The sequence below is a fragment of the Adiantum capillus-veneris genome, chromosome 2, assembly GCF_014529385.1.
Source record: "Adiantum capillus-veneris isolate H3 chromosome 2, ASM1452938v2, whole genome shotgun sequence".
NCBI lineage: Eukaryota > Viridiplantae > Streptophyta > Polypodiopsida > Polypodiales > Pteridaceae > Adiantum > Adiantum capillus-veneris.
In genome coordinates, this window is record NC_140932.1 from 174,280,721 (window position 1) to 174,414,154 (window position 133,434).

Here is a 133,434-nt window from a genome sequence, read left to right on the forward strand (position 1 = left end):
ACCTGTGGAACACAGCTTGTTTACCAAATATAGCAATGCTTGATGATCAACATAAAACACAAACTTGGTAGCAAGAAGGTAATAGCGAAATTTCTTTACTGCGTAAATCATAGCTAGACCTTCGCGCTCTGTAGTAGTGTAGTTCATCTCGGCATCATTTAATTGGCGACTTGCAAAGCTAATAGGGTAGTCCAATTTATGTTCTCCTGGTTGAGTTAGAACACACCCAATGCATCAATTTGATACATCAATATGCATCAATATGCATCAATAGTTCGTAGGTGGTGGCAAATCGGCAATGGATTTAATCTTACTCTCATCATGGATATCCCGTTCTTGGACACTATATGCCCTAGAATGACTCCATGCTTAACCCAAAATTGGCATTTGAAAGGGTTCAATGAGATGCGATAAAATCTGCATCTTTCAAATATTTTTCGTAGATATAACAAATGCTTCTCCCAAGAAGAATAAACACAAAGGTCGTCTAGGAAAGCTTCACAAAACTCCCTTAAAAATTCTTTAAACACGGTGTTTATTAATCGTTGGAATGTAGCAGGGGCATTCGTTAAGCCAAAAGCCATAACACGAAATGCAAACACTCCAAACTCTGTGATAAAATGCAAAGCCATAACACGAAATGCAAACACTCCAAACTCTGTGATAAAAGCAGTTTTAGCTTGGTCCTCTAATGCAATTGTGATTTGATTGTAACCAGAGTACCCATCTAAAAAGCTATAAGCTTCCTTGCCCGCAACTCTTTCAAGCACATGTTCTGAATATGGCAAGGGATAATGATCTCTCCTAGTGGCTGCATTAACTTTCTTGAGGTCCACGCACACTCTTAGTTTCCCATTCTTTTTTGGCACAATGACTATTGGAGAAACCCATTCTGAGTGCTCAATAGGGTATATGAATCCACATTGGATAAGTTTTTCAATCTCCTCTTGTACAATTTTGGCGTACTTAGGATTCATTGGATAGGGTCGTTGCTGGACGGGTTTAGCAGTGTTGATCATGGGAATTGTATTTTGCACCACAGACGGTGGAACGCCCTTCATGTCATGATATTTCCAAGCAAAGATATCCTTGTATTCCTTGAGGAGCTCCTTAAGTACAGCCTCTTCACTTTTGGTAAGGTCTTGAGCAATAAAGACTGGTTTAGACTCCTCACCTGGTTCTGCTAATTCTATCTCTTTAACTACCGCTTGACCATCATAAACTCCACTGCTTCCATTGGTAGGTATTCGTTGGGCTTTGGCATACACAACCTTTTGCTCCCCCGTGGTATAAGATTTAAAATGTTCAGGAGCCGTATGTAAGTCAGCAGGCTCTTGTCCTGACGGAGACCTTTCTTTTAGTTCTGCCTCCTTTTGTTGTTGTGTTAACTCTCGGTTTTGACGTCTTCTTATAGTTCGACTCAATTTCGGCTTTGTAACCTCCAATTGAGCGAGGTCAATGGGTCGCGGGCTGCACCACATGACACTCTGGAGATATTCACCCCAATTGTCTACTAGCTTTCGATGAGAATCACATGCCCCTAGATAGCTAAGCCATTCTGCAATAGATCTTTCCTTGTTTATCCTAGCTCTCACATTTGCTCGATATCGTCGTCTCTTATATGACCTTTGTTTCTTGTTAAGGTTTTGATTTTGGTAAATGTTTGAACTCGACTCGCTTGATAGGTTTTCGCTTGTACCTTCTTCACTCTCATATAAATTACCATAGATGGTCGTACTAGACCTTGAGTGTTCAGTTTCTATACTTGGCTCACTCGATGTTTCCTCAGGTTCTGAATCCATTTCTCCTTGAGATTCTGTCTCTGATGTGTATTGGCCTGAAGCCTTTGAGGAATCATCGGTTTCACTCTCAGGTAGGTGTGCCTCTTTCTTATCATCGGATGTTACATGCACTACACCTAACATGTTTACTGGTGCAATGTGTGGTATCTCTTCCCCATCTGGTGTTACCCAGGTTGTTCCTCTAGCTCCCCATGTATCTATAGTTGCCGCTAGGTGTACCCAATCAACATTGTCTGACTCAGCCATTCCGGGTAGGATATCCATATAAGGAGAGTTCTCCCCAATATCCGTGTCTTCGTTACACGTGTAACAATACTGTAATGGAGCTGAGTGAATTGTTGTGTCTGATCGATTATCAATAATGAATTTATTTCCTAGAGGATGCGTTCGACCACTTAAAAGATCAACTCGAATGACAGAGTCTTGGAACTATAAGTAGACGTGGTTTTTGGACCAGTCATGCACCATTTTTTCTTCCCTCATGAATGGACGCCCTAAGATCATCTCAAATGACATAGGATGCTTGGAAAAATCCATAACAATGAAAGTCTGCCTTACCTTGTGTCCCAAGACCTTGATCCTGAGATCCTTAAGCATTCCAATAGGCGTAACAATAGATCCATTAGCCATTTTTACCACTACACTTGTGGCTTCAAGGTGAGGTCGCCCCATAGACTCCCAACAACTCTTTGTCACCATGCTGACTCCCGCACCACCGTCAAGGACTCCCTTTACAGTTAATCCTTTAGTAGTGATTGGCAGAGTAGCATTAGATTCATCACCTTCAAAGTATTGCCCCAACTTGTTAACAGGTACTTCGATTACAGGTTCATGTCCGGCTAGGTCAGATTGTGGTGCTAAATGTTCCTCATCATTCATTACCGAGTCAGGTTTGTTCATATGTGCAAACTGTGGTAATCCGGCCTGTAATTCTCCATTGAGGAAGGCTCGAAGAGCTGAGACTAGCTCGGGGTATTTATATAGTTTGGACATGATGGTGGTTCTAACTTCTAAAGACATGAAATCCATCAATTTGGCAACATTTAATGGCATCTTGTGGGACGTAGGACCCTGACAAGAGAATGGTGAAGATGGAATCTCCACTTCCTCAAGGGGGTCGGGCATTCTCTCACCAAACATTCTCTCTAGTAGGAAAGGTGTGTGTCCACTTTCAGATGTCCTACCCTCACTCTCTTCCCGAATGATACTGGGTATAGCTAACGGCCTGTAGTTCTTGTGAGGTTGAACTTGTGTGGGAAGCACTGTGTCCGACATCTGGATATGTTTGGGTTTAGGTTCTAATGTTTGTTGAGTTTCTTCCACCAAGCCCCTCAGTTGTTGGACTCGTTCAATTTCCACCGTTGGGTTTGGATAGGTTCCAATCTTTCTCTTGCAATCCTCATTTTTTGTCTCTTGTGGCTTATCTTGGGGGTTCGCAACTAGGTGGTTTAACTTTGAATACTCTTTTGGTGTTCGTCGTAATTCCCTCTCGTGATCCTCCTCACTGGTTTTTTCCTTTGTAGTAATAGTTTTGGTCACCGTGGTCTCTATCGAATCTGAGTCATCCTCAGGGTCATTCATATACACGGGATCCTCTCCTGTCCCTATGTTAGTCTTTGAACTAGGTTTTGAGCTAGAAGCATTAAGGGATTTCTTTCTTCATGTTTTCTTCTTTCTCGCTCGGCCAATGGATGCAGCATCTCTCTCTTCGAGGATGTAATTTTGCTTTTGGAGCATTGACCGTGTGAGTGCATTCACTAGTGCTATGTTTATAGTTGGTGGTGTCCCATCAACAATCTCTATTATGTTCAATGGTGTGATTTTCGGTGCGTTTGGATTGTTAGGACACTGTGCGATCAAATGATCTATGCCACAACGATTACAAGTGAGTATTGGCATTGCCAATGCACTCCCTTGACTTGTTTGCATTAGTGCGGCATTCTTTTGCATTCTAATGGGACACTCAGCTACTCGATGTGGTCCACCACATTCGTAGCACTGAAGAGGTGGTCTCTTGGTAAAACTATTAATGTTTTGGCCTCTTGCTGCTAGCGTAGTAGCTTGATATACCGGTTTGATTTGTCCCCAATGGTCTTCCATATAGTACATGGGACACTCCTCAAGCATGTCGACTCCATAGGTGATACTAGAGTCTATGTCTTCTTCGCAATCTACATAAGTACTAGACGACTCGCAACCTATTTGGTTCATAGGTGTAACTCTTGGATGAGGGGGTTGCGGTCCTAGCACTGGAGGTGGCAACGGTGTGGTTTGGACCACATTTTGGGTTCTAGGGACCATGTGCTGTAATGGCAACTGTTGCTCCATGGGTGGGGTAGGCATCAATGCAGGGACTCGAGATGAGTCTGCCCAAGCTATAGGCGGTCTATTTTCCATGATGCGTTTAAGCATTAGGCAATCCTTCGCTTGATGGCCATACCTACCACACGCGTTACAAGTCCCGTTAAACTTTACTCTGAAAGTAGGGCATTCACTCGTAGTATGTGGGCCCAAGCAAATTGAGCACCATTGTTGCTCCCTTCTTGGATACATATGAGTGTTTTGTGGAGCACGATTACCCCTAAGGCTTTCTTGGATGGCCTTGGTGAGATCTGCCAAAGTCATCTCAGATATCGTTTGCTCTTTCACGATTGGCTTTATCTTCATTGGCTCATGCCCTGATGCTTGCGAGCTACTAGACTTCGGCTCGACAGACACTCTTTCTCCTGCAATCATTAAATTATCCTCCAATTGGATTGCATTCATGGTGACTGCTTCCCAAGTAGTGATACCTCTAATGACTAGGCCATTATAAATACTTTCATGTCGTAGTCCCCTAATGAATCTATCGAGCAATTGGTTGTTGTTGAATCTCTCGTTTGGATTGCATCGAGAATTCAAATTCTTTAGGCAACTAATGAAGTCTCTCACGGATTCACCTTCTTCTCGTTGGGCTTTCTGGAGCTGAGAGGCTACGCCCCAAAGTACTCCCTCTCGTATGTGTTCTTTTAAGAACAGTCTCCTAAGAGTAGAGTAGATCGTTTTTTCTTCTACTCTTAAGGTTCTATACCAATCTCCAACCTTTCCGCTTAGGGTCAAACTCAAAGCCTTACACTTATGTAGCTCATTGTGCTCTTCCAAGGAATCGCACACATGTTCAAAGACTTCCATATGCTTTCTAGCATCTCCGTCTCCATTGAATTTCTGTGTGAGCTTAGCTACTTGAACTGCCTTGCTCCTAGGCTCTCTATCAGGTGCACTACGCATGGTTTCCCCAATAGAGTGACCGATAGTTTGAGCAAATGCTGCCAAATCTCTTATTTGAGCAGGTATAATGGGTGTATGTGCTCCTGGAACCACATGTGAGATGGGAGTTGGCCTTGGCCTTGGCATACGCGCGGCTCTTGGGTCCCAAATTTCGTATGATGGTGTACCAGACGGTGGTCCAAAGTTTACAGGCGTGGCCCTAGGCATAGGGGGTGCCTGATATGGCATGCTATTATTAAATGGCATGGATCCACTTGTATAAGAACTTGGATAATGCCATTGTGGATTGTAAGCTCTTGGAATAATCGGAGGTGTAGGAGCTACATGAGGCTGAGGTACGACAGGTGCACATGATTGATACATACATGTAGGTATAGTTGGGGGCATTGTGCTACTAGGCATCGGCGCAGTGTTAACAAATGAACTCCATGGTGTACTTCTTGTCATGCTCACCACTGGGATATGCATGGTAGCCGTAGTGTCATTAAGAGAAAGATGAACTAGATCTGGGAAGGTAAAGCTGCCACTTGTGGGCTCAGATTGTACTGAAGCTCCTGGCGAAACAACATATGGAGGATCAATGGGGCTCACTGAGGGAGTCTCCATTTGTGATAGGGTTGGTTGGTTGGCCTTTCCCGTATCCAAGAATCTCATTAAGCCTGTTGAAGGCATGTTGATCCCTGTGTTCTGTCTTTCTAACTCGACAATTCTATGGAGGACATCACAGACTTTCTGTTGTTGCTCATCTATGCTAGTAGCACCCGATGTGGATTGTAGAACATCTAACCAACCCACATGATAGGTGTGTCCTGTGTACCGATCAGTTAAAGCTTCTGCTTGTAGGTCATACTCCCAATTTTCGTTTAGGAATATCCCATCTAGGCCTGGAGTGCTGGAGGTTTCCCTTGAAGTGGGAGCATTATTGCTCCCCATAGCTTGCCCCTCCGTGACTGCTACCTTGGGAGCACTCGGTTGCTCGGCTGGCATGATTGTTGTCATAGGAGCCTTTGCTTTCAGGGCTCGACTTTGTTCTAGCCCTTGTAGGTTCTCAATTTCCCTCTCCCTTGTTGCTTGCATATAGCGTTCGATCTCTTGCACTTCGGCAAGACTCCTACCATCGGGCAGTAAAACCTCAGAGGGAGATAGTCCTAAAGGATCAGGAGGTGCAGTGGATGGAACATTCACATGCACACTCTCAAGAAGCATAGGGTCCATTTTAGGCAGGAATGACGAATTTACTTCCCCACTCCCTTCATTTATTTCATTGACCGCATGTTCGGAGCGAGTAGCTCTACTAAGGGTCTCTTTTAAGCGGCTAAACACGCTGGACCCGGGCCGTGGGCCCATGGCATGCATGTCTTGAATTGAACTATCAGGGTTTGGTGTAGGATACCCCTCCATGACTTCGTAGTGAGAGGAAGAATCACTAGACGCGATATGAGGATCTTGGGTCGCGCTACCTTGAGTCCCGGCCGAAGGTCCAGAACCTAGGGTGGAGGAATAATGGGTGCCCGCGTAAATGGAGGCACTACCAATATGCTCGTGCTCTAACACTCGTCCAGAGCGTAGGTTCATATGACTTGGATCCCCTAGAAGTGTCAGTGAGGGCCCGTGAAGGCTACTCACCTAGTAATTTTGGGTGTTTTGCAACCCAAGTCTTTTCTTATTTTTTGATTTTTTGGTCCTTTTTTTCTGACCTAGCTATAGAATAGAACGTATGATAGCTCAAAACGAGCGTCTCGGTCAGAGGGACCTGCCGTGCTTTATAGCCCTCCGTTTGGTCACTTTATGCCCTCGGAATCCCTAAAATCGTCAATTTCTAGTAGGGAACTAGGCCCAAATTAGAAAGTCTAAGGGTGCAAGTGGGAAGAGAAGGGAGGATAGTGGAGGACTTGCCCCACATGCTCTCATTCCCTCTTGAGGGGGTAGGGTATATATATAAGAGTGAGTCTAGTATATATCATAGGACTGAGGCCTGGGCCTGGGCCTGGGCTTGGGGGAATGATCTCGATCCCAATCAAGATTTTAGTGTAGCCCCCCAGTGCTTAAATATTTTCGGTTTTTTTTTTTTTAACAATATTTTTTTTTTTTTTTTTTTTGGCCGACGACCCCGCGCGGTTTTGGTGACCGCTCACTACCTTATCTACTTACTAACAGTGCTGCTAACCACTAACTAATCTGTTAACTGCTTGCTGACAGTGAGCTAACTGTCCACCTACTTCCTCTCTCACTACCTGCTGTGCAAACACTGTGTGCAGCCAAACCTCGACAGAAAACTGTGTGCAGAACTGTGTGCAAACAGAAATTGCTAACTGCCTTCCTACTTATTCACAACATTATGCAGAAATCACAGAACTTGCAGACAACACAGAAATTAACAACATACAGAAAAACAACTCATTCCTCTTCCTCTTCCTCTTCTTTCCTACTACAAACAACTCATAGGAGAAGCACAAAGTGCCTCTTGGGCTAAGTGCAGGGCGATTCCCCGACAGCGGCGCCAAAAATGTGCGCTCCTTGCCGCACTGTCGAAGCAAGGGACTTGCTGTTACACCGTGTGCGAGCCATAGACGGCTCCAGGCACACAACTAGCTTAACTAGTAAGCTCAAAAGAGGGCAATGGTGTGTCACTCACCGCTCTATGCTCCTGTCGTGGAGGATTCCTCACCGCGAAGAAGAAGGAGACGCCGCTACGTCGCGCTCAACCGCTTCACCGCCGTCGTGCCGCTGCAATGCTCGATCGCACTCTCTCTCTCTCTCTCTCTCTCTCTCTCTCTCTCTCTCTCTCTCTCTCTCTCACACACACACACACACACACACACACACACACACACACGCACACATACACGCACACAAGGAGGTGAAGAAGAAGAAGATGGAGATGGAGATGGAGATGGAGCAAGAGCACTCTTCTATTGCACAAATGAGAGAATGAGTGAATTTTAGGTTTAGTTGGCTTTTATATGAGCTCACCCCATTCACACTTGGGCGCCCATGCTTAGCCAACTAATCCCTTGAATGTCCCAGTTAGAGTGCGCCTCTCATCGGCGATCACTCTTACCCTTTTCCTATTGGTCCGACAAGCCCGGTACCTGACTCTACCAAATACATAATACACGTCCGTCGTAGGTGATGGGGTGTCCGTGAGCCGTGAGGGTTAACATGCATGGAGAAAGAGATGAGCAAAATATTGGGCATCGTGACATTGTGTTTATGTATCGAGCTTATATATATTTTCTATATGGTCTATTGTTTATAACTAGAGAAGATGGGTGGTTTCCTTCTTTAGAGATTACAAATGGTAAGATAGTCAAAAGCAATACTATAACTCTAACTTACAAATAAGAGATGATATTGTGGAGTGTCTTCTTTGAGGGGGCAAGCTACTTCAAGAGTGATGCTTATAGTACAATGAAGGAGTCATGATTACTATGGATGAGAAACAATTAAAGAATGCTTTTTGTTGAAGTGTATCAAGGTTTGGTAGACATGGTTGAGGCTAGAGATGGCTTAGATAGAATCGAAGGTCAAAATGGAGTTGAAATGTTGGTTGTACAATTATATTTTCCTCTTCTTTTGCTAGAGGTTCGAGATATATCTGCCAATTATACCAAGATTCAATGGCAATAGTACGCAGTAAGGGTAAAACTTGATTTATTCATTACATTTACATGCAATCCACATTGGAAGAAAATAGATGATGCTTTACTACCTAAACAAGTTGATCATCATGATGTGACCACATGTGTATTTTATCAAAAGTTTAAAGATATGATGCATTTACTTACTAAACGCTTTGTATTTAGGGAGGTTATTGAACATGTCTTAGTAATAGAGTTTCAGAGGAGAGGCTTTTCTCATGCTCACATATTATTGATACTTGCATTTGAGTATAAGCTTGTAATTGCATTTCACTATGATATATTGATTTATGCAGAGCTTCTTGATAAAATTGTATTTTTGGAATTATTTGGTGTAGTGAGCCTCTATAATGTGCATGGGCCATGTGGTCCTTTGAATCCAAATGCTCCATGTACGGTCGTGGAAAATGTAAAACATAAACTCCAGACGTGCGAAAGTTTCAAAAGAACTCAAGGAACAGTAAGTGTGGAGGAAAACTAATACGGAAATTTGAATAGAGTAGATTGTATTATGCTAAGTGCCAACGCGTTTCGACCATGTCAAGGTCTCATCAGGGCAAAGAAATACAATCTACATTTTGGGTTTATATAGAGATGTATTGGTGGTTTGGAGTGAAGTAGGTTAGGTAGAGCTCAAACATCTATGTAAGGAGTAAACGGTACTGAGGGTTTCTTTCAAGGGGTAGGTAGATTTTGAATATCTATGTAAGGAGGCCACGTACTGAGTGTTGCTTTCATTGGTAAATGATGAAGAGACTTTTAGAATCGCCTTTCAAAATTCAATGTTTGAACATCAAAGTTTGAAAATGAGATCTTCGAGGCTAGATGTGACCTCTACCCACTTATAGTGGTCATTAAGCATGTTTCCAAACTTTTGTAAGAAGAGGAAAGGGTTAGAAAAAGAAGCTTGCAGGTGGTTATTTTTCATAGGGCTCTGAGAGGCCGGTTTGAGGTGGGGCAAAGAATGAGGGCCAAGTACTAAGTCCAAATATAAGAATGGAGGGTAAGAAAGCATGTTCATTTATGCAATAGTTTGTATAAGAAGGTTAACGTCAAAGTTTGAAAGGCTAGCCAATTCTATAAGGAAGGTAGCTAGAGTTGGGTAATACTTGAGCAAGGATAAAGAGCCTGTCAAAGGAATTTAGGTATTTACAACTTGATTTTCAAGAGGTATGGTTTGGAGATTAAACGAAGGCAAAGAGACATCAGTAAGGAAAGGTGTGAGGATTCACAACTAACGCTTTATGATGATGTGTTTTGATGTACATCCCATTCTATCCAAGATCTTAGGCCATTTAAGGGAGACAATGGAGAGAGGAGGGGCCGCCGCCGAGGAGCAGGGGGGCTGGGGGCAGCAATAGTGGTAAGGGCTCGGGGAAGCATAAAGGCCTTTTGGCAAGGCTCCATGCAAAACAAGATATGGCATCAAGTCTATACAAGGAGTTATCATAATGAGAAGATTAGAAGTAGTAAAGGCTATTAAGCAAGCTAGAGAATTAGACCATTTTTGAGGTGACGAGTTAAAGTAGCTTCACTAGAAAGCATTGATTGGGTGTCTTCTTTGGAGGGTGTGGTTTATGGTTTGTTCAAGTGCTTTCATAGTTTCTTGTACTTTCTCACACTGTGCTCATATAATGAGATTTGGGAGCTCCACCACACATCCTGTGCACTCTCTCTCTCTCTCTCTCTCTCTCTCTCTCTCTCTCTCTCTCTCTCTCTCTCTCTCTCTCTCTCTCTCTCCACACATGCACCGCATTCACGCACTCACAATTGGTACCACAGCTTTGGCAACACGCGACGGCTTCCCGGCAAGACGTAAGCGACGGAGCTCGGCTATGGCGGCTTGAGCTTGATCGAGGTGGATACGGCTCGACAGTGTCAGATCTCAGTTTAGGCATGTATATTCAGCTTGTGTAGAGCTTCTGTAGAAAGCCATTGCTGAATTTTGCAGAAAAAGAGCAGGAACAAGAAGTGTTGAAGCTCGTTTTTGCTGTTTTTGGCTCCCGAAACAGTGTTTTTTGCATATCTCTGTCATATGGAGACGGGTGGATATGATCCAAGAGTCAAGGTTGGGGTTTTGGCACATTCCGGATGTGATGGTGATATCCATTTTTTAAAAACTTTCTTTGAATTATAGCATGTGCAACAAAAACAAGTTTATGATGCGTTTTTAGGCCAAAAATGGAAGTTTTTGACATATCTCTCACACTCGGACTCGGATACATGTGATCCAAGAGTCTACCCTGAGGTTTTGGCATGTTTTGGACGTGCTGGTTATATTATAATTTTGAAATTTTGAGTGCTGAATTTTTTGCAGTAGCCTGTCAACAATCTCGACATATCGAGGTTTTGCAGTTTGATTCCTACAGTGTAGAGAATGATGCGGTTTGCATCTTTGGCTATGTATGGCAGAGTGTGGTGCTATTTGAGAGAGAATTCACCTTGTTTTTGTGTATGCAAGTGATGCTTTGGGATGTGACTTTCGGATCGTTACACATCCGGATGCGGTTTCATGCGCATTGTTTGACTGTGTGGGGCATTTCAGAGAGTTTCTTTTAGCACGGTTTTGTGCAGTTTCATACTATGTATGCATTATGTGGATACAATTTGAGCTAGCCATAGCTCGCAGGTAGCAGGTTTACAGGTTTGCAATGTTTTTGGACAGGTACACTTCCATAGAGCTACTCGGTCAGGAGTGAGCCAGTTTGCAAGGCTTTTGGTATTGCATGTAGCCCATTTGTGGATTTTGCTACTGAGACATTGTCTATTGTCATGCATTTTTTGTGAGGTTTTTTTTGAGTTTTTGTTCAATTTCCAAGGGAAACTACTGGATTTTTTCCAAGATTTCTCACCATGGTTTATGCGTATTAGCAGTTTGCTCTCGGATGGTTTAGTGGTCGAGTTGACTCCCACTCTGGCAGTTATCTACAGTTTTTTGGCTTGCTGTTTGCGTTGAGTTTTGACTCATTTTGCAAAGGAAATTCTTTTTTTTTTTCCACGTCTTCTCGTCATAAAAGTTTGTATTGTTATGCCATCTTGTACAATGGTCGATATATTCCCACTTTGACAGTGATTGAGTGTTTACTCTCACTTTCGACAGGTTTTGTCAATTTGGACACGGTTTGGTGTTCTTGTACCCACTCTTGTAGGAGTGAGGATTTGTGTATGCTTGTGTGGCTACAATACATGCTAGTCACAGGTTTCACAGGTTTTTGCAGATTTTTGCAGGCAGTTTCTCTTGTGGGACGCATTTTCAGCTAGTCTGCTCTCTACTTGCATATATGGTTATGCTCTTTACACTCAGTTGAGCAGTTTGTCCCACTTTATGCTTGCAGAGTTTACAGATTGTGGAGTTGTTTTATGTATATGTGACCATCAATTTTGATGCAATTGATCATGCGTTTGAGCATTGTGTAGTGGTCGAGTTGCCTCCCACTTTGTTTGCCATAGTTTTGGCATGGATGGAGACCCTTCAGGTTAGTAGAGGCGGTTCTCGCTCACAATCGCGACTGACATGTTGGCACTGCGGCCACAATGGGCATATTAGGAATCGCTGCTTGAGGCATATAAGGCAGTGGAAGAGACAGATGCATGGTGCTACTATGAGGAGAGATGCTAGAGAGTATGCATGTGACGGGCATGTCACTTTTGAGTCTAGCTTGCCTACAGACTACTTTGTGTATTGGGATAGCACATTGTCTATGCATTTTCTACTAGACGAGCATGCAGTCTTTCACTTGACGCCACGTCATGATTTGTTTTGCTCTTTCTTTAGTGGGAGACTTGGTTGTGTGCAGTTTGATGATGGTATGACATAGAGGGTGCTGGAGATGTATGCATGTCTTTACCTAGTGGTGCATTGCTTACGCTACGAGATGTATGTTATGTACCAGGACTCAACCAGAGTCTCATTTCAGTGCGTATTTTGCAGAGTAATGGACATTGTGTACTGCTTGGAGAGCGATCATTTAAGATGCATAGGGGATCATTGGTGATAGCCAGAGGTGCTAGGAGTGGTCTGGTATACCCTTTGCATATTTCTGACACACGAGGCGGTGTAGTCTTTGTCTATTTGCAGCCATGTTTGGAGCAAGAGACGAGGCCTGTCTCTTTTGTGGATGGCTGCATAGAGAGCAGGTTGGCATTTGTCTTGTGGTGACGTTCACACAAATAGTGGCATCTCTGGGGATGCACGGCTTGGTCAATCCATCAGTTGAGGTGACATCAGTTGAGTCAGAGACCGATGCATTGTTCTATGATGCATTTGATACGTTTGAGGGTGCCAATGTCCTTCAGACAGCTATGTGTGATTGCAGTGGTGCTGACTTTTTTATTTTGCAGTCATTCTCAGCGATATGTCTTTGCCAGCCGATGTTGACATGGTGCTGCATAATCAGGTGGTTCCTGATGAGGATACATATGGCATTGAGGTTGCTGACAGGGATAGGTTGGCACACATAGTGCATGTTTTGTCGGCTTTCGGGTCTCTTATGTCTGACCTTTTGGTCTCGAGACTTGATCTTGCTTATGCGGTTGGTGCATTTGCAGTGGGAGTTGTCAGTTGTGAGATGACTGATAGTGGCATTGTGCATTGTGGAGCCATGCAGGTTGTCACTCGATACCTGCATCATGAGTGTCATCGTAGCTCTAGCCCTAGTGGTATGCATGTTGCATATACACTAGAGCTGTTACAGAGTGAGCCAGTGGGCATAGGTTGAGAGCCGTCTTCTCTCACCTCTTGTATATACTAATTGTAGGCTAGTCTTCTCACCACTTACTGACACACAACCTTTAGTGGGAGAATGTTAGGTAAAGCCGGTGTGCCTCACTGTGCTTTGCTTGTGTCTGCCGGCCAGTGTCCGTGACCACCCACACATTTATCTCCTTATTCTTTATACATACAAAGAATGAGGAGCTCTCACTCATTCTCACATTGTGTGCTCATACAATGAGATTTGGGAGCTCCACCCCATGTCCTGTGCACTCTCTCTCTCTCTCCCCTTCTCACTCTCCGCACATGCACTGCATTCGTGCACTCACACACATCAAGCTACTTGCAATATAAACTTTGTACAAACTTGCCTTGAACCTGTGAACTAGTTGTTTCAACCATGAATTTCTCATGCATGTTTGTCTTGATAATAGTATGGTGCACAATACACTTTCTAGGACACATCGTGAGGGGTACTTCCATCCAAATGAAGGAAAGGCACACAATGATGCAATGAAAGATAGGGAGGATCAAGCTCATGAAGCAACACATTGTGTACCACAACATACCCCTGCGAGGCCAACAACTACAGAGTCTAGTGTGCAGGTGTCTCAAAGAGAAGAGATTTTCTACTACGTCTCAGGTATGCGATTAGTGATTACAATTAAAAATTGGATATTCAATTTGATTATAGAAGTTAGCATTGCCATCAATTAAATTTTTGTTTCACGGGTGGAGCATTCTAGAGAGGCTATAAGCTTGCAACGACCTATTCGCACCAAGGAAAAAAAGTACGTTGTGTAAACATTCATAAAGAAGTTGTTTTCATTGTGTAATTGCTTTTTTTTTTATGTTGTTCAGGAAAAGGTTTGGAATGTGTGCAATGAAAATACTTGACTTTGCTACAAGTCTTAAAACAAAAATATTGGATGTGTCATACTTGTTAATAGTTACCTACTCATCATCCAACAGGTGTCTCCTAAAAAGTGGCTTTTATGTGTTGTATAGAATAAGGTCGGGCTTAATTTGCTGACAAAATGTGGTGTTGGAGATTATTGCAGATATTAATGGCAGTCCATTTTATTTCTAATAAGATAGAGGAGGAAATGAAGGATGCCTTGCCGAGCATTGTCAAGCCACACATGGTAGAGAAATGCCTTTGTCCGTTTCGTGATGGGTCGATCGTTGAGTCTATGACGATGAATGTATCAATTTTATTTTTACCAGCCAATACTCTTGTGCTTGACTTTCATAATCTGAAGTACCAGAGTGGAACAAAATGGAAGTATGCCAATTTGGTCGACTTGCGTATGCAACGACCATGTTTATGGTTGTCTGTCAAGCTAATAATTATGCCATGGTTCTTGACATCTTGGGTGTTGTTGGATGGCATGAGGACCACACAAACATACTGGTCTGCAAGACACTAATCTGCAAGAAACAAACCAAGATTGTGCGCTCATTGTTAATCTTTGTAATGAGGAAAGAGCTTCCTTCACCGATGGAATGCGTGCATGGCTTTGTTTGGCAATTGCTTGCACAGTACACAAGCGAGCATGGCATTGTGGTCCAGCATGGAGGAGACTTTGGGGCATTGGCATTGTTGGGGATCCAGATAGGTTGAATGGTTACAATATTTGAGGACGACGAGGAATTTGCTACAAAATTGTGTTCCAGTTTGGAACTGCGAGCCCTTTGCCTTAGAGAGATGCAGAAGCATGGAAAGAGGCACTGCCTTAGAGTAGGAATGTCCACCTGAGCCCACCATTTTGCAAAATGTGAACCTTTTGTAACCCGATGTAAACGGCCGCTTTTTAATTGTGATGTAATGGAAATATGTTTTTGTTAGGTTGTCTACTCTTGTAATTATTTGGATTTCTTGTCTTCTTATGAGCTTTTTGCAAATTGTGAGAAAGAGAGGGTGGGGAAGAAAGAGAAGAAATTCAGACAAAGAAAAAGGTGGAGGAAAATTCAAAGAGAGGGAGAGAGAACGATAGAGAGAGAATTACAAAGGGAGAGAGGGAGAAATTTTGACGATAGAGAGATAGAGAGAAATACAAAGAGAGAGAGAGAGAGAGAGAGAGAGAGAGAGAGAGAGAGAGAGAGAGAGAGAGAGAGAGAGAGAGAGAGAGAGAGAGAGAGAGTTTTTTTTTTTTGAGAAGAGAGTGAAAAGGGGGATGGAGGTAGGGATGTGTGGCTCGACTTCCTAGACTCGTGCAAACAGCTACTATATTTTTTTGGATTGGTGTAACGGGTGCACACAGCTCGAGGGTCAAGATTCTGAGGAGAGCACCTTTGAAGAGATTTACAAAAGTATTGTGTGGAGCGAGCTTTTTAGAAATAAAATTGTCATCTCAAGATTCTGGGGTGAGATTTTTAAGGCGATCTTTTTGAGGGAGTTTACCATCAGGTTCAACTTCTAGAAAAAATCTATCTCTGAATCTCACTCCAAAAGCTCGCTCCATACCCCAACTCGAGAATGTGCATAAAACATTGCTAAAGAGTATGATGTTATGATTGTCCTTACTTTATGATAGATTAAAGGCTATCTTAGGGTTCGAATAGGGATGGAGTTGGGGATGGGGGTGAAGCAAGGAGAGGCTTCTATTGAAGGGGTGCCTCGAGGAGGGAAGGCCCTTGCCGAGCAGGCCCGATGCTCCAATGACGGCTCTCCCAACCTAGCTTTTTTTAACTTTGGTGCCTAGGGGCCCGCTCGCTCTTCTGCGAGAAACATGTTTGCATCGCTAGTAGTGGTGCAGAGTCATGCCTTCGGACAGAACCCTTTCGTGGGTTTGCTATACCGATGTGTGGTGGGGAGCGGGCAATGCCATCCTAGTTAGGGAACTAATGTAGCTCGACAGACCTTTGAGCTAGTGCGCTAGGCTACCCCCAAATGCAAGATCTCACTAAACGGATTCGTGCGGCTTTCTTTGACTCTGGCTATGGTTTGGTATGTACAGGCTTTGTCGGCTTCTGGCACTTTTGCAGTAGGATTGACTTTCTCATGATGTTGGGGTTTGACTTATTGTGGAATACTCATGAGTGTGGGCAACTCTCTTGATGATGCATGGATAACTGGATTTGTAAGGGCTGATATACTTTTTGTATTGTTGTGGCCCGTATGGGCCGGTGATGGGGATGTCGGGCCCCACCCAATTTTGACTTGTTTTTGGTTATCTTCATCGGTGATAAGGCTTGCATGTGGCAGATGGGAACTCTTTCTGTGGCAATCGGGGAAGGGTTTGTGTCCTTTTGTTACACCTTGCAAGGTGGATTCCTTGTCAACGTGGTCTCTTGTTTATTGTTAGGGTATTGGCTTGTATTTAGATGTTTCTGTAAGGTCTAGGACTCGATGGGTGTGCGGCTTTTGTAGACACTCTGGCTCGAGCATACCAGAGTTTGAATGTGATTATTTTTTATCTTCTTAATCTGTTTTTTCAAACCTCCACCTGTTCGTGGAGGTTTTGCCAAAAAAGAAAAGAAAAAGGATTGTCGCAATGGTCATTCTCTACAGGTTATTAAGCATAGTGTATGAGCAATATATTCTCGTACCATAGGGCACTGCACAAAAGAGGAGTTTGCGAATGAGCTTCCATCTTAAAACATTGCACCATAAATTACCATTGGACTTCATTCATGTAGTAGTGCTTATATGGTCCTTATATACAATCTTTTCAACATTTAAATGCATGAGCATGTGTTAACTTCAATGCCCTGATAAGTAGTTGAGATTCTTAGTGTGATAAGCAAGGTACCAAAGCCTAGTCTAATCAATAGGTTAGTGCTAATGGTAGTGTATGTGATAAAGGAATTGTGTTTGAGATGCAAGGCAAAAATTTATGGTTGCCCATTGAAAATGCACTCGAAGGCAAGGTTCTTTTGCATCTAGTTACTCTTAGCTATATGTCTTGCTTAACTAGACCATTCTTAACAAAGGAAAATTTTATATCACTAGGGGCATAAATAATATATGTGTGCATTTTATGTGATTGATACAGTTGATCAACCTTGACTCAAGCTTAAATTAAAGGCGTGTTTACTTATTTTTCATAAACCTCCAACAAAGGTCAACAAGCCTCAACCAACATTGGATTTTATATACAAAACACTTCCCAACTGACCGTTTGCCAATGATTGGTTGTAAGTGGAGCATAGCAAGGCTTCATGCAACAAGCATCTTCCAACAAGGCAAGCCACAATTTATGATGTCAATAGGTTAACTGCTTGGTTAGATATGTGTTTGTGTGTTGTAAAAATTCTCTAAAAAGGTAGAATGTGCGTACCTACCTTGAATTGGCCACCAACTACGACCATTTTGTCTTGTTTGTGTGTGCATACGTGCACATGTGTGTACTGTGTTTGCAAGCGTGCGTGGGTTGTGTGTGTGTGTGTGTGTGTGTGTTTGTGTGTGTGTGTGTGTGTGTGTGTGTGTGTGTGTGTGTGTGAGAGAGAGAGAGAGAGAGAGAGAGAGAGAGAGAGAGAGAGAGAGAGAGAAGCAACTAAGAGACTATCCCCGTCTACCATTGGCAACCGGTTCCATTGGAGTCTATGGGGCTGATGCTTGCAATTTGAGGGCCATCCAATTTGGAAGGAAATCCTCGCACAAGGCATCCAAAGGGCATCTATGGGAAGGTGCTCTAAAACCAATTGTTTGACACCTAGTAAGAAGCTCGTGTTTCTCATCACCATTTAGAGTGCAACCACATTGAACCATGTAGTAACACTTGCTCATAGGCGAGTGGTAGCTTCTCAAAACCTCCTACAATTCTAGGATGTCATGCATATGAGAAACTCTAGTGCCCTTACCAAACGAGTTGCTATTGTTAGACCTAATCTCTCATCCCTACTGCACCCAAATAACACCTACGTGCTAGCAAGCGGGTGTATAGAGAAAATGATGGGGAACTACCTTGCCTTGGTAGGGAGTAGTAAAGGGAAGATCTGCTTAAGATGCACCCACACGACCCACTGACTCGATACATAGTTGTTTGCGCACCTATGCACCAAGGAGGAGTTGTAAAGAGAAGAAATGAGTTGAAGTTGTGGCGTTTTGCAAGGCATTACCTTGGGCAAGAGAAATTTGATGTTGCTAATCAAAGCTATTAGGGAAACATGTCGTGCTTGGCTCAAAATGAATGTCAAATGTGGCGCCCTCCAAAAAGCTCAAAAGTTTGGAATGAGCTCATGCTTGGGATGTGGTCTCTTGGAGTGTGTTACGAGTAGGATATGCCCGACATGGCCATGGCAAGGAAGCTCTAGATTGTTTTCTCTAGATGCCAAGCAAATGCGGTCCCTCTCCAAATAAAATCACCTATGCATGCACCTTGTAGGCTTGAGGCAGTTTGTCAAATGTTACTTGGGCAATGATGAGGTTTCTTGTTAGTGGCGCCTATTGGAGGAATATACCGTGCTTTGATGAAACGTTATCTTGGGCAACGATGTGGTTACTTGTTAGTGGAGGCAGTTGGAGAAATATGTCGTGCTTTGAAACACTTTGGTTAATATGTATGCCAAATGTGGTGCCCTCACGGAACCTCAAAAAGTTCTAGATCATATTTGATCCTTGCCTAGGATGTCGTTTCTTCAAGTTGGTTGATTGCACGATATGCTCATGGCAAAAATTGTGGACCATTTGCACTAGATTTGAAGCAAAAAGGGGCCCTCTCGAGATGCATACACATATGCATGTACCTTGTAAGCCTTTAGCATCTTGCCTTTTTTTTCATTAGATGCTAAGCGAAAAGGGCCTTTCTCTAGATGCAATCACCTATGATGCACCTTGAAGGCCTCTCACATTGTGCAAGACGTTACTTTGGGCAATATGTATAACCAAGTGTGGCATCCCCACCAAAGCTAGAACAACTCCTGATAAGCTCCATGCCTGGAACGTGATCTCTTGGAGTGGGCCGAAGCTCTAGACTATTTTCACAAGATGCAAAGCAAAAGGACCCCTCTCCATAAGCAATCACCTCTACAACATGCACTTTGAATGCTTGTGGCATTGTGAAAGATGTTGCCATGGGCGAGAGTATTTAGGTTTTTCCCAAAAGTGTTTGCATTCACTTTAAAGCGGCTTCTTTCTTAGGAAAAAAAGACATACTAGTTTTGGATTGTGGCATTCCTTGGAATGCCTCAGGCCTAAGGTGGCTCTAGATGCTTCTAGCTATTTGTTTCCTTCTCTTCCCTTGGCTATTAAACCTTAGCCACTATAACATTTGACAAGATCATCACGAGATACACACACACACACACACACACACATAGAGAGATTCAATATTATAACAGCTCTCTCTTTCAACTTTTCACTTGCAAGCTTGCATATGTTGATTTTGTTGAGATATAAGTGTGAAGAATTGCTCTCACCTTAGATTTCCCTGAGATTATATGAAGATCCATAATAGCTACCATGTCTAATCCTCATCGTTAAAAAAAAGTTCAAACATGCTCCAAGGTTCAAGTCGAAGATTGCCTTTACCACTCCTTGCAAAGGAGGCAATGCCAACAAGTTCGTAGCCATATCAAGCCTACAAACATTACACTGAATGATTATTTGTGGCGAAAACAAGGTGAAAGTTCATTATGGATTGCATAAGGCTATTGAGAGGAATTTAATAAAATAAGAAGCTTCTTTGAGAGAGAGAAAACAACAAAGTGACGTTAATATTGCAAAGCATTTGTTATCATATTATATTTTTTGAAAACAAGTACAACAATGAACTATTTAGATTACAATATATTCCAAAAGCATGAAAAAAAATTACTAAAAAAATACTTGGAAGCATGGTAACAAATTGAGGAAAAGAAAGGTGAAAAAGAATTTGTGTGACACCCAATAAATACTTAATACCCCTCTTTAAACAAAGAGAAAGCTTATTTCCATGTGACACTAATTAGCAAACTTTATCAAATGGTCCACAATTGCACCCAAAATGCAACCCTTTGAAGGGGATCGGGGAGCACCACAGACGGAGAGTGAGAGAGAGAGAAGGAGACACACAACACAGATATGGGTGGGGAGATTGTGAAGTGGCAGCTCCCCCTATACAGTATACTCACTATAAGTATAGGGTAACAGTGAGCGGGCGCCCATGACGTGGGCGACCGGTCAAGGCACATAGGCCTTAACCCCAACAACCTCCCACTTAAAGGCCAATGTGCCTTTAAGCAAGATCTACTAGTGTACAACTAATAGAAGGTGAGATATTCTCTCAACCTATGCCCACTGACTCTCGATGAGCTAGTGCATCCGGCTCTACTGATAGACAAACATCCCGGTGCGGAAGCCACACAGAGCTAGCTCCAAGCTCTGCAAAGATTCTACAAGAGCTCATGCACTCCTGCAAGTATCGGTCCAATACCTGCAAACCTCCCCTATGCTCTATGCCGAGATCAGTCATCGAACAACTAATCAACCCTGCTGCAAATGCTCCCACTGCAGCTGCTATGTCGGGCCTCGAGATCAGCATCTCGTACATGAGGACACCGAACGTTGATGCAACCCTGGCAACCTCTACCACCTCCAACTCATAACTCAACTCATGGCAATCCTGTCCCCTATCATAGAGACCATGGCACTCTGACTCCGAGCTCTGGAGTGACTCCTCATGCCCACCACATATCACATGTGTACCAAGAGTATCCATCTGTCGTGAATCTGCATCAAGCTCTGGCATAAGCATATTAAGAAATGACTCCACAATAGCCGACATCTCAGCATCCATGTGAGTCATCTCTGTCATCACCTCTGATGACTCATCCTGCTGTGACTCACTAGAGCTATCCCGCTTTACCTGTGCATCCGTAGACGCAACCTGCACAACAAGGTCACTGCTCTGCACTCCATGCAAAGCATCCTGCAACCCACAAGCAAAAGAGACTCGCCTGCTCTCTCGCTCTCTACCTGGCTGCATGATCACAGAGATAGCACCGTCTCTCGCGTGATCCACATGCAATAGGTAACCTGTACCACTCATGGCACCTCTCGCAATCACTAGCGAACCCAAATGCATCACAAAATCTCGCTTTCGTAGCGAAATCTGACATCCACAATCTCTAAGCTGACCAATTGAGATCAAACTCACTGTCAAATCTGGTACATAGCGCACATGTCGTAACAAGTAAGATGCACCACTCGGTAATGACAGTCTCACATCTCCTGCACCTGCTATCGCATGCACCGATCCATCGGTCAAATGTACACTGCCAAGCATCCCGCTAGAATAGCTACAAAACCATGCACGATGCGGGCGTGACATGAAACATAGCATCCGCGTCTAGCAACCACTGCGAAGGGAGTGCACTATCCACATGTATAGCATCTCGTGCATAGCTCGAGGTAAAAGTGACATCCCCGTCACTAGTATACTCCGACACTACATGTGCCTCAACTGTTAAAGCAACTGAGTCCATGGAATCACTACATACATCTCTGAGACTGCCATGTCTCCTACGATGTCGCATACGACGAAAACAACGCCGTCTAACGTGTCCAGAATGACCACAATACCAACATGTCACCTGTCGGCGTGCTCGTGAATGTACATGTCTCACACGAGTCCTTGATGACTCAGATCTATCATACATATCATGTAATCTGCGCCAAAGTGCTCTCGAAGTAGCCTCATACATAACAAGAGCATATACAGATTCCACAAGGTGCAAAGAGAGCGTAGATAGTGCCATCTCCTCTAGCTCCTGCCACTGATCGTCAGACATGTTTGAAGGTCTACCTGCATCACCACTCAATGGTCGATGCAACCCTCGCTGTGTCAATGCATCAAGCATACACTCTCTCCATGCCGCAAAGTTTGACCCATCAAACATGCGCATCTGTGAGAGGTCACAATCTGATCGATCACCTGTCTCTGCCATGAGCACAATGTAGCAAACTAGAAAGCAAAACCACCTCACCAACAACACCTGAAAACTGTCTACCAATATGGCCAGAAACACAATGTAAAACCTGTGAGACACACTCCAAAATAGAGCTCCCGCAATGTCAATACAAGCCTCGCATGCTCTAGTATCACACTGCAATCTGTGAGCTAATCACCAAGCCCACACTGTGAGGTATCGATGCATACACACGCACAAATCTCAGCAACGCCCCCCAACACAAATCTCCCACCTGCAGAGAACACCGCACGCAAATGCTGAGTGCAACCTGCAATCTCTACCTAGATTGCATAAATGATACGCATAAAACTCCTGGGAAAATTTCGCCAGAGTTTCGACGCACAATGGCTATCAACACAAAATAACCATTGTCCTGCAAGCTCAATACAATGAGCAATCAATGCGTATCAAACTACACTCAATATACATGCATAAGCTCTGATACCAATTGAAGGGGATCGGGGAGCACCACAGACGGAGAGTGAGAGAGAGAGAAGGAGACACACAACACAGATATGGGTGGGGAGACTGTGAAGTGGCAGCTCCCCCTATACAATATACTCACTATAGGTATAGGGTAACAGTGGTCGGGCGCCCATGACCTGGGCGACCGGTCAAGGCACATAGGCCTTAACCCCAACACCCTTTACTAAGGCCTTATGTAGTTCAAAGAGAAAAAGACGATTTTTATTGTTTTAATGAAAAGCTAGGTGTAATTGTATAGGAAATAATAAAATTTCAAATGTATGCCTAACTCATGGATGGGAAGCTATGAGGTGGAGCCTCATTAGCAAATAATTTCAAGAGAAAATCAACCTTTTCTAGAAACATGGTAGCGCATTGAAAGAAATCATTGTGGTGTGCAACGAAATGCATGTTTCCTACACAACTATAGGGGGAATCCATTCATAAGGGTATGTTATACTTTTCCCTATACTCTGTGTTGCACATACGTTGAGGACTGTTAAAGAAATATTACCTACATTCCAAGCAAGCATATGTATTACACGAGGTAATACATTTCAGTTAGGAAATTCCAAACTTTAATTGCTTTTGACGGGAGAACACTATGTAGCTTTCTTGCATGTTTCTTGGATATCCTAGGTAAATTGAACATAACTCGCTCGATTTTTTTGGTCGCTCTGGTATGCTTGCTCGGCCTTTGGGTTTCCTCTATCATATAGAGCTAAACATAGTTGCCACACAAGTCATTATACGAGAGTTAAGTATGCATTATCCTATAAATTGTCGATTTTCATATGGTCCCTATGTTGTTAATCAATGGATAAATAAAATCTATTTTAAGGGTGACACTCCTCAAAAGCTTGGTGGGAGTGTTAGATGCATTGGGCGCTGGGTCTCAAGAGCCTCAAGTAGAGTGTGCTGTAGGCTATACTTTTCTAGATGATCAAATGTACTCATTGTCTTTGAATTGGTATAACCGTCCATTTCTTTACTTGCTTATCAAGCAAATATTTGTTATAACTGTTGGCCATTGAAGTTGGTTTTATGCACATAAGAGAGAGAGAGAGAGAGAGAGAGAGAGAGAGAGAGATAGATTTTCGGTTGTGAAAAGTGTTGTGAACCTTGCTTTATGTTAGGTTAACATGGGTTATGATGTGTTGACCCCAATACATACAAAGATGCACATCTATTTTAAAATTAAACATGAGTGTATACGTATTGGTATGGTATGGAAAATGTGGGTACTTGAGTAATTTTCTCTATAAAGTGTCACAAATATTGAGCAAAATCAAATTGATGAGAGCTCTATAAGATTAAGTTGTAGTACATACATTGTGCTTATAAGATTTCTCCTCTTTGAGTATTTATGTGCATGCATTGTGCAAGTGGCCTCCATGAAAATTGTCTTCCTCTCTCTCTCTCTCTCTCTCTCTCTCTCTCTCTCTCTCTCTGTATGTATGTCTGTCTTTCACAATTTTAAGTTTTAAATACTAACATTGTTTTTTTTCCAGTAGGCAAAGAAGTAGCTCATGAAATTGTCAACATTTTTCCAATTGTAAAGACTCTTATTCTTGAAACTTTTGTTTGCTCTTACTGAGTGGGGATGACCATGGGCTTAGAAAGTCGTCAAAGAAAATTACAGTAGATGGGGGAAGTTGTATTGATGAAGAGTTGAACACGCTTTACATCCAGTTGTTTGATTCACATTCCTTTGTCAATGTTAGGCTCATGCTCTTGAAACAAGAGCTTGATTTGATTCCTCATTACAAGATTTACTTGAATTGGGGTCAAAATATAGATTTAAGAGAAGTCTTTCGAGCTTCATCTCAATATCTTGATCCTCTTGAAATGGCACCACTACGAGTGTTGTGTTATGAAAATCTGTTATTAGTGATGCACTTATTTTTCTTTTAATGAAAAACAAACCTATTTTCAAAATTTACATGGTTTACACAAAAGTGTACTAAACAATGATGTGCTATTTTAGTATCTTTCTTAATCTCCTCTCTCTCTCTCTCTCTCTCTCTCTCTCTCTCTCTCTCTCTCTCTCAAACTCTATCATCCTCTCTCTCTCAACCTCATCTTCCTAATTCTCTATTAGTCTTTATCTCGAATTCTCACGTCAAAGGCGAAGTGGGACAGTAGGCAGATTTGGAACACTATTTGGAACCCAATCATAACATACAGTGGTTTTTTAAAGCACTCAAAACTAAAACTCTAAATTTTTAGGTGTTTCTCATTAGGCGAACTCCAGTCCATTCAGAATCGATAGTAGGGTATTTCTCATTAGGTGTTTCACATTAGGTATATCTCATTAGGTGAACTCCAGTCCATTCAGAATTGATAGTAGGGTATTTTGGGAGTTTCCTCATATTAAATTTCAGGGGTATCTCGATAATTTCCCCTTGACTAAACTATGGTAGAAGAGAAAATTAAATTTCAATCCATCCAGAATTGATACAAGGGTATTTTGGGAATTTCATCAAATTAAATATCAGGGTATTTTGATAATTTCTCGACAGTGGGCTTGCTTGAGATCCAGCGCTGAGTAAAACGTGGAGATCCAGCGCCGGATATGGCTGCTGCTTTGTCGATGACCTGTGGCATTTGCCAAGCACAGCTGCGTAGCGTGGAAGACGCGCAAGAACATGCCGAGCTCACGGGCCACACTGACTTCGCCGAGTCCATCGAGCCGGTATTCGTTATTCCTGTCCTCTGCCAGGGTCTCGTCCACCACATCCGCTCGTCCTAACCTTCTGTTTTTTTCACTTTAGGTTCTCAACCTTGTTTGCAGGACTTGTGGAAAGCCCTGCCGAACTAAGACGGTGCGTATCTTTTATGAGTGTTTCCTACGCACGCATAGCGTCCTGTCCTGTATGAAACATGTGGTTTATGCTTCGGTACTACAAGTACTGCATGTGATTTGACTCTTGCACTTTTGCTTTGGATATCCATATGCATAAGTAGCTCTCAAACCTGCACCAGACTCTTGGGATCATTGTGGTGAGTGGGGATATATTCTGTGCGCATGCATAATGACATTTACACATCATGCTCAGAGCTATCGTGGCGAGTCAAAATCCATGAGGTTGAGGATTTGTAGCTTACACGAAGATTTTGAAACCATCTGTTTAGCTACATTTTTTTGTGAAAATAGTGATGATCACCACTTGCAGTATTCTGAACAAAGAAAGATGCTGCTTTACACCTCTTGCCTGTGAACCTTATCATATGAACACTGTAGGGACTATATCTCTTGTATTATGACCTTGGACCCGTTTTATGTTGTGCAAAGGTACACTGCTCCCCCCCCCCCCTCTCTCCCTTCCAGAGAGAGAGAGAGAGAGAGAGAGAGAGAGAGAGTACATTCTTTGTGAATGCTAGGAATGTGATCTACACACAAAGAGGACAGGACATGAAATGTTTGATGACAAAACAAATGAAACAGCCAAGCCCATCTCTCTAACAGCCAAGGCAGAGGACGGGACCAGCGAGGTACAAGGCATGTCTAGTGCATCTGAGGATGTAGGTAAGCTGAATTTGGCTTCTTAACTTTCATGCGATTTTATTCATCATAAATTAGTAAAGTTGGTACATCTCATTTGGTCAGGGGTTGGTTAAAGAGTTGCAAGAAGCAACACAAAAACTGGCAAGAATATACGGCCTTAAATGTGCGTGTTCTATTTTTTGTGGGGGGGAGGGGGGGCGGAGGAAAGAATGAAAGTTCTATGAACAACATGTAGAGGCCAAAGGTAACCTATAGGATCAATCAAGTACATCCTTTGGTTACATTCCTCTAGAGTTATCATGCCATAAAGGCTTACGGGGGGGAAAAGAAGAAAATGAACATGGCTTTGGATGGCTCTTATGACTAATAAGAGCTATGATTATAGTGATAATAATCTATTACATGAGAGAGCTAGATGCGGCACACAAATTTGGGGTATGCATTCATTTCTTGGGGAATGTGGTATGAACATCTCTTTCCCTTCTAGATTGACTGTTCTCTTTCCCTCCTTCCTCACTTCTACGACTTTGAAGTTTGGGTATTCCTGCTGGCTATTCTTGAGTTGAAATGGGCTCAATGCATCTTCTCTCCAGGCTGATTCCCCTTGAATGGTCTTATCTGTTTTGTGAGAGCCATCTTCTCTCCCATAGCAAGAAAGGGACAACCTTAATCCAACATTTTTAGAGTATTTCTGTATCTAGTGTTTTATTTTGTTGGTGATCGGTCAAGCCTCCTCAGTCTCATTTAAGGGGGAGTCCTCTCACTCTACTTTTATTTTGTTAGCTCTCGGTCCGATTCTTTTTGGTGATGACTAAACGAACAAGTTTTACAGTGTGTTTGTGCTAAATGTGTTAAGAGTTTACTTGTAAAGCTTGAACTTTTCCTCGTGGTGTAGAATTGCCTTTTCTTTTATCCTATCTTCCTCTTGTATTTGTGTCTGAAGTCTTACTAGTTTTTTCCTCTTTCTTGATCTATTCCTGTTTGATAGATGTGATTTTCCCTTGCACTTTTGTCAACTCTTGAAGTTGGTACCATAGATGATAGCAGGATGTCATTGTTGCTGCAAAGCACCTCTTCGTACCTATTGTGGTATTGCTGAAGGAGAAAAGGGAGACTATTGAGTGTACTATCTGCCAAGGGTATCTTTCCTTTTTTGGGGAGGGGTTGCTCAAGCTTTGTTTGCTGAAAATCAAGAAAGTAGAAGACACTAATGTAGAGTGACCCGTGATTCTTGCTTCGTCTTTGCGCCAATTGCTATGGCTCTACTTGGGATTGCCTTGTCTTGCTTGATGATTGGTATTCAGTATGATGGATTGTGCTTACTCTTGGCATGCTTGTCACTTCTTTTGGACATGTCCCTCTTGACGTGATTAACCTTTGGCATTTGGATACCTACTCGATATATCATATTCCACTACAAACTAATTCTTGGTGGTTTCCTTGCCTTGTCTCTCTTTGGTGGAGCTGCCACTTTGCTTCTCCTTGGGTTTATGGCTCCTACCACTACAATGTGCATCGCATCACATTCAACCATAGTTACAGGGAATGGCCATTTTCAGGTCTCCATTCCCCATTTCCTTCTTAATTTCTCGTTCCTGGTCCCCGTTCCGTGTTTCAGACGTGAGTATCCGAAACAGGGAATGGCATTTCATGCATGTTGCTGTTCCGCATTCCTCGTTCCAATTTCCCGCTCCGGGTAACTATGCATTCAACCCACTGACTCGACGTGCACTTTTGGAATAGTCGGAGCTAGACCAAAAGACTGAAGGTATGGCTCTAGTATCTGAGGAGTATTTGCAAGGTTCTCCTTCTCCATCCACTTTGTATCAAGACCTGGATAGTTTCTAAACTTGACCAAATATTTGTGGACAAGCTTTCCATTTACTTTCCTTTCCTTGTGTGCTAGAGTGGAGGAATAAGAATTTTCTTGGTTTCTTCTTTCTTTGGTTGCTCCTTTGGCTCCCTGTCCTTTGGCACTTCACCCTTGAAAGGTCTCATTAATGATTAGACTCACATAAAATGCATTGGGAATCTTCCAAATATATGGCAACCTTAGTGGAAAGGACACATCGTTGATCTTTTCAAAAGTCTCGATACTTTACTCTTCTTTCTTAGGCGTGCGTTCTCAATTCTAAGCACTCAATGACCTTCCCTCAACTGCAAGTTGTGGGCAATGCCTGTTTGCTGCTCTCTTTCTCTGATGTTGTCCTGCAAAGCCTCCTTAACACAAGTAATCTATTGCTAAATGGACTATTTTCTTATTTTCTAACTAATTTCTATACAATGTAATTAGGATATTTAAATGTGTAGAGCACTTGAATTGTTAAAGTAAGGAACTCTAGATCTACAGGAACTAATGAAAGCCATCAGGAACGGACAACTCTGATGTGTCATATGTTGGGTGACATTAAGCATCGTGAAGGGCCACCAACCCATCATATGACACATCAGAGTTGCCCATTTTATCAATTCTAGTAGATCTACAGTTCTTGACCTTTACGTTTCAAGTGCACACATTTAAATATCCTAATTTCAATAAAAAGAAATTACTTAGAAAATAAGAAGATAGTCCATTTAGCAAGAGGATTGGTGGTCTGGTGCACGGGTACATAGAGTCAGTGTCTACCGAAGAAAGTTTCTGTCCTTTGGCTATTTTGCAGGCGTAATTGAGGCGGATTACAATTCTTTCAAGAGGAGGGAATGTCACAAAGTGATGATGTGGCTTGCCCAACTGGAATGAAATGGCCAAGAGGACAAGAGAAACTGAACCCAAAAGAACATAGGAACTTCTGAATCGTGAAGATTTAGGCAAGAGGCCATTGATTCTCCTCTCAGGTTGGGAAGAAAGTTGAGAGACAAGCTGAGTGCAGAAAAGCGGAAACTGTACTCGCAAAAAGAGCTGGACAGAGCTCTTGACAAGAAGATGAACCAGATAATGCAAGGGTTGAAGCACTCTCAATACCCAAAATACCCCACAGTACCAAGTACCAAGAACCCGTAGTACCAAGCACCAAGTACACGTAATACTCTTTAGTATCTCACAATACCAAGCATTTGCATCAAGTACCCATTAGCATCTCAACATCTTAGCATTTAGCATCATTGTATCAGCATTTTGTGCAAGTAATGGCAACAGAGCAAGGGGGTCTTTGAGGGTGGTTGGGACCCGATATGCGGTGGCGTCTCTCTCTCTCTCTCTCTCTCTCTCTCTGTGCGTCTCTCTTCATTCAGTTCAGCTTCTCTTTTTCAAGTGAAGTAAAATAACCTTGTGTTTGTGCGGATTACTAGATCCGAGCTAAATCCTTAAATACTTTGGCTGCACCTGACAGCAGGACATCGCGGTATTCATCCAACAACCCTCGACATTGACACATTTTTCTATTGGCCTACTCTCCGCAAAGATGTCTGTCTCTGAATGCCTCACTTGTCAAAAAGAGAAGTACAACCGTTAGAAAGCTTCCGGGTTGTTACATCCCCTTCCTATCCCTACTCGAGCTTGGAAAAGCATTGCCATGGACTTCATCTTCAATTTGCCAACTACATCATCTGGTTGCAATGGACTTTGAACTATAATTGACTGCTTCAACAAGCAAGGTCATTTCTTTCCCGTGAGGAAAACCATCAAAGCAGATAGAATGGAAACTCTATTCGATTGCATGGGATGCCTCAATCAATAGTCAATGATCGAGATGCACGGATGACAAGTCTTTTTTGGAGATCTCTCTTTGATAACATTAACACTACATTGAAGTTCTCGTCATCATTCCACTTGGACCATAAGAATTATGGGAGGAATACTTATCACTCATGGAATTTGCTTACAACAATACCACATACTCTTCAACGGGAACTTCACCCTTCGAGATCATTGAGGGAACTTGTAAAGATTTACCATACAACGGATAATATTTTCGGGGGTGACAAATTTGTACAGGACGTGGATCTTGCATACACAAAAGTGGAAGAAGCTTTACAAAGGTCTCAGGACAAGCAAAAGCGTGCTGCTGACAAACACAGGAAGCAACTCGATATCAAAGTTGGTGATGGGTCTTACTTCGATTTCAAAAGGCAAGACTAAGGAAAAAAAAAGGCAAAGAAAGGTTGTACCCCAAGCTTAGTTAAAGATATTATGGCCCATTCTAGGTCATCGAGTGCATTAATGATGTTGCCTTCCTCGACTTACCTTCTCATTGGAAAATCCAGAATGCCCCCCATATAAGCCTTCTTAAACCATTTGAAGGAGATTTACCGACTTAGCTTGCAGACGATGCTCAAGTAGAGGTAGAGGAACTTGAAGAGATTTTAATCCCGGAACAGATATTGGCTCATAAAGACCGCACCACTCGAGGACAAACAACACGAAGATTTTTGGTGAAGTTCAAGAACTATCCACCAATGGATGCTCAATGGATGAATACTGATGTCATTTTATATGCATTGAGATGGTGTACACCCATGATATACTTTTCATTTTTTGGGAGTATGTGTGTTTAAATTGGCCACGTGAAGATTTTCGGACGCAATCGAGGTGTCTGTTACTAGCTTATTTTCTGTATGACTATTGAAAGCATTGGATCAACGCACATTCCTGCTTGGTAAATATTGAAGGTTTGCATATTTTCTTAGATCTTGCAATCAAAGACGATTGCTTTGATGTTACAAGCCAGTATGTGACGGGTTTTAGGGTTAGGGTTTCTGCCTCGAGGTCATAAACGCATCTGATCCATGCGTACGTTTGACCAGTCACACTCACTCTCCCTAGAAAGGTGGTCCATGTCATTCTCTTGATCAAAGCTAGAATCCTTTGTAATTTGAACAGTTCTCCCTAAGTGGTGTATGCATTTGTGATCACCTACAGAGCATCAGGACATTTGAGTGACCTTCCAGTTTGGAGCTAACTTGATTAAATTTTGCGAAATCCGGCCGAGGGGCCTAAGACCTAGAGCAAGAAGAAGCACAAACTTATGATTCCCGCGGAGGGCATAAGTTATTTAAAAAGGCAACAAAATAAGAAAAACTATAGTTTTATGGTTTATCAACTTATAAAGTTCCATCGAGGGGGCCTAAGCAGATTATAAGGGATCTAAAGATAAAAGCTGTGCAAAGGCTGCCATGTGGCATACAATACGAACCTCGACATACCCCCCTGTTGAAAGAAGATTAATCGTCGGTGATTAGGTCTATACCTTGCACTTTCCTTTAAGGGTGAATCTGGGCTTATCCTGGATTCATCTAGGTATATCATTTGTTATTGGGGCTCTTGATATTCCAACGTAGCAAAGTTAGCCATCTCACTTATACCGCTGATCTGTAAGGGGGTGTCGATGCACTAAGATTACATACCCATGCAATGTCACCCAAGTTGGAAGTATATGTTTCACAATGCAACCCAGATGATTACAAATACAATCACAAGACATTAAGACATAAAACTACTCTCCCATCAATACTCCCCTCGAGAATTTAAGTCCGGGCCATGAGAAATTCAAAGGCCTTGTACAACCAAACGCTCCCTAGACTGCAGCTTGCGTCACTTAGAGAGGTTTCCATTCACAAGTAAAACGCTCCCCAAACAGAAGCTTGCGTCCTTTAGAGATTTCTAAAACCCCCCCTGCTACGCGCAAACCGAAGTCTTTGCCATGAGTTATTTACAACTCTAATACAACTGAATGATCCCCACACTGCAACTTGCTTCATCGAGAGGTTTTCCAAAACAGGATTGAAACGAGCATCAAAACAAGAATCAATCAAACTCAGTTAGCATCAAGACAAGTTCAAAGCAGATGAATTCTTTGAAAAAAAATTTTACAAACAAGATTCTCAAACAGAATAAAAAAGTATCTAAATACAAATCAAACTAAAAATTATTTTGGGTTGGTCTCCGCGAGTCGATCTCAAAGGACTACGGGTTTGTCATTTTGCACCAAAGGTATAGTCCATGTCACGTACACATCTAACCCTATGTGCATGTGGACAAGCTGTTCCTACTTCTAGGGTTTAGGAAGCCTAGGAAGTGTTCTGGCAACCTTGTGAGCCTCTACGTGGGCCGTGCATGTCCAGGCGCTTAGAGTAGTTGCATACCCTCTGAGCGTTTTGTGTCATTTCATGAACCCAAAGTTGCATTGCTTATGAACAACCTCTTATAGTCACTTTATTAATAAAGTGACTTTACAATTTACAATTCGTGGGGGTTGGCTGAGAACTGCTTGACCCAGATTGTGGCAAGTACAAAAGAAGGGCCTTGGCGCATGAGAAGAGGAAGAAGACAGAAGAGAGAGCATAGAGCCAACAAGAGATACAGGCCCTCTAGCGTTTTCTCCCAACCTCAGCGTTTCCAGCAAGTCCAGCGTTTTGGAAGACCTCAGCATCAGCGTTTTCAGCCTTGGCCAATCCGCCAGCAGTTCAGCCCATCACTTGCAGTACCACACCATCTACGACAGTTTCTCCTCGCCAGATTCTACAAACGCTTTAAGTTCAACCAGCGTTTTTAGAATTCAGCCACATTTTCCAGCAGATTTCAGCCCATCAGTTTTCAGCATAGCCTCGCGCTCAAGGCTGTTTGTAAAGGGCACAAAGAAAGGGACACTTTACTGCATGCATGGAAAGCCCGTGTTAGGCAAGTTTATTGCATTGGCTGAAATTAACTCTCACATGGAGTTGTGGCACAAGAGGCTTGGCCATATGAGCCAAAAGGGCCGTTCTAAGCTTTGTACTTTGAACAAGCTTGATGCTAAAGGCACAAAGCTTGACTTTTGTAATGAATGTCAATATGGCAAGCAAGTAAAGCGTTCTTATTACTCTGGTGTCTCTCGTAAATCTTGTGTGCTTGATCTTGTACATTCTGATGTATGTAGCATGCCTACTAAGTCCATGGGTGGTGCATGTTATTTTGTCTCCTTTGTTGATGATCATTCTAGGAAAATTTGGGTTTATTTCCTTAAGTCTAAGGATGAAGCCTTTGTTGTGTTTAAGAGATTTCATGCATTTGTGACCACCCAAACAGGTAGAAAGCTAAAATGCTTGCGTACAGACAATGGAGGGTGGTACACAAGTGTTGAATTTAACAAGTTTTGTGAAAATTTGGGCATTAAGAGGGAGCTTACTGTGCCATACAGCCCCTCTTCTAATGGTGTGGCTGAAAGATTCAATAGGACACTTTGTGAGAGGGTGAGATGCATGCTGTCCACAGCTAATCTCTCATGGATTTTGGGGAGAAGCTTTGAAAACTGCACTGCATATATGCAATCGATCCCCTCACAGGTCTTTGAAAGGTGACATCCCTGAAGAGGTTTGGTTTGGCAAGCCTGCTTTATATGATCACTTACGCATTTTTGGTTGCAAAGCTTTTGTGCATGTTAGACCCGAGTTGAGGAGTAAACTAGATGCGAAGTCCATTAAAGGCCTCTTCATGGGATATGGTGAAGAAGGCGAAATGGGTTACAGGATTTGGTTACCTCAGCTCAAAAGGGTTGTATGTAGCCGGGATGTTGTTTTTAATGAGGCAAGGCTGCTTCAAAACAATTGTGCCTCAAAGCATGACCATAAAAGGGTGAAATTTTTGCATGACCAGCCACCTGTTAGGCCTATTTTTGACCCTCAGGATGCACCACAAATGGCTGAAAATGTAGATGATCCAGTGGTGTTTGAGCCAGATGATGTTGGACAGCAAATTGAGGCTCTTGAAGGGCATTTGCAGCCAAGAAACAATGCTGAAAATGGTGCTGAAAATGATGTACAACAGCCCATTGTTGATGATTTTATCGTGCCACCTGATGTAAACCCATTGCCGGATAATGTGGATCATTGGGTGAGGTGGTCTACTTGTCAAAGACGGCCTGTGAGTCGATATGACCCCTCTTTGCATTACATTATGCTAACAGATGAGGGAGAGCCTCTTACGTATAAAGAGGCAATAATATGTGAGCACGATCACAAGTGGGAGCTTGCTATGCAAGAAGAGATTAAAGCTTTGCATGCTAATCATACTTGGGATTTGGTTGAATTGCCCAAAGGAAGGAATGCTATTCCTAACAAATGGGTGTATAAAATCAAGACTGTTGATGCAAAACCCAAGTATAAGGCACGGCTTGTTGCAAAGGGATATGTTCAAACCAAGGGCATAGACTTTCAGGAAGTGTTCTCTCCTGTTGTGAAGATGACTACTTTGCGTGTATTGTTTGCCATAGTGGCTGCTCTTGATTTGGAAATGGACCAAATGGATGTACATACCGCTTTCTTGCATGGTGATGTGGAAGAAGAGCTTTACATGAAGCAACCCAAGGATTTTGTTATTCCTGGCAAGGAACATTTTGGTATGTATGCTCAATAGAAGTTTGTATGGGCTAAAACAATCATGTAGACAGTGGTACAAGAAGTTTGATCGCTTCATGCTTAAGAATGGTTACAAAAGAAGCTATGTAGACCATTGTTTGTATACCAAACGTGATGCGGATGGCAGCCCTATCATTCTTGTGCTCTATGTAGATGAGATGTTGATAGCTGCAAAGAAAAGAAGCACTGTTGATGCTCTTAAAGGGCAGCTGAAATCTGCATTTTCAATGAAAGACCTTGGGGCAACTGAACATATACTTGGAGTGCGTGTTACACGGCAAAGAGACAAGCGCCTATTGTATTTGTCGCAAGAAAAGTACATTGAAAAGGTGCTGGACAGATTTAACATGGCTGAAGCAAAGCCTCTTGGTGTGCCATTACAGCCATATGTCAAAATCTCCAAGGATGATTGTCCCAAGTTAAAGGAAGAAGCCAATGACATGCAAAGCGTGGCTTATGCTTCAGCTTGTGGTTCACTTATGTATGCTATGGTTGCTACTAGGCCTGACATAGCCCATGCAGTGGGAGTTGTGAGCCGGTTTATGGATAATCCAGGCAGGTTGCATTGGGATGCAATGAGGTCCATTATGAGGTACTTGAAAGGGATTAAAAACAAATGCCTCTGCTATGTTAAAGGACCAATGGAATTGAAGGGATTTTGTGACTCTGACATGGCTGGTGATGTGGATACACGGAAATTTACAAGTGACTATGTATTTACTCTTGCGGGAGGTGTTGTTTCATGGTGTTCTAGATTGCAAAAGATTGTTGTATTGTCTACGACAGAGGCTGAATATATTTCAGCCATTGAGGCTTCCAAAGAAGCTATTTGGTTAGCACGCATATGCAGTGAGTTTGGTTTGCCTGCCAAGGCACCTATGCTTGGTTGTGATAGCCAGAGTGCCATATGTCTGGCAAAGAACGCCATGTTTCATGCACGCACAAAGCATATTGATGTGCGGTATCACTTCATACGTGAAGTTCTTGAGGATGGCCTTATTACATTGGTCAAGGTCCATACATCACAAAATCCAGCAGATGCCCTCACTAAGTGCTTACCCAAAGCACAACATCATCTATGCATAGAGATGGTGGGAGTCACGTAGCTTAAAGGCGCCATTTATGCCTTTAAGTGGGAGGTTGTTGGGCTAAAGGCCCAAATGGCTCCCTTTAATGTATATTTTAAAGGTAACTAACCTTTGGTTAAGTTCACATTGAACTTGGCCACTAACTTATAAATTGGTCTTGTACAAATAATAAAGGGAAAGTGAGTTTTAACTCACTCACTTATTCCCCTGCAGATAGCGTGCTCTCTCTCTCTTCTCTATCGTTCTGCTAGCGCCTTGCTTCATGCTGGCCTTTGCCACCTCTCCCTGCACACACCCCGCACACTCTTGCGTGCTCTTTCACTTGCACACACCGTCGCGCGCTCATCACGTAGTACCTGAATAAAATGCAATTGAGTTAAGGTCTATTAGGTTGACTCTAAGAGAAGTACACAAGAGCTAGGGCTAAAGTAAGTACTAGATTGACCAAAGTTAATTAAAAAATGTCGACTAAAGAGTAGTTAACCTTAGGAATGCTCGTCGGGGTCTAAAGACTAGTGATCTTGTCACTTATTCCATTTACGTGTGATCAACATAAAAGACAAAGAAGTTTGTGCTATTTGCTTTCTCTTTTCTCTTTTTTTTTTCTTTGTTGTTGTCATAGTTGCTACAAGTAGCTTGGGGACTCAAGGTCTCAAATCCCAACAGCTGGGAGACTCGAGGTCTCAAATATCAGCTTGAGCATAAACTAGCCGGGAGACTCGAGGTCTCTAATACCAGCTTAACACATGGACTTCCACAACACAAGTCACACTTAGGTGGAATAAGCTAGAGAGAACTATATCCTTATAGCATAAAACATACTAAAGTTACTACAATTAATAGTCTATTTAGAAATTAAAGTCAGCAATTAATTGGCTTAGTTTAGCCTAAGGTCCTGATACGTACTTAAAGCCAACTAATAGACCAAACTCAAAGAGAAGAACAAGGTACTAAAAGTTTGAAAAAATTATAGCATATAAATTGACAATGTTACAATCTCATAAATTTTATGCATTGTTAGAAACTCAAATGACAAGATGCAAACATGTAACTGTGGAAAGTATAGATAAAAGGAAGTAGTCACTTGATATAATGGAGAATATCCGTTGTAACATGTAAACATCCATTGTCGTTGTCCTTCGAAGGCATCCTTATGTAGTCATAAACTGCACAATAGTCACCACCAAACATCCACCTTCTAAAGGCACATCAGTGGGAAACAAGAACTTTGCTAATCACTAAACTCTAAAACAGAAACACTCCTATCATACTAATCCTACCTACCCTCCATCACTCAAGTGATGAGGATCAAAGTAAGCGGAGGTTGGAGAGCTCGGTCGGTAGCTCTAAGGCTAAACTGCCATCCTCATCATCAAGGTAGGTGTAATCCTCTTCGGTAAGGTCGTGTGTCTCGTCTGTCCAATCACCATTATCGTCCTCATCCTCTTCCGTGCAGAATAGTATTAGGAATGTCACTAGGCGTGCATACTCAGCCTGGGCAAAAGGGTAAACTTGGGCAATTGGGCGAACTTCTTGGATAGAATAGGGATCCGTCGTAGTCAAGAGGCGGACCAGCCACTCTAACTCCTCAATATTTCTCTCACAAGCGAGTGTTTCAACCGAATCCCATTTAGAGGAAATATGCGGATAACATAAATGCATTACTTGGGACATGTAAAAAGAATATTCGTAAGAATCAACCATATCTGTGAACACAAATAGAAGATGGTTAGGTGTTTGATGACATAGGTTTCTGTTTCAGTGTACTTGATGTGACATGTGTAGGTCTGGGTCAATGATTTTGACTAGTATTGTGCACACTCGTTTGCTAATTGCTCTTGCTCTTTACAATTGGTAATAGGTGAGGATTTTAGCCAATAGTTCTCTATTACCTCGAGTGCTTCATCGAGTTGCAAGGGTGGTAAGGTACTCTCCCATGAACGAACTTGAAGTAGTGCATCAGGGAATAATTGAACAATGGGAGGTGTCGAATCTTTTGTAGTTTCATGGAGGCTGCCTATAGTAGGTGGAGGTTGTGTAAAAGCTTTTACCTCTATGGATGCATTACATGAGGAGCTAGAAGCTTCATGGAACTCCCCCTTTCCTTAGCTAAGCCAATTAGATTGGTTTTGTCTTGGAACCCAAACTAGCTCTGGAATAGGTGTGTAGCATTCTGTGATCTTTCCCTTCCCTTAGTCTTCCATCGGCTTTGGAATCACAAGGTTTGACTCACATGGTTTCGTAGTGGATAGGGAAGGACACGATTTATGTTTAGGTACCCAAATTCGATCATTTCCATTATAGTAGCCTTGGGCTTCTAATAGTTGTTTGGGAATTCAACATGATTTGGTTTTCACCTTCTTAACCTGAGTGGACGCCTTTCTTCGAGGTTTCCTTTGTGAATTAACTTGAACCATAGGGGGGGTCCGATAACGATACCTTGGGGACCCATTGATATGTACACTTGGTCAGATTACGTCGAGCCTTTGATGTAGCACTGTCTGTCTTAGCCATGGAAGTTGAAGCTTTAGAGGGTTGTGCTATTGGCAAGGATGTTGTGACTTTTTGGATTGGCAATATTTTGTCGTTTTTTGTGTTATGAAGAGGTGAGATTTCAAGTGTTATTCCTTGAGCCGTAGGGCCATGAGTTGGTTTCTGCGCCATGATACTCCCGGTCTCCCAATTGATATTACATTTGATTGCAGACATCCATTTGTGCCCCAGGTTTATATTACCCTCCATAGTGCCAACAGGCATGACCAAAAAGCTTTGAACCACGGTTCAATTGTCATAAATAACTGGAGTGTGTAGGATTCCGTCTTCTTCTTATTGACACCCTTGACTTGGATGGTGCTTGTGGATAGGGGTGGTTTTCCTAGCTGACACCAAACTCCATAGGATAACAAATTATGTTGAGCTCCTGTATCCAATAATGCGTTATATAGTACTCTCCCATAGAGGCTATTTAGTTCAATTGGATATCGTAGAGGTGGCTCAGATTCCAATGAATCATCATCAGTGTCTTCAAAAAACGCTTCCATGATTCCCGAATTAGCCTCTCGTTGACGTTTAAGACGTTGTTGTCTTTCTCGAGCCTCAACTCTTGCTTGGATCTTTTTAAGCTCTGCATGTTCTTTGGTTGCTTTCTTTTCATGGATGACTTGTAACTCTTCCTGGCTTAGAGGATCATAGTACCTTTTGAATTTCCTCCCATTGAGGAATCCAATGATTTCAACTCCATCTAAAGTCTCGACACGAATGGTATCTTGCGGGGTAATTTCACACTCGATATGGTTATATTTCAACTTTTTCTTTCGTTACGCACTCCATACATAAGGACTTTATCACCAACATCTATCCATGGGTCTATACCTTGCACTTTCCTTTTAAGGGTGAATCTGGGCTTATCCTGGATCTAGGTATATTGATATCTTTGTTCTGTAGATGACTGTCAAACTATTTTTTCCTTTTACAAGTGCATTTTGCACAGCCAATTGTCTTTCTTCATCTAACCTCTCAAGGATGTATAAGCGCTCAACTAAAGGGTTACCATCCCAACCTTCTTGTGAAGCTACATGCAGACTAGGAATTACAAACTTCCATGGCATAACTGCTTCTTGGCCATATACCATTTTGAATGGTGTACAATTAATAGCCACTATGTAAGAAGTACGATAAGCCCATAGAGCTGATGTAAGCTTTAAATCCCAATCTATACGATGAGCCTCAATTGTCTTTGTCGAAATGGAGATGAGAGTTTTGTTGGTACTCTCAGCTTGGCCATTTGCTTGTGGATAATAAGGTGTAGACTTGTGGTGGGATATCATGAAGTCTGATGTGAGTTCTTTTATCACTTCATTTATAAAATGGGTTCCATTGTCACTCACAAGTTCAAAGGGGCATCCAAAACGTGTGATAATGTTCTCAAAGAGAAACCTAGATGTTGTCTTTGCATCAGCTTTTCGTGCTGCTTTTGCTTCAGCCCATTTGGTCACATAGTCGGTAGCTACAATGATATATCGTGACTTGAGTGTTACGTGCAGCCGGACTAATCGGACCTACAATGTCTAAGCCCCACTTTTCAAATGGTTGGGCTACCTTGATGGGATGTAGAGGCATCTTATCCTTCCTTCATGGCTTCTAGAAGCGTTGGTGTAAGGTGCAGCGGAAGTGAATGTTGAACTTTGCTCAAGATGAGTGCTCCGAACTGTGCTCAAGGTTCCTTGTTCTTAGGGAAGGGAGAGCCTTCCGTGCTTTAATGAGAGTGCAAGTGATCACAAACAAAGTGAATGGACACTGTGAATGAAGGTGCATGAGACTGAGAGATAGAGAGAGCATAGAATACGACACTGGGGAGTTGTAAACCCCTCCTCCAAGGGTCCCACTCTCGATGGCTAGAGTGGTCTACTATTGATTGCACAAATCTCTACAATGCTTGGACTTGCCGACGATGTCGACGAGACGAGGACGAGGACGAGGATGACGATGAGACGGCTGAAATCTGAAAATGCTAAGGGCTGAAATCTGCAAATCTTTATCTGCTGAATTCTGACTCTATGTCGGCGACGACGACGATGCGACGACGACGCGCTGAAAACGCAGATGCTGAAATCTGCGTTTTCCGGGCTGAATCTGTAAACTTCGCAGGATCTGATCGTGCGGCGGGGAACTGCTGCGGGAAGGTGAGGTCTGCGAGGTTTGGGGATCGTACTGTGGGTACTGACTACTGAAAACGCTGATGTTAACTGAGGTTTCGTCGTGATGGGACTGCAAAATGCCGAGACGTCAGGCTGATCCAAAAACGCTAGGGTTGATCTTTGTCTTGTTGTGGAGAATCTGCTAACGCTGGGGAGTCTGCTTGATCTGCTATCGCCAGGAATCTGCAAGAGCAAAAACGCTGGCTGATCTGGTCCAAGAACGCCAGCCTTTTGCTGTGATGCAAAAACGCTAGGTCTCTTGGGGGTTCTGTTGAGAAGTTGCCTGTTGAGCGAGTGCTCCTGTTGCCTCTTATGCTAGAAAGTGCTAGCGCTAGGTTTCTACTTATACAAACTTAGCAAAATTGTCCTACCTACTTTCCAACAAAAGTCACTTAATAAATAAGTGAAGAATATCAAAAATAGGAAAAATAGGTTTAATGCACTAGAAAATTCTCCTGATGGATTGTGATGGGAATGCTTATGATCATGCTGTGTGCAACCGGAGGATATGCATCTAATCTAAGTGACTGGTCATGCACGGTCTGCGAACAGACTCACAAAAATGCCAGATCACTTCCTATTCTAGACTGACTTGACTGACTAAACCGTGGTCATGCTGTAGCTTGTCCACGGACACATACGGTTGGATGTGTCATGTGACAGTTGACATTCATCACATCCTTTCGCAAAAAGTGATGCATCCTTGAATAAGGTAGGCCACCAATAGCTTGATTGCAACACCTTTCTAGCTGTTAGTTCCCTTTAGAAATGTCCTTCGGCTATACCCATGTAGGCTTCTTGCAGTATGTATAAATACTCATCCTCATGGGCACAACGTCTAAGAATATCGTCCTTCCCTAGTCTGTAGAGAGTTCCTGCAATGAGAGAATAAGGTTCACATTCTTTTCATAGTTTTCGAGCTATGTCCTTATGAAGCTCTTTGAATGAAAAACCATTAACTAGAAAGTTCATAATCTTCTCACTCCATTCAGGCATGGTCTCAACTAGAAATAAAGAAGTATCGGGCAATTCATCATCGACTCTAGTAGGGGCTTCACCACTGGGTATGCGAGAGAAATGATCCGCCATGACATGTCTTTTTACTAGGTCTCACCACAATGGTAAAATCAAACTCAAGGAGAATTAACAACCATCGTGTAATTCTTTCCGTGGAACAAGGTTTATTTACTAGATACAACAAGGCTTGATGATCGACATAGAAAACAAACTTGTTGGCAAGAAAGTAGTAGCGAAATTTCTTCACTACATAAATCATAGCTAAACCTTCTTGCTTTGTAGTGGTGTAGTTTCTCTCGGCATCATTCAATTGACGACTTGCAAAGCTAATGGGGTAGTCTAATTTATGTTCTCCTGTTTGAGCTAGAACACACCCAATAGCAAAGTTTGATGCATCAATATGCACATAGAAAACTATATTCTAACGGGCACTCGTAGAATGGGAGCGCTTGTCAAGGTCTTTTTCAATGATTCATAAGCATGGTCACACTCTTGGTCTAGTGGAACTCAATAAAAAGCTTGTACAAAGGACGAGCTATTTCGGCAAAGTTTAAAATAAACCGTCGGTAATAACCAACATGGCCTATGAACCTTTGAACTCCTTTATAGTTTGTAGGTGGTGGCAATTCAGCAATGGCTTTAATTTGGCTCTCATCTTTGGAAATCTCATTTTTGGATATTATATGCCCTGAAATGACTCCATTTTTAACCCAAAATTGACATTTGAAAGGGTTTAAAGAGATACGATACAATCTGTACTTCTCAAACACTTTTCGTAAGCATGATAGATGTTCTTTCCAAAAGGAATAAATACAAAGGTCATTTAAGAAAGCTTCGCAAAACTCCCTGAAATATTCTCTAAAAGCAGTGTTTATTAATCTTTGAAAAGTAGCAGGGACATTGGTTAAGCCAAAAGCCATAACACAAAATGCGAACACTCCAAATTCAATTATAAAAGACGTTTTAGCTTGGTCCTCTAGTGCAATTGTGATTTGATTGTATCTAGAGTACCCATCTAAAAAGCTATAAGCTTCCTTTCCCGCAACTCTTTCAAGCACATGTTCTGAATATAGCAAGGGGTAATGGTCCCTCCTAGTGGCGGCATTGACCTTTGTGAGATCCACGCACACTCAGAGTTTCCCATTCTTTTTTGGCACAATCACTATCAGAGAAACCCATTCTGAGTGCTCAATATGGTATATGAATCTGCATTTCACAAGCTTTTCAATCTCTTCTTGAACGATCTTTGCATATTTAGGATTCATTGGGTAGGGTCGTTGCTGAACTGGTTTAGCCATGCTATTCATGGGGATTGTGTGTTGCACCACGGAAGGTGGAACACCTTTCATATTATGATATGTCTAAACAAATATATCCCTGAATTCCTTGAGAAGTTCTTTAAGTACACACTCCTCAGTATCTGTCAAATCTTGGGCAACAAAAACAGGTTTGGACTCTTCTCTTGGGTCTGCTAACTCTATTTCCTTAACTATCACTGGACCGTCATAAACTCCATTGCTTCCATCGATTGGTTTTCTTTGAGCCTTTGTATACACAACCTTACGTTCCTCTGTGGTGTAGGATTTGAAATGTTCAGGTGCAGGATGTAAGTCTGCGGAGTCCTGTTGCTCTGTAGATTGTGATTTCACTTCTGATTCCTTTTGTTGTTGAGCTAACTCTCGATTTTGTCGTCTCCTTATGGTACGGTTCAACTTTGGCTTCTCTGTAGCTTCTAGTTGTGCGATGTGAATGGGTTGTGGACTACATCACATAACGCCTTGAAGGTATTCACCCCAGTTATCTACCAACTTCCGATGAGCATCACATGCCCCTATATTATTAAGCCATTCTGTGGTAGATTTCTTTTCATTTATTCTAGCACGCACATTTGCTCGATATTGTTGCCTCTTATATCTCTTACTCTTGTCTAATTTTCAATTACGATCGATCTCTAATAAAGAGTCACTAGATGAATCGCTACTTGTGTCTTCTGCTCCCTTGGATAGATTGTCATCTAGGGTACCACTGGGCCCTGAATGGTTTGTCCCCACATTTGCACTAAGATTTAACTCAGATTGTTCGTCCTCAGAGTCAATTTCAATTGATGATTGTGACCCCAAATCGTGTGGGCTATAGTCTTGTGAGACGCTACTGGCTCCAATGCCAGTCAAACCTTAATCTTGTAGGTCATCAGAAGCTATATGCATTGCTTCTAATATATTTAAGGGTATGAGTGGTGGTATTTCATCCCCCTCAGGTGGTACCCAGGTCGTCCTCCTGTTTTTCCAAGTCTATGGTTGTTGCTAAGTGGACCCAATCCACATTGTCCGACTTAGTCATCCTAGGTAGTACATCCATACAAGGAGAATCTTCCCCAACATCAGTGTCTACTTTACATGTGTAACAATACTGCAATGGGGCCGAGTGAACTGTGGTGTCAGATTATGATCAATTATAAACCTGTTTCCTAGAGGATGTGCTCGACCAGTTACAAGATCCACTCGAATGACAGAATCTTGGAACTGCAAGTAGACATGGTTTTTAGACCAGTCATGCATCATTTTTACTTTTCTCATGAAAGGACGTCCTAAGATCATCTTAGATGCCATAATGTGCTTGGAGAAATCCATAACAATGAAGGTGTTTCTTATTTTATGTCCAAAGACCTTGATCTTGAGATCTTCTAGCATCTCAATAGGCTTAACAATAGACCCATTGGCCATCTTTGCTACTATGGTTGTGGTCCCAGGGTGAGGTCTTCCCATAGTTTCCAGCAATTTTTAGTCACGATGCTACAAGGTGGAATCCGTACGTACGTGCCTTACCATTCCGTACGGTATAGTTGTACGGTACGGTACAATACGACATGATTTTTTTTTTTTTTGAGGCGTTTTCTCCACGGACCAAGTGCGCTAGGGGTGCTTTCAGATAGGGTTAATAGGGTGAAGGGGAACGAGCCTTAGGCTTTTTTAATCGACAAGGATTACAAAAGACTCTGTTGTGTTACAATGATGTGCACTAATACCTGCAGAGAAGTGCATAGAGACCTGCAGAGCCGAGCTACGCATGTGAAAAGGTACTGCTTCTGTCACCATGCACTCCGTACTCTTCTCGCACTCCGTACTCCTCATGTGCGTGCACTCTTTTGCATTTGCAATGTGCAGAATTCATTATGCCGCGTAAAACCAACCCCAATTGGTCGCTCCACACCAATGTGTTGAGCATCATCACGACCACTTCTCAGCAAGGTTCCGACACACGCTTATGGCAATGCAAGTATTGTGGGGACCAGTACACTAGCACTATTATGCGAGTCAAAAAGCACTTGACGGGCATCGGGTGACTGATCAGATTGGTGTATGTGAGAAAATACCACCACCTTTGACGGAGCAGCTTATCGAAGAGTATTTTCCTGTTGGTGCTCCTGGTTTGAGAGGTGCTCCCAGCACACAGGATGCTTTACATGATGCTTTTGTTGGAGAGTTGGAGACTTTAGGTACAGAGACAGAGGCTGGAGGAAGTTCGGCCTCCATGCAACCCCCTACTTCCAGGAAGAGAGCACGTGTTGGCGGTGAAGATCAGGATTCCTTGCCACGTGAAAAAGGTACATCTGAAACACCAACGCATACCACTTTGCCTAGTCGCATCTCTTCTCAAGCTTGGGTCAAAGAGCGTTAGAGGGTGGTAGAGATGGAGATGGACTGGCTGCAACATACTTTTATTGTTATTATGGCATTGTAGTATTTCACAGTACTTTGTTTTGGATCTTGATTCAATTTATATGGTATATGCTGACTTCTGGCTGATGCCATGGACATGATGTTTGTAGTTGTTATTTGGTTTTATGATTTATGGTCATTGGTTTTCTCATTCAGTATTGAGTCTCGAGTCATTAAGTTTTATGATCAATATGTTCATTTTAAGCATTGCATTGTTAATTTGTTAATGAGGCTGAATTTTGAAAGGTCTGTGAACTTAAATTTAGTGTAATTTTCTTCTTTTACAAATGTTACGTACATATCACGTACCTAAAAATGATTCAGTACGGAAGTACGTTTCGTACGTACCTAAACCGTACCGTACACTACGTACCTTTCCACCTTGCGATGCTAACCCCAACACCACCATCAAGGATTCCCTTCACAGTTAATCCCTTGGTAGTGATTGGTATGGTTGCATTGGATTCATCGCCTTCAAAGTATTGTCCCAACTTGTTAACATGTATTTTTACAACAGGGTTCTCATTTAGGTTGGATTGTGGATCTAAGTGTTCCTCCTCTATTGGCATCTCCCTAGCTCCATCCATCTGTGCAAATTGTTGTAGCCCGACCTTCAGTTCTCCATTGAGGAAAGCTCGAAGAGCTAAGAATAGCTCAGGGTCTCCATATAGTTTGGACATGATGGTGGTTCTAACTTCTGAAGCCATGAAATCCATCAATTTGGCAATATTTAAAGGCACCTTTTGGGCTTCAGTCCCTTGACGTGGGGAAGATAGGATTTCCATTTCTTCGATAGGGTCGGGTAGTCCCTCTGTAAACATTCTTTTCAGCAAGAAGTGAGTACGCCCACTTTTCCATGACTTTAAGTCACTTTCTTCTTGGATGACACTAGGTATGGCTAGGGGTCTATGGACTTTGTGAGGTTATTGTTGCGTAGGGAACAATGTGTTTGTAATCTGGATCTACCTAGGTGCCGATTCTAGATCCCTTTGGGTATCTTCTGACAAACTCCTTAATTGCTTGATTCGCTCTCGATCTCCTTTGTAGGGTTTAGATAAGTTCCTATCTTCTTTTTGGATCGTGGCCATTGTGGCTCATGACGATCTTCCTTGTTGGTCTCCATGGTTTTACGTGAATCAGAATCCTCTTCAGCGTCATTCATATATACGGGGTCGTCACCATTCTCTATGTTGGTCTTTGAACTGGGGTTTGACTTCGCTGCTTTTTGCGATCTCTTCCTTCATGTTTTCTTCGTTTTCTGAGATTGGGCAATTGATGCCGTGTCTCTTTCTTTAAAAATATAATTTTGTTTTTGGAGCATCGATCGTGTGAGTACGTTTACTGGTACCACAAGTGTATTTTGTGATGGCTCCTCGGTAACCTCAATCAAGTTTAATGGCGTAATCTTCGGCGCATTTGGATTATTCAGACATTGGGAAATCAAATGATCTATGCCACATCGATTACACATGAGTATCGGCATTGTAGACGTGATCGCTTGATTGGTTTGCATTAGTGTGGCGTTTTTTTGTAGCCCAACCGGACACTCAGCCACACGATGTAGACCTCCACACTCATAGCATTGAAGAGGTGGTTTCTTGGCAGTGTAATTGATATTTTGGCCTCTTGCAGCAAGAGCAGCTACTTGATAGACAGGTTTGACTTGTCCCCAATAGTCCTCCATGTAGTATTGTGGACTTTCTTCAAGCGCACCAATCCCGTAGGTAATATTAGAGTCTATATCTTCCTTACAGCCTTCCAAACAAGCAATAGATGACTCACAATCCACTTGAAGTGATTCTCGGATGTGGTGGTTGCGGTCCTAGCACTGGAGGTGGTAAGGGTGTCCAGGCTAAGGTTGGTCTATTGGCAATCGCGCGCTTAAATACTATGCAATCCTTAGCTTGATGACCATACCTCCCACAGACATTGCAATTCCCATTGAATTTTACTCTAAAAGTAGGGCATTCACTGGTACTATGCTGACATACTGAGCACCATTGTTGCTTCCATCTTGGATACATATGATTGTTTTGCGGAGCACGATTATCTCTAAGACTCTTGAATGGCGTTGGTGAGGTCTGCTAAAGTCATGTCAGATATCTTTGGCTCCTTAGTAATAGGCTTTAGGGTCATTGGCTGATGCCCCGATGCTTGCGAGCTAGTAGATTTAGGCTCAACAGACAATCTTTCTCCTTGAATCATTAAATTATCTTCCAATTGGATTGCATTGGTGGTGACTGCTTCCCAAGTGGTAATATCTCTAATGACTAGGCCATTGTAGATATTCTCATGTCGTAATCCCCTAATGAATCTATCAAGCAATGTTATTATTGAAGCGCTCATTTGGATTAGAACGAGAATTCAAATGCTTCAAGCGACTAATAAAGTCTCTCATCGACTCTCCTTCGTCTCGTTGGGCTTTCTGGAGCTGAGAGGCTACACCCCAAAGCACTTCCTCTAGTATATATTCTTTCAAGAAGAGTCTCCTAAGAGTAGGGTAAATCGTTTTTTCTTCCACCCTCAGGGTTCTATACCAATCCCTAGCCTTCCCGCTTAAGGTTAGGCTTAAAGCATCACTCTTATGCAGGTCATTGTGTTCTCCTAGAGAATCGCATATTTGTTCAAACACTTCGATATGCTTTCTCACATCTCCGTCTCCACTAAATTTTTGTTGAGCTTGGCTATTTGTACTGCCTTATCTCTAGGCTCTCTATCAGGTATGTTGCGCATATTCTTAGCAATAGATCGATCGATGGTTTGAGCAAATGCTGCCAAATCTCCTAAATAAGCAGGTATAGTGGCCGTAGGTGCAGGCGCTCCTAGAACTACATGTGGGATGGGAGTTGGCCTTGGTCTTGGCGTACGCGCGGCCCTCGGGTCCCATACCTCGTATGGTGGTGTACCACGTGGTGGTCCAAAGTTCATAGGTGTGACATGTTATTGCTAAATGGTATGGCCCCACTTGAATAAGAGCTCGGATAATGTCATTGTGGAGCGTAAGCCCTTGGCATAATTGGGGGTGTGGGAGCTACGTGGACATGAGGTGCGACAGGTAGATAGGCTTGATGCACACCTGTAGGTATTGTTGGGGGCACTGTGCTTCTAGGTAGTGGTGCAGTGCTAACAAACAAGGTCCAAGGTGTACTTTTTGTACTCATCACCGGAGTAGGTATCGTAGCCGTAGTGTCTCCGAGAGACAGATGAGCTAGATTTGGAAAAGCAGAACTACTACTTGTGGGTTCAGACTGTACCGAAACTCCAGGCGACACAATATATGAAGGGTCCATTGGACTCACTAAAGGAGTTTCCACTTGTGATAGTGTCGGTTGTCTTGCCTTACCTGTATCCAAGAATCTCATAAGGCCCGTTGAGGGAATGTTAATCCCTCGGTTTTGCCTCTCCGATTGGATAATGCTATGGATGACTTTGGAGACCATCTGTTGTCGCTCCTCTAGACTTGTGGCGCTAGAAGTAGATTGTACAACTTCTAACCAACCTATATGGTATGTGTAACTCGTGTACATGTCAGTCAAGGTTTCAGTTTGTAGGTTATATTTCCAATTTTCGTTGAGAAATAACCCTTCTAGGCCCGACGTACTAGAGGTTTTCCTTGAGGTGGAAGCATTGTTGTTCCCCATAGTTTGACCCACATTGCCTACCAACTCAGGAGCACTCGATTGCTCGATTGCTATGCCTGTTGTCCCAGGGGTTTTTCCCTTCATGGCTCGGCATTGCTCTAGGAAACTCTCCATTTCCCACTCCCTAGCCGCTAGCATATAGCGCTCAACTTCTTACACCTTGACAAGACTCCTACCATCGGGTAGTAAAACTTCGAGGGGTGATTGCTTTGCAGGGTCTTCCATGAAAGCAGGGGACAGGAGATCGACGTGGACACTCTTGGGGAGTATAGGCTCCCCCTGAGATACCAAAGGCGAATCTACCTCTCCCTCACCTTCATTAACTTCACTAGCCTTAGGTTCAAAGCGAGTAGCTCTACTACAACCGGTATATTTGGGTCTTGGGTTGTACTACCTTGGGTCCCCGTCGAGGGCCCGGAACCTAAGGTAGGTGGGTATTGAGAACCCGCGTAAGTTGAAGTGCTCGCTAGTTGCTCGGCCTCTATCACACGACCAGAGCGTAGATGCATGTGCCTTTGGCACCTTACAAGCATCGGCGAAACCTTGGAAGGTTAACCGCTTGATTTTTTGGGCGTTTTGCATCCCGTTTTCACTCGTTTTTTGATGTTTTTGAATGTCTTTTTACGATCGGTTTTTGGATTAGAGCGTGTGATAGCTCGAAACGAGCGTATCGCTCATGGGGTCATGGTGTGCTTTACAGCACAACGTTCGGTTACCCGAAGCTCCGATGGTCCTCAAAAGGGTCGATTTTTACTTAAGCGTGAAGCTAAAATAAGTAAGTCCAAAGGGTGACTAAGGCCTGAGCCTGGGCTTGGGCTTGGGGAATGTTTCCGATCCTGTTCCTTCCTTTTAAATAAATAAATAAATAAATATATTTTGGGAGATAAGGTCGTCGCAATCGCGTTGCGTGCGCGCACACACATACCTAACCTACCTACTTGCAACTATCAGAGCTACTGTTACACACTGTTTAACACAGTACTACAACAACTAATTAACTAACAGATTTACTTACTGCACCTTAAAGATCTAACATTGTTTATCTAATATCTTAAATCTAACACCTTATCAACATAAAACAATACATTGCAGCAAAAAAATGTAACACCTTATTAACAGAAAACAGTACACTGCAGCAAAAACAAAGTTCACAAATCCTTCTCAACAGCCCCACACCTTCTTTCTCTACCTTTCTTATATCTCACATTGCACCACAAAGCAGCATAGAGTGCTATTCGAGCTTAGTGCAAGGCATCTCCTTGGCAACGACGCCAAAAATGTGCGCATCTGTCGCACGTGTCAAAGCAAGGGACTTGCCGTATACTGTGTGCGAGCCACAAATGGCTGCAAGCACACAACCAGATTAATCTAGCAAGCTCAAGAGAGCAAGGGTGTGTCACTCACCACCCTACGCTCGTCTTCGTGGAGGATTCCTCGCTACGAAGAAGAGGGAGCTACTGCCGTGCCGCGCTCAACCATCTCGCCGCCGCTATGTCGTCGCAATGCTCGATCACACATACACTCCCTTTCTCTCTCTCTCTCTCTCTTATGCATACACACACACACAAGGAGATAAAGAAGAAGATGGAGATGGAGCAAGAGCACTCTTCAATTGCAGAAATGAGAGAATGAGTGATTTATAGGTTTAGGTGACTTTTATATGAGCTCGCCCATTCACACTTGGGCGCCCATGCTTAGCCAACTAACCCTTGAATGTTCCAGTTAGAGTGCGTCTCATCGGCGATCACTCTTACCCTTTTCCTATTGAACCGACAAGCCCGGCCCATGACTACTAGAAATGGATGCCGGTGGTTAACACTTAGCCTTCATCGTCGTCGTCGTCAAGTACCATATCATCTAGAAGCATTGTATCAGACCTTTGTGCAAATACCTCTCTAGCAATAGAGAGGGGGGGGCCCTTGGAGGGTGGGGTTTGGGACCTCATTTGGTGTCGTCTCTCTCTCTCTCTCTCTCTCTCTCCCCAGCACTCTCTTGCACTCTCACTCACAGTTTGCGTTCCGCTCACTTGTTTTAGTCATTGCACATTCTCTCATTAAAGCACGGAAGGCCCTCCCTTCCGCTAAGTAAAAAGGAACCTTGAGGACCACTGAATACTCGTCTTGAGCCATACACCATCATTCACTTCTGTTGCACATTACATTGGTATCAGAGCTCTTTGGAAGTGTCCTGTATCATCACTCAAGGAAAGAACCACAAGAACTTTTGTTGTTGTGGTCGCACGTAACCCAAGACCTCTTGGGCGTGTCGATCCCTAATATGTGTTTTTGAAGAATGATAGGTAATCCAAGAAAGAAGGGCTTGTCCAACTTCTCCTCGTTCCTCTTTTCCACTAATTGAGAGCGGACCTTGCAATTAGTGGTAGGCCAATCGACGTGAGGTGGGAAAAAGCAACCTTTGTGTGAGTGAAAGGCTACCAAGGGGTACCTCTGCAGGAAAGAGTGGAGCTTGGGTAAGAGAAAAGCCTTTTTAAACGCAGATTGCAAGCCAAGAACTCAAGAACCTCACAACCCTCAAGAACTCAAGAACGAAGAATCCCAAATACCCAAAAAAATTTAGTGCACGGTCACTGCTCGAAGTGGAATGGATACTTTGCGTGAAGGTGATGAGAGCGGAGTTGGAGAAAACGAAGTTTCTACACCATTGATTGTCACAAGACGGGCACCATGTGCCAATAGAAAAGAACAGACTGAACAGACTTTTAGCAATTCAATAACAATTGAACTGAGAGAGAGAAAGACAACACGCGACACGGAGTGGCGGAGTTCCACCCCAGAGAGTATTGGCCCTAAACCTTGGTGTCCCTTTCGGTATTTCTTTATATTGCATCAACACAGTACAAGCCGGTACTCCAGACTCTGCACCTTTGCCAGGAAGCATGCCAGAGAATGAGCCCTAACCTCATATTTAAAGGCCCTAGGCCCCAAAAGCAGTTTAAAGTAAAAAGCCTTCAAACTCAAAAGCATCTGGTCCAAAAGCAAAGCCAAAAAGCTGTCAGTGCGATTTACGGAAATCCGTACAGCCTGCCACGCCATCAGCGAGCGTGATTTTCGAAAATATGTCACGTCATCAGCCAGCTTCGCAATTCTTTTGTGTGTGTGTGTGTCCTGCTTTATTTTAATTCTTTATGTAACTTGGGGCCGCATTGGACGGGGTCCCCATAAGTTGGTAGAACTTCTTCTTTTGTTACTTGTTCTTCTTAGGGTTTAGGCCCCTCGGCCGGCATCTATAGGTTGGCTCCATTCTTTAGGCTTTGACACGTCAGCAGTTTGTTACATTGATCCTCCCCCATCCCCATCTACGCCACGGATTGCACCAAACCCTAAGGAGGCTTTGGTCAAGTCGATGATGGACATGATGCTACAAGATGAGGCGCAACGCGTCGCCATGGAAGAAAGTTGGGCAGCCATGGAGCTTGAGCGTGAGCAAGCACGCATGGCGGCCGAAGAACGAAGGGCAGCTATGGAGCTCGAGCGTGAGAAAGCACGTGAGGCTCAACGCATAGCGGCTGAAGAAAAGCTAGCGGCTCTAGATTTAGAGCGAGAGGCACAAAGGGATCATTGCATGCAAGAGTTGATCCTTCAGGTACTCAACCCAAGACCGAGCCACTCAAAGAAGCAGATGAATCTTCTCGTAGCGCAGGTAGAGGCGATGACTCCAACAATTCAGTCACTGAGAAGTTGATGTTTAGTAAGAATGACGGTAAGATGGATGCTTCTGTGATTCCTTCGTGGTTGCATCAATTTAATGCTTACTTTGCGACTAACAAGAAAACAATTAACAATAAAGTTTTGACAATTGTCATGTATTAGGGAATGCCATTAATTGGTATCAAGCTTGGTAGGAGTCACAGTTGTTTGAGCACCTTGGGCATGCCAAGGAAGGCGTTCTCCTCTCTCTAAGTTGGAGTAACTTCCAAGGCAAGCTCAAGGCTCGCTTCATGCCACCACAGTACCTAGATCGGTTAAAAGAAGATTGGTGTAGTCTCAAGCAAAATGGATATCCTATCATGTCTTTTTCTAACCGTATTTTGCAGATTGGCGTCCAATTGCGAAAGTCGAATGCCAAAAGAAAGGAGGCTTCCCTTTTCGGGTTAGATGAGTACATCAAGTTTGATGTGCAAGTCTTAGCCCTACCGACTACAACATGGTAATGGCGATTGCTCTCCCCCAAGAAATGGCACAGCAAGAACAAACTGAAGACAGGCCAGAGAGTTCGAGAGCAGCAGAGGAACATGGCAACAAAGGCAAGATGAAAGCAGGACTGGTACCAGATTGCATGGGTACTGACCCAAGCCTAATTGATGAAAGTACAAAACTTTGCCGAACTTGGGCAAAGTGAAAGATCAAGAAGCTCTGATTTTCTTCGATGGAGGAGCCAAGACCAACTTCATTTCACCTGAATTGGCCGCGCGGCTCGAGATCACACCCAACAGGATGGGATTACGAGCAAAGGCAGTTCTAGCGGCACCCGAACAGGACATAGCCATTACACCTATCATTGGCAAACTTCTGTTGCATTGTCAAGGGTATTTAGGGCACAAGGACTTTTTTACATAATGCCCTTGGAAGGTAGTGACGTCCTCCTAGGAGTCTCTTGGTACCATAAGAACAACACTGTGGACGATTATCGGGCAAAGAAAGCAACTTTGACGAACGAAAAGGGCCGAAAAATTGTACATGATGTAAAACTGAAGGGCGAGTCTGTCCCTATTGCATCGGCTTCGGCCATTGCCAAATTAATAAAATTCAGTCTCTTTGTTTACTTGATCTACTTGAAGGAGTTAATTGATGAACAGAGAACGAACATGTTTGAACTTGATAGAGAACGCAAAGATTTTCTCCACTCTCATGCCGATTGCTTCTCAGAGGCCCTCCCAAGTGAGTTGCCCCCATCTCAACTTGAGGATCACACCATATTTGATTCCTGGAAGCACACCACCGAACCCTATTGCTCTCCGGTGTTGTTGGTTTTAAAGAAAGACGGATCTTGGAGAATGTGCATTGATTACAGAGCTCTCAATAAAATCACTATCAAGAACAGAGTGCCGATGCCAAGAATCGATGATATTCTTGACCAACTTCAGGGATCCTCTTGTTTCAGTAGGATTGATTTGAAAAGCGGATATCATCATATCCGAATCGCGCCGGGAGATGTCTACAAGACAGCCTTTCGGACGAGCTTCGGTTTAGATGAATTTTTGGTGATGCCTTTTGGTCTTACCAATGCTCCAATGACTATTAACCGAATGATGGATAGGTGTAAGGTGGAGCGGAAGTGAATGTTGATATTGCTCAAGATGAGTGCTCCGAACTGTGCTCAAGGGTTCTTTTTACTTACACGGAAGGGAGAGCCTTCCGTTGCTATAGAGAGTGAATGCAATGATCATCAACAAAGTGAATGCTACTGTGAATAAAGGTGCTGAGATTGAGAGAAAGAGAGAGAGAAGAATACGACATGAGACGATTCTCAAACCTTCCTCCAAGGGCCCCCCCTCTCTATGGCGAGAGAGGTCTTTGCTATAGATTGCACAAATCTGGTACAATGGTCTATATGCAAGGGACTTGCTGACGATGTCGATGACAATGATGATGACGACGAGGACGGGTTGAAAACTGAAAACGCTATGGCTGAAATGCTGAAATCTGCAAACCGCTGACTTCCTGCTGAGTACTGACACTGTGTCGGTGAAGATGGCGATGACGACAACTCGAAGTTGATGCGCTGAAAACCCAGATGCTGAAATCTGAAAACAACGAGCTGAAACTGTAAACGTTGGCTGACTCCACGGTACGGTGAAGGATCTGCTGTGGGTAGGTGAGATTTGTGAGGCTATGGCTAAATCTGCAAGTGCAGAGGGTTGAAAACTGAAAACGCTGATCTATCTACAAGTCTCGAAAAGGCTGGGGCTGATCTGTTGAGTTTGCAAAAACGCCAGGTTGATTTGCAAACTGGGAAAACGCTGGGTCCTTTAGGTTGAAAACGTTGGGTTTTCTGCCGGTCTTATTGAGAAGATGCATTGGAAGTTGCCTGAGCTCCTTCTGTTGCTTCTTCTGCTTCTACTGAGTGACCGCTGGGTTTCTTTTACATATCCTTAGCAATTTGCCCTACTTACTTTTCCAATAAAAGTCACTTATTAATAAATAAGTGAAAAATGTGTATTTTGGGAAAAAGGGTTCGCACATGCACGGCGTGCGCACATGCTCACAAAGGTGCCAGGCACTTCCTAGTGTGACTTGAACCTAGACTTGAGATAGCTTGTTCACATGCACATAGTGTGAGATGTGCACGTGACATTCCCTCCTTTCAAAGTGAGATACGTGTACCGAGCTATATGGCGTCGAGGGAGTATGCCAACAACTCCTAGAATCCTGCGAAGAACTCTTCGCCGGCCCACTCTGATGTGTGGGTCGTGCGATACTGGAACTTCATCAAGGTCTGCAATGCTTGCTTCTCTGGGCCGCACCGAAAGCGACACAAACTGAGTTGTTGCGGCTTTAATGCTCCAACTTCGGCTATGGTCGTGGGTCCACCTTCTTCAAGAATCCCCGAGGAGAAAAATTCATGAAACCATTGTCAACACAAAATCATAAACATACCCATTCCCTGCAGAGTAATTGGAAAAATACTACTCTTCCTAAATGACGATGCAATGCAGATGAACAAACACATGCAAAAAGTGGGATCGAAACTTGACTTTTCGACCTAAACCTATCAACTTCTGCAAATCACAACGAAAACACCGATGCTTTATGGACACTCTTTCTCGTGCTCTTTTTGAGACTTTGTCATGCCAAGGAAGAGACATGTAAAAGCGATTGACAAAATGGACAATTAGAAAACAATGTGAATTCCCTGAATGCAAACTTTTTTTCTTTTTGAGAGTGATCTGCATACATCGGTGCTCATCCGTGAGTGTGTCATGTGCATCGTACAATAAGGCATGCCTGTGAAAAGGGAACACATAAAGAGGGTGACGAAAATACAAGAAACCGTCCCAAACGAACAATGCGTGCTGACTAATCACGCCAACACACAATACTTCCTAAGTAGGTTCCTTGGACCTCGGCTCGAGAGCCAAGATCGGTCTTACGTGAGTGATCGCATTTGCAATGAGGTTAGCTTTACTAGAAAAACCATCATTCAAACCATCATCCTTGCGAACAATCACATCTCTATCACGCAAAAAATTGTGTGTTGTATTGCGGAGAAGAATGGACTGAGACAGTCTTTTTCTCACGTTTCTTGTCAAGCTTCGCCTGCACATTAGAAATGAGAGGTAAAGAATGAAGACCCTCCTCACCACGAATGATTATGGGAGACTCACTTTTGGCATTTAGAGTGAGCGTGTAAGGATTCTAGGTACTAATCCTTAATTAAGTACTTAAACTCATGATTAAGACTTAAGAAACTTGAACTGAACTCAGAAACAAGACTTAGAAGACTTTGCGTTGATTGATTGAATGCTTGTTGAAAACTCAGTACAATAGGCTCCTTATATAGGAGACGAAGAGACACAAATGAAAAGACACGTCTCCTGGTGAAGAGACATGACTTTAGACGTAAAGACACATCCTTTCGGCGAAGAGCTGCAACCATTGGGTGAAGAGTCGCACCCGTAGAGCGAAGAGGTGTGACCAGTCGTCGAAGGAGTGTGGCTTTTGACGAAGAGGCACGTCTCTTGGGCGAAGGGGTGTGACCATCCAAGCGCAAGGGTCCTCCTTGGCATGGCACTTCGCGTATCTGCAACTAGGAGTAGATGTATTGCTGTTAACATAGTCACAATCGTGACATTCCCTCCCTCTTTAAATAAAACCCAAGGTAGTTGAAGAAACTGCGGGAGAAGGAAATGTACTGTTGTTGTGCTTCTGCATCCAAAGCTCTTCCTGTTAAGTCCCATGTCATGGCACTGTTATTGACCATGACTATTTTGCCAAACTGAAAACTGATCATATCTGCAACTTGATAAGTGCCTTTGTCAAAGTCTTTTGTAACTTCGAGCTTTGTCCAAGAAAAGATTGAATATGTGAAACCGGTCTGTTCAATCAAAAAGGGCGGTAGACTTTACTTTAAACCTTGATTTAGCTTTCACCCATTTAATTTGTCGTCCACTTTACCTGTACTTTCAAGACACAACAAAGGGGAGAGGGATACAGGCTGCTAGATTGCACCTGTATGAGTAGACCGACACCAGATTGGCCCCTAACTTAGGCGCCCCTTTCGGTATTTCTTTATTGTTCAAAAGAGGGAATAAACGCTGTGGATCCCTACAAGCTGCCCTGCACACACTTGGCTGAATTTCAACTGTTCCGGCCCAATTTCGGTAGCATAACTGTACTAGGACCCTTCACAGTGAGTATTCCCACGCATTGACTGACTTTCCCGACGCATACGGGCACTTTGCAAAACCTGGCGAGAATCTGCAGCACGCTGAATTCTCTGTTTTCAGCCCCGAAAATGCGCGAGATGACTTGTACAGCGGTCTCCTCGCGTCCCCGAACCTCCTGGGGGTATTAGGGACCGTTTAGGGCCAAAACCCTAAACCTGCAAAAATACACAGCAGGCTGTAATTTACTGTTTCGGGCTCCGTTTCGCGTGCCGGTCGCATCCGTAGCAAGTCCTCGAGCTCCCGCACCTGTAGGGCTACTTGCCCTTTGAATCGGATGAGATTTCTGGCGTGAAACCTCTCCGAATTCACCTGTACCTACGGGGGAATTAGCCGCTAGCTAATCTAGCACCTGTGCAAGAGGCTCTTGCCTCGGCAATCGCGCATGAACCCACACAATTGGACATTGGTCAATTGAAAAGCCCACTAGAGGGGCATAACATACTGCCATAGAGAAGAGAGAGGGCAGTGCGTAGCGTGCAGGGCATCACTCCTGGCACCGCACTGTACATAGGAGGGAAAGCAAGCACTCCATAGCTCTTAACCTGTGACAATCTGAAAATGAGCCTCTCCCAGCTTAAAAATCAGCGCCACTTCTTGTTGCACGAGGAAAGTGCACTAGAAGGTGCCACTTGGCACATTTACAAGCATTTTCCCGTTTCGGGGTTGCCGCCTAAAAATCTCCCAACCGGTTGCCCAATTGACTTCACGGCAGAGTGAGAAAATTTTCCCCTTGTCATTCCGGAGGTAACACATTTTCAGGTCCCAAAATAGCAGTTCTGAAATGTAGCCTCTGTAACAAAGGATTCCAGTTTGGCTAGTCAATGACCCCACTTGGCTAACCATAGTCCTTGTCCAACCTTAGTGCTCTCTTGCCCTCAGGCCTGGACTCCCTCTGGGCAGTTCCACACTAGCTATGCAATGCAGGGCAGTTAGATTTCCCGAGGGGTGTTTCCAAAAAGTGAAAGTAAATAGATAATAAGAAAGAAATCAACAAAAAGGATAGATAGTAGTCACACGCTGGTGACATTCCCCCCTCTTGAAATCTCAAACGTCCTCGTTTGCATCTATGTCGTACATGCTCCTAGTCAACACTGATGTATTCAACACTTGTCGACACATGTACGACACATACATGCTCATTGTTAACCGTGGTGTATTCAACACCTCGTCGACACATGTATTGCCTGCGTGTGAACCTTGTCCCAATGACATAGTGGTAGCTTCGCTCTCTGCCATTGTTTTGAGTCACTAACTTTCCAATGACAAAATGGTAGCTGTACATTTTGCCACTGTATTATAGTACACGTTGGATCCCGTAACACTTTCGAGCATACCTAAACCGGCAGTTGAAGAATGCAGTTACACATGTACTCTTTAATAGAAGCAATTACTGTATCCTTGACAAACTGACAAGAAATACTCACTTCTATAGCACTAACCAAACTTTTGGACATTCCATAAGAGCAATTGCCAAACTGACAATCTGTACAGCTCTAACATTCATGTAACAGGTATTTCATTTGAGCTCACTTTAAATACCATGTACATGATTTGTTTCAGAAGCCATTGTCACACTGACAATCCATGTAGCTTTGGCTTTGAAACTCAAGGGGTCAAGGTAGGTTGCAAATCGAAGGCTTCAAGGTAAAGTGATAACACAGTTGGTGACTCTGCAAGTTCACCTTCTTCCATCCACTTAGCATCCATTGGTGGATAGTTTCTGAACTTTACCAAGTAACGCCTAGCAACCTTGCCTTTCACTTTCCTTTCTTTGTGTGCCAAAATCTGTTCAGGGACCAAGATCTCGTCAAGTTCCTCGACTTCCGGCTGATCTTCAACTGGCATATCTTCTGGCACATCACCCACATAGGGTCTGAGAAGACTCACATGAAACGCATTGTGAATCTTCCAACTGTCAGGCAATTTCAGCCTATATGCAACATCACTGATTATGTCGCACACTTGAAAAGGCCCATAGTAACGCATGCTGAGCTTTAGAAACAGTCTTTCCTTGCCCTTCATCTTCTTTAACCTTGCCTTTTCAAAGCGCAAAAGCACCCAATCACCAAGTGAATATACTACTTGACGACGGTGACGATCAGCTGCTTTCTTTTGCTTTGCCCGAGTCTTTTCTAAGCCACTTTGACCTTCTTGTACATTTCATCCATATCCTGAACATACTTATCTGCTTCAAATATCTGGTCCTTTGTATGCAATATGGGAGGAACTTTATTGCCACCTTCAACTATTTCAAAAGGTGCCTTGCCAGTTGATGAATGCACTGTATTATTGTATGCATACTCCACCAATGGCAAATACTGCTCCCACTTTCCTTTATGCTCTGACACATAGCACTTCAGCAGATCTAGGACAATAGAATTTGCCTCTTCTGACTGCCCATCTGTTTGAGGATGAAATGACGAAGAGAATTTGAGCGTTGTGCCCATATTCTCAAATAAGCCTCTCCAGAACAAACTTGTCATGCGTGGATCACGGTCGCTAACAATCGACTGTGGCATGCCATGATACTTGAAAATATTGCTCATAAACAAGCGTGCCATCTGATATGGCTTTATCTTCTTCCTGATAGGAATGAAATGAGCCTGCTTGCTGAATCTGCAAATAATGGTTCAAATACCATCGTTTCCTGTCTGCGTTCTCGGAAGATCAAAGATAAAATCCATAGCAATACTTTCCCATGGTTTGTCTGGAATAGGTAGTGGTTGCAATAACCTTGGTGCCTTTTGCCTGTCAAACTTGACCTTTTGGCAAATTAGGCATTCTCGCACAAAGGCATCCACATCTCTTCTCAATGTAGGCCAATATAAGAATGTCTCAACCGCTTTAACTGTAGCATCGATACCACGATGCCCTGCATACGGTGGGACATGACTCTCTTCTTTAACTTTGCGTCGCAATGGCTTTGTGACACACAATCTGCCATGCTTCATCATGAACCCATCTTTAAGAAGATAGTGTTCATGACGTTGTCCATCCATTAGTTGCTCGAAGACCCTTGCAAAATCTTCATCATTTGCATACTGTTCTCTCATATCATCAAGTTCATGATGATAAGGAATTGACACATCTGAAATTTGTGGCTTCCTTGACAAGGCATCAGCCACAATGTTCTTCCTGCCTTCCACATGCACAATCTGAAAGTGGAACATGAACAAGATATTTGCCCATCGCATATGCTTCTCAGATAACTTTGTCTGTGTCAAGAAGTATCGCAAGGTCTGATGGTCCGTTTGGACAACGAAATCTGCACCTAGCAGATAGTGTTTCCAACTTAAGAGCGCATGAATCACAGCCAGTAACTCTTTCTCATAGACCTGCATGGTCATCTCTGGCCCTTGCAAAATTCTGCTCTCATAGGCTACTACCCTGCCATCTTGCATTAGCACTGCACCAATGCTACTACCACAAGCGTCACACTGGACTACAAATGACTTCCTAAGATCTGGCAACACAATGATTGGATCTGAAGTCATCTTTTCCTTTAAGAGATTAAAAGCTGAAATCTCTTTCTGTGTCCATCTAAATGTGAGTGCCTTCTTTTGAAGAGCATGTAAAGGTGAAGCAATCTCAGCGAAATTTCGGATAAACCTTCTGTAATAGGAGCATAGTCCCATGAAACTTCGGACATCGTGCACCGTCTTCAAATCTGGCCATGACTTGATTGCTTCAACTTTTGCAGGATCCATTCTGACACCATCCTTTGAGACAATGTGTCCCAGAAAGTGGATCTCTTCCAGGAAAAATTCACTTTTCTTTGCATTGATGAGCAACCTATGAATGCGTAGCTCTTTGAACACAATGGCCAAGTGATGCCTATGCTCCTCTTCATTCTTTGAGTAGACTATCATGTCATCAAAGAATGTACCAACAAACTGTTGGTGTGGACAGAAAATTCTGTCCATCATCCTATTGAACGTAGCAGGAGCATTTGTGAGACCAAAGGGCATCACTAAAAATTTGTAAAGGCCAAACGTCGTTCTAAAAGCAATCTTGTGCACATCCTCTGATCTAATGCGGATCTGATGGTACCCACTCTTTAGATCTATCCTGCTAAACATAGCTGCTCCTTCTAATTTGTCCATAATATCATCAATTCTAGGTATAGGGAACCTATTCTTGATGGTATTCTTGTTGAGTGCACGGTAGTCTATGCACATACGCCATGAGCCATCCTTTTTCTGCACCAACAACACTGGAGAAGAGAATGGAAATGAACTGGGCTGAATCAGCCCCTTTTCTAACAGCTCCTGTACTTGGCCCATTATCTCTTTCTGCTGAGCCGCACTAACCCTGTACGGAGGCTTATTTGGTGGGCTACTGCGTGGCACCAAATCTATCGCATGGTCCTCGGGTCTCTCTGGCGGTAATTGAGACGGTAATGAATCGGAAAAATAGTCACTATACTGTTGTAAAAACATTGACCTTTCTTTATCTAGCACATATAAATTTGATTCATCACAATCTGACACTTCACGTGCAAAAACCAAGTACGCAGAAAGATGCTTTTTCATTACAGAAGTAATAGCAGAAGTTGATACAGTGGGAATAGACTCCCCTTTAAGCTTTACATCCAGAATGTGAGTCTTTCCCTTGCTCTGTACAATGATCTTTTTGTTGTAGGTATCCATGATGCCCTGTACACGAAACAACCAAGGAATACCTAACAACACATCTCATCCGTCCAGTGGCATGATGTAAAATTCTTCAGCATCTACATAGGATTGGATATGTAGACGCAACCTTCCAATGATGGGTGTCACAACCTCTGTATGGCCAGGACATGCCAAACCTGCCTCTGCTGTATACCCAATCTCTTGAGGTCTGATTCCCAACTTTGAAGCCAATTCTGGGGAAATGAAGTTGGCTTTGGCACCTGGATCAAAGAAGATAAGCATTGTTTGATCCCTGACCTTTCCCCATGCTCTGCAAAGCTCACTTGCATCTGAATTTGGCTTGTCGCCCACCATATCTGGCACTAGACCAGCCATGGGCTTCTTTCCTTTCCTGTCCTCCTTGTCTTTAGAATCAGCTGGCCTTTTCTTTGTAGGACAATTGTAAGCAATGTGGCTAGGCTGTAACAGATGAAGCATTTGTTCTCTGACCTCAGGACCTTCTTTTGCTCTTCCGACTTGCGAGGAAAACGTCTTTTCCATTTCTTCGCTGGTCCCTTTTCTGATTCAGCCGTAGCTTTATCTTTCCCTGCGTTGGCTGGCTCCTGAGTCACTTTCGGAGCCTCCTTGGGAACATACTTCTTCGCTGAATTTTTCTTGGCTGATCCTTCCTTGACGCCAGTATTGAATTCACAATCTTCTCCCTTGAGCAAACCATTGCCAGTATTTGCTACCTCGATGAGCTGCGTCAAAGTAGTGACTTTGGTCTTCGTGCAGTATTTTCTCAATCCTTTGGGTAGGCCACACAATATTTTTCAATGTGTTCTGTCAATGGCACAAACCTATAGGAAGGTACTGGAAGTAGAGCTTTCCAAAACTTCCGATTGTAATCATCCAGATTCTTGCAAGTAGCAGCATTAAGTTGGTGCCATTCTATCATGACATCTGCTTCAAAGTCATCAGATAACCATGCTGCTGCAAAAATCTGCTTGAAGTAAATCCATGTGGACGGAGCTTGCCCTTGGAGCAATAAAGTTGTCCACCATTGTCCCGCATTCCCTGTCAAGAAAGTGGCTGCCTTGCGGACCTTTGAAGCCTCTGTAAAGTTTCCCCCTGCATAGGCCTTGTCAAACTGCTGGAGGAATGAGAGAGCCTTCTTCCTGTCATCAAACCCTGTAAAGGTCGTGAAAGTCACGCCTTTGCCACCTTCTTTGTACGGAGTTGGCCTCTCCAGCGGCGTTAAATTGTCATATGGAAGTGACTGAAACATGGGAACACTGTTAGGGTTCATTTGTGTTCCCTGACCGCAATTAAGTTGACCTGGAAATGCCATATTTGGCTGCTGATTTGTAATTCCAGCCATACCAAAATTTGCCTGTGGCATTCCAAATTGGCCCTGAGTGCTCTGAAACCCTGGTAGCATGCCCGTGACACCATACATGGGGTTAGGCATCATCGTTTGAGCACCCCCGAACACTGTTCCTGGCGTGTAAAACTGATTTCCAGGTGCATGACCAGCCATGCTCTGGAATACCGATCCACCTCCAAAATAGCCAGGGTGTACTGAAGGTGGTGGGAAGACCTGTTGCATAGCCTGTAGGTTGCTTCCCTGCCCATTAGAACCAGCTATAGGTTGCTGAAAGGTGGCTAGCTGAACTGGTACAGCTTGAAATACTGGCATCTCAGCCACCTGTTCTTGCACCTTAGGCACAGGTTGTGGAGACTGCATGTCCTCCGTCAAGTGTGCAGGTGTTTCCATTGACTGTGCAGTATGAATCACGTGTGCTCGAGCCTTAACAGGCTTTTGAATATGATCCAGTGACCCAACTTGCTGAGACGGAACAGGAGGTTGCAGAAAGGCTAAAAACCTCGGGTTCTGCATTACTTGTGTGAACATAGCCACAACAGTAGCCAACTGGGTTCTGAATATATCATCATCCGTCTGTGTCGGTCTTGAGGACTCACCCACTTCATGTGTTTGTTGACCCTGTGAAGAAGAAACCTCTTCAGTCACATCATCTGGTCTGTCAGCCATAATTGCTATTTCCTGTGTCTGGTCTATGATCCTCTGTGTCTTCAAGCCCAAACTGACCAAGGCTCACTTCTATGGGAAAAAGTGATTTAATCCCGTCGATGGAACCATGAAACCGGCCTGTTCAATCCAAAAAGGGCGGTAGACTTTACTTTAAACCTTGATTTAGCTTTCACCCATTTAATTTGTCGTCCACTTTACCTGTATTTTCAAGACACAACAAAGGGGAGAGGGATACAAGCTGCTAGATTGCACGTGTATGAGTAGACCGACACCAGATTGGCCCCTAACTTAGGCGCCCATTTCGGTATTTCTTTATTATTCAAAAGAGGGAATAAACGCTGTGGATCCCTACAAGCTGCCCCGCACACACTTGGCTGAATTTCAACTGTTCCGGCCCGATTTCGGCAGCATAACTGTACTAGGACCCTTCACAGTCAGTCTTCCCACGCATTGACTGACTTTCGCGACGCATATGACACTTTGCAAAACCTGACGAGAATCTGCAGCACGCTGAATTCTCTGTTTTCAGCCCCGAAAATGCCCCAGATCACCTGTACAGCGGTCCCCTCGCGTCCCCGAACCTCCTGGGGGTATTAGGGACCGTTTAGGGCCAAAACCCTAAACCTGCAAAAATACACAGCAGGCTGTAATTTACTGTTTCGGGCTCCGTTTCGCGTGCCGGTCGCATCCGTAGCAAGTCCTCGAGCTCTTGCACCTGTAGGGCTACTTGCCCTTTGAATCGGACGAGATTTCTGGTGTGAAACCTCTCCGAATTCATCTGTACCTGCGGGGGAATTAGCCGCTAGCTAATCTAGTACCTGTGCAAGAGGCTCTTGCCTCGGCAATCGTGCATGAACCCACACAATTGGACATTGGTCAATTGAAAAGCCCACTAGAGGGGCATAACATACTGCCATAGAGGAGAGAGAGGGCAATGCGTAGCGTGCAGGGCATCACTCCTGGCACCTCACTGTACATAGGAGGGAAAGCAAGCACTCCATAGCTCTTAACCTGTGACAAAATCTGAAAATGAGCCTCTCCCAGCTTAAAAATCAGCTCCACTTCTTGTTGCATGAGGAAAGTGCAACAGAAGGTGCCACTTGGCACATTTACAAGCATTTTCCCGTTTCGGGGTTGCCGCCTAAAAATCTCCCAACCGGTTGCCTAGTTGACTTCACGGCAGAGTAAGAAAATGTTCCCCTTGTCATTCCGGAGGTAACACATTTTCAGGTCCCAAAATAGCAGTTCCCTAAATTTTAGGAGATGCTGCCATTGTATCTTTCTAGGTCATCCGACCCTCTTTGTACACTGCAGCCACACCCAGAACTGAAATGTAGCCTCTGTAACAAAGGATTCCAGTTTGGCTAGTCAATGACCCCACTTGGCTAACCATAGTCCTTGTCCAACCTTAGTGCTCTCTTGCTCTCAGGCGTGGACTCCCTCTGGGCAGTTCCACACTAGCTATGCAATGCAGGGCAGTTAGATTTCCCGAGGGGTGTTTCCAAAAATTGAAAGTAAATAGATAATAAGAAAGAAATCAACAAAAAGGATAGATAGTAGTCACACGCTGGTGACAATATGTATCTGCTTCGAGTGAAATTATTGGTAAACTGACTTGAGTTTTCTGTTGAGTGATGACCACTGGTTGGAAATTTGTAAGGTATTCCATTGGTTTGTCTGGAACAGTAAGATCCTCCTGAAGGGATGTCGTAGATTGAGACAGAGTAGTGTTTGGAGGTATTTCCATCTGTAAAGGTTTATCTATGGAACAACTTATGTCCAACGATTCAATTGCAGTGACTGAAGTCATGCTGCAATAGTCTGTATCTGCTTTATCCTTTGTACCGTTGAAGGTAAGGTCTGGAATCTTGAAGTTTAAAAAATTATCATTCACGATAGCATCTGGTATTTGTAGAGAGACAAAGACTGTACTCTGCAAGGGCGGTGACGAGGCAAATTTTCCTGCCTGGATCACGGCCAAAGAAGGGGCTATGTGCTTATTGGTTGTCACATAAGAACTAGAATCTTCTGAATCTTCAGCTTTCTCAGCGGGTATTAAGGCTTCCAATTGACAAGGGGGAGGTTGAGGAAGTTGTTGCCTCTTAGACATCTGAAGGATCCTCTTGCACAAGGAAAGGATCAATAAATTTTCGACTTGACCACCGTCAGATAAGAAAGACTTAAATGTAGGGCATGGCTCGCGAGGGGGAACTTGTCTAGCGTTGTGGCATTCACGACCGAGTACTCGACTAGGGTCGGATATATGTGCCACTAAGTAAGCCCATCTTGATATCGCCGATGATCCGTTGGAAGCTTCATATTGCTGCTTTTGTTGCTGATGATTCTGATAAGAAGTTGGTTGCTTAGAATTGTAGCATTTCCAAGAATATTCATACTGAGACTTTTACTGCTCACACGAAGATACTTTGTGTCTAGTTGTCTCTGAGAAACCATGCTTTTGGTGAAAAAATTTGAGTTCCGAAGGCTTTTGTTTGAGTGGTTCTTCTTGGTCGACCACTGAAGCGTCGGAAGAAGATGCTGGTATTGTCTGAGAAGTTGTTGGGTGACTCCGAGAAGAGGTTTGCATCTGCATCTGATCCAAGCGAGTATGAATCGATGCGAGGCTTGTTGAAATTGTTTCCATCTGCTTTTTGAGAACCGCTGTCAGATCCTCGGGTAATATATTTCGTCGCCATCTTGTGATCCAGTCATGCTGACTGCTTATAGAAAATAATTGATAACTTGGAATAAGTTCACAAACTAATACTTCGAGAGTAGTAACTCTTTTTGGATCGGGTTCTGTGGCTGGAAGAGATTTGGGGCAGATACTTTGGGAGTTGAAGCTGCCTCTGGAACAAGTTCTGGCTCTCTTGTGCAAGGAGAGGATTCGCCGGAAACTCTTCTTTAAGACATTCGTCTATATATGAGATATATGGAAGAGGCACATGCACGTCGTGGCCATCTTTGTCTATGATAGAGTGGGGGGTGACGGGCAGTGTGTGCCAACACCTTGCAAAAGGACCCTCTCATCTGCAAACGCTGCCTTTCAATGCTTCTTACGCAAAATCATTTGGCTCTAGGTATCTTTGTTTTACAGCGATTTAACTTTTGGATGTCCACACTGCTCTTTAAAATTTGGCCAACTCTTTTGCAAATGGCCGGCCAAGGTTAATAAACCTCTTGCGTAAAAAATCTCTGGCGTTGACTGAATAAAGTACTTACGTAAAACCTCCTTGCAAGTGAAATGTTACGCAGCCAACGAAGGGGCAATTGAAGGGGCATCACCGGGAGAACTGCCATCGCTTGGGACAATAGGAATAGTTGGTGGCAGCATGTAGCGTTTCAGCCAGCACCATCCCAGCATGCATAGGAAGTCAACGCTGAATTCAGCGTTTCAGCAGTCCATCCTTTTAGGAAAGGGTGCGCAAAGGGGCATGTCCCTTGAAAAGGGTTCGCCAGTGATGAGGTAGCACCAAGGGTGCCTACGCCAAGTGGTGCAACTCTTCTCATCCAAGAGGTGCAAGGCTGCTGAATTTCAGCAGTGATGCGGAAGGGTGCCTGCCAGCGAAGGGTTGCTACCTTTTGGCACGAAGGGACACCTTTCGACAAAGAGGCATCCGACAATATTTTCAGCAAGTATGCCGTACACACCCATCTTTGTCTCTTTTATATTTATGTACTTAATAAGAGAAGGGTTCGGGTTACCTCATACATGTTGGTAGGTAGTCCATCTTTGTGCTGCTTCCATACAACTCTGGGAAAGGGGTAGAGTGTAGCGTCAAGGGTGAGAGGCTCACAACCGTAGGGTCCCGCGAATTTTTTTTCTCTGATACCACTGTGAGGATTCTAGGTACTAATCCTTAATTAAGTACTTAAACTCATGATTAAGACTTAAGAAACTTGAATTGAACTCACAAACAAGACTTAGAAGACTCTGTGTTGATTGATTGAATGCTTGTTGAAAACAATAGGCTCCTTATATAAGAGACGAAGAGACACAAATGAAAAGACATGTCTCCTGGTGAAGAGACATGACTTTAGACGTAAAGACACATCCTTTCGGCGAAGAGCTGCAACCATTGGGCGAAGATTCGCGCCCGTAGAGCGAAGGGGTGTGACCAATCGTCGAAGGAGTGTGGCTTTTGACGAAGAGGCACGTCTCTTGGGCGAAGGGGTGTGACCATCCAAGCGCAGGGGTCCTCCTTGGCATGGCACTTCGCGTATCTACAACTAGGAGTAGATGTATTGCTGTTAACATAGTCACAATCGTGACAGAGTGTATTGTCTGCCCAATCAATGAGAGGATTATGTTCATGAAACCATCAAATGCCTAAAATCATATCATATCCTGAGAGAGGAAACATGTCAAATTTTCTACAGAAGGAAGCTTGCTGAAGAGTGAATAACACATCAAGGCACTCTCGTGTAATGAGAGAGTGCATATCGGGACCTCGAGAGGAGTTGTCTGGCTAACCTCCAAGTGGGCTCTTTCTACAAAAGAAGGGCCTTGGCGCATGAGAAGAGGCAGAAGACAGAAGAGAGAGCACAGAGCCAACAAGAGTTACAGGTCCTCTAGCGTCTTCTCCCAACCTCAGCGTTTCCAACAAGTCCAGCGTTTTGGAAGACCTCAGCATCAACATTTTCAGCCTTGGTGCATGTGTATTCTATCTTATTTGGCTGCCACTTTTTCCTCATGTTGTGGAAGTGCTTTATCAACTGTTGAGAAAAGGTAAACTATTTGATTGGGAAGAAGTTCACACACAGGCTATCAGGAAATTAAAGAAGATGCTTCTTGAGGCTACGACCTTGAGGAAAGTCGACTACAAATGCGGAAGGCCAGTAATTTTAACAGTTGACACTAGCCCGACAGGTATTGGGTGGGCTATAGGTCAAGATGATGAAGAAGGGCATAGGTATGCGGTTCGATTTGGAGCAAAAGTGCTCAATTCTTGCCAAAGAGGCTACCCACAGGTTAAGAGAGAACTTAGGGGTGTTGCTACTGCTCTAAGGTCTGATAAAGAATACTTTATTGGAGCTTCAGTCGTGGTAGAGACAGATTGCTTGCCACTGATAGGGATGATTGCAAATTGCTCTACTCCGGATATTGCTATGCTGCAATGGATAGCCTATATTAAGTCTTTTAACCCTGAATTTTGTCATATTGCAGGTAGAGATAATCTTGTTGCAGATATGTTATCAAGAGCTAGGTTTGAAGATGAAGAAGAGATGTTGACCACAAGTGATGATGTTGGCTTGAAGTTCTATACGTCTTCTTATCTACATGCAAATTGTGGTAATGGGCCAATCCTCCAGCAGTTCAGCCCATCCCTTGCGCACACCATCCACGACAGTTTCTCCTCGCCAGATTCTACAAACGCTATAAGTTCAGCCAGCGTTTTCAGAATTCAGCCACATTTTCCAGCAGATTTCAGCCCATCAGTTTCCAGCGTAGCCTTGCCGTCGCTATCGTCCCCGTTGTCGTCGCCGACAATTGTAGATTTCAGCCCTAGGACAACGCTCAGATTTCAGCCAACTTCAGCCCTAGCGTTCTCCCATTTTCAGCCTCAGCCTTCTCCGTCGTCGTCGACATCATCATTGTCACGATTGTGACTATGTTACAGTATTACATCTACTCCTAGTTGCAGATACGCAAAGTGCCATGCCAAGGAGAACCGCTGTGCTTGGATGGTCACGACTGTTCCCTCAAGAGACACGCAGTTTTGTCAAAAGCCACACTCCTTCAACGATTGTTCACACCCCTTCGCTCTATAGTTGCGACTCTTTGTCCAATGGTTGCAACTCTTCGCCGAAAGGATGTGTCTTTATGTTTAAAGTCGCGTCTCTTCACCATGAGACTTGTCTTTTCATTTGTGTCTCTTTGTCTTCTATTTAAGAAGCCTATCATTTTCAATTTTCAAGCAATCATTGAATCAATCAAACACAGAGTCTTCTGAGTCTTGTCTTTGAGTCAAGTTCAAGTTTCTTAAGTCTTAATCACGAGTTTAAATACTTAATTAAGAATTAGTAACTAGAATCCTTACAGTGGTATCAGAGCAAATTCTTTTCTCGGGACCCGAAGGTTGTGAGTCTCTCGAGTCTCACCCTCGTCGCTACACTCTACGCCCTTCCCGGAGTTGCATGGAAGTAGAAGAACGGTGGGACACACATATACCAGCATATGAGGTAACTTGACATTTATTACTTCACTTCAATACAATAAAAGACAGAAGAGCTGTGTGTGTGTACGCACGCGCACGTACCTGTGAATGGTGAATGGTGATGCTGGTGGCCCTGCTGTTGCCCTTTTGTGGGATGTACCCTTTGGCTATTTGCTTGCGCCTCTTTCGCAAATAACCACATAGCCAGCAGGCTGCCCCTTCGTGCTCGCACCCCTTCCCGACGGCGTGCCTCTTCGGTTGCTACCCATTGGCGCATGAAACGTTGGCTTGATATCCTTTGCGACGCACCCCTTCGCGATGCCATCTCGTGTTGCATCCCTTCACTGGCTGACTGCCTTGCGCTGATTGCCTCTTCGTAAAATTTTTAAGTTGGCTGATAACGTGCGCAACAGTTGGCTGGATTTTAAGCTTGAGACTTAATTTTTTAAGTTGTCTGCTGCCCCTAATTGGGTGACCGGCCAAAGTCACCCAAAGATGGTTACTTTGCTTTAATTTACCCCAAAGAACACCAAATAAATGGCAATTAGCACAATCTCTTATCCATACGTTACTGGCACCGAATCCTTCAGCACTGGCCTTTCTGCGCACATTCGCTTCGCGATGATTTAGTTGTGCTGGCCTCGCATGTCTCATGGACGACGAAGTCTATAACGTTCCAGTTATGTACCTGTCTTACGTAGACAAATTGTTGGCGAAATCCTTCCCGAAAACCCTCCCCGCGAGATTATCACAATACCTGATACCCCGAACCCGAAATTATTGAGATTCCAGATTCTCCTGCGTTCGAACCCGCTGCAATACTTGTTCCAATTCTTGCCGGAGAATTTCTGTACACGATTTACAAGGCAATTTATCGGAGCCTGAACCCATTCCAAATTTATCGGAGCTGGAACTCATTCCAAACATAGTTTCCGCTTTCGAAGCACCCATCCCACGCTTCAACACCTGTTTATTATTTCCTTTGAGGCGTAACCATGCCGAATTCTTAGGACGGAGGTGGTCAATCTGAAGACGCCCTTACTCTTATCAAGGAACATATGGCCACACTTTCCACAAGCCTCGCATCACTTCACACTCGCCGAGAGTAGATGCAAACGCAAAACACTTCAGGAAGTCGTCCTACAACTTCTCGGACGACTAATGTTGCTTCTCCACCATCTTCTTCCGAAGCTTCAATGGACGAACCAAACAAAATTGATCCAACTGATGAGGTAGACAATCGCAACTTTCAATTACTTTTTAAAATTTTTAATGATGCTCAAAAGAAGAAATTGGATGTTAAACTGCTTGAGCCCTATAATGGTCACCGTGACAACCGCGTGTTGGACCAATGGTTATTCAAAATGGAGGTCTACTTTAGTATAAAGCAAAAAAGTTGTGCTTGCTAGTTCTCTGCTCAAGGATTTGGTGGCAGCGACGGGTTGCTTATGGTAAACACTCACCTTCTTGGGATAAATTCCAACGCGCTATTCGCAAGGTATTCGAACCTGCCAGTACGGATTTTTATGCCCAGTTCTCTCTTCGTCGCTTGAGCCAGACAAGTTCCTTGGCCGCGTATATCACAGAATTTCAGAGATTAACTCTGGAGATAGAGAATCTCAGCCCTTCTGATAAAATACATAGTTTCATAGACGGGCTTGAACTAACGTTGAAAGACGATGTGCACAAATACAACCTTACCACCTTGGATGCTGCAATTGCTTATGTGGAACGTCTTGGCGATAATCGACGCTCTACACGGAATTTTTTCCTTGGTGATCGATCTTCAAATAGCGCTCGCTTTTCACAGCGCAATCGCAGAGAAAGCCAAAGTCAGCAACAACAATGTCATCTCAGACAGTAAGCAACGGTGCCTTATTCAACTTCAAGGTTCTATTCTCAAGATCGACAATCTCAAAGCAGATCTTCTTCAAATGCTCCACTTGATCGTGGTAAAGGACGTGATTTTTCTCAAGATCGGCATTCAATACTTAGCAAGGCTCTTCGTCAAATGCTTCCTCGACTTCAAAGAAGGAAGAATTATGTACAATTTGCAGTGGTGACCATCGATGGTATGAATGTGCAAAGAGACCAAATCTGTTAATTTGAAAAGAAATTCCAACGCAGAAACATCATCCAATTCTGAACAACCAGCTTTTGCTCAAGATAGAGGAAATTCTGTGGTCAATACAATTCATGCCTCGGCGGATACGACTATTCTTATGAAGCATGCTGAGTGTGATTCTTCAGTTTTGGAGCCTCTCTCAAAGCAAGTTTTGAGCCTTCTTGGAACTATCAATGGTCGCTCCATCTATATTTTGGTGGACAGTGGATGCTCAAATAATTTTGTCAGCACTCAGATAGCTCAACAACATGGCTTGCCAACTCAGAAGACATCTCACTTATACGATGTGGAATTAGCAGATGGATCAATTTTTAACTTGTGATAGACAGTCGACAATTGCAGTTCGGTATTCAAAATCCAGTTGCAGATCAACTTGATTTTGAAGTCATGCCTCTATCTTATTACGACATGATTCTTTGTCAGCATTGGTTATTTCAATATGATCCAACAATTAGCTTTCGAGGACATACTATCAATTTGTTCAAAGATGGACGTGAATTGGTTTGACACGTGCTTTATCATGTGGAACGAGTGATTCAAGCCTCACGTGTACAAGTCAAACGACATGATACATTGGATTATGAAGCAAATATGATCTTCGATGCAGATGCATAAATTATTATTGATGATTTTTCGAATTCATTAACTTCTCCTGAATCAATTGACGAAGACAAAGATGATTTCGAGCAAGAAGTTTTTCCAAGTGATACTTTGTTATTAGACAAAGATAAGGACGTAGTTGCAGATTCCGAGTCTGAAGACGACTATGCTTGTTTTGATTCTTTGTTGGATGATGATATGTCAATTGCAAGTCATGAAGTGACACTTTTTGAAGTTGATTTGGAAGAATTTTGGGATTCATTATCGGAAGATGATTATAGTCTCAATCCAAAATCCTCTCCAGTGATTAGTAAAGATGAAGTTACTTTCTCTAAAGAATGCCTTGAGAAGATTTCCTCTTCACCAAATATTTCACAGTTATTGGAAGATTTTGAACCAGAAGTCTTACATCGCATGAAGAATTTTGAAGATCAATCTCTTGTTGCAATCAACCCGATTAAGCCAGATTCTTCTCAAAAGTATTTGAACAATGCAATGACATGGGAATTAACAGTCAAAGCAAAAAGGTTTCGCAAGAAGCAAAGGTTCAAGACAAAGGTTTCAAATAACTCAAAGACTGAAGATATTCGGAGATTCAATGCTTTTCCAGAGTTATATCAACATCAAAAGTCATTTCTTTGACACGGGCTCTCATTTTAAATGGGAGAGAATGTCATGATTGTGACTATATTACAGTATTACATCTACTCCTAGTTGCAGATACACAAAGTGCCATGCCAAGGAGAACTCCTACGCTTGGATGGTCACGATCCTTCGCTCAAGAGACATGCCTCTTTGCCAAAAGCCACACTCCTTCGAGGATTGGTCACACCCCTAAGCTCTACGGTTGCGACTCTTCGTCCAATGGTTGCAACTTTTTGCCGAAAGGATGTGTCTTTACGTCTAAAGTCGCGTCTCTTCACCATGAGACGTGGCGTTTCATTTGTGTCTCTTTGTCTCCTATATAAGGAGCCTATTGTACTCAGTTTTCAAGCAATCATTGAATCATGAGTCAAGTTCAAGTTTCTTAAGTCTTAATCATGAGTTTAAATACTTAATTAAGTATTAGTAACTAGAATCCTTACAATCATCGTCGTCGACATCATCATCGTCAAGTACCACAACATCTAGAAGCATTGTAACAGACCTTTGTGCAATCTAAAGCAAATATCTCTCTAGAAATAGAGGGGGGGGGTTGGAGGGGGGTTTGGGACTTCATTTCGTGTCGTCTTTTCTCTCTCTCTCTCTCTCTCTCTCTCTCTCTCTCTCTCTCTCTCTCTCTCTCTCTCTCTAGCACTCTCTTGCACTCTCACTCACAATTTGATTCCGCTCACTTGTTTTGGTCATTGCACGTTCTTTCATTAAAGCACGGAAGGCCCTCCCTTCCGCTAAGTAAAAAGGAACTTTGAGAACCACTGATCACTCATCTTGAGCCATACACCATCATTCACTTCTGTTGCACATTACAATCGAGTTCCGGATGTGAATGGTAGTATCATTCTTGTCGTGCAAAGGCATGCCCAAATGAGTGTTGCAATGCCCTAACTTTATGATGTGGAAATCTGTCTTACCATGGTACCCTTTGACCGAAAGAGCTCTAACGAGTGTAACAAATTTTTGGAGTATGCTTTGTGGCTAACTCGGCCTCAAGTTTTCCAACAAACTTATCATATTCAAAGTCCATTTGCTTGAGAAACTTTGGATGGATGAAATTTGGTGGCACCTTATCCAAGGAGATAAGTGCCTTGAAGCCATTGATCTTTCCATATGCTCTGCACAATTCTTTGGAACCATCAACAGAGATGCCATAAATGTCGGGAACAAGTCTTATTGTAGTTTTGGCTTTCTTAGCAAGAGGTTTCCTTGTAGGCTTACATATGAGGTGTGTCCCGTTTGGAAACATTCGAAGCATTTGCCTTCTTGCTATAGAGTTTCTCGTTGGCGAAGTGTCAAATAGGTCTTGTGGGTTGAGTCAAATTGTCGCGAGAATCCTGAGAATTTGTGCGTTAATGTCGAGGATTCTGAATGATTGTCGGTTGATCTTCCCTATCAAAGTCCAATCTTCCTTTCATAAGCTTGTAACCAACCGTAACATGGTCCATAAGCTCTTGAATAGTAGAAACTTGCTTGGACAAACAATATTCGTGTAGAGGTAATTGCAGTCCAATGATATAGCGTTTGTACTGGTCCTCCAAGAGTATTAGCTTGAAGAAAGACACCGGAAGGTGACATCTAGGAACCTTTGGTTGAGGTTTCCATGGCTTCCATGGCAAGCATTTTCTGGTAATCCCATTCTGCCAAAACTTGCACTTCAAATAGGGATGTCATGTGACTCCGGGCAAAAATATCCTTGAAAGCTTGCCAAGTCCTAGAGCGTGCGCTTGGTAGCTATAGAACTCCACCACTGGCATCAAGCTTGATGTGTACGTAATGTACGTGGCGGAACCGTACGTACTCTACGTTGTTCAGGTACGTAAAACTACACACCATTGCCAAAAACACCATTGTACTAAATCTTGTATCCCCAATTCGACATAAGATGGAGCCTAGTCAACTTGTTGCACTTCATGATTGTACTTCCCTGACCTTATAGATGTACACCTATATCCCCTAGAGATAGAGCGAGGGAGTGTGCTCTCTGCACCCGAGTTTGCAAGTTCTTTGCAGGTTCTCCATGACTTTGTTCTGCTCTCTCCAGAGACTCAATTTTTAGCAGAGTTTTGATAAAGACCACTACCACCTATTGAGAGGCCCTAAAGCCTCCAAATTTACTTGCGAAAGGGCTAACTGTGGTGCAAAGTAGGCGAAACTTTAAAAAAAAAAAAACTCGTATGGAACATTTTGTACATGTACAGATCCATAGGGTACTGAATATTCCACGTACATACGGAAGCAACCCTTTCATTGCATAGCATTATCTTTGAGAAAACCGACGGCTTGAGGAATCTTTGATTCTTCATTGTAATTGCCCAGATCAGAGATATTGTCACAAAGTGATGATGTAGGTGCCCAACTGGAAGAGAAATGGTTGAGTGGACAAGAGGAATTGAAACTTGAAGAATTGAATCCTGAACATTTAGGTGAGAGGCCTAAAGGGGGTTAGGAATTGAAAACCTAACCCCTACCAACTTAAAGAACTTAAAGAGCACCGATTGAGGTGCCTAGCCCTAAAAACACATAAACTTGACATCAGTCAGATTTTTGTGAAACGCGTTGATTGATGACGTGGCAACTATACGGAAATTCCGTGATTTGCGCTTACCTGTTGACATGGCATAGTTGTATAGATTTTTACTTTTTGCGTTGCTGGTTTTTCGTAGTTTTACGTGGGCTTTTGTGAGCAGAAGCTTTCAGGGTGCAATGCTTTTCGATCAAGTGATTTTTGGGCTTTGTTTTTGGGCATCCCTTGTACGTTTATAAGTGCCTAGAGGGCGACGCAGAATTTCAGAGAGAGTTGGATCCTCGAGGAGTTGTACTTTGCGAAGAGCAATAGTAAAGGAATACTGAAAGGGGGACCAGCGCATCTTGGCTCCCTCAGAACTCCGTCATGCCGTGTCGACTCTCCTTTGCTCTCTCCATTTAAGTTCAGTGATTTTGTGGTGTGTTGCTATTGAGTTCTCGCTCGGAGTGGTGTCCAAGCTTAATAATTCTTCTTCTTCACTTAACGTGTGAACAGAAGAAACCAACGGAGATTTTGCCAATCCAATGGGGAATCTCGACACAGCGAAGTACAAACGTCTATTGCAGGTTGACACGTGTATGAAAAGATTGATCAAGTACTCCCAAGACTCGAAATATGTGAAACACCTTGAGAATTACACGATTGATGAGATTTACTCGAGATGGCGAGAGGCCATCCATTCTCCTCTTAAGACGGTAAGGAAGCTAAAAGAAAAGCCGAGTGCCGCAGAAAGAGTTTGACAAAGCTCTTGAAAAGAAGATGAACCAGTTAAAGAAAGGCTTAAAGCACTCTCGGAAGAAGAGGAAATCAATGGATTTCCCGGGTATGTGGTTCGGAAACCGACTTTTGAGGTGGTAAGCAGATCCAAGAAGCATGTTCGTTTCGAGGATGACCCAAATTTTTCTTTGTCTTCAGAGAGTTTCGACAACCATCCTCTTGTTCCAAAGAGGATGAGAAAAGGCGGAAGAAGCAAATCTCTCCAAAAGATCGAGTAAACCAAAAGACTAGATTTCATTAATTTGAGAATGGCCGAAACTGATACAAGTGGGACAGATTTGCCCTTCAATTTTACATCTAGGTTGCCCTTCTCATTTCTCAATGTTTCTTTTCTAGCCCAATAGTCAACCACGATAGGGTTCTTGTATTACCAAGGTATCCCCAAAAGGACATAACACCCCTCAAGAGGCATGATATAGAAGTCCTTGTGCCCTAGATACCCCTAACAATGTGTCACAAAACGGGAGCGTACACGAGCACTTGAAAATCTGAAAATTAAAATACTTTGCAAATGTGAGAGAAGGGAGAAGATCGACACAGTATTGGGAACCAAAAGATGGGCTGGTCCCCCCCCGTTAAGAGTATTCTTTTATTCAGGGAGAATTCGTATACAAGCACGAGAACCCGAGGAAACCCCTCCGTTCTGTAATCTTAGACGCGAAGGTCGTGCTTTCCCGAAAAGGGCTTGGCACAAGGCCGTTCCTTCTTGTAAGGGACTTACCCGTGAAGCCGTACTTTCTCGTAAGGGACTTAGGCGTGAAGCCGTACTGCCCGTGAAGGGCCTTCCCGTAAGACGGGAGATTCCTGCAAAACAAACCACACAGAGCAACAATTCTCAATGCGTACCAACACCTTATACCTGTCGCTCCTTGCTAGGAGAATCGACCTTCGTACTCAGTCGTCACGCGAACACTCGCAGTTTTCGTCGCTAGTCTCTGTTCCAGAATCCTAGCGCTGGTGCTTTTCTGCTGCTTCCGGCTCTTCGTAGTCGCGCGATCTCTTGCGGCAGAGTCTTCTCTTACTGATGTTGGTACCTCTCGTAAGTGAGGGCATGTGGTGCTTTTATAGCTCCCTGGCCACAGCACGAATAACTGCTCGCGTAGAGATTGCGCTGTTCTACCCGAAATAGGGAGAGAGAATTCGCTGGTCGTTTTGTTGCTTTATCTTCTAAGTGGCTGCCCACTTATTAAGTGGGCGGCCGGCATATTTCAAAATTGGTCTGAACCTGCCCAAAAACTCAATAAAACCTTATAAGTTAAAACCAATGCATTTAACAACACTTCCCAAACGTCCCTGGATGCAACCACATGCACGAATGCAATGCAAACATAGATTCCTCGCGGGAAAGCGTCTGCCTTCCCACGATTGTTCCTGCTTTTCGTAAAAAGCTTCATTGAACCCATCTTTATTCTTGTGTTTGCGTTCTTACGCGTATTTTCTTACTCAGTTCGGATTTCCTCCTTAGCCTACGGGATGCCCCCTTACTGATGCACCCGTCACCCATCATGTGACGCATCAGGGGCACTTGTAACTCGACGCTTTCCACCGAACTTACGGAAACTCCTTCGCGATGTTTACCGTCACCCATCAAATGACACATCAGAGTTGTCCGTTCTTGATGGCAGTTTTTGTAGTTACAATCTTTTAACAGTTCTTAGTGCACACAATAAAATATCCTAAAAAGGAGATTAATCATTAAAAATAAGAAAATAGTCCAATTAGCAACATCCCTCTGGCCTCTAAACAGTTGACCTCAACTGTAGTGCTTGGACATATACCTCCAGTATCTCGGGATAAGCTGCTAATTCCCCCTGCGTCATCCACTGAGCATCTAGATTCGAATAGTTCTTAAACTTAACCAAATACTTCCGTGTTATCTTTCCGGATTTGAGAGACCGCTCCTGATGACTTACTATCTGCTCCGGTTGGAGTATTTCTTCCGTTTCCTCAACCTCAGGAGGTTCCTCAGCACTAGGCTGGCTTGGAGGCGGTCCCACATACGGCCGGAGTAAACTGACATGGAAAGCATTATGGATCTTCCAATTAGGCGGTAGCGCTAATCGGAACGTGACATCATTTACTCGCTCAGTGATCTTAAACGGCCCATAATAATGGGTAGAAAGTTTTACTACCTTCCCCTTATGAGACGCTTGTTTCTTAAGTCTTGCCTTCTCAAACTTGAGTAAGACTAACTGTCCGACCGTTAAGTCTAGATTCCTTATGTGCTTGTCTGCAGCTTTCTTATGCTTTTCCTGAGAGCGTAGAATAGCTCTCCTAACTTGCCCGTAGGCTGTGTCCAAGTCCCGGACAAATTCATCTGCTGCAAAGATCTTATCCTTAGTTAAAAGGATGGGTGGAAGCAAAGGCTTCCCATATAGAATCTCAAAAGGTGCTTTCCCTGTCGATGAGTGTATGGTATTGTTATACGCATACTCGACAAGAGGCAAATATTTATCCCAGTCAGATTGCCGGTCTGACACATAAGCTTTTAACATATCCAATACTTTGGAATTGGCTTTCACTTTGCCCGTCCGTTTGAGGATGGTAGGCAGATGAAAAATTCAGCTTCGCACCAAGATTATCCATCAAGGCACGCCAAAAATTTCCTGTCATGCGAGGATCTCGATCACTCACAATAGACTTAGGCATTCCATGATGCTTAAAGATCTGTGCCAGAAAGACCCTAGCCATATGATCTGCTTTTATCGTTTTCTTGACTGGTATAAAGTGTGCTTGCTTGCTAAACCTGTCCACAATGGTCCAGATCGCGTCATTTCCAGTCTGAGTTCTAGGGAGGTCCATGATGAAGTCCATGGCAATACTTTCCCAAGGTTCATTAGGCACAGGCAAAGGTTGTAGCAACCGAGGCGTCTTATGCCGATCATACTTCACTTTTTGGCAAACCAAACATTCCCTGACATACTTATCAATGTCTGCTTTAAGGCTAGGCCAAAAGAAATATCTTTCCATTGCTAAGGTCGTAGGGAGAATACCCCGATGACCCGCATAAGGCGAAGCGTGTGCTTCATCCATGATCTTCTTTCATAATGGTTTCGCCACACATGGCCTGATGGTGGTAGAGATAACCGTCCCGAATGGAAGAGGGAAACTCATTCTCTCCACGGTGTCGCTTTCCCCAAACGGTGGAGAAGTCTGGATCATTCGGATACAAATCCGGTAGTGCTTCTAATTCTTGATGATACATCGAAGTGATAGCGTTCACCCTTGGCCGCCTAGACAATGCGTCCGCGACCACATTCTTACTCCCAGCCGTGTGAAGGATCTGGAAGTGAAACATAGACAAAAAGTTTGCCCATCTCATCTGCTTCTCAGATAGTTTCCTTTGCGTAAGAAAATACCGCAAACTCTGGTGATCAGTCTTGATCACAAAATCCGCTCCTAGAAGATAGTGCTTCCAGTTGGATAAGGCGTGAATCACAGCCGTGAGTTCCTTTTCGTAGATTGATGTATGCAACTGTGTATCCTTAAGCCGTCTGCTTTCGTAGGCCACTGCATGGCCTTCTTGGTTTAACACTGCTCCGATGCAATCGCTTGAAGCATCGCAGTGAACCTCAAATGGTTTTCTTAAGTCAGGCACTATCAAAATAGGTCCATGGCTTAGCAAGTACTTGAGCCGACCAAAAGCTCCTTGTTGTCTCGATCCCCATCTGAAAGGAATCTTCTTCTTTGTCAAGTCATAAAGTGGTCCTGCTACATGAGCAAATCCTCGAACAAACCTTCGATAATACGAACATAATCCCAGGAAACTACGTACATCATGTACCGTAGTGGGAATAGGCCAATCTTCTACCACTTGGATCTTGGCAGGATCCATACTCACTTGATTGTGAGAGACTATATGGCCGAGATAGTGTATCTCTGAGAGAAAGAACTCGCTCTTCTTTGCATTCACATGCAACTCATGCTTTCGCAATTCTTGAAACACTAAGTCCAAGTGCTTCCCTTTCTCTGATTCTGTGTTTCCTTGAGCATCTGGAATGGAGTTTGAGCTTGGTGGGGCGGGTTCCTTGCTTTCTCTTGCCGTTGCTGCTTTAGCGGGCAGTCCGGTTTCATATGTCCTTTCTCGCCACAGTAGAAGCATCTTCCTTCCTCTCTGAAAGTTTGAAGTTGAGTAGGAGAAAGGTACTTAGTTCGCTTGCCAGGGCCCTCTGGCTTCTTAGAATGATCATCGTCTCTAGATGGAGGACGTTTTCTTCCTTGGCCCCCTTGGTCATCGTAGACCCCTCTTTGTCTTGCACAGTAGGTGCTATGCTCCATCTTTCTGGGCGTCCCAGTTGAGTGCAAATCCTCAACAATGATTGCTGACTCCATCATCCTCTGAAGAGTATCATGCGGATACACCTTCATATTTGTTCGAAGCTGCGGTTGGAGACCCGCTTCGAACTTTCGTTTCTTTTCCTCGTCGGCAATCTTCATGAAGGGAGCGACCTTCAGAAGAACCGGCCAATACTTGTTCACATAAGTAGTTACTCTTTCATGTTCCTTCTGGGCAAGCCAGTCCCATTCCTTCCGTATGTCCTGCTCGAAGTCAGGCGGAAGAAATGGTTCATAAAATTCAGATTTGAAGCTCTCCCAAGTTCTGGCCTGAGAACCTTCTAGAATCTTGGCTAACCACCAATTACTTGCCGTTTCCTTGAGGTGCATCCCCACATGGCGTAATTTGGATTTTTCTGTGAAGTGCCCATTGGTAAAGGCGACTTCAAACTGTCTGATGAAGGACAGTGCTTTGGAGATGTCTCTCCGTCCGTTGTAGGTTTCGAACTTGATGTCCTTGTCGCTTGATTTGAAGACTCTCATGCGATGTTGAGACTTGCGACCTTGCTTCTTGAATCGAGGCTTATCTTTAGGTTGATGTATGGTAGTGGCGGTAGTAGCTGCTTCCTTCTTCTGACGAGATGATCGAGAAGTAGAAGTATAATCAGGAGAGTAAGATGGAGATGAGATAGAGATGTCCTTGCTCTCGTCTAGCAAAGAGAGCTCTTTTTCCTGGCCTTTCCTTGAAGTAGGCCGTTCATTCTGATCCGAAGATCCTTTGTGCACCTCGGCACGTTCTTCTTCTCTTGCCTCCTGTGGTCTCACGCCAACAGTGTTGTTTGGATGCTTGGCTGCATCAGTTCCATTCGTTTTCTTCATTCCGCCCAAAAGCTTTTGGACGTCTGGCAACAGTAAAATTTGTTGCAACTCCGCAAGCTGAGCTTGCACTTGTTGAAGCTCCTCTTCAACGCTTCTCCCTTGGCTCGACATGGTTCTTCCCGTTCTTCCCGGAATTGTCATTCTTTGCAGAGAAAGAGAGGAGTCCGAGCTCTGATACCACTGTTACAAAACGGGAGCGTACACGAGCACTTGAAAATCTGAAAATTAAAATACTTTGCAAATGTGAGAGAAGGGAGAAGATCGACACAGTATTGGGGACCAGAAGATGGGCTGGTCCCCCCCCGTTAAGAGTATTCTTTTATTCAGGGAGAATTCGTATACAAGCACGAGAACTCGAGGAAACCCCTCCGTTCTGTAATCTTAGACGCGAAGGTCGTGCTTTCCCGAAAAGGGCTTGGCACAAGGCCGTTCCTTCCTGTAAGGGACTTACGCGTGAAGCCGTACTTTCTCGTAAGGGACTTAGGCGTGAAGCCGTACTGCCCGTGAAGGGCCTTCCCGTAAGACGGGAGATTCCTGCAAAACAAACCACACAGAGCAACAATTCTCAATGCGTACCAACACCTTATACCTGTCGCTCCTTGCTAGGAGAATCGACCTTCGTACTCAGTCGTCACGCGAACACTCGCAGTTTTCGTCGCTAGTCTCTGTTCCAGAATCCTAGCGCTGGTGCTTTTCTGCTGCTTCCGGCTCTTCGTAGTCTCGCGATCTCTTGCGGCAGAGTCTTCTCTTGCTGATGTTGGTACCTCCCGTAAGTGAGGGCATGTGGTGCTTTTATAGCTCCCTGGCCATGGCACGAATAACTGCTCGCGTAGAGATTGCGTTGTTCTACCCGAAATAGGGAGAGAGAATTCGCTGGCTGGTTTTGTTGCTTTATCTTCTAAGTGGCTGCCCACTTATTAAGTGGGCGGCCGGCATATTTTAAAATTGGTCTGAACCTGCCCAAAAACTCAATAAAACCTTATAAGTTAAAACCAATGCATTTAACAACACTTCCCAGGCGTCCTTGGATGCAACTACATGCACGAATGCAATGCAAACATAGATTCCTCGCGGGAAAGCGTCTGCCTTCCCGCGATTGTTCCTGCTTTTCGTAAAAAGCTTTATTGAACCCATCTTTATTCTTGTGCTTGCGTTCTTACGCGTATTTTCTTACTCAGTTCGGATTTCCTCCTTAGCCTATGGGATGCCCCCTTACTGATGCACCCGTCACCCATCATGTGACGTATCAGGGGCACTCGTAACCCGGCCCTTTCCACCGAACTTACGGAAACTCCTTCGCGATGTTTACCGTCACCCATCAAATGACACATCAGAGTTGTCCGTTCTTGATGGCAGTTCCTGTAGCTACAATCTTTTAAGAGTTCTTAGTGCACACAATAAAATATCCTAAAAAAGAGATTAATCATTAAAATTAAGAAAATAGTCCAATTAGCAACACAATGCAACCGAAGTTTGCCTATGTCAGGTGTAATGTTGACATCACACCCTGGTGCCACTTAAACTGCATCCATCTGTGGTCTCATTTGTTCAGGCATTATCCCAAGTCGAGCCGCCAATTCCGGTGAGATGAAGTTTGCCTTGGCTCCTCCATCGAAGAATATCAGGACTTCCTGGTCTCGTACTTTACCCTACGCTCTGCAGAGCTCAGTAGGTTGAGTGGAGAAAGGGTATTGCTGCAACATAAAATTTGATCAAAACTGAGAAAGATGAAGGCTGAAATGGGCCCCCCTCAGCTGGTTTGGTGGAGGCTGGTGACTATTGCTGTATGCCTTTTTTGCCAAGTGTGAGGTCCATAGCATTAAGTTTTTCCATTTCATTTTGGCATCTCAAAGAGAGAGGCTGAGATCGGTCATCCCTACCCCATGTGGTGGAGGCTGGAGACAGTTGTTGCATGCCTTTTTGCCGTAGATGCATGGCTTAAAGCCTGTAATAACCCTTCAGTTTTGACATTTTAACAAAGTTTACAGCACAAATCAAAGACACAGTTAGGGCTAACTTTCAATGGGGATTTTACTTCAGCACATCACCTCTATTCCTGTGGATGATCATCACAGTGCTACATGGCATGATTGCCAGGTATCACTGCCATGTTGGAGATGACATGCCAACAATGAGGCAAGGGACCCCTTGGGTTGCCTATTTTGCACAGTGCTCAGGGAAAAATGTGTGTTCAGGAAAATTTCAATGCAAGGTATAATTGTATTTCCTTTGGGTGCTGCTTACTTAGCACTAATTGTCTTTAAGGTCACAAACACATTGGAGGACGAAATCTTGTGCTGTTTGAATTTTCCCTTTTGCTATGGTTTTTTGTGGAGATTGTGTGTAATCCAGTTTATATTTTCTACATCCATATGGATAGAGGGTAAATATAGAAAGCAAAAGAATTAATTTATAAAGTCCTTGTTTGTGTTAAAAAATCTACCTTCAGCTTAAAAGCCTCTAACTTCTAAGTGCTGTTATTATTCTCAACTCTTGTCATTATAGAGCTTGTTGATCCGGAGGTCAACAAACAAATGCTACAGGAATTGGAGGACATGGGATTTCCTCAAGCTCGTGCTGTTCGTGCCCTTTACTTTTCAGGTATGAGTTACAACTCTTATCATCCAGATGTTCTTCGCAAAGTTTGAAAGTCTCGAGTGTAAATGTGGGATGTGCTGACATATTTAGTACATGGTCTTCGGCTGGTTGGGTGGCTGTTGACTGTAGACAGCCCTTGCCAAGTGTTTTGATTATTTATGGTTCTCTCACTTTTATTCGTAAAAGGTAATAGGTACCCTTCCCTTTGTTGCTATTTTACCTCATACTAGCGAGCACGGGAAAACACACACACACACACACACACACACACACACACACACACACACACACACACACACTCACACACACACCCACACTCACACACACACCCACACCCACACACACTTACTTTTTTTTGTGTAAAGCTAGGCTTAATTTACAAGTGGGAAACCTCAAATCAAGGAAAACCCACATTGTGATGCTCCGACAGCTAGAAACAATTAAAGAAAATCCTATAGGCTTCTTGAGAGATGTCTCCCATAAGCATAGTGTAGTGCTTGTCCAAGCAAAAACTTGAAGTAATGGAAAGGGTCAATTTCCAATGCATGAAACATCCTCGAGTTACGTTGGTGCCATATGGTACACATAATCCAAAATCTGACCCAACCGAAGAAGACCTCAAATGGAGACTATGGCGGTTGGAGGACTCCAAAAATCCTGAACCGTTTGTGAGATTCAGAATGGGAATTGAATGTGCAGAGCAAAAGACACTTGCTTGATGAAAGTCCGGGAGCAGCAACAATCCCAAAGCAAATGCGTAACAGACTCGTTAGCCCCAAGACATCCGATAGGACAAGAGGAGGCAACGCGTCGTACAAGCAACAAAGTACAAGCAACAAAGTACCAATTGGTAGAGCACCCACCGTGCATCACCATAGGAAAATGCGTCCCTTGAGTGGTAATTGATTCTGTCAAATGCGAGATAGCGTTCTTTGCGACCACAACGGGGACTTGGAGAGACCACAATTTATTTCCTTGAGACAATCCATGCATTAGAGTGCTGCAAAGCATAAACTGACTCAACAGATATGCAGTCCACCCTAGTATGGGCGAGGTGTCAATCGGGCAGCCGAGAGTCCCCAAGCAATGGAGGCACGGGAGAAACATCGGCAAGTAATTGCTGAATTTTTTGCCACAAGTGCCGGTAATGAGGTCCTAGCTCATAACGAAAAGCGGCACCAGGAAAAGAAAGAATCTGTCCTGACTCATCCACCACTTGATCAACCTGGCAAATCCCTTTTTGCGAAAGAAGTCTGCTTGTCGAGGAGAGCTTTGAACCAGAGTAAAAGAGGAAATGCTTTACTCTAGTGGAGACTCTCCAACCGAAGCGAGTTACTTTGGGGGGATTGGCGACCTTGCCAGGGTAAGTACGAGGTAACAACCTTCCAATCTGCAACAAGAGACGAAGTGAAGGGACATCCCGGAATATGGCCATCAAGCTGCTTGAAGATGACATCCCAATACGAAGGATTCCATTGCCACAAAATTGCTGGCGTGTCAAGCCACTAAAGAATGGAGCCAACCTGTAGATCTCGATCGAGGGGCCTTAACCCTAGAAGTAGCAGAAGAAGCAAAAGCTGCAGAAGAAGTTTTACCAACTTGCAAAGTCTTACCGAGTGGCCTATTTCTAAAGAAGAGTTCCCACTAACTTATGGGACCCCGTTCGATGGGGCCCAAGTGACCTAAAGAGATTAAATAAAGTAGGACCAGCACACACACGCTTCAATTCACTTGCGTAGAAGATGATGACGTGGAAGTTGTACGAACGCCCGTGATTTTAAAAAATGTGCAGAGGGCTCAGTCCCTGACATGCTTCCACGTGAAGGTGTAGGGATTGGAATACCGGCGTCGTACTGAGTTCAAGCAATATAAAGAAATACCGAAAGGGGTGCGAGCGTTTGGGGCCAGTGCTCTCTCGGGGTGGAACTCCGCTACTCCCCGTCTTGTGTCGTGCATCTCTTTTAGTTCAATGTTATTTGAAGTGCTTAAAGTTGTTTAGTCTGTTCTTTTCCATTGGCACGTGGTGCTCGTGCTCGTCCCCGTGACAGTCAGTGACCAAAAGATGGCGTAACAATACCATGGCATAAATGTGAAACCATGACTGTCCAAGGCTGTTGCTGCTCCACCAAGATAGGCAAAAGCATAGCTTTCCGGGCCAAAACATGCCGATGTAAATCCAAATGTTAACCCCTCCCAATCGCTTAGGTGTGCATAACTTATCCATGGATAAAAACCACAATCCGTTCTTGTGGGAGGATGTGCGGTAGAAATGCTCCAACATAAAAGACATAAGAGACCCAAGGTACCGTTGAGGCTAGGATAAAAGTGGTAAATAGAACTAGACTTATGCTATCATAATGCATTGGACAATTGTGAGACCGTGCAATGGCCAGGTTGATAATCTCCAATAGCTGAGCTTTAGGTGCAATCTTTGGAGCACCCAATCAAGTTTCTACGCCGCAGACACATTCCAACCGATCAGATATTCCAGATGACCTACTATGGCTTGAGGGGGCACAACCTCCCCTGGTGATAGAAAACAGTGCCAAGCGCAATCATTTAGCAGCAGCAACTTGGATTTACGAAAAATAACGTGCAGTCCAGCTGCCAAGCGAAATAAATGCAAAGCATACATAATTTGTTGTACATCCTCCTTATCGTTTGTGGGTATGAAAAGAGTCATCAACATATGCTTGTCCTATAAATTGCTTCCCAGAAGGTAGAGCCAAACCATGTAAATGGCCTGAGAAAGTAAGGGCCTCAAGATGCAACAACAAGGGGTGCGAAGCAATTGCATAAAGCAAGCACTAAGAGGACCCCCTTGTCTTACTGAATGCCCTAGAGCCCAAGCATTTGTGAGAGAACCACCCAAAAAACCTGTAGAAGTGCTCTGAGCATACAGGAGAAAGACCACTTGTGAGATTTTCGGCCCAAATCCTAGTATCTGCATCGTTTTTGCAATATATCAATGGCCTTTTCAATGTCAATTTGCATGACTAGTACATTTTGTTGAGTGTATTTCTCTCTCACACACACACAATTTTTTTTGGGCGTAAACTAAGAGGACTGATAGATATGGCTATCAACAATAAAGCCAAATCTTGGTTTCATAAGATCTCACTCTCTAAGATCACTTGCTAGGTACAAATGTCACAAGACGGGCACCACGTGCCAATAGAAAAGAACAGACTGAACAGACTTTTAGCACTTCAATAACAACTGAACTGAGAGAGAGAGAGAGAGAGAGAGAGAGAGAGAGAGAGAGAGAGAGAGAGAGAGAGAGAGAGAGAGAGAGAGAGAGAGAGAGAGAGAGAGAGAGAGAGAGAGAGAGAGAGAGAGAGAGAGACACGACACGGAGTGGCGGAATTCCACCCCAAAGAGTATTGGCCCCAAACCTTGGTGCCCCTTTTGGTATTTCTTTATATTGCATCAAGACAGTACAAGCCGGTACTCCAGACTTTGCACCTTCTCCAGGAAGCATGCCAGAGAATGAGCCCATGGCCTCATATTTAAAGGCCCTAGGCCCCAAAAGCAGTTTATGTGAAAAGCCTTCAAACAAAAAATGTGTGGTCCAAAAGCAATGCCAAAAAGCTGTCAGCGTAAATCATGGAATTTCGTACAAGTGCCACAGCAACATTGTCAGCACGTTTTGCAGAAATCTTCCACGTCAACACTGTCAACGCAAATTACAGAGAACCGTACAGTTCTGCCATGCCATCAGCTGCGGGTGTGGGTGGATTTTGCTTTATTTTAATTCCTTTATGTTACTGGGGCCCCATTGGACGGGGTCCCCATGAGTTGGTAGGACTTCTTCTTCTGTTACTTGTTCTTTTGAGGGTTTAGGCCCCTCGGCCAGGATCTGCAAGTTGGCTCCATTTTTCAGGGCTTTGACACGTCAACAGTTTGTGACATCTCCCCTTCTTGAAAGAAAGTAATCGTTCTCAATTACAACATATCTGCAAAACAACTCAAGTTAGCTCAAAATTTTCCGAGGAACAATCAATTTGCTCTTTTTTTTGTTAAGAAGTTGGCTTCTCTTTTCAACTCTTTTGATCGAGGTGTTGGCTTATCCTTTTGTCCAGATCGGAGCTCTTGATATCCCGGCGTAGTAAAATTAGCCATCACACCCAGACCGCACTCATCTTCCACGGGTGTCTTGATGCACTAAAATTACATACCCATGCAATCTCATCCAATTAGGAATATTCAGTGGTTGGCACATCACAATGCAACACAAATGCTCACACATGCATGTTACAAGACATAGAAACATAAAGTCGCCGATGAACACGCCTCCCGCATAACCTAACAAGGTCCGGGATTGGAGATATTCAACGACTCCTTCATCACTCCTCCCGCATAACCCAAAAAGGTCCGGGCCGGGAGATATAGAGGCCTTTTACAACCAAACACCCCCCAAACCGCAGCCTGCGTCGTTTGGAGGTGCTGAGAGTAACCACTGCTCAGACTTCTTAATACTCCTCCCGCATAACCATCCAGGTCCGAGCCGGGAGTAACAACAATAATATTTTTCAAGCATAAAACCAAACGCTCCTCAGACATCCTGTCTGTGTCGTTTGGAGGTTCAAACAATACCAAAACAACATTTCTCACTGCTCCACCCGTAAGTAAAATCACCAATCATTGAAACCAGTATTAAAACCAAAGTCAAACATTTCAAATCGGCACCAAGACAAGTTCAAAACAAATACCATCCATTTAAAACAAATTTGAAACAAATTTTTAAACAATACTTTCTAGCTATGAAGAAAAACAAGTAGAGAGTTCATTTGAGGTTTTGTTCGGACAACCGAACTTTGAGGACGACTGGCTTGTCCTTCTGCATCACCATGATGGTTCGGTTTCGAACCCGGAGAGTCGCATCATTCTTGTCGTGCCAAGTCATGCCCAAGAGAACGGCGTAATTGCCCAACTTCATGATGTGGAAATCAGCTTTTCCATGATAATCTTGGATAGTCACTGGAAGAGCATCAATGAGTGCTGCCACTTTCTGAGTTTGCCCCGTGGCTAGCTCAGCTTCAATTTCTCCACCCTCTCCATCATAATCAAAGTGCATCTGCTTTAAGAATTCTGGCTGGATGAAGTTCTCCGGGGTCAAAGAAAATAAGGGCTTTGAAGCCATTGACTTTGCCATATGCTCGACACAATTCATTTGTACTCTCAAGGCGTATGCCATAAATATCAGGAACTAGTCCAATAGCGGGTCTAGCTCTCTTAGCAGGAGGTGGAGCTGGGGTTCTGTCGATCGTTGGTGCGGGCGTCGGCTCCGCTGGTCTATCAGTGCGATGGGGACAACTAGAATGGCTATGTCCTGTTTGAAAGCATCCAAAGCATTGGCCTTCTTGTAGTAAGGTGTCTCGTTGTTGAGGCGTTAAACGAGGCCTTTGCGGTTGGTTTTCACGAGACTCAAGAATTTGTTCGTTGTTGCCGAGAGTTGTGGTTAGTGGCCGGAGGTTCTTCTATGGTAGCCGACCGCGGCGTGGACCATAAGCTCTTGCATGGTGGAAACTTGCTTGGAGAGACAATATTCCTTCAATGGTGATGGTAGTCCAATGGTGTATCGCTTGCATTGGGCCTCCAAGGGAACGATCCTAAAGAAGGACACCGGAAGGTGCATGTCGAGAAACCTTTGGTTATAGTCGTCCATGGTTTCGGTGGCAAGCATTTTCAAGTTGCCCCACTCTGCTACAATCTGGACTTCAAACATAAAAGTCATGTAATTGCGTGCAAAAACTGTCTTGAAAGCTTGCCAGGTCCTTGGAGCATGCGGTTGTGTAGCGATTGAACTCCACCATTGCATAGCATTATCTTTAAGAAATCCCGTTGCTCGAGAAATCTTGGATTCTTCTGTATAGTTCCCCAAAGCATAGATGTTGTCGAATTGCTGTAGGAACAGCAATGCTTTCTTGCGATCTTTCACCCCGAAAAAGTGAAAAATTTGACTTACGTGCCGCCATCTTTGAAATCTTTGGGTTGGTTAGGTGCATATCCCGGGTATGGATAATAGGGGTATCCATATGGGCTCCAACCATTGTAGCATGGTGGCGGCGGTGGTGGTGGAGGTGGGGGCAATGGCGGTTGCACTCGATGAGGGTCAGATGGCTGCACCATATTCCTGAAAACTCCCTCGATTGGAACAGACGGTTGAGAAGGTTACCGGTTGGAAGCTCTTGTACTTTTTGATGCCGGAGGAGGAGGTACCACCTGGGGCATTAGAGGGGGTAACATGGTAGTTCAGAAATTGTCGAAAACTTTGCAGCATCGGAAGATTCTGTTGAGGATGCCGCGACAGAATCTCGTGAAGCTCGTTGAGCAGAAACTGCAAATATTTTGCCGAATCCATGAATTCCATGTCTTGGGTTCTTTATGGCTTATGCCTTGTAAGACAGAGCGGTGAAGACGGTAGCGCGCCCGATGCGCGATGAAGTAAGGGTGGAAGTGCCTAATAAGTCCGGGGTCACGACCCAAAGATACTTCAAATAAAATTCCAGTAGCCTCTAGTTTGCTTGGTCTGCTCTTTTGTAGGACTGGTATGCTTTCAGAAAAGCACACGTTTGATGCTGTGATACCACTGTCACAAGACGGGCACCACGTGCCAATTGAAAAGAACAGACTGAACAGACTTTTAGCACTCTAATAACAACTGAATTGAGAGAGAGAGAGAGAGAGAGAGAGAGAGAGAGAGAGAGAGAGAGAGAGAGAGAGAGAGAGACGACACGCGACACGGAGTGGCGGAATTCCATCCCAAAGAGTATTGGCCCCAAATCTTGGGGCCCCTTTCGGTATTTCTTATATTGCATCAACACAGTACAAGCCGGTACTCCAGACGCTGCACCTGCCAGAGAATGAGCCCATGGCCTCATATTTAAAGGCCCTAGGCCCCAAAAACAGTTTTTATGAAAAGCCTTCAAACTCAAAAGCTTCTGGTCCAAAAGCAATGCCAAAAAGCTGCCATCGTAAATCATGGAATTCCGTACAACTACCATGTGAGCATTGTCAGCCGTTTTGCGAAAATTGCCACTTGAGCATTGTCAGCGCAAATTGCAGAGATCCGTACAGTTCTGCCACGTCATCAGCTGCGCGTGTGTGTGGGTGGGTTCTGCTTTATTTTAATTCCTTTATGTCAGTGGGGCCCCATCGGACGGGGTCCCCATTAGTTGGTAGGACTTCTTCTTCTATTACTTGTTCTTCTTAGGGTTTAGGCCCCTCGGCCAGGATCTACAAGTTGGCTCCATTCTTTTGGCCATGATTATGTGACACATCAAAGGACCCACCTAGGGCTTCAATCTTTTGACAATTAGCACAACAAGACACACACATCTAAGGCCTTATTAAAGGTCTTTCATTATTTTCTAGAGTGGCATTTACTCCTTTTTGATTTTGTGAGTGCATCATGAATATCATGCAACATTGCTTGCCTTTTGAGAACATATAGTCATGTAAAGAAGCTAACAAATCACTAGCAAGGCCCTTTAAACTCAATGCTTACTACCAGTATGAATTTGTGTGTGACTTTTCCTTCTTAAAGAATGCACAAAACTGTCAAGACACACTCTTATGACACGAACAAATTGCATCATTAGGTGCCTCCAAGTCGGCTTGTCTGTCACCCCAAGCAGCATTAGCATCAACTAGAGCGATCAAAAAGCTTGGGTGAGGAGTATGAAATGTGATTTCTTGCCATACATGACATGCTTTCAGTCCTTCAATACATTAATGATAGCTAAAACAAGGTTGCATTCCAAACGCGTATTAATCAGTCTTCCCATACTATACGATAAATATTGTACCGGTATTCAGTACTTTACTGGCTGTTATTTATACACACAGACAAATACACATACATGCGTGTATGCATGCATGTATCTTGGGTTTTGTACATATTGTATATACTTTTATGTGTATAGTGTACTGGTAGTGATTACCCATACTGCACTACCTTTTTTAACTGTACCGTACTTATCTTACCTATCCACCTTGAGCTAAAAGCAGTGCTCAATAAGATTTAACTATTGAGTAAGAAAAGCAACGAGGTGTGTAAGCTGTTGTATAATTATTAATAGTTGTATTGGCTCTATTGTTTGCATCATTACATGCTTGAAGCTTCACAGACGATGAGACTTGATGTTGTTTCAGAGAGATGCTAGCTCGCTACAAAAATAAGATTGGCAACTATATGTAAGACTTTAAGATTAGTCATCGTTTAATGCAAACTACAAGAAAAAAAAAACTTCTCACAAAGATAGTAACTTGTCTGCTTGATAGTGTGTGCGTTAAATTGGGGTCATCGTCAAGGAGAAAGGCACCTTAGGATTCAGAGAAATGCTTAAGGCCCAATTTAGCATCTGTATTCTGCATAAAAAGACCCCACACTCAGATTGCTCTAAGGAGCACGCATCTTTCTCTTCTTCTCATCTCTTCTCTAGCAGAGCAGCTTGTAGAGAATCTTAGTACATTTACTTTGATATTGAGCAGGCTCATCGTCAGTGGAAGCTGCTATTAATTGGGTCGTTGAGCACGAAAATGACCCAGACATAGACGAGATTCCACAGGTATTTCTTAAAGCTGATCATTGATGCCGGCAAAACAATGCTTCTTTAAACATAATTCTTATCAAAATTTTGTCGTTTTTGTTCTAAGAATTCAACTTCGGAATCAAGATATGAGGCCATTCTTGATCTTTGATCTCGTTTCCCTGCTTTTCACAAAAAAATTTAACGCCCGTGTTGCCTGGCCTTAAAAATTTTATGCTGGTTGCCAAAATACTACTGGTGTAGTGATTGGCCAAACGTCAGCCATGCGTTTTTTAATGGATAAGAGGTTTAAAGTTCAGAATATGCACTTATGCTATCTGTGCTGCTCTTGTTGCATGTGTGCATGTATGGATTGATATTTTGCTAGTTGCAATCTGTATTCTTTGTAGAGTTTGCTTCTGTTTCAACCATTTGGTTTTGTCTACTGATTGAAGAACTTGCCTTCATTTAGGGGTGTGTGTTTCTGTGTGTAGTAGGGGAATCATTGATGATCTAGAGAGTTCCTCAGGTAACGTTCTGGTTTCAAAATGATCGTGCCCAGCAACATATTGGTGCATGCTTATAAAAGACACTCGTGCTTGCAGGGTTTCTGGGCATAAAGCAATTTTGGGAACTCTCTGCCCATCTTGTATTTTTGAATTACAAGATGGGTCGTTAGTTGCTCAACAATTTTGGTCAACTTTTCTTCGTGGTGTTCTGCTTGCAGCAGCATAGTATTCTGTGTCCACACTTTTTACAACTCATGTATACATTACCTCTGTTTTGAAAAGAAATTATATGACAAGGACTTGCAATAAGTGTCCGGAACGTTTTGTGGATGCTTAAGTTGCATATTGTCGTAACCCAAAAGACAGGTTATTAGTTGCTCAAAAACTAGACAGCTTTGTCTTGAAAGTAATCGATCAACTGGCAGCGTTGCGGTGCCCTGTAAGACAGGTTTTTAGTTTAGGCAACTTATTGTCCTGAAAGCAGTTGGTACTCCTGGAAACTTTTTGACTAATGAAGTTTGCAGGTTCCAGCAACACAGGATATTTTGCAACATAACTATACTCCTGAAGAAGCCAAGGCCAAAATGCTGGAGCTACGGTCAGTGCCTTGCATCGAGGCTAGATCATCTTCATGGTTCCTGCTCATAGATGGGAGCTGTTTTGTTTGTTCATTTGTAGTGAACGTGCTCGCAAGAAAAAAGAGGAAGAAGAGAAACGGATGGAGAAGGAGCGGGAGAAGGTAACCGCTGCTATCGTGCTGTCACTTTCCATCTGAAATATGTTGATGAATTGGACTTTGTCTTCTCCTCAACATCAACTCGTTATTACGACAAGTGCAGGAGCGCATTCGTATTGGAAAGGAGTTACTGGAGGCCAAACGAATTGAAGAGGAGAATGAGCGCAAACGGTGCGGATTTTTGATTTTGGGGGGAGACTGTATCAGCTCACCTAAACCTTTCATTAATGGCTTGTTTATGACTGTTCTTTATCTTGCTACACCAGCTTGATACTTCTTAGAAAGGCAGAGAAGGAAGAGGAGCAGCGAGCAAGAGACAAAATCAGGCAAAAGCTCGAGGAAGACAAGGTCCCTTTTTGTTTGCAAGCTTGGAGAATTTAAGTTTGGGTCTTTTACAGGAATGTACCTAGTCGCAGAATGTCATTATTCTGCTTTCCCTGTTATAAGTTGCTTCTTGTATCATTTTAAACCATCGCTTCACATTCCTTTTTGAGTGGTCTCTACACATCTTCTTGTGCAGCCCTATAGTCTTCTCTACTTCACAAGGCTTATGTTTATCGTGTGGTCATTAGGCATCCATCTTGTTGCGAACCCTACTGTGGTTTGGGCATTAACCAGGCTTGGTACAGATTATCAAGGTCTTAAAGCGGCTGGATGTTTTGACTTGTTTCTCTTATGTATCATTGAACGCAGGCAGAAAGGAGGAGAAAATTGGGGCTGCCTCCAGAAGAGACACCCAAGGTTCAATCTTCTCCTCCTACTGTAGAAGTGAAAAAGGTGGGTAGTCTTTTTGTTGATGTTGCAGTGTGGATTTTCAAATTGTTGTATATAATTCTCAGCTTTTCGTGTTCTTTTGTGAAGAGTTTTCTTCCAGTAAGACCTGCCTCAAAAGCGGAACAAATGCGTGAATGTCTACGTGGTCTTAAGCAGAACCACAAGGTAACTTGATATATGGGAATTTAGTGTCTTTTGCGTATGGGCTCGCCTGAAGAGCTTGTAAGATTGAAGTGCTACCTACAGGATGAGGATGCGAGAGTTAAGAAAGCCTTCCAAACCTTGCTTACTTATGTTGGCAACATTGCACGGTCTCCTGATGAGGAGAAATTTAGGAAAATACGGATAAGCAATCCGACTTTTCAGGTACTTTTGCAGGCTATTGGATTTGTAGTTAGATGTCTTACCAAAAGCTAAACGCTATTGGTTTTTGGAGACAGGAAAGAGTAGGCAGCCTTAAAGGAGGAATACAGTTTCTTGAAATCTGTGGGTTTCAAAAGGATAGTGACGATTTTCTCATTCTTCCTCGTGACAAAGTGGACGTTTCTGTCCTTAGTTCTGCAGGATCGGAGCTTAACTCAGCTATTGTAAACCCCTATTTTGGTGTCCTTTGATCTGTTGGATTTTTTTATAGAGCCTTTGGGAAATATAAGCTACAGAAGCCGTTTCTGTGTGTGGAGACTTACAAAAACATTTTTGCAGCAAATTTAACCTGTATAAAGACAGATAGTTTGTCCATAAAGAACACAACATATTTTATACCATGTCTGTTGTGTCAGAACATGCAAATTCTTAATACGCCCTCCTTCGTAACTAATTGTGAATGTTTCTTAGCTTGAGCTCATGTAATTTTTGGATGTTGATTTTCGCACAATCAAACCCCTCTCAAAAGCTTGAAGTCGTTTTTCATGCCTTGCTGTCATCCATGCCCCTTGATTTTTTTGCCTCATGGCTAATGTTGAAGAGCTCTCTTTCTTCTCATTTGTTGGCACTGCCCTTCCAGAGAAAGGGAGTGTTGATGCAGAGGTTTTTTGAGTTCGTGTAAAAAGGGCATGCTTTTCTAAAACCGTGCCATGTGGGTGGAAAGAAATTGTAGAGGCCTGACTCTCGTACCCATCGAACGGTAGTGTCATAGTCTGCAGAGGCAAATGGTTGTTTTGAGATGTCATCTTGTCTGAGCCGGGCCCACAGGATTTTCATCTGAATAGTACGTCAGTTGCTATATATGTAGCTATTGCTGTCACATGGCTGATTTTACAATGGTGGCCTTTTCAGGTATAATTTTTATGCATTGAGGGAAAATCTAACGTCCCTGCAGTCAAGAATTCTGGAATAATGCCCCTAGGCCCTCCATGCTTAAATAAACTAACATGTTTCTCACCTCTTAAGACTGGGACAAGAAATTACTTTTGCAAGGGTGGGGAATGCGCCCCTACAAAGTTTTGGTATGATCGGACTGCTGGTGGATCCAAAGGAGGGAGTTGTTCGCCATCTGGATTTTCTGAGTATTCCGGCCTTCGCAACTCATTTACCTTGAGTTGTGTAGTTTATGCCAATCATTTTCTTCATACAGAGAAGACTTAGTTTTTCATTGGCAAATGGAGGTTTCTACATTGCAATGTTTCTAGAACAAAGCTAGCAAAATGTTGAGGTTGCCACATACGTCACCAAGTGCAGGTGCCTTTCCAGATGGATGGATGTTCATCTACAATTGCAGAATGCATGTAGCTTAGGCTGAGCAGCTCGCCATATGTTTAGCTTTGATCTAGAAACCTCGCAAGCTTTAGCATAAACCTCTATGCTACCTTCAAATTTCACGCAACGTTACAATTATTATGTGAAAACTAGTCACACAAAGTAACCATTGTTATTTAAGCAGGGATTGACTAATATGTTATTGTTTTGGATTATCTATGGTGATTGGAAAGAAGTGATGGTCAAGTTTTGACATACTGACCAACTGACCGTCTGTTAAAGTTGGAAGAGCTTGAATTGGTGCCCAATGAATTTCTGCATTGCACTTTCGAGAGCACACAAACTCGTAAGTTCTTACGTTGCCTTCAAAAGCTACAATAGGAACATTTTGATAGCATGTGTTCATAATATCCTTCTTTCTTGTCTTTCCCCTTTCCTTAATGTGGAAAGCTTCTAGTTCATGGATGTCTCAAAGCCTCCCTTTCATATACCTTCCCTTGAGCCAAGCTAGGGCCTACCTTTGGTCCCTCTTCAAACTGCACCTTCCTACTCATAGGGTTGTTTCCATCTTCAGTCTAGGTCCTTAAATTTTTTGCAAAGTGGACACAAAAACAAAGAACATCTTCAGTCTAGGTCCTTCAATTTTTTGCAAAGTGGACACAAAAACAAAGAACATCATAGTACATGTGGAATTTCAAATCACAAGAAATAGTTCACTGTTCATCTTGATTGAGCATGAGTACACTATATCACTCATAAAGGAGCAATCCTTAGAATGGAGACGTGCCTAAAAGTTGAGACATGTCACACACTATGATTGGTTCCCAGGAAGAAAACAAAACATGATGAATACTATTAGACTAAGGTCATATCTCAGGTAAAAGATAAGAAAATATGAATAGACGTAAAGGCTAGTGACCCAAAAACTCCACATGGAAAACTCTAAGAATAATATAAATCAAAGGTCAAAGACCCACTAGGCCACATATATAGTAAGCTAGGGCAAGGTTGGAAAAAAACTTATGTCACATGCCACAACCAAAAAATAAAACCCTCATTCTAAGACTATTGAAACGGCCAAAACACGCATGAGATGGGCAAAGTGTGGTGCAAACCCTACATGTACATGAGATCCGTGCCGAACAAGCATGCATGATGAGAAGCTTGTAAGCAGGAGAAAAAGCATTTGGAAGGTGAACGTAACTCTAAAACACCCCTCATGAACAGATGTTGGAAGCTGCATAGGAAAATGCACGTATCCCGACAAATCTAAAGAAGAAAAATATTTCGAAGGAAAGGGCTCCAACCCCACAAAACCACAACCCATACAACACCAATGTGATGGTGACCAAGTCTAAGAAGACACCGATCAAGTTGCACAAGAAAGCTAATGGAGTGGCTAAATACATTACAAGTCATGGAAAAGCTATAGAGGAAGAGAGCAAAAAATAAGCATTGAATAGCTCATCATTGGCAATGACCACCGAGATAAAGAAACCCATTGTAGTAACAGAAGATAGCAAAAGACGAGCATCGGATTGCTAATCAATGACAATCATCACTGAGATAGAGAAACCCATTGTAGCAACAGGAGAAGAGGGAAGATGCAGACCCCCCTGAAGAGGAACACTTAGCAAAAGGAGACAAAGCTACCAAGCATGGAAACTGGTAACAAATCCAAGTCAAGAAGTCTCTAGCAGAGAAGAAAGGAAGCTGAATTGAAGTAGTATAAGCTACAAATGATCTACCTTTCCAAGACAGACACATAATATCAGACATAGTAGTCAGAGGAGATCCTGACTGCGTTAACTTGTGAGGGCACATCCACCATGGGGTCGAGAGAAAATATCATGAGCGCTCTTGCAAGGACAAATGAGAGAGACCCACTACATAGGAAAACTCTTGCTTCCCCCTCGAGAACAATAATGTCATGCCATGAGGTAAGGAATTTTTGAAAAGATGCATAAGAAAAAATGACCTTCAAAGTAGTATTTATTGATCAACCCTTAAATTTCACTTTCTATTATACCATAGCTCCTTGGCTTCTTCACTATGCACTTTCAGTACTTGGAGAAAGAATTCCCTCTAATTAATTGAGCTAAGGAGGGAAAATTCCCTCTCAAGACTCAATTAAAATTCCACCCATGCTTCTAAAAGAGAAAGACACATTACAAGTTCATATTCTCTCCCCCATTTTTGTCCTTCTATTATACCTTTTGCAAGTTTTCTTAAGATTATGTCTTTTCAATAAGCCCCAAGATTATTACGTGCTTCTTTGCAAACTATGTGGCCTATCTTCACTAACCCAATGTAAGAGATGGCCTAGTAGCTCCATAAGCTTTCTGCTTGTATAAGAGCCTATCAACACAAACGAAAATTGGACAAAGATTAAGATTATTAAGCGATGATGGGGTGGCTGATGAAGCAACCAAGACTACGGAAGAATAACTAAACCTCTAATCACTTTAGGTATTACTAGAAGGCAAGGAGACAAGGAAAATATATAGGACAATTGTTGAGGTATGATGTGTTGAATAGCAACAATATAACCTTTTTTGGTGTAGACGTCTCATTTGTAAGGTTTAGGGCTTGGTGCCTAGGATGTTGTTTCTTTGTTGGACATTGTCTCAGAATGGATGCAAGACATCAAGAAGTGGTTTGGAAGATTGATTATCATGATTGCTTCATGATGCATCATTAGAACCTACATTGAATGTGGCTTTCCCACAATGCCAATGTATCTTGTCATGGGAAAAAGTTGGACGCTCGCACACCGTGTATTTCACCTTTTATTCCCCCCTATCACAAAATCACGAAGAAGATTGCACGTAGTCATACATGCTTGAGCCTATTCTCTTATCTGCAATTCGCAACATATCACCAATCCAACTTAGCTCCCACTCCCTTTGATGTAAGACGGGTTTCTCGAGCACTTGGGATGGGTCCCTTTATGTATGCACACCATGCCCCTTGTAAATTTGTGAATCGGAGCATCGTACTCTACCCTAGTGCTTGAATTTTGATCACGCTTCTCTCACCTTTTCAGACCAAATTACTCCCTAGATACCTCTTTTAGCCACTCTCACATTTTCAGACCACATTTCTCCCTACATATCTCTCTCTCTTAGCCACTCCATGGACTCTGAGTTGCCACCCTCATATCCTTAATCCTTGAGCATTGACAATCATTAATTACCTCAACATAGATCATGAGACTAGAATGAGCTAGATCTTGACAACTCTTCTAGAATCCTCAGGGTGACTAAACGAGAAATATGAGTATCAAGTATGGCTAAAGGTTCAGAATTCAGATGTCAGATGATCAAATGGCACATATTCAAATAAAGCATCAACCTGATTTTTGGACATACAAATTCAGATGAACTCGGTACTAGACTTCAGATATATGACTGGACCAAAATGAACAAAGAAGTACATTGAATAAGAGGCAGCTCAAAATGTAGTTTAGATTGAAGCTAAATATAACTGGTTCAACTTTAGATTCAGATACAAAGTTCAGTGATACAATCAAGATTTAGAATAACAGCTTGGGAGCGGGTTCTAGCTTAGAGTGCTACAATGGCACAAATGATCAACTACATGTCTAGGAGTTCTAAGAGCTAAGAGTCTAGAGCTATAAGAGAGAAGATTCAATTTATAGGTCGTACCACTAGGGTTTCTAATTATTGTTCCACAAGCGTACAGTGTAGAGCCACTGCCACACCTTTGTATGGGACAACTTCAAGAAGCTTCCCGGAGGTCATTCGCGCCATATACATTACTCCTCCTCTTTCTTGAATATTTTTTACATCCAAAAATTCAAAAATACATGGCTTTATTGTTTCCTTTTGCCCTTCCTTCTGTCTGGTGTCTTCTTCACTACATGCCTCTAAACTATATTAGGTGGTGTTTGAGTCCATAACGTTGGGAGACCGCAAGTTTTTTTATTGTTTCCTACTTGTATAATCACCATCTAATGTTAAGGAGTCTTGGAAATTGCATTTTCCTTCATAATCAACCTATAAATGGCCTGATGCTCAAGTTTCTCTTGTCTAGCAGTTAACATCTCTACTTCACAGGAAGTGAGATGGTGGTATTTCTTTGTGTCTGGATCATAGATGGGGTCCTTTTATCGATCTTGATCTTGCGACCTTGTGTCATAGTGAGTTAGTGGTCATCTATTTATCTTGATCTTGTTGATTGACCTTGATCCTGGCCTTGAACAATGTCTTAGCCATTTCTCTAAACTACGGCTCATGACTAGCCCTGTTTGGTAGATCCTTTTCTGGAATCTTTGTTGCTTGGATGGACAACTATAGAAGGCCATCTTTATACTTTGCTATCTGCCCCACCTGGTTTTTCCTCTAGGTCATCATTTCTCTGAAGCTGGCAAAGTCTTCTTTCAGCTCAAAAATGTCCTTATCTACTCTCATTGTGATATCAACTGACCACCACCTTTGGGTGTCTGTGCATTCTGCTTTTTGAACTTTTTTTCAACACTATCAAAACTGGTCATACCTGGTGCTACGCTGTCTGAAATTGTGGCACCATTTGAACTACACCTCCCAAACATTTGGTTCCTTGCTTCCTCCGAAACTCTCCCATATAGACTTACTGGTCGTTCCCTTTGGTTTAATTTGGTAAACTTCTCAAGGTACTTCTATTGCTACTCTTGAGCCCTTTTTTGATTTGAGAGGACTATGTTGAGATCAATCTCAAGTATGGGGAATATATCTGTGGAGGCCATCATCCTTTCTATCTTCTTTGTGTCATACTTTCAACATAGCTCTTCAAGCTGCATTGCTTTCTTCCATGTACTAATGTTATTTGTCTAGACTTGAATTCTTTGGTTTGGACCTTGTATAGTAAGTGTCTGGCCTACATAATCATGTATGGACCTTGCACTCCGTAGCCACAATCTTCCTAGCAACATATTGTAAGCCCCTTGTACATCCATCACCATAAAACTTGTGTTGATACTTTCAAAACCAATCTTGATCTTGAGATTCTCCATTAAGCCACTAGCTTGCACAATTTGCTGTAGTGCCATTCTAATTTTGAATGGTGCAAGATTCATCTCAATATTCCCTAGTTTTTGTCTAATGTGTTTGCCAAGTATGTTTACATCAACACCTTCATCCAGGATTACTATGAATAGAGATTCCCACTTCTTTTGGACTTTGTAGTTTGTATGAATGACCAGTACTTCATCATCTTCAATGTTCAACTAGTCTATTGCGCTAACTTCATACTATTTATGCCTTTGTTTCCTGATGAACATGGTGGACTCGAGCAGTCTTTTTGATGTCATCTAATTCTATCGTTAGCCTCTAGATTCTTTTGCTTACCTTGACATAGATTTCATGTTGCTCATTTCTAGAACTTGAATTTGTAATGGAGGATCTACCTTTTAGGTAGCTGTCCCCATAGTGCTATGCTTGTGTTGTGCTCCTCTAATTTCCTGTTGATGAATCCTTTGGTGGAAAATTAGATTGTCCCTTTTGAAACTCTTATGTTCCCAGACTTTGTTTTTCAACATTCTCCAAGTTTGCTTTAACTTGCAAAACTACCTTCTCATTATTTTCCTTATCGAAATCAATCATAGCAATTTAAATTGTCTTCAAGACCCTTCACTAGAACTACCTGCTAGGATTCCTATCGTCTGGGCCATTGAATCTACTAGTGAAAACTTTTGAATGGATTGGCCTCTGAGCAGTATGGTTTCTCTTGCTTTCTTCACTCCAAAATCTAGCCGATCTTAGAAGCCATAAACCTCTGCTCTCGCCACTAGCCCACTTCTTTGGCTTTCCCTTTAGCTTTCCACATTGCCCTTTTCTTTTCCTACTTTTGGCTCTCTTTGCTTTGCTTACATTGACTAACTAGCTCTTTTGTGATTTCTTTGATGACAACGCCAAAGATCTTGGTGATCACATGCACCGATACTGGCTTTGCCATCTTTCCCTTGGTCACTTCAACCTTCACATTTTCAGGGCATTGTGCTAAAAAGTTCTTGTATTGCCTACATGCATAATAGCTAAAATTCCTTTTAGTGATATCTATTCTACCTCCATCTCTCTGATAGAAATTCTGGTATCTGCATCTCCCAGTCATACCATTGGTGTTGGCTCCATCGTCTAGGTTCTCATAAACTTTTTCTTGCTTAGCCGATTCGGGGTTCGTCAATGCAACTAGTGATACATCTTTCCCTTCTTCAAAATAGTGTATCCTGATTTTTAAATTATTTCATACATGACCATAAGCTTTAGAGTACGTACATGGAATGCATTCATCAATTTTATATTGGTTTGCTTTGCTTCTGATGCACCAGGTTTCTCCTTTCCCCATTGAAGGTTTGATCTTTGAGATTTCAAATACCTGTTTTGATAGTTCTTCAAGTTTCTTTGTCCAGGCTCCTTTCTTCCTAGTCTTGGGTGGTTCTTTAGAGTGCTTGTTGTGTTATATGAACTGAAGCTTGATGATGTGTCTTCTGAAGAGGATTGGTTGGCACTTGAGTTGGTTCTATCTTTTTGACCTTTCTCCTTCTTGGCCTACTATTCCAATTTCAAGGTTTTTTGAACTGTCATTGAATTTCCTACTTGGAGTTGGTACTTCTTGCTCCCTTAACTTCTTGCTCTTGAACCCACTTAAAATGAGGCTCTCATTCGTTTTTCAGATGGTGGCTCATGTATGTGTCTAGTGAGCTCCTTAATTTTCTCTACATAGCTCCTTACTAACAATCGGCGTTGGTGTATTTTATTTAACTTAGAGAATATGTTTTCATCCCCTTGGTTCTCACTATACTTTAAGATAAAGTCTCTCTTCACTTTATAGTAAGTTCTTAGTTTACATGATGGATAATAATAATATCACTTTGTAGCTGCATCTTTCAAGTACTCTACCCAATCATCCTTTTTGATGTCCTTGAGGTCAACGTATTGTTTGAAGGCATGGATATGGACATGAGGATCATCCCTGCTTGTTGCCGCTAAATGTCAAATTGTGATCTTCAGGTCATTAGTCCTTTTTGGCTATCTAGGTTCGTCATGGTGATCGGCTTTTGTTCGTTGTTTGACATTTGGGTTTGACATGGTGATCAGTTTCCATCTCTTGACGCATCGCTTCGACATGATAATCATCATCTGTCTTGTAGGTTTAGGTTCAGATTCATATACAAAGTCCAATAATACAATGAAGATTCAAATTAACAACTTGCAAGCGGATTCTAGTTTAAAGTGCTACAATGGCACAAATAATCAACTACATCTCTAAGAGTTCTAAGAGAGAGCTAAGAGTCTAAATTTACAAGAGACAAAAGAGTCTCAAGAGAGCCAAAGTGACATTAACGAGTCCTAACTATAGGTGCTACAACTAGGATTTTGACTGGATTGTCGTTCCGCCAGTGTACAATGTAGAGCCATTGTCACACATTCATATGGAAAAACTTCTAGAAGCTTCCAAGAGGTTGAACCTGCCATCTACAAAGACATGCTTGGTTTGGTCCCATAGGTCATATTTGATCTCTCTCTCTCTCTCTCTCTCTCTCTCTCTCTCTCTCTCTCTCTCTCTCTCTCTCTGTAGCTCTCTTTTTCATTCTCATTTTCTCTCTATCCTTTAATTGAAGGATGCCAATAGCAATAATAGAAATATAAATGTCTAGAATATGAGTAGCAACCCAAGTCCAACTCCATATGCATTGCCAAAAAATTCACCTCTATCAAAGATGCCTCAAACCAGCTATGTGGAGATGCTATCGAACCATGTTGCCCCAATCAATGTGAGTCCTGTTGCCAAGCTGCCAACCCTCTTGGATTTGAAAAATGCATTCAACTTCAAGGGCAGCCTTTCAATCTCTTCCAAGCATTTGCAAATTCAATGCAAGGTGCATAGTCAACAATATCCTCAACAACCGACACATGAAAGGTAGCATATGAGACATATCCAATAGGGAAGCAGTAAAAAAGAAGCATCTTTGTGTGCCATGAATCATCATTGTCCAAAGATGAAAATAAGAAAAGGTACAAGATAAGGCATGATACAAATATTGCATCCAAGAATCAACCCTAGGAAAAAAACCTTGGGCTATGATCATGGCAAGCAATGCGCCACTCTGCTTCTCTAGATCAAGATTGCACAAACCTCCCTCCTCTTAAGGCATGATAACAATGCACCAATAAATTCTAGATTGAATGTCTATAGAGCCATCCAAGCTTCCCCTAGAGACTTACACACTAAGTAGGACAACAAAGACATAATCCCAGGGTGTAGAGTCAACAAGAAGTTAGTAAAACACACTACCACAATAAAAACCTAATTTTGCAAGCAAATATCTGTGAGCCAAATTTTAATGATGAGAGGACCGATGGCAGAGCATCCTCTTGATAGACTGCAAGATCATCTCCGTAACAGAATTTGGACTAATAACATTGAGAGTAGCGGAATTACGATGATTATTTTGAGCATTTCTTTAAGAATATTCATCATGAGCATAAGAAAAGTACTCGATGGTAGCTAGCAAAATAACCATAATGACTAGCTAGCTTGGCATGAACAATACTTGTAAAAGAGAGAGAGAGAATTAGAGAATTTGAAAAGAGTTGAGGACCCGATTTACTTGGAGCCGGTCCCCCCTCCAAAAGGCTTTTGTATTATAGATTCTCCCATGAAGAGAGACTTGGTACGATACATGCTTTGTGTTCCTTGAGACCTTGTTGGTGCAATGAAGATCGTAAGCTTTATGCACCAAGATTATGGCCATAACTACCTTGCAAAAACATTAGCTTGTCCCCGGCCTCAATCCAAAGACCTCAATCGAAACACCTTCAAAGGTGGAGAGAGCTAGCAGGGAGTGAGGGAAGGGAAGAGGAAGAAGAAGTAGCATACAACAAATAAGTAGTTTCCTCTCATACCATTGCTCATATAGCACAACATAGCATAGTAATGAAGATGAAGAAGATGGCAAGCTTTGCTTTGAAGCACAACTCTTGGTTGGATTTGCATTCCGTACCCGAGAGGTGTTGGTGTAGGCTCTCAACTTCTCAAGCTTGGAGAAGGAGATCAAGTTCTTGTTCATCACACAATGAGAGAGTGTGTGAGTGTGGGAGATGCCAACAATGAGTCCCCTCATTGCCTAGGTCGACCCTCTCTCTCTACTCATGCTTGAGCCCTATTGGTCCTTGCCAAGCTTGGCCTATCACCGGCCATGGTCATTTCAAGCAATAGGGGTAGCATTCGGACAAGTGTCCTCCTTTCCCCTTTGAGAGAGATGGCTTGAATAATGCTTGGATAATTAGTTAACTAAACTTATTTTCATTGGACCCCTTTAAAGGCCATCCAATAGGTTTTAGGCACAGTATGAGGGCAACATGGGTAGGTGCTTGGCATGTGTCCTTATTGCCTCTTAAGTCTTGGGCTTGCCTTGAGAATGTGTGTGTGTGTGTTCTCTCTCATGCCCCTACCTTTAGGGCTCGCACCCTTCTTTGTAGGAGTCATACTTGACTTTCAACACCTCAAGCTTATCAAGCATCAAGCCCCTTAGTCATCAAGCACGACAAGCACCTCAAGCACGTTAGTCATCAAGCACAACAAGCACCTCAAGCACATGCCTAGCTTGCGTAAGGTTTAAAGTAGATAAAGGTCCTAGGTCTAAGGACTTTTAACACTAACCTTTGGTGAATGAAGCTAACCCTAAGGTATTTTAAGCTCCATTATCAGATCATTTCACTTTGATAGACCATCTCCCTTTTGGACCTTAATTAGAGGTAGCCTTCTCTCCTTTTTTGGTCCCCTGTTGTGATAGATCTAAAAGCATATATCTATATTATAACTCTTGTTCCCTTTCATTTTACCATATTAAATGATCAGTTCAATATGAGAAAATCATTTGAGATAGGTAGATATTAGATTTTATGACATTACCTCTCTCTTGAAACCATGGTCGTCCTTGACTATGAAGTAGACAAGATAAAGTCTTAGTCATTAGTCTATGTTTCTTAGCGGGTAGAGGATTCCTTTTTACTGGCTACGACACCATTCCAGAATGGATGACTAATCCATTTGGTGCTTGGGAGACTTAGCTCCCGCAAGCATGTCTGCTCTTTAGTCCATATTATACTCCGAAAGTAGAGTGACAGATTCTACTTGGTGTTTGGGAGACATCATCATCACAAACAAGATTTTAAGCATTCATATTACTTAAATTGTGAAAAATCAAAAGAGACCTAGTCTTATAATACAAAAACATTGTTCATTTAAAAAAACATTTACATTTGCTTACTCCAGTGTAGCATTGACAAGGTTCATACTATCCTTAAGGTGTGTTCCTTGTATCCATCTAGCATCTTCAAAAGGATAATTTTTGTAATCTTACCATGTCTTAGTACCTTGTCTTCATGTCGAAGGATGGATTTGGGTTGGAGCACCTCTTCTTAATCCTTGATCTCGGGTGGGTCGCCAATTATTGGTTCTCTTGGTGGATCTCCTGTGTGAGGCTTAAATAGACTCACATGAAAAGCATTGTGTAACAGCCAATGATTGGGCAGATTTAGTTGATAGGCTATCTTGTTGATTGGTTTTAGGATTTGCAAAGGAACATAGTATCTTTTTGCTAGCTTAGCATAATACTTTTGGTGGCCCGTAGGATTTTTTCCCGTCGTTTGCTTTAATCAAGCCTTGGGAAACTTGAGTAGGACCCAATCGCTTTCCTTGAACATAAAGGCCTTTTTGTGCTTGTTAGCAGCAACTTTTTGCCTTTGTTGTGAGAGCTGGATATAGCGTCCTTAATATTTTGGAAATATTCTTGTAGGTCTCGGCTATACTCATTAGCAGCAACAAAGATCTTCCCAAGTACCTTAACTAGCAAGGGACTTTTAGGTAATGATCTCGAAAGGTGCCTTTCTTGTAGTAGTGTGGACAATGTTATTGTACGCATACTCTACAAGGGGTAGATACTTCTCCCATTGTGAGCATTGATCTACTTTTGTAACATAAATCTTTAGAGATCAACAATTGTAAGGTTAGCTATTTCACTTTGGCCATCCGTTTGTGGGTGATAGGCCGAAGAGAAATTTAGCCTAGTACCTAGATTCTCAAAGAGACCCTTTTAGAAATTACAGGTCATTCGAGGATCTCCATCTAACACTATGAATGTTGGCAAGCCATGGTGTTTGAAAGGCTGTGATAGGAAGAGGGTGGCCATTTTGATGTGCCTTAATAGTCTTTTTGATAGGTATTAAATGTACTTGTTTACTAGACTTGTCAACTATTATCCTTATTCCCGTATTCCCATGGATAGACTTGGGTAATCCAAAGATAAAATCCATGGATATACTCTCCCATGGTGAATTAAGAGTTGGAAATGCCTTGAGTACTATCATACTTTGTCTTTTGGCATACCACAAATTTTGAAACATACTCTTGTATGGCTACTTTCATGGAAGGCCAATAGAAATATGTCTCTACTCCTCGAAGAGTAGGTTGAATCCCTCTATGCCCCGCATAGGGAGGAGCATGGGATTCATACATTACTTTCTCACAAAGGGAGTTATTTACACATAACCTATTTCCATGGAGAAGATAACCATCCTACAAGGTGAACGGTTCTTCTTTCTTCCCTAGGGCAACGAATGACATTATATCCTTGAAATTAGGGTCAGTAGCATACTCATCTATCATAGATGATAGATCATTGTGAGTTGCTATAGACACTACATTTAATTTTGGTCATCGTGATAGTGCATGGGCCACTTGATTGTGATTGCCACCAATATGAGCAATACGAAAATTAAATTGCAAAAGAAAATTTGGCCACCTCATTTGTTTGTCAAAAAGCTTGGCTTGCATCATGAAGTACTTTAAACTTTGGTGATCCGTTTGTATGATGAATGGAGTCCCCAAAAGATAATGCTTCCATGTGTCAAGGGCATGTGGAATTGCTAGTATCTCCTTTTTGTATATGCCCAACACTCGCTCATCGGAATTGAGTTTTCGACTCTACATGCCCTTCTTGAAGCAAAACTACTCCAAGGCAATCTCCACAAGCATCACATTGGACGTCAATTGGTTTTGAGAGATCCGGTAGCGTAAGTACATATTGAGAGGTAAGCTTCTCTTTGAGCTTCTCAAAAGCATTTTTCTCTTTTGTATTCCATGAATACTTAACGTTCTTCTTTGTTAAGTCATGTAATGGTCCTGCTATTTGTGAGAATTTTTCTATGAATCGTCTATAGTATCCACACATACCAATAAATCTTTGTAGCTCATGTAGATTCCTTGGGTTGGGCCATCCTTTTATTACCTCTAACTTTGATGGATCCATACGGATACCATCTTGAGAGATAATGTGACCTAAGTATTGAATCACTTGAAGGAAAAATTCACTCTTCTTTTGATTAGTGAAAAGTTTATTCTCCCTCAAAGCTTGAAAGATTACATGGAGATATTGCTTATGCTCCTTGAGAGAATTGGAGTAGATGATGATATCATCAAAGAATACTCCCGTAAACTTGTGATAGGGCCTAAAAATTTTCTCCATTAAGCGATTGAATGTGGCCGGAGCATTTGTCAAGCCAGAAAGCATGACAAGATATTCATAAAGACCAAATGTTGTATGAAATGGGATCTTTACTATATCTTCATTGACTATCCTTATTTGACGGTAGCCACTTTTAAGGTCAATCCTATTGAAGTAGGTAGATCCTTGTAGCTTATCCAAAAGATCTTCTACCAACGGTATGAGAAAGATAGTAATTCTGATTTAGTGCTCTATAGTCAACACACATACGATATATACCATCTTTCTTTTGCACTAATAGGACGGGTGAACAAAAGGGAGAGGAACTAGGCCTCACCATCCCCTTGTCTACCAGTTCATGCACTTGCCACATAATCTCCTCTTGTTGAGCTTGAGAAATTCTTTTCTAAGCTCTCTCTCCACTTGGGGAGTTGGAGAATCCCATGAGTGCAAAGTTGTTGGTTGACTTTGGCTTGCAAGGAAAGGTTGCCCATAGCTTGTTGCAACCTAGTAGCAAGATAGTTCACAAACATGGGGGCATCATTAGTAGCACCTTTATGTGCAAAATCAAAGTCGTCAATATTTATTCTAATCTCTTTATTATTGTCAGCCATGCTAACTAAACTTATGTATATGCTACTTTGTGCTTTGTCAACTCAAAACTTTAGTTGCTACTCTTCTTTACTTTGAAAATTAGCTCTCAAGTAGCCACACCCATGGTTCAGAGATTGTTGATTGCAAAGAGTAGTGGAGAGGGTCTAACATTGCTCGGTTGATTATGGTTCTTGTTGAGCTTGCTAGTAGCTCAATAATGGTTAAGCCAAAGGCAAGCCCCGAAAGACTCCATTATTAAGTCTATAGTTCCCAACGGTGTACCTCGAACTAAGTTCTTTTCAACCAAGATAATAAACCCGTGTCCCACTTACCCTCTTTCAATGAACAGGTCCAACATTTCATGGACAACTTAAGGGCCTCTTTTCTTAAGCAAGAAGAGAAACCAATAGCTTTGATACCAATGTAATGGAATTGGACTAATAGCATTGAGAGTAGCGGAATTAAGATGATTATTGTGAGCATTTCTTTAAGAGAATTCATCATGAGCATAAGAAAAGTACTTGATGGTAGATAGCAAAATAAACATATTACCTAGTTAGCTTGGCATGAGCAATACTTGTGAGAGAGAGAGAGAGAGAGAGAGAGAATTAGAGAAATTGACAACAATTGAGGACCGGATTTACTTGGATCTAGTCCCCCCTCCAAAAGTCTTTTGTATTATAGATTCTCCCATGAAGAGATACTTGGTACAATACATGCTTTGTGTTCCTTGAGACCTTGTTGGTGCAATGAAGATGGTAAGCTTCATGCACCAAGATTATGTCCATAACTGCCATGCCAAAACATTAGCTTGTCCTCAGTCTCAATCCCAAGGCCTCAATCAAACACCTTCAAAGGTGGCGAGAGCTAGCAGGGAGTGAGGGAGGGAAGAGGAACAAGAAGTAGCATATGAGAAAGAAGTAGTCTCCTCTCATACCACTACTCATATAGCATAGCATAGTAATGAAGATGAAGAAGATGGAAAGCTTTGCTTTGAAGCACGATGGTTGGATTTGCATTCCATAGCAAGAGGTGTTGGTGTAGGCTCTCAACTTCTCAAGATTGGAGAAGGAGATTAAGTTCTTGTTCATCACACAACGAGAGAGAGTGTGAGTGTGAAAGTATGCCAAAATTGAGTCCCCTCCTTGTCTAGGTTGACCCCCCTCTAACTCTCTACTCATGCTTGATCCCTATTGGCCCTTGCCAAGCTTGGCCAGTCCTGACAAGACATGGTCATTTCAAGCAATAGGGGTAGCATTTGGACAAGGGAAGAGGAAGAGGGAAGGGAAAAGGAAGAAGAAGTAGCATATGAGAAAGAAGTAGTTTCCTCTGATACCATTACTCATATAGCATAGTAATGAAGATGAAAAATATGGAAAGCTTTGCTTTGAAGCACGACTCTTGGTTGGATTTGCATTCCATAGCCAAGAAGTGTTGGTGTAGGCTCTCAAATTCTCAAGCTTGGAGAAGGAGATCGAGTTCTTGTTCATCACACAATGAGAGAGTGTGTGAGTGTGGGAGTATGCCAAAAATGAGTCCCCTCCTTACCTAGGTTGACCCCTCTCTCTCTCTACTCATGCTTGATCCCCATTGGTTCTTGCCAAGCTTGGCCAATCACAAGCCATGGTCATTTCAACCAATAGGGGTAGCATTTGGACAAGTGTCCTCCTTTCCCCTTTGAGAGAGATGGCTTGAATAATGCTTGGATAATTAATTAATTAAACTTAATTTTCATTGGACCCCTTTAAAGGCCATCCAATAGGAGTTAGCCACACTATGAGGGCAACATGGGTAGGTGCTTGGAATATGTCCTTATTGCCTCTTAAGTCTTGGGCTTGCCTTGAGAATGTGTGTGTGTGTGTGTTCTCTCTCATGCCCCTACCTTTAGGGTTTGCACCCTTGTTTGTAGGACTCATGCTTGACTTTGAACACCTCAATAACCTTAGTCATGAAGCACAACACGCACCTCAAGAACCTTAGTCATCAAGCAAGACAAGCACCTCAAGCACCTTAGTCAACTCAAGCACCTCAAGCACATGCCTAGCTTGCCTAAGATGTAAAGTACCTAAAGGTCCTAGGTCTAAGGATATTTAACACTAACATTTGGAGGTCTTTAATGAAGCTAACCCTAAGGTCTTTTAAGCTCCATTATCTACTCATCGCTCTTTGATAGACCATCTCCCTTTTGGACCTTAATGAGAGGTAGCCTTCTCTCCTTTTTTGTCCTGTGCTGAGATAGATGTAATAGCCCATATCTATATTCTAACTCTTGTTCCCTTTTATTTTCCTATATTAAATGATTAGTTCAATATGAGAAAATCATTTGGGGTAGGTAGATATTAGATTTTATGACAATTTGAAATTTTTGTTTTGGTGATAGATCATTGCCAACATGAAAACCCAAATATATACAAGCTCAACCTTGCACCATCCAAGTGAAGTAATCGTGCACTCCCTACTCTTAGTCCTCCTCAATTCTCATTAGAAAATTGAATGCATTGTGCCAATTGATAAGGGCCCACTCATTGAGAAAAAGGTAGTGAGAGATGCTTGTAATTTATCTTAGATACATGGATCATGTTGTGTGAATAACAAGGTCTCACTTGCACTCCCAATCTAGCAAATCAAGAGACCTATCCAAGGGCATAGCCGAATCTTACAAGCATGGAGTGAGGCCTCTGAAGTATAGTGACATAGCATTCACAAAGCAAAGATACAGATATGGGGCTAGCTTGTATCCCTAATGTAGAGAGCAATAAAGATGAATTTGACATCCAATGTGACATCTAATAGCAGCACTCTTAGAAACAAAATGATAGAGAGCCAGAACTCTTGTAACCCATCCTTTGCAAAGTGCCCTCTAAAACGCCCCAAGCCCCTTGTCATCTAGATTCTCAAAACTTCAAGAAGCATGATAGCCCTAGCTATCTTAATTGTTGTACCCACTCAGTTGTCTCTTAAAAGGTAAAGAGATAGCCCAAGATGCATCTATCATGAACCAAACAATGTGAGAAGCATGAATGAGATCATATAAGAAAGAGACAAACCAAAATATTTTTTCATACACAGAGGACATGACAGTGCTCGACCTCCGTTGTTGTAAGTGAGGTGAATTTCCACCCTTTGGAGAGAAATTGGTTGCACTATTGTAAGGAGGAGGAATCTTGACCCTTTGGAGAGTAGTTAGCCTCTACTATTCTAAGTAGGAAGAATCTTCACTTTTTGGTATAAGAAAAATCAATGTAGAATGCATAGTGGGAGGCATGACTCTTGTATCAAAAATTTACTACAAACCTTGAAGCAAAACATGGCAAATCATATCCCAATGGTGCAAGAAGAGATAACATGGCAAATCATCCTCACCAAGACAAGAGACACCATCAATACTAGGTATTGCATCATGCATCTCCTGCATAGATAATGGTGCTATCAACATCAAATATGGATCATCAATATGTATAGGTCATGCCTCTCTAGCCTAAGAAAAAGCATTAGTCATTGTGTCCACAATAGATAATGCATCAAATTAATCAAAGTCAATATCAAGAACCTCATCTAGATCATGAATCTCCTGCATAGATAGTGGAGCCATCAACATCCAATATGGGTCATCAATATGTATAGGTCATAATGGAAATGGCCTATGAACTTTGAAAGTAGCGGAATTAGGAAATTAGGTGAAGCACTTTTGAGAGATTACTTTGTGAGCATAGCGGGTGAACTTAATTGATGGTAGCAACATAAACATGGTACTTAGTTAACTTGGCATGCACAATACTTTTGCAAGGGAGAGAGTTTAGAGAACATGACAATAATTGAGGACCAGATTCATATGGAGCCGGTCCCCCCTCCAATAGGCATTTGTATTATAGTTTCTCCCATCAAGAGAGTCTTGGTACAATACAATCTTTGTGTTCCTTTTGACCTAGGTGATGCAATGAAGATGGAAAGCTTCATGCATCGCACGCATAACATAAACGTTGTAGAAAGCACTAACTATCCCAAGCCTCAGTCCCAAGGCCTCAAACACCTTTGAAGGTGGAGAGAGCTAGCGGGGAATGAGGATAGGGAAGAGGAAGAAGAAACATTCCATAGGAGAAAGAAATAGTTCTTCACTTATCATTTCTCTTCTTGCTAGCATACATAATAGCATAGTAATGAAGATGGAGAAGATGACAAGCTTAAGCATTGAAGCATGGCTCTTGGTTGCATTTGCATTCCACAGCCAAGAGTGTTGGTGTAGGCTCTCAGTTCTCACAAGCTTGAAGAAGGAGGTGGAGTTCCTAAACTTTCACCAAGTGAGAATGGTTTCACAAAATGAGTATGTGTGTGTGGTGTATATCCCCCTAGCACCCCCCTTGCTTGCTTGGGGCAAGTTGTTGCTCTTCCACTGCTTCAAGCTCATTGGACCCCTCTCCCACTAGACAATCACATGCATCATGCAGTCAAGTACATGGGTAGCCTTTTGACAAGTGTCCTCCTTACCCCTTAGAGAGAGAGAGAGAGAGAGAGAGAGAGAGAGAGAGAGAGAGAGAGAGAGAGAGAGAGAGAGAGAGCTTGAAAATATCTAGATATTGTTGGATGGAACTAGAATCTCATTGGACCCCTCTTTAGCCCAACCAATAGCATTCAAGCACACCATGTGGTTAAGCTTAGTGAGAGTCTGACATGTGTCCCATGTGCCCTTTTAGAAAAGGGTTGCCCTTTGGGTGAGTGGAAAATTAGGTCAAAGATTCCCCTAACTTTGGGACTTTCATGCATAGGAAGCTTCTCAAGAAACTTCCTCATTAAGTTTGTAGGGTCTCTTTTTGACTGAAGCACCTTACCCCCCATGCATAGGAAGCTTCTCAAGCACCTTCCTCATTAAGTATGACAAGTAACTCAAGTACCTTAGCCATCAAGCATGACAAGCACCTTAGGTGGAGTTCCCACCTCAAGCTCAGCCCTAGCTTGCCTAAGGTCAAAGGCAAGTTTAGGTCGAGTTCCCACCTCAAGCTCAGCCCTAGCTTGCCTAAGGTCAAAGGTAAGTTTAGGTCAAGTTCCTACCTCAAGCTCAGTCCTAGCTTTCCTAAGGTCAAAGGACTTTTAACACGAACCATTGGAGGTCTTTAATGTAGCTAATGCTAAGGTCTTTTAAGCTCCATTAGTTAACCTTGCTCTTTGACATACCATCTCTCATTTGGGCCTCTTTACCATTGGCTCCGTGTTGAGATAGATCCGTAGGCACATGTCTATATTCTAACCCTTGTTCTCGTTCATTATCCCACATTAAATGATCATTTTAATATGAGAAAATCATTTGGGCTAGTTAGATATTAGATTTAATGGCAGGTCATGCCTCTCTAGCCTAAGAAAAAAGCATCAAATTAATCAGAGTCAATAGCAAGAACCTCATCTAGATCAATTTGAAAAATTTATACCAAGTGTATAAATCTTGAACCAAGCTTCCAATGGGATGCTCCCAAAATGTGTAAAGAAGCCTTTATTCCTCCTATAAGCCTTGGATATCCATGTCAATACCAAAATGTGATGGGAGAACATTTATTTTTCCAATTGTATATGTTTGAGAGTCTTCCTATTTTTAGTCAACCCAAAAAGGATTCACCTAGAAAATTGTCAAGATGATTGCATAGACATCTTGATATATCCTACATCTCCCTCTCTCTGCAAAAATTATCATGATATCCCAACCTTAATGCATGTCTCAAATACAAAATGATTCACCTAGAAAATTATCAAGATGACAACATAGACATCCTAATATGTCCTACATCTCCCTCTCTCTACAAAAAGGATCATGATATCTCAACCTTGATGCATGTATCAAATGCAATAACCATCATCACTTTCTCTAAAAACCCGATTAAAAAATGCAATGATCGCAAAGTACAAGCCATGGAAGGTACATGAGGCATCTTTGACAAAAATTTGAAAGAGAAATCTATCATAAGCATCTCTCTCTAGATAATAAAAAGAAGGTAGGTTAGGAGAAAAAACTACCCACTAGTCCTCTACATTGTTGAAAATTGCCCCCCAACAATCTAAGAGTCCCCTGTAGGCTCCTATACTTTATTGACCAATTATTTGCAATCTCTACATTGTTGAAATTTCTAAGGTTGCCTGGCACCAAGCCATGAAGTAGAAACCAATGGAAAAGGATCAACTTTGGGGGTTAAATATTGGAGGTGTTGCACTGGAGCTAAAGAACAAGGAGCACTACACCATTACTCCTATGGATAGCACCAAACCTGAATAGCACCAACTCTTGCCATAATCACATGGGGCAAGGGAATGGCAAGCTATGATCCACCAAAATGAATGATAAGAAAACAATAACATCTCTACATCTCTAATCAATGGACTAGTCCCATGCACTGTGAATGGTGCTTAATAACAAGACAGAAACAAAAGGAGGCATGCAACTACTACATAAGGGCTCTCAAAGTATGGTGTACCAACAAAATGTAGGGTTGAAGGCCCTATCCATGCATGAAAGGTAGTGGGAGGGAGAGCATGGGATCTGTAAGCTACCTAGCAAAAAAGTGTGGCACACAAAATGTAATGTCTTGCTAGAAAAGGACTAGAAGAAACTCCATTGTGTGCTGCACACATGAAATGCCATAAAGGAGGGTTTCTATCCATGAAAAAGCGAGCAACCTAGGAACATATTGAAGCACAAAGTTGGGGGGAGAAGGGGAGGCATAGACAGAGTGGGGGGAAATTTGGGACAAAAAGAGGAACGAGTGAGGGGTGTATGGAAGAGGACAATAAAGGGGGGAAATTTGTGTCCATTGCAAGATGTGTGTAGTTGCACAAGCAACATGTACAAGGAAACATGCGTTGTAATCACTGAATCTTGAGGGAAAAAAGTAGAAGGCCAATCCACTATAGACTTGGTTAGAGGAGTGGCTACTATGCGTGAAACAATAGGAGATGTGAAAGGCAAGGTTGGTGGAGGTGCATCAGTAGGCTATTATCGGTAGAAGTTATGGTGACAAGAAGCCCATATAACCATCGACACTGCTCTAAGATTGGGAGGCTGAGGCTTAGAGTGGTGTGGAGGCTAGGTGGGGAAACCTTGGACCATATGCCCAAAGCCATGGCAACAAAAGCATTGATTTAGATGAACAATCATCACCATATCTTGGAGACATAACTATATGTAGCCGGATCTCCAAGAACCATGTCCCAAAATTGAGTGTCTGTAGGAACATAAAACCTACACACATGGGGTCTTAATCCTCGTAATCAAAGAGACTAGCATAAGAAAACCCCAATGAGCAGCCACATTGAGAATGCAACTTGACAAGTCGAGGAGGAAAGACAAAAAAGAATGTGACTAGAAATTGAGGAGCATGCAGGGTTGTAATCAATCTCATCCACATCAAATTCCAAAGCTCAACACACTAGTACAATTAAAAAGGTCCTCAAGAAAATAGGTGAGTGATGTAAGAGAAATTTGGAGCAACACTTGTCTAAAAGCAAGACGCAATAGAGACTTGGAGAATCACTTATCTAAATGTTGGCTGAAGAATTGAGCTCCATAATACTACACTTGGAGCCTCCAAGTGTAGAGTGAAGCAAATCATAGACATTAGAATGTGAGGAAGAGTCCTTGACTATGCATCAATAAGATTCCATCCAAGGGCATGTTGGGTGGAAACCTCAATACTTGCAATCTCCTCTATCATGAGATCATAGGTCTAGGTGAAAGCTTCATGACTAGTTGGGGTGGTGCCATTGGTGTTGTGGTGATCACCATGGAGAATAATCCAAAGGAGGGATAACAAGGAGTCTGTGTGTGTGTGCGTGCGTGTGTGTGTGTGTGTGTGGGGCAAAGATCCAAAACCACACTATGAGAATATACTATTGTGACCTGATGCAACGCAACCCACGCTCTCCAAGGTACCTAAAGTAAGACTGAGGCAACACTTCACATGCAGCTTTTAGTAAGGACAAGAAGTGCGACAAGAGCATAACTTTGCATTTGGTGTGTGGCTAACTACAACCAAATTAAGGCAAGCTATAGTTGCATATTCACAAAATAGGGCGGTTGCCTATTGAGACAAGCATCAAGTGCTATTGCTCCTATGCACGCAAGGGGATGCCAAGTATATTGATATTGCCAGTGCATAGTGGTGCAACAAGGGTGGTCTCTCTCTCTCTCTCTCTCTCTCTCTCTCTCTCTCTCTCTCTCTCTCTCTCCCCCCCCCCCCCCCCCCCCCCCGCGAAAAAAAAAGCTGACTTTGATTACTTGGGAAATCCTTCTCAACACCCAAAAGGTGCTAACTTTGAGGTCAATTTACAAAGTTGTATACAAAGGAAGCTGAAAGGCAAAGAACTAGAAAGATTGCTACAACTGAGTAACAAGGGAATAGATGGTAGAAACTATAAAAGCTAAAAAAATCAAGGGGATAAAACCTTTTCCCTAGCCACCTAGAGAGGAGTGAGGATGATAATTGCCTTTGAAAGATAACTACTTTACAACAAAAGTACTTTCTACACTAAACTTCAAAACATTAAGAGTAATGGAAGGGCACTACCAATAGCCTACAATAAATGATCATGAAGGCCCAAAGTTAGCACCTCAAAGTTGGGTTGATATGCACCAATTTGTACAATGTGCAACCATGGAGCTGATAGTGAATGGGAAAAGGGTTGCAATAGTCACCGGTTAGATAAGAAAATTTAAAAGTTCCTGACATCACCAAATGATATGCAAAAAAGTCAATAAGGAAAAAAAAGGGAGTGGAGGAGGCTGAAAGAAGTTTATCTACTATAGATATAAAGTAAGACACTTGCAAGAAGAAGGGACATGGAATGGTGCCTTCAACTATTGAAGGAAAATAAGAATCACTACAACTCAAGGTTGCACCTTCTATTAGGGGCATAGGAAGAATTGCAAGAACTAGAAGAAGCACCTTTAGATGGGTAGGTACAAAATCGTTAATCTCTTGCTCTTACTCTCTCTCTCTCTCTCTCTCTCTCTCTCTCTCTCTAGCTATGCAATTTTTTATGTTGGAAAATGAAAGAAAAAAGGAAGGCAAGAAAGAAGAAAATGTAATCCTTTTTCACCTATCCAAAAGACAAGGCAATAGCATTGCTTATCCTTTTTGGCTTAACTAGAGTTTAAGTTTTATTATTTTCACATCTCAAACATTATACTATTGGTGGATAAGTAGGTGTGTCATTTCTATGTTTAATTTACATAGATTTTCAATTTCTCCATTTCCTCGTTGACTTGCTGATTGGTAGAAAATGAGATTGGCTATCGTTTAAAGCCTTGAGAAAAAAAGTTCTCAAGGTTTTAACCAATGCATTTGGAAGTTCACTGGTGTAGAGTAACTTTGTTTAAAAGTAAAGATATAATTGAAAGGTTTTAAAAATCTAGAAATCCCCATGTGACTTGCTAATTGACTATCTCTTGGCAATACTCATTATTTTATCACTTGTTGACAAGGGTAATGCAACATATTTAGGTTGACCAATCAAAAGAGGCACATTCCATGTAAATTTTGAGGTAAGTGTGTGAAATACTCTTTTGATTGCATCGTGGAGAAGGTGTGATTTGTGTAGAGGAAAACATGCTCCAAATGGTGGACAAGACAGGTCTAGGCATTGTGGCCCTCCAATGGGATGCGCTCCCATGGGTCACATTATCTATGATGAGATTATGAAGTACAATATCAAGAATCCCTCATGGTTTAGCTACAATCACTTTAATCTTTTTGTGGGTCATGGCTACATGCTGCAATATGCCTTGCTCTCCCTTTCTATATATGATTGTGTCTAGGTTGAGACCATCCCTATCGATCACCAAGGTTTGTGAATGCCTAGTGGTTTTGAAACTAGTTTGGATATATGGTTCTTGGATTAATTGCAACACAATCAATCCATGTTCTTTGATGTAACAAAGATGAGAGTTGTTGGCAATATTTTTGCAAAAATTGTCTCTAATGACCCATTCTTTCATGTATTGTGTTTTAGGGGATGCTTGCAATATAAAAGGGAATGTCTTGTGAAGTTTGTTTGTTTGTTGGTTAGTAGGGTCATTCACAAAACCACCATATCTGTATTGATTGGGATGTAGAAATTATGTATCTTAACAATGTGGATGCCCACTTTAAACAACTTTGACGGAATACTATATGGATAAGAAATGGTAACACACATGACGTAATGGAAATGGCATATAAACATTGAGAATAGCGGAATTAAGAGACTATAGAGCATTATTAAGAGACTACTTTGAGAACATAGAGGGTTTACTTAATTAGCTGTAGCAATATAACCATTATACTTAATTAGCTTGGCATGAACAATACTTTTTCAAGAGAGAGAGAGTTAGAGAACTTGACAACATTTGAGGACCGAATTTATGTGAAGCCGGTCCCCCCTCCAATAGGCTTTTGTATTATCGATTTTCCCATAAAGAGAGACTTGATACAATACAATCTTTGGGTTCCTTGAGACCTAGGTGATGCAATGAAGATGGAAAGCTTCATGCATCACGAGCATAACATAAACTTTATAAAAGCATTAACCATCCCCGGCCTCAGTCCCAAGGCCTCAAACACCTTCAAAGGTGGAGAGAGCTAGCGGGGAATGAGGGTAGGGAAGAGGAAGAAGAAACATTCATATGAGAAATAAATAGTTCCTCATTTATCATCACTCTTCTTGCTTAGCATGGCATAATAGCATAGTAACGAAGATGGAGAAGATGGAAAGCTTAAGCATTGAAGCATGGCTCTTGGTTGGATTTGCATTCCATAGCCAAGAGTGTTGGTGTAGGCTCTCAACTTCTCAACAAGCTTGGAGAAGGAGACAGAGCTCTTTCACTTGGCACTTCACACGATGAGAGAGAGAGAGAGAGAGAGAGAGAGAGAGAGAGAGAGAGTATCTTGCAAGCAATCCCCCTACTTGCTTGGGTTGAACCCCTCTTCTAGCTCATGCCTGAAGCTCATTGGCTCTATCAAGCGTAGCCAATCATAAGCCTGGGTCAAGTTAAGCAGTAGAGGTAGTCTTTGGACAAGTATCCTCCTTTCCCCTTTGAGAGAGTGGGCTTGACAAATGTCTAATCAATAAATTTGATTAGCTAAATCCTCATTGGACCTCTCTAAGGGTCACCTTGAGGGCAACCTAGCTAGGGGCTTGACATGTGTCCCTTTTGCCTCTTGAGCAAGGGGTTCCCTTTGGGAGAGAGAGAAGTCATTCAACTTCATCCCCTACTTGTGTGGCTCACCCCCTCCTTTGTAGGCATGCATGTTGACTTTTAAGACCCCAAGCAACTTGGCCCCCTACATGCTTAAGCACCTCAAGCATCTTAGTCATCAAGCATAGGGTTAGCAAGTGCATGGCCTCTCTCTCTCTCTCTCTCTCTCTCTCTCTCTCTCTCTCTCTCTCTCTCTCTCTCTCTCTCTCTCTCTCTCTCTCATGCCCTAGACTCAAGGGCTCACCCCCTCCTTGTAGGGATTGAATTTGACTTCAAGCACATGCCTACCTTCAAGCATGCACCTTAGTTGTCAAGAATCTCATGCACTTTCAATCATCAAGCACCTCAAGCATAGGCCTAGATTTAACCTAAGGTCTAAGGACTTTTACACCAACCATTGGAGGTCTTTAATGAAGATAACCCTAAGGTCTTCCAAGCTCCATTATGCAAGCATTGTTCTTTAGTAGACCAACTCCTTGTGAGCCCTTATTGAGATGGAGCCATCTCCTTTTGGCCCTATGTTGAGCTTGGCCTAAAAACTCATATCTATGTTCTAGTTGTTGTTTCCCTTTTATTTCCCCATATTAAATGATTAGTTTATCATGAGAAAACCATTTGGGTAAAGCTAGATATTAGATTTTATGACATTACCTCTCCCATGAAACCATAGTTGTCCTTGACTATGAGGTAGAGAAGATAGAATCTTGGTAATTAGTCTGCTTTTTATAGTGATATGGTTTAGCGCTCGATAATCCACACACATGTGGTATGTATCATCTTTCTTTTGCACTAAAAGGACTGGAGAACAAAAGGGAGAGGAGCTAGGCCTCACCATCCCTTTGTCTACCAATTCTTGTACTTGACTCATGATCTCCTCTTATTGAGCTTGGGAAACTGGATAAGGAGGCTTGTTAGGCGGTGAGCTTCCTAGCAGGATCTCAATTCAATGGTCATCATCCCCTCGTTTTGGAGGTAATTCCATAGGAATATCATCGATAAAAACCTCTTGGAATCCATTTAGGAAATTAGACAAGTATAACTCTTCTTGATTCCTACCATCTTCATTTAATAAAAAATTAGGACCTTTTATGGATTGTTTGTCAAAAATTATGTACGCAGAAACTAAGCTTTTCATTGGTTTGTCAAGAGCAGGAGAATTTACAAGAGTTATGGTGCGACTAGGCTCATTAGCATCTATGTACATGTTTTTTTCCCTATACTTGAAATACAACCTTCTTTCAGGGAACTTTACATTAACAGCCATACGGTCAAACCATGGTGTCCCTAGAATGACATCTGCATGCTTGAGGGGAGAGATGAAGAAATCTTCTTTGTCAACATAGAATTGGACATGAAACCTCAATTTCCCAATCAAGGGAGTAACTATGGCTTCTTGACCCTTGAAGGCTCCATAGGCTACAACTACATCTCCCATCTCATGAGCTTGAATGCCTAACTTGGTGGCCAAGTCCGTGGATATGAAATTGTGAGTAGAACTAGGGTCAAATAGGATGAAGGAATCATGCTCCCTTACCTTTCCCCAATCATAGGAGAGAGGTGATCCTTTGCAATGAACATCCTCTTTTGGAGCTTCGATCGTGGAAGCTCCAGGAGTCTCATTGCAGGCATTTCTTTTGGGGCAAGAATGATATCCATGTCCTTGCTCCCCACACTTAAAGCATTTGTGGTCCTTACAAAAAGCTTCTAGCTCTTCAAGAGAGAGTTTATTTTTACCTTTGTAGACTCCCTTCTCCTTGGACCGATTGTTGTTATTGTTGTTGTTGAAATTGTCTTGGGAAGAGTTTAGGCATTGTTCTTCCCCTTTGCATCATTTTGATCTTTGTTTTCCATGGGCTTGCATTCCTTTTAGCCTCTTGTTGGAAATTGATGCACGAAGCAACCATAGAGTGGTGGATTACTTCAGTGATAGAACCAGGCTGTTGGAAATTGACATACTCGGCCATCTATTCAGGTAATCCTGCATAGAATTGTTGCTTTTGCTCGACAAAGTCTATCTTTTGAAAGACAATAGCCTTGAGATGTAAATACCAAAATTTGTCCACATATTTGTGGGTAGAATCGTTGGAGAGCAGCTTCAAAATCCACCATTGTCCTTTGCATCGCTTGCAAGGAATCGCTTCATGATGGAAACTCATAGAGTTTTCCATGTCTTGGGGCTTTGCCATTGCCATGAAGGCTAGCCCACCATTGACGAGCAGATTTTTTGAAGTGCATAGCTACATGATGTAGCTTGGAGGACTTTATGAAGCCCTCGTATCCAAAGGCCGCATCAAATTTCTCGATGAATGCCAATACTTTGTCAGTGGTACCAAAGGTGCCATCATAGGTAAGAAAAGAGATACTCTTTCCTCCCTCTTTGAACTTCTTAAGCTTTTGGGACCTTCTCCACGCAGGGTAGGATTTGCGATGTTCTCTCCTCTTGTGTTCTCTAGGAGAATAGCTGTTGTTTTTATCGAAAGAGGAGGAAGGTGAAGAAGAAGGAGAAGAGGGTGTCCTATTTCTTGCCTTTTTCTTCCTTTGTTTCCTCTCTTCTCTTTCGGAGTGACGAGGAGAAAGACCATGGGTTGACCGTCTCCACTTGGGAGGAGTTGACGATCGTCTAGACCCCCGTCTTTGTGGAGCCACATCTTCAGAGGAACTTAGTGATTCACTTCTTTCTCGTTCTTTGGATTCCTCCTCTCTTGTGGGAGAGAGTCTTCTTCTAGGAGTCTCATCTCAAGAGGCCTCCTAAGCTCTCTCTCCTCTTGGAGAGGAAGGGAAATCCCATAAGCACGAAGTTGTTGAGTAACTTCTGCTTGCAAAGCAGGGTTTCCCATAGCATGTTGCAACCTAGTAACAAGATAATTAACAAACATGGGGGCATCATCTTTAGCACCTTTATGTGCAAAATCAAAGTTGTCAATATTCATTATACTCTCTTGGTTATTGTCAGCCATGCTAATTAAACTTATGTATAAATTACTTTCTGCTTTGGTACCCTCAAAACCCTTAGTCACTACTATTATTTACCTTTAAAAATTAGTTCTCAAGCATCCACACCCGTGGTTTAGAGACTATTGATTGCAAAGACTAGTGGAGGGTATAACATTGCTCGATTGATTATGGTTCTTATTGAGCTTGCTAGTAGCTCAATAATGGTTAATCCAAAGGAAAGCCCCAAGAGACTCCATTATTAAGACTATAGTTCCCAACGGTGTACCTCAAACTAAGTTCTTTTAGACCAAGATAATAGATCCATGTCCCACTTACCCTATTGCAATGAATAGGTCCAACCTTTCATAGACAACTTAAGGACCTCTCTTCTTAATGAAGGAAAGAGAATCTAATAGCTCTGATATCAATGTAATGGAAATGGCCTGTCAAAACATTGAGAATAGCAGAATTAAGAGATTATAGTTAGCATTTTTAAGAGACTACTTTGAGAACATAGAGAGTGAACGTAATTAGTTGTAGCAACATAACCATTATACTTAATTAGCTTGGCATGAACAATACTTTTGCAAGAGAGAGAGTTAGAGAACTTGACAATAGTTGAGGACCAGATTTATGTGGAGCCGGTCTCCCCTCCAATAGGCTTTTGTATTATACATTCTCCCATAAAAAGAGAATTGATACAATACAATCTTTGAGGTCCTTGAGACCTAGGTGATGCAATGAATATGCAAAGCTTCATGCATCACGAGCATAACATAAACTTTATAAAAGCATTAACCATCCCCGGCCTTAGTCCCAAGGCCTCAAACACCTTCAAATGTGGAGAGAGCTAGCGGGGAATGAGGGTAGGGAAGAGGAAGAAGAAACATTCATATGAGAAAGAAATAGTTCCTCACTTATCATCACTCTTCTGGAATAGCATAGGAATGAAGATGGAGAAGACGGAAGATTAAGCATTGAAGCATGGCTCTTGGTTGGATTTGCATTTCATAGCCAAGAGTGTTGGTGTCATAAAATCTAATATCTAATACTCCCAAATGATTTTCTCATGTTAAACTGATCATTTAATATGGGGAAGTACCAGTGCAGTAAAAGCTAGAATATTGGTTAGGCTGCCAGACCGGTCTCTGTCAGGGATCCAAAGGAGGGAAAATAGGGATCTTAAGGGGGACATTCTGCAAAAGAGCAATGTGCTTCAATGGGGCTAAAAATACCTAAGGTTCAATCCCATTAATACTTCCATTGGCTAAAGTTCCTAATTTTAATTGTATTGTCCAAAGGCCCAAGTAGGGGAAATATTGGATGGTCATGGGAAGACTAAAAAGTCTTCCCACATCCCTAGGAAGGAGGGGGCGAACCCTTATTGTAGGGGATGAGAGAGAAACAGACACACACACACACACACACACACACACACACACTCCAAAGCTCCCCCTTACACAAAGGGAATACTGGACCCCAGTTGCTCCCAGTCTCCCCTCAAATCCTATTGGATGGCCATAGAGATGGACCAATGAAAATTAGGCTAGAGTAAATTTAGTCTAATCAATTTAAAAATACTTGATAAAAGAACCAAAAGAAATTAAGCTCCCTAGAAGACTATTGGACAGTCTACCAAGGGGTCCAAAGAGCATCCATCAGCCCAATGGCTTTTCTGATTCCTAATGGCCAGAAGACTAAGAGGTCCAATGAGAGTTTAATTGAATTATTTAATTACCTAAAGCTCTCACAAAAGGGAAAGGGGGAAACTTGTCAAAAGGCTATCAATTATGCTTCTAGTTTGTGATTGGCTAAGCTTTATAGGAGCTAATGGGAGACCTGCATGAGCAAATAGCAAGAGGGGTCGACCAAGATGAGAGAGAGGGCTGCATTTTACTTTAACACAATGCTACACACACACACACACACACACACACACACAACTCATGTGTGCAAGAAGAACTCCATCTCCTTCACCAAGCATTGAGAAGTAGAGGCCTACACTAACAATTCTTGGCTATGGAATGCAAATTCAACCAAGAGCCAAGATTCAATGGCATGCTCATCTCCTCTACCATCCTAATTACTAAGCTAAGCTATGCTATTAGAGTGATTATGTGAGGAGAATACTTCTTTCTGTAAGATACATCTTGTTTCTCTCAATCTATCCTCATTCCTTGCTAGCTCTCACCATTTTTGAAGGTGTATGAGGTCTTGGGACTGAGGCTAGGGACACTAGGTGTGTTTTTTTCAAGCATAATTTGGTGCATGAAGCTTCCATCTTCATTGTGCCAACTATTTTTGTCAAGGAACACAAAGATTGTTTTGTACAAAAGTCTCCTTTGATGGGAGAAGCTATAATACAAAGCCTTTATGGAGGGGGGACACTCATGTAAATCCGGTCCTCAATTGTTGTCAATTGTTCTATTTCTCTCTCTTTCAAGTATGGTCGATGCCAAATTAGCTAGGTGTAAATTTCTATGTTACGCGCAAGTTACTAGTGCATTAAATGTTACATTGGTATCAGAGCTATTGGTTTCTCTTTTCTTGCTCAAGAATAGAGGTCTTCAAGCTTGCTACAAATGGTTGGTGTTATTAATTGCAAAAGAGTAAGTAGAATAGGGAATTTTTCATCCTTGAAGCACGCCTTCTTTGTGCAGTTAACGGGGATACCGTCGAGAGCTGGTCTTAATAATGGAGTCTTATGGGGCTTGCCTATGGATTAACCATTATTGAGCTATTAGAAGCTTGACAGGAACTGATGTTGTATTGGCTCTGTTGAACCCTCTCTTCTATTCCTTGCAATTAATAATATTTGAGCCACGGGTATAGATGCTTGAGTGCTTATCTTTGAAGGTAAAGAGGAGTAGCAAAAACTAAGGCTTGAAGTGCCAAAGTACAAGTAAAGATTTACACCTAAAATTGGCTAGTATGACTGACAAGGGAAAAGAGATTGAAATGAATGTTCATAGCTTTGATTTTGCTAATGAAAGAGCAACTAATGATGCCCCTTATGCTTGCAAATTATCTTGTTTCTACGCTTCAATAAGCCCTGGGCAATCCATCCCTCCAAGGTGAAGTGCTACAACAATTGCGCACCCATGGTATTCTCCAAACTCCCCACCAAGAAGAGAGAGTACCTAGGAAGCCTCCTTGTGAGACTTCCAAAAGAGGACTCTCTCCGATAAGGGAAGAAGAGGAGGATCTGTACAAAGGGCTCAAAAATTTACTACGACGCATCTCCCTCTCAAAGGAGAACCCAAGTTTCAACGGTAGAGCCCCCACCGAAAGAATGAGAAAGAAGTGAGTCTCCTGCCACCTCGACGGAGATGGCTCCACAAAGATGGCGGGCAAAACGCTCTCCAACACCCCCCAAATGGAGAAGACCATCGCATACATCTCTACACCATAATTCAAACAGGGAAGAGAGAAAACAAGAGAAGAAAAAGGTGAGAAAGAGGTCACCCTCTTCTCCATCTTCCTCATCCTCTTCCTCTTCTGAAGAAAGTGATGGTGCAGACAAGGAGGAACAAGGGAAGAAAAAGGCATGAAAGAGGTCACCCTAGTCTCCATCCTCCTCATACTCTTCCTCTTCTGAAGAAAGTGATGGTGCAGCTCTTGAACCACCTAAAAGAAGAGGCCATAGGAAATCCTATGCTGCTTGGAAGAGGTCGTCCAAGCTCAAAAAGTTCAAAGGGGAGGAAATAACATCTCTTTTCTTACCTACGATGGCACTTTTGGTGCTACGGACAAAGTCTTGGCCTTTATCCAACAATTCAATGCGGCGTTTGGAGATGAGGGCTTCATAGAGTCCTCTAAGCTACGTCATGTAGCCATGCATTTTCAAAAGTTCACCAGGCAATGGTGGTCTAGCCTACGAGCAAACGGTGAAGCTCCACGAACATGGAAAGCTTTAAGACCTTCGATCATGAAGTAGTTTTTGGCTACCGATGCCAAAGACAAAGTACTCGCCGAATGGTGAAGCTTGAAGCTCTATCCCTACAAATCTATTTACAAATATGTAGACAAGTTTTGGGATTTACATATCAAAGACATTGTCTTCAAAAAGATGGATTTTGGAGAGCAAAAACAACAATTTTGTGCGGGTTTAACTGAGGATATGGCGGAGTATGTTAACTTCCAAAGGCCACGCACCATATATGCGGTCATACACCATACCATGGTGGCTTCAAGAATCAATTTCTAACAAGGGGCTAAGAGAAATCTTAAGCCCACGGAAAACAAGGACTGTAACGAGCCTCAGGGGAAGGACAATGTTCAAAAGTTTCCCAAAGGCAACATCAACGACAACAAAGCTAAGGAGAAGGGAGTTTAAAAAGGAAAAAATAAACTCTCTCCTGAAGAGCTAGAGCGTTATCAAAAAGATAACCGTTGTTTCAAGTGCGGGGAGCAGGGGCATGCCTATCGTGCTTGTCCCCACAAGAATACACGTAATGAGCCTCCTAGAGCTACCATGGTCGAAATTCAAGAAAAGGATGCTCATCACAAAGGATCTCCTCTATGCCATGCTTGAGGAAAGGTAAGAGAACATGATGCCTTTATTCTCTTTGACCCTAGTTCTACTAACAATTTCATATCCACAGAGTTGGTCACCAAGCTAGGCATCCAAGCCTATGAGATGGGAGATGTCCTACCTGCCGATGGTGCTTCGAGGGGCAAGAAGCCTCGGTCACTCCATTAATCGGGAAATTGAGGCTCCATGTCCAAAGCTATGTGGACGAGAAGGATTTCTTCATCTCTCCTCTCAAGCATGAGGATGTAATCCTAGGGGCACCATGGTTTGATTGCATGGTTGCCAATGTTAAATCCCTAAAAGGAAAATCTACTTTAGGTTCAGAGAAAAAAATATTTATATATATTCTAAGGAGTTGGGTAGTACCATATCCCTTGTACATAAGCAAGCTTTCAATAAGTCAATAAAGAGCTCTATTTCCGTGTACATGATTTTTGTTAAAGATTCTCAAAATGAACCTATGCTTTAGCAAAAGAAAATATAAATAATCAAAAGGAATTAGAATTATCCAACTTCCTCAAGGGGTTCCACGATGTTTTTATTGATGACGTCCCTTATGAACTACCTCCCAAACGAGGCAATGACGACCATGCAATTGAACTTCTTCCAGGAAGTTCACCGCCTAATAAACCTCCTTATAGAGTTTATCAAGCTCAACAAGAGGAGATTATGCGACACATGCATGAGTTAGTTGAGAAAGGCATGGTTAGGCCTAGCTCATCTCCATTTTGTTCACCAATGTTATTAATGCAAAAGAAAGACGACACATATCATATGTGTGTCGACTAGAGAGCACTAAATAGGATCACTATCAAGAATACGTTTCCCGTTCCATGGGTAGAAGACCTATTTGATAAGCTACAAGGGTCGACCTCCTTCACTAGAATTGATCTAAAAAGTGGCTACCATCAAATAAGGATAGTTGATCAAGACATTGTGAAGACTGCATTTCGTACTACATTTGGTCTCTACGAGTACATTGTCATGCCTTTTGGCTTGACCAATGCACCAGCCACATTTAACCGCTTGATGGAGAAGCTATTCAGGCCTCACCAAACCTTTAATGGAGTGTTCTTTGATGATATAATCATCTACTCCTAATTCATCAGACGAACACAAACAACACCTCCGGGTAATATTTCAAGTTTTACGAGAGAATAAACTTTATATTAATTGGAAGAAAAGTGATTTTTTCTTACAAGAGATTCAATATTTAGGTCACATTATCTCTCAAGATGGCATCCAAATGGATCCATCAAAGCTAGAGGTAATAAAAGGATGGCCTAATCCAAGGAATCTGCATGAACTAAGAATCTTTATAGGTATGTGTGCATACTATAGATGCTTCATAGAAACATTCTCACAAATTGTGGGACCATTATATGACCTAACAAAGAAAAACTTTAGGTATATATGGTCCATCAAGGAGAACAATGCTTTCAAAAAGCTTAAAGAGAAGCTTATCTCTCAACCTGTGCTTACACTGCCGGATCTCTCAAAGCCATTTGAGGTCCAATGCGATGCTTGTGGTGATTGCCTTGGAGCTATTTTGCTCCAAGAAGGACACACAATAGCCTACGAAAGTCGAAGGCTCGACCCTGTTGAGAAAGCTCTAGGCATATATGAGAAGGAACTCTTAGTAGTTCTACATGCTCTAGACTCGTGGAAGCACTATTTATTGGGGATTCCTTTCATTCTGCAATCGGATCACCAAAGCCTTAAGGACTTCATGACGTAGACCAAGCGCTCCAACAAACAAATGAGGTGGGCAAATTTTCTTTCGTAGTTTCATTTTCATATTGCTCACATTGCTGACAAGCATAATCAAGTAGCTGTCGATGCACTCTCAAGACGACCGAGAGTGAATGCAGTATCCATAGAAACTCACAATGATATATCTTCTATGATAGATGAGTACGCTATCAATCTCAATTTTAGAGATGTGATTTCAGTCTTTGCACTAGGGAAGAAGGAAGAACCATTTACCCTACTGGATGGTTATCTTCTCTATGACAATAGACAATGCGTTACTAACTCACTACGTGAGAAAGTAATGTATGAATCTCATGCTTCTCCTTATGTGGGGCATAGAGGGATTCAGTCTACCCTAAAAGGGATAGAAACATATTTCTATTGGCCTGCCATGAAAGCAAACATACAAGAGTATGTTTCAAAATGTGTGGTATGCCAAAAGACAAAGTTTGATAGAGGGAAGTAACCTGGATTGCTTCAACCTTTTCGAATCCCTAATTCACCATGCAAGAGCGTATCCATGGATTTTATCTTTGGATTGCCCAAGTCTATCCATGGGAATACAGAAATATGGACAATAGTAGACAAGTTTAGCAAACAAGCACATTTCATACCTGTCAAAAAGACTATCAAAGCCCATCAAAAGGCAACCCTCTTTATATCATAAAACTTCAAATACCATGGCTTGCCAATGTCTATAGTGTCAGATAGAAATCCTACAATGATCAATATTTTTTGGAAGGGTCTCTTTGAGAATTTAGGTACAAGGCTAAACTTCTCTTTGACCTATCATCCCCAAATAACAGATGGCCAAAATGAAATAGCTAACCTAACAATTCTCGATCTACTAAAAGCTTATGTTACAAAAGTAGATCAAAAGTCCCAATGGGAGAAGTCTTACACTTAGTGGAGTATGCTTACAATAACATTGTACATACTTCCATGGGAAAAGAACCTTTTGAGGTGATAGAGGGAAGATCAAAAAGTCCCTTGCTACTTAAGGTACATGGGAAGATCTTCTCTACATATGAATATAGCCGAGACCTGCAAGAATATTTTCAAAAGATTAAGGATGCTATATCTATCTCCCAGTAAAGGCAAAAGGCCTCTGCTGATAAGCACAAAAGAGCCCTAGCCTTTAAACAAAATGATTGGGTCTTGCTTAAGTTTCCCAAGGCTCGATTAAGGCACACAATGGGCAAGAATCCTATGGGACACCAAAAGTACTATGCTAAGTTAGCAAAATGGTACTATGCCCCCTTTCAGATTCTTAGGCCAATCAATGAGATGGCCTATCAACTCAAGTTTCCTAGCCATTGGCTCACACACAATGCTTTCTACGTGAGCCTATTAAAGCCTTACAAAGGAGAGCCACCTCAAGAAGCAATTATTGAAGAGCCACCAGAGATTGAGGACCAAGAAGAGGTGCTGCAACCCAAGTCCATTCTTCGACACGAAGACAAGGTATTACGAGGTAGTAAGACTATCCGACGATATTTTATCAAGTTTAAAAATTATCCTTTTGAAGATGCTAGATGGATGCTAGGCATACAATTAAAGGATATCCTAAACCTTGTCAATGCTTACAATGATTCCCTACAGTAAAAAAATGTAAATATGTTTAAAATGAACAAAGTTTTTGTCTTATAAGACATGTTTTTTCTTTATTGTGCACAAACGTCAATGAGTATGCATGCTAGGGATCATGTTTGTGGAGACGATGTCTCCCTAACACCAAGTAGAGCTTGTCACTCTATTATGGAAGATTGATATAGACTAATGTGCAGACATGCTTGAGGTAGCTAACGCTCCCAAGCACCAAATGGACTAGTCATCCATTCTGGAACGGTGTCGTAGGGTAAAATAGGGATCCTCTACCTGCTAGCAAACGGACTAATGACTAGACTTTATCTTCTCTACCCCATAGTCGAGGACAAATATGATTTCAAGAGAGAGGTAATGTCATAAAAGCTAATATCTAATACTCCCAAATGATTTTCTCATGTTAAACTCATCATTTAATATGGGGAAGTACCAGGGGAGTAAAAGCTAGAATATTGGTTAGGCTACGAGACCGGTCTCTGTCAGGGATCCAAAGGGGGACAGTCTGCAAAAGAGCAATGTGCTTCAATGGGGCTTGGGGCTTAAAAGACCTAAGGTTCAACCCCATTAAGACTTCCATTGGCTAAAGTTCCTAATTTTAATTGTATTATTCAAAGGCCAAAGTAGGGGAAATATTGGATGGTCATGGGAAGACTAAAAAGTCTTCCCACATCCCTAGGAAGGAGAGGGTGAGCCCTTATTGTAGGGGATGAGAGAGAAACACACATGCATACACACACTACAAATCTCCCCCTTTACACAAAGGAAATATTGGACACATGTCAGGCTCCTAGCTCAGTTGCTCCCAATTTCCCCTCAAATCTTATTGGATGGCCATAGAGGTGGACCAATGAGAATTAGGCTAGAGTAAATTTAGTTTAATTAATTTAAAAATTCTTGATAAAAGAACCAATAGAAATTAAGATCCCTAGAAGATTATTGGACAGTCTACCAAGGGGTCCAATGAGCATCCATTAGCCCAATGGCTTGCCTGATTCCTATTGGCTAGAAGACTAAGAGGTCCAATGAGAGTTTAATTGAATTATTTAATTACCTAAAGCTCTCACAAAAGGGGAAAGGGGAAAACTTGTCAAAAGGCTATCAATTATGCTTCTAATTTGTGATTGGCTAAGCTTTACAGGAGCCAATGGAGACGTGCATGAGAAAATAGCAAGAGGGGTCGACCAAGATGAGAGAGAGGGCTGCATTTTACTCTAACACAATGCTACACACACACACAACTCATGTGTGCAAGAAGAACTCCATGTCCTTTTCCAAGCATTGAGAAGTAGAGGCCTACACCAACAACTCTTGGCTATGGAATGCAAATGCAACCAAGAGCCGAGCTTCAATGTCATGCTCATCTCCTCTACCATGCTAACTACTAAGCTAAGCTATGCTATTAGAGTGATTATGTGAGGAGAATACTTCTTTCTCATAAGATACATCTTCTTCCTCTCAATCTATCCTCATTCACTGCTAGCTCCCACCATTTTTGAAGGTGTGTGAGGTCTTGGGATTGAGGCTAGGGACACTAGGTGTGTTTTTTTCAAGCATAATTTGGTGCATGAAGCTTCCATCTTCATTGTACCAACTAGTTTT

General features: G+C 42.6%; 1 protein-coding gene across 1 annotated transcript; it reads left to right on the forward strand.

The window, feature by feature from the left end:
- The first annotated feature begins 25,288 nt into the window (after positions 1-25,288).
- Positions 25,289-95,765, forward strand: LOC147464092 (ubiquitin-associated (UBA)/TS-N domain-containing protein). The gene is made up of 13 exons (XM_086492780.1): positions 25,289-25,476; positions 25,556-25,606; positions 26,166-26,310; positions 84,356-84,451; positions 92,945-93,021; positions 94,016-94,089; positions 94,170-94,230; positions 94,331-94,398; positions 94,494-94,575; positions 94,921-95,004; positions 95,089-95,166; positions 95,248-95,367; positions 95,442-95,765. Exons 1-13 carry the CDS (start codon positions 25,357-25,359, stop codon positions 95,613-95,615), a joined length of 1,230 nt encoding a protein of 409 aa, XP_086348906.1. The 5' UTR covers positions 25,289-25,356; the 3' UTR covers positions 95,616-95,765.
- The last annotated feature ends 37,669 nt before the right edge of the window (positions 95,766-133,434 follow it).

Bases quoted from the DNA above. Each gene is read 5' to 3' on its own strand.
- LOC147464092 (XM_086492780.1), top strand. From the start codon at position 25,357: ATGGCTGCTGCTTTGTCGATGACCTGTGGCATTTGCCAAGCACAGCTG. The intron at 93,022-94,015 runs GTATTTCTTAAA...TGAAGTTTGCAG, and splicing joins ACATAGACGAGATTCCACAG to GTTCCAGCAACACAGGATAT. The intron at 95,167-95,247 runs GTAACTTGATAT...TGCTACCTACAG, and splicing joins GTCTTAAGCAGAACCACAAG to GATGAGGATGCGAGAGTTAA.